Below are 102,500 nucleotides of genomic sequence, written 5' to 3'. Positions count from 1 at the left end.
GATAAAGGGGAAAGAGAAAAGATTGAAGGAGAGAAAGAGGAAAGGAGAAACATAAGAATTTGCATGTTCTAGTGGAGAGAGAGAGAGAGAGAGAGAGAGAGAGAGAGAGAGAGAGAGAGAGAGAGAGAGAGAGAGAGAGAGAGAGAGAGAGAGAGAGAGAGAGAGAGAGAGAGAGAGAGAGACAGAGAAGAAAAGAGGAAAAGGAGAGAAGAGAGAGGAGGGAATGTGCAGGAGAGAGAAAAGGAAGGGATTGAAAGTAGAAATGAAAAGAGGGAAGCTGGAGAGAAGATAAAAATGGGGGGACATCAGAACTTAAATGTGATAAAGGGAAGATAGAAGGGAGGGATAAACGAGAAGGAAGGGGGAAAGAGAAGATGAAGTGGAGGGAGTTGAGGAAAGGGGGAGGGAACATCATCTTCCCTACCATTATCTTGGTTAGGCGCGGCGATGTTACCCAGGGGAGAGCGAGGGAGAGGAGGAGGAGGAAGCGGCAAGACAAGGAGCAGGGTGATAGGGAGAAGAGGAGGAGGAGGAGGAAGAGGAAGATGCGTGAAACTCACCACGTGGAGATGCTGCCTGCGTGTGTGCGTGCGTGCGTGCGTGGGCGGGAGAGGGCGGGAGAGGGCCACGTGTCATCCACCTGTGATCCTCTCCCGGGAGGGGCGCCGCTCCCTCCCTTGGCACTCCCCCGCGACACCCACGCCTCCCCGCCCTCACTGCCGGGGGTGGGGGGGCTGCCGGGGTGAGGGGGAAGGGGGGCGGCGGTCCCTTGAATCAGCTGTCGGCGTCGTGGGTCAGTGTGCCGCGCTGTGGCCCGCTGAGGCACCGAGGGCCACTCCGGCACCACACACTCGCCGCCCTGTTGCTCGGCGCCGCTCGAGGGCCACCTGGCACACACAAACACATGCACTGGGGACTCGCGTGCTGGGTACCGATGCCCCGTCCCCGCCCCGCCCCGCCCCGCGCCCCGCCGCAAACCCAGGCCCTGAATTGACCTGGGGCACCACTCTGACCGGCGGAGGAGGGAGAGAGAGAGAGGAGGAAGGAGAAGGAAGGAGGAGGAGGAGGAGGAGAAGTGTGACAGTCACTCGTCGAAGCTGCAGCCGCCCCCGCACCGCCACGACCGTCACTGAGGCGAGCCAGGCTGACACTCCACCACCACGGCACCACCACCACCACCACCACCGCTCAGAGCTGCCCCTGCGTCGACTTGCCCTCCTCCACCTCCTCCACCCTCCACCACCTCCTTCTCTCTCGTCTCCCCCTCCCTATCCTGCCCCGGACGTATAAACTCCAACATAATATTGATCCCCGGCCCGGCTGAGCGCTGTCCCGTCAGCCTGAACGGTCCCTTTCGGAAAACCGCCCGTCCAGCCCCGTGTTTCCAGAGGCTTGTGGACGGTTCTGAATATCTTGGGTCAGATCAACTAGTTAGACAGGCAACATGCATCCCTCCCTGACCTCTGACCTGATGGAGAGGAGGAAGAAGAAGAGGAAGAGGAGGAGGAAGAGGAGGAAAACAAAGAGAGGATGAAATCTTAGAGAACCAGATGGTGAAGGTAGAGAGGAAAAATTCGGATTAGCGCGGGAGAGAAGGAAGGAAGGAAGGAAGGAAGGAGAGGAGAGGAGGAAGGAAAGGATGAAGAGAGAGAAGAGGGAGGAAAAAAAAAGTTATTGATATTTTGAAAAGTCCGCCAAATTTAAGGAAGTCATTAATACCAGAATGAATATTACCCCCCTCCTCCTCCTTCTCCTCCGCCTCTCCTCCTCCTCCTCCTCCGCCTCTCCTCCTCCTCCTCTTCCTCCTCTCCATTATTATTTACTACCTTCATCACATGCACCACCACACCCACCACCACGCCCACCACCACCACCACCACCACCACCACGCCCACCACCTCCACCACCACCACCTCCACGGCTTTTATCACCACCACAATCACCTCCACCACCGCATCCACATCCAGGGTATATGAATATGGAGAGAGAGAGAGAGAGAGAGAGAGAGAGAGAGAGAGAGAGAGAGAGAGAGAGAGAGAGAGAGAGAGAGAGAGAGAGAGAGAGAGAGAGAGAGAGAGAGAGAGAGAGAGAGAAGGGTGACAAAGTATGATTAGTAAGCAAGAAAAAGAGATAAAAGAAAAAGGAGATATGGAAGAATTAGATAAAAGGAAAGAAAAAGACAGAAAGAAAGAAAGAAAGAAAGAAAAAAAGAAAGAAAGATAGATAGATAGATAGATAGATAGATAGATAGATAGACAGACAGACAGACTGACAGAAAAAGTAATAAAACAGCGAATTGAATTAATGGATAAAAAAAAAAGTGAAAACGAAAGAGAGAGAAAGTAAGGAAAATAGACAGACAGACAGACAGCGAAAGGAAGGAAGGAAGGAAGGAATCAGAAGAAGAAAAAAAAAACAGAAAACGAAAAAGAGAAAAAATAGGAAGAGGAAGAGAGAAACAGACCATGAGAAAGGAAGGGAAGGATGAAGATGGGAGGGAAGGAGGGAGGAGGGGGGAGGAGGAGGAGGAGGAAGTAGAAACGAAGAAAGAGAAGGTAGTGAAGACAAAAAACAAGAGAAGACAATGGAAATGAGTGGAAGAGGCAAATATTACCATGTATTGAAGACAAAGGAGGAGGAGGAGGAGGAGGAGGAGGAGGAGGAGGAGGAGGAGGAGGAAGAAGGCGAAGGTGGTGGTGGTGGTGGTGGTAGTGACTCAGAAGCCCCCAAAAAAGACTAATAAAAGAGCAAAGAAAAAAATAAGTAAAATTAAAAGGGAAAGAAAAAGAAAATGTTAGAGGAAAAGAAAGGAAATAACTAGAAAAAGGAGAGAGCAAAGAAAGAAATGAGAGGAAACAGAAGGAAAAGGAAGGAAAATGTGAGAGAAAGAAAAGGAAAAAGAAAGAAATTGAGAGGGAAGAGAGAAAGGAGAGAAAGGAAAACGAAAAGGAGAAGAAGCAGATAAGAAAGAAGGAAATGGAGAGAAAGGAAAGAATATGGAGAAAGGAAAGATGAGAGAGAGAAAAGAACAAGGGAAAGGAAAGAATATAGGAGAAAAGAAGGGTAGGGAGAGAAAAGAAAAGGAAAAGAAGGGAGAGGAAATAACATAGGAGAGAGAGAAAAAGAAGAAGGAAAAGAAATTAAGAAGGGGAAAAGAAAGGAGAGAAAAGAAAATGATAAGGAAAAGTAGATGAGGAAAAGAGAGAATGGAAGGAAAATAAGAAAGTGGAAGGGAAAAGAAGAAAGTTAGAGGGAAAAGAAGGGAAATGAAAGAAAGTTAGAGAAAAAGAAGAAAAGGAAAGAAATGGGAAGGAGATAAAGATGGGAAAATAAAGAAAGTAGGAAAGAGAAGAAGGAAAAGGAAAAAAATATAGCAAAGAAAAAAGGAAAGGACAGGAAAAGAAGATGGAAAGGAAGAAGAGAAAGGAAAGAAAACCTGCGAGAAAAAAAAGAAGGAAAGGAAAATGAAGAGAAATTGAAGGAAAGAAGAAGGAAAATGAGAGAAAGAAAGAGAAGGAAAAGGAAAAAAATATAGCAAAGAAAAAAAGAAAGGACAGGAAAAGAAGATGGAAAGGCAGAAGAGAAAGGAAAGAAAACCTGAGAAAAAAAGGAAAGAAGGAAAAGGAGGAAAAATTGAAGGAAAGGAGAAGGAAAAGGGAAATAAAATGAGTGGAAAAAGAAAAGAAGAGACGAAATTAAAGGAAGAAAACGAGAGGATAAAGAAGAAGGGAAAAAAAAGCCAAACGGGTCGGAAATAGGAAACAAAAATGAAGGAAATGAAAAAAAGGAAAAAAAAGGAAAAAAAGAAAAGAAAATTGAATCGCTATACACAATAGAAACCACGCAAGCACTTTTTTTTTTTTTTTTGGCTTCTTCAACGCAGCAGGAAAAGGATAAAAGGAAGGAATTGGAAGTATAGTGAACGAAGGAAGGAAGGAAGGAAGGAAGGAAGGAAGGAAGGAAGGAAGGAAGAAGAGGAGGAGGAGGAGAAGGAGAAAAAAAATGGAAAAAAAATAAAACCTGAATTAGTACACTATGTAAGAGGAGGAGGAGGAGGAGGAGAAAAAGATGGAAAAATAAATTAAATAAAACCTAAATCTCTACACTAGGGACGACCAAGTAGGAAGAAGGAAGAAGAGGAGGAGGAGGAAAGAAGGAGGAAGAGGAGGAGGAGAAGGAGGAGGAGGAGGAAAATAACATGGAAAAGTAAAATGAAAAAAGAAACAAAATAAAATCGCTATATACTACATAAGCCCCACGTCCCTTCCTCTTCTCCTCAATGCAACAGGAAAACAGGTCCCCGAACACTCCTTCCCCATAATAGCCACACAGGTAAGCCAAAGACACCGTTACTCTGTGCTAATTGGGGTGAAAGGGTAAGGCAGACGCGACTCCGTACTGGCGCTGTCTCCTTCCCTTTAAAATTAGTCACACTGGTACTTTCCATTTTCTATTCTCTTCTTTTCATCCAACGTTCTTATGCTCTCTTAAGGGGTTGGACGGGCTATGCGTCTCCCTCTTGCTTCCCATGCTAATTTTAATCGCTACCTCCATGCTCAGTGCTCCTCTCAACTCGCGAACTGCTTGCTTGCATCCACCCTCATTTATTTAATTTAGTCCTCATTTTCGTTTTTTTTTTTTGTTTTTTTTTTACATTGTTGTCGCAGCTTTATGCTATTGTGATGTAGAATATCTCAAGAAGACGATGATGGCTTTGTTTTTTTTCTTCTTAATATTAAGTGAAGTTGGCAGGAAACTGGATGGGAGTAAGGAGTGTGAGTCGTCAGTTTTGGATGAAGTTACTAAAGTACTTGGCTTGGGCGCAGCATCATGGCCGCTGGACTAGTTACAACGCCGACACATGCATGGCCTCGATGCGCACTCTAGCTTATAAAACACTGCCCCAAGCACTTGTATTATTCACTTGTATTATATTGCTGTAATACAGTATATGACTTTTGTAAAATCATACAAAAATCTATTAACAGATGTCATGTACCAAACATCGTCCAGGAGGCGCCGTTACAAAGGCAGACTCCGACCCAACATCACCAATGGCCTGCAGCCCCAAAAAAAGAAGTAACGTTACGAAGACAATGGCCGACTTACGAAGTTCGTAAACCTTTAGGGAATAGCCTCTGGCGTTACCGACTCCACAGGGACCTATGAACTCCCTCAGCGAGTCCGCTCAGTCCGGCCCCTGATCGTGCAGCATCTCCTTCACACTTACATCGAAGGTTAGGAGATAAGTTTTTCACAATCCTCATTTTTATCTAATCCCTTTGATTTGTTGACCTCGTTTGACCATGACCTGTTGGGAGAAGTGGGGTGTCGACCATCCCATCGCATATGAAGTTAAGTTAGGTCTCATTTGGTTAGAGTTATTGGGGGGAGCTGACAGGGGGCAGAGCCTCTGCTGTAGGTTAGGTAAAGTTACAATTGTTATGTGTAATTGATTTCAATAGGCACTTGCAATTTTGCTGCTGTTCTTTGGACTCCTTCAGTGGTGGTGAGCCGCAGCTTTTGACTGCTTGGGCCAGCTAGACGCCTGCACCGGCCACCCAGACGGATCTTTGAGTATGGCTGAAACCACATAACACACACACACACACACACACACACACACACATGCTCGCACTTTGTTAGTTAGTTAGTCAATATTCCGCTCCAATAGCTCAGTTGGTTATAGCTCTGCACCGCTAGACTTCACAGCCTGGCAGGTATAGGTTCAAGCCCCGCTCAGGCAGGGATTTTTCCGCTGATGAGGAGTGGTTACTGTTCCCCCTTGAGCGAGGGGGACGGGGTGCATGGTATATGAAATCCTGCCAGTACCCACAGATCAACTATAATGAGCCTTGCTCATGTCAATGACGAGTCCAGCTTGTGATCAGGCCATGGGTGAATTACACACCTGGGAAGTGGGACACAACCCACGACTGACACCCATTACCCATGCACAAGGGGCACAGATTAATGGAGACTGCCTGTCCATCCCCCCTCCGCCTGGGAATCAAATCCTGGACCTCTAAGTTGTAAGGCGAGCATGCTAACCAGTACACTACGGGGCTCTGTTTTATGTGTTAGAAACTTTGGTTTTTATTTAGAATTGAGTAGTCTACGGTGTTTCTGCGACTAAACTTAATTCACTTGAGTACTTTCATAGCTGATTTTCCAGTGGAACAAGAGTTATGTTCACATGAACAGGTGTTATAATTTACCCAAAAATTAATAATCTATATGTCTGAACTAGAGCATTCAGATCTACTGCATTGTCCCTGAAACTTTTTTTTACGTCCCGGCCTGTAGCGCCAGTAGGCTTTTTTGTTTCGGCCTGGTGGTCGGCCCAAGTCCGTCATAGCACAGGCAAGTGTTTATAGTGGTGCCATCTATTCTTGGCTCATGCTGCCCCTCAGAGCTCATTTTTTATTTCCCTTGGATGGCTCCTCTAGAGTCAGGGTTTATGGGTGGTCTTCAGGACAGCATGTGGGTAGTCTGACTGAAAAATCCCAGGTGGAAGTGGTGTATTCGAACCTGCATTATCCAGGATGTGGTGAATGTGGGACCAGCACAGTAACCACTCAGCCACCACCTCCCCAAATTTAGCAGTTTATAAAGTATTAAATGGCTTTATTGTTCTTGTTCATCAAAAGATGCTGGAGCAGTGTTCGACCAGTCTCATAGATATTTTAGTTTCACTGCTAGTAGTACATTTACTGGCCACCCAAAAGAGGTGAATTTGATCTTATTGTGAAGCTTATTAATTGGTCCTACTTTATCAGACTCTGCATAAAAACAATATATGCAGATTAAGAGGCAAAAAAAATTAGTGCAATTTAGCCAAAATCAAAAAAATGTATACTTTACTTGTAATCTTGACTAAAATGGGATTGAATTTCAGTAAGTCAATGAAAAAATAGGGAGGGATAAATTATATTGCTGCTGGGACTGTGTGGGGAGACAGCTGAAAAAGATATTGCTGTGGGGAAAGATTTTTTTTGGAGAATATGACATCCAAGGTGCAGATTTTTCTTTTCTTTTTTTTTCTTTTTTTTTTACGTCTACGCCTATAGCACCGGTAGGCTTTCTTTAGGGGCCTGGATGGTGTTCGGCCCCAGCCCGTCATGGCGCAGGCAAGTGTTTATAGTGGTATTGTTTTCCATTACAGGAGGTGCCAATAAAAGGCCTGACTACAAACAAGTCACCTGTAAAAACAAGATTGAGTGTGGCTGCCTCCCAAACCAAGACCCAAGAAAACAGAACAGATCCTGCCATTTCACTACCATATCATCATCACTGCAGACCCTTAGTTTCCCAAAGGACGAGATGACTGACTCCCTGCCACAGGTGCACCAGCAGGAGGATGCAGGGCTGGACACCAACACGAGTGGCCACGACAAGCGGGCACAGATTGCTGAAGGTGGCAAGAGACTCAAGGGTAAGCAGAAGAAATAACTTGCTGTTGGTGACTCCAGCTACAAAGGAGAGAGGAAGCCTGAGTGTTTGGGGTGTGGAAAAGGATTCCCTCAGAGACTAGGCTCATGTAGTTTTCCATTTTGTCTCCGAAGAAACAGAGTTCCTCCACCTTTTCTGTGTTGCATTTCTTTCATACTCTCCACAATATTATCACTAAGTTTTCACTCTCCTTATTTACTCTTATGTTTCTGTTACATCACACAATCATTGCCAATTAGTCACACAATTTCTGCCTTTTTGTCCATGCTTTGAGTCTTGGATATTATTAATCACTTTCACTTTTAACACCTTTTCTGTATATACAATAATACGGACCTATTTAAATGCCGGCAGTGATTTACATGAGCACCAACGAGAAGCCAGTAAAGAGAAGGCGACCTAATTACTCAAGAGATGAAGTCTTCGCCCTTGTCACAGGAGTCAGAAAGAGGTGGCACATCCTTAGTTCAGTCTCATCCACCCTAACTGCTGCAGACAAACAACAGGCATGGGAAGCTGTTACTAAGGAAGTCAACGGAGTGAGCCGTGTTGTGAGGAGTGTGGACGAGATGCGGGTAAAGTTTTTTGACTTCAAGAGCGCCACCAAGAGAAAGATGATGGCCTTGAATCTAAAGCTGACCAGCACAGGTGAGAATATTCCCTCTGTGATATCTTAATGTGTTCGCTGCAATTGGCACGGATTTAGTTTTCACTGGTAGCCTGGTAATATATACTCCCAGGTCTTTCTCTGCTTCTGTGGTGGATAGTGGAGTGTTTCTAATGTGGTATTGGTATGCTGGATATCCTCTCCCAAGGTGCATGAGTTTATATTTTTCTTCAGTGAATTGTAGCAGCCACTTTTTGTTCCATTCCTGTAGCTTGGTGATGTCTTCTTGTAGGAAATCTGCAGTCAAGGGGTTAAGACCTGAGAGTTGTCTTGATAACTCTTCCAACTTTTTCTTTATCCACTTCGGCAACATCCGCAGTCTTTGCTCTGATTTCTGTTCTTTGGAGCACCATTGAAACGTAGTCAAATGTAACTTAGCCACTTGAATAGTAACCACTACTAAAATAGTATTATATCAAAGTAGAAATAGGAAATAGATTACTACTTCAGCAGTAAAAGGTTATTGTTTGGTAATTAGAGTTTTGATTTAAAGTCAGTTTATACACAATACCATTTTACGTTGTAGTATTTACTCATGTCTCATTAAATTTTGTACAGGTGATGGCTCTGTAACATCGCCCAAATTCTCAGAGGCTGAGGAGGCAATGGCACAGCTGCTGGACTGTGAGGTTGCTGTGCCCATGGGAGCAAAATCAAAACCACAGCGTCCACTACCGCATCCTGTGTCCTCAGGTAAATTATACTATGAATTCTGCCTCATTCTAACCTCTGCATTTGACAGTAGCCCATGTAACATCAGTCTTTATGGTGAGTTATTTTCACTTGATTTGTTACACACAAGTTTATATATAATAGAAATGTGTGATATGTTATTTACTCTTGTTTAATTGAATTTCGTACAGGTGGTGGCTCTGCAAAATTGCCCAAGCCCAAAGATTTTGAGGTGTCACGGCTGCAGGACTCGGTGGTCCTGGAGGGCTTAGGATACCATTTAGAATCTGAGTATTATCTACGGCATCAAGGTAAATTATGTTACGAAGTGTGCTTCACTCTAACCTCTGTGTTTGACTGTAGCCTACATTTTGCTCTTTCAGCATTTCAAAATACCTACCTAATATTTCTTTTTGTTATTATGAAGTGCAATCCCCATCACTTCTTTTTTTTTCTTTTCTCTCTCTCTTTCTCCTTTTTAAATTCTGTGCTAGAGATTGATCTTCAAGCCATGCCATACATCCAGCCAGTGCTGCTGCAGGCAGTCAAGTGGAAAGTTCTGCCTCACACTCATTCTCTCTGCCCTGCTGATTTGACCATGTGTAAGGCACTGATAGGTAGAGTTACATGTAAGATATGCAGTGTGTTGCAATAGGGAGGCGATGGCTAAGTGGTTAGCGTGACAGTGCCGCGTCCAGGAGGACACGGGTTCACATCCCGCCCGGTGCCACAAGCTGAGATTTTTCAGTCACCGCTGAGTGGCCTAAGACTGCCCGCATACTGTCCAGAAGACCACCTAGCAACCCGGATTATAGATTCTCTCACTAAAAGAGAGGGTCAGCGATGAGCTCTGGGAGGGCAGCATGAGCCAAGCAAGATGGCGCCACTATAAACACTTGCCTGTGCCACAGTGGGCTGAGGCCGACCATCAGGCCCAACCAAGAAAAGCCTACCGGCGCCATAGGCAGAAACATTATAAAAAATAAATAAATAGATAAAATAAGGACTGAACATTATAATGCTGATCTTGCTGTTTGAGAGTGTCTGCTGGACCTACACCGCCACCTCACCTCACCTCTCCGAGCCCTCATGAATCCTGAACCAGGTAACTTACGGATCAGCTCTTTATTTTGTATCATAATAGAACTATGCTGAAAAGTCTTGCACTAATATATTTCTACTTGATCATAAAGAAAACTTCTGATGTTACCATGAATAAAGGTGACAAAAATGCCCTAATTGACACGAGTATATGTAAACATAGACCCCACTGAGCATTCTTCTCAGATGATATGAAGGCTAGCAATGAGTCTATCTATCTATACCTCTGACGCCCTGCTCCCCCACTGGAACTTCCCTCTAGGGTAGTGGCCGCAGCAGAAGTGTCTCATCTCTCCCTGTTCTGGCACTCCCTCTCAGCACACTCAATCCCGCTATTTCCAACTCTCTCGTTCCTATACTCGCTCACCCTATTGATCCACACAAGTGACACCCCCTCCCTCAATCCTTCCCTCATACTCTCTCTTCACAAATTCATTCTCCTACATTCTCATCACGTGTCCAAACCGTCTCAGCGTATCGCACTTTACCCATTCAACCACTCCCCAATCCACTCCTTTTGCTGTCACACCCATACCAAACCTCTCATACATGCTTTCATTACTTTCTCCATCCCATCCTGAAACACCACATGCACCTCTTATATACCCATTTCCACTGTACATATTCTTGATTACTGTGCTGCATTCTTTGTCCACTTCTCTCATGCATACGACAAAGTTGGCAGGATAATACTGTTCCTTATTCCCCTCTTCACCTCCATGCTCACATGTCTTCCTCTCATAACTCTCCAATGCACCTACTACCTGTCTGCCCTTTACTGCCTTTTCCCTCACCTCACCTTCCATAATTCCATGCTTACGTAAAACTATCCCCAAATATTTATACTTAGTTACCTCCTCCGTCCTCTCTTCCTCCAGCTTTATCCTACATTTCATTGTTCTCTCTGCTCTAACTCTATGGCTTTGCAAAATCAATGGTCTGCTCTCTTGCCCTCTTGAGTACCATAAGCTTACTCTTTCCAGCATTCACTTTTAGCTTTCTCCTCTTACACACCCTGTCAAACTCATCCACTATCCACTGCAGCGTCCCCTCATTCTCTGCCAACAATATTGCATCATCTGCAAACAGGCCTGCCACTAATGACTCCTCTGTACCTCTCACTTTCAGCCTTTGACCTAGCTCCCCCCACTCTGGCTTTCATTTCTCTCATGCAGCTGTTCTTGTTCACATTAAAAAGCCATTGTGACTTCACGCACCCCTGTCTTACACCAATACCAAAACTCTCACACAACTCCCCATTCACACTTATAAAAGGATCTGATCCCCTCCAGCAAATTCCCTCCCACATCATTTATCCTGAGAACATTCCATAAACCTTTTCTGTCAACCCTGTCATATGCCTTCTCCAGGTCCATGAAAGCAGCAAACAGCTTCCTATCCTTCTCTAGGTACTTTTCAACTAGCATTTTCAGTGCAAATATTTGATCTACACAATCCCTCCCTTTCCTAAAATGAAGAATGAAGAATGATAAACTGAGTCAGTATTTATCTATTTTCAGATGTATCAGCAACCTCCACTACCAGCCTCTACAATGAGAGAGGTCATAGACCACGTCATATGCAACTACCTATGTGTTCAAGTGACACAGAAGAACTTGATGAATACCTGTATGCTGTGGATGAAGCCTACTCTCCACACAAGTCAGAGGAAGGTGTGTAGTGATCACAATGTAGGCTACTGTTCTTCAGTCCCTCCTCACAGTACAGCAATAAGTTCAATAAAAGTGCCTGCAAAGAAAGTTAGCGACTATTATGAGCAAAACAAAAGTTTTAGTGAAAATAGTAGGCTATATATATTATATTGTACATATTCTACTTAAGTTATTGACATAAAATTTAAATTCAAATTTAAATTTAAACAAGTTAAATATTTCAGTGGAATCTTCTGATGAGAATGAAACTCCTGAGGACACAGTTGTACTGCACATTGACAGCTCAACCGTAGCTTCCCCACTCAACTCCCAAACCAGACCCAAGACTGGGCAGAAAAGAATCTCCAGGCTGTACTGGGAACATATTCATTATGATAGAAACGAAGCACCTACGATTCCCATCTTTGATGCCCGTAACTACAGTGGGAATGGGGAGGGTGGCATATCTCTTCCTATAGACCTATTCAGGAGATTCTTCACTGACAACCTAATTGATATGATTGTTGATCAGTCAAATTTATATTCAGTTCAAGAAAATCCAAACAGACCTTTAAATCTAGATAAGCTAGAACTAGAACAGTGGTTAGGGTTATGTTTTCATATGTCTCTAAGTAAAATATCCGATATCAGGTTGCATTGGTCTGTAGGATATGAAAAGTTTAGTTCAGTAATGCGCAGAGACAGGTGGGAGGAAATAAAGAGCAGGTTCCACCTTGTAGATTATTCACAAACAGACCAACAGGACAAATTATCAAAGGTAAGACCCCTACTTGAACACCTGAGATCAAAGTTCAAAGAAATCCCCATGACTGAATATTTATGTGTAGGTGAGCAAGTGGTACCCTTCAAGGGGAATCCATCTATGGAGCAATATATTCCTGAGAAACCACACAAAAGAGGGTGCAAATTTTTTGTTCTGGCAGACTGTATGGGGATGGTATATGATTTTATACCATATACTGGTAAAACAGAGCCTGTAAATAATCCAAATGTTCCAGATCTGCAAGGAAATTCTAATTCAGTACTCCATCTTGCTGAGTGCATACCTCCATTCAAGAATCATAAATTATATTTTGACGATCAGTTCACCTCTCTTCCTCTTTTAGATCACTTAGCTTCTCGTGGTATATGGTGTACTGGAGCTATTAAAGAGAACAGGATACCTAATCTGACATTCATGTCAGATAAGCTTCAAGCTCTTGGGCAAGGCTTTCATGATGAATGGGAGACAAAATCTGAGAGTAATAACAAAATAACAGTTCTAAAATGGTTTGACAACAAACCAGTTCACCTTGCATCTACATTTGCCACTTCATTCCCATTAGATAAATGCACAAGGTCTGAAAGAGAGATGAAAGAAAGAGTAGAAGTCCCTAGACCATTCATTGTCAAAGACTACAATACACACAGGTTTGGTGTTGATTTGCATGATCAGCTGATGTCTTATTACGCAATGTCATTTAGCTCCAAAGAATACTACCAAGGCCTAATATTTCACATGATAGACATGACAGTAATCAACTCATGGTTACTTCATAGACGAGAGGCAGATCATCTTAAAGTGCCAAAGAGAAAGCAAATGTCCCTTTGTTTATTCAAACTCAAACTTGCAGATTCTCTTTTGCTAGGTGGAAAAAGTACAGTAAAAAAGAGGAAAGTGTTCAGTGATGTGGAAGCTGCATTCGCTGCTAAAAAGAGAGCTGGGAAAGCAACTAAGCCAATTCCGGATAAAAACAGAAGACTAGATATGACTGGACACTTCCCTACAACATCTAATAAAAGGGGTTTATGTAAGCTGCCCGGATGCACTGGTAGGGTGTTAATGTTCTGCACGAAATGTGAAGTTAATCTATGCTGTGAATCAAAGAGAAATTGTTTTCTAGAGTTTCACACAAAATAGGCAACAGGGAAGAGAAAGCAAATTTTTTACTTCATATTTTACACAAAATAATAATTTAATTGGAATTTTGCAGAAATGTAACATTTCAAATAGAGGAACACCATTTCAATTTTATTTTTCTTATGTTTATGTATAGTGTAATAGGAATACTGAATACTTGTGATATGCAAAAAAAAGTTGTTGTGTGCCTTAGAGGATAATTTTATCCCATTTATGGAAACCATATACATATTTTCAATAAATATTTGGAATAAGCTTGGTATGTTTTTTTACCAACTAACACAGTACTATTTAAAGTTGAAACAAAGTTTTCATGGTAATGAAGGGTTAGGAAGTAAAAGGTTAAGCCATTCTTTCCCTCCACCTCACGTAGTAGGGGAATGACTCACTCACTTGGAGTATATGGGTTATATTTTCAGGCCCCCGCAGAGTACGCGTTTCATGTAGCCTACATAGTGGGAGATGCATAGTGGCCGTGCCTGCTGTATTTCACAAGCCTTCAAGACTTAATTCTTTAGTCAAACTTGTTACAAGGATATAAATCTGTAAATATTTACCTCACATAATTTTTTTTCCCAGATCTTTCATGCAGCTCCTTAAGTATAAATTTTCTAATCCTGCAACAATTATGTCCATCTGTAGTATGGTACTCATTTCACTGGATACTAATGATTATTTACTACTATGCTGAATTATTCCTCATTAGCATGAATCAACTACAAATGTAACATTCATAATGATGACTTTGTTTCAGCTGCTAAGAAGACTGCTGCGGACAGCTTCGTCGAAGTGACGACCGAAGGACACAGCAGTGCCACTGCCGAACACAAGTATTCCTCATCAAGCTTAGCTAAAAATGCAGCCTTAGTGAAGTCATCTCCACCTGTTGCTGAGCCATCCTCTCCAGCCTCTCCTCAGCCAGATCCATCACCTGCCCCGCCTCACCTCATTCTGTCACGACCAGTGGCAGATCACCATGCCACTTTGCATCATGGCAAAAGTCCCTTGGCACCAGTGAAGTGTGCTTCACCACAGCCATCACCATCTCCCTCTCAAGAATTGCCATTTGATGCAGGTCACAGCAGGCAGAACACAGACATGGTTGACTCTCCAGTAACACCTCGAATGACTGAGATCCAGCAGGATCTCCTCACCGAACTGAGGGGCATGCGTGATACCATGGAAAGAATGACTTCATCCTTAGAAATTCTAGCCAGTACCCTGTTAAAATATGCAGCCAAGGAGTCTCAATAGTCCAAACTTTTTAGCATCTATATTTTCTTGTATATCTTTTTCTTTTGATATGGAAAGGTTAGTTTAGGTTTAGGAATGCAAGCTTTGTTAAGATTTAAATAAATTTGTCTGCATAACTTTTCCCTTATTTACCTTATTTGTTGTTTTCCTCTCCTAGTCAAGCTGCTGGGCTCTCTTGATTCACAGGTGACATCAAGTGCACACCTTCATACTTGCACTCAAACTTATTCTCATGTAAAAAGAAGTATACTTTAAAGAAAAAGGTTGAGTGTAAATGGATAACATGCCCGGTCCAACCCTCCAGCCACAGCACAGCCTCTTGGAACCTTCTCGGATCCTATCAACCATTTTGCCCCTGATTTCAATGACACTACTTCTATCTCTCCATCACCCCAAGTTCTGGAACTCTAAGCTAAGTGCACCACTAGTAATGGCCAATTTTATTTGTCAACCTGAGGTAGGAGCTAGGAAGCTCAGCAGGTAGTTCATGCCTTATGGTTATTTATCATACGTCACTTCGGGGTTCTCGTATTCTCACCCAAATTTAATTTTCCAATACATGTGGATACCTCGCATATTTTACACAAATGTATTGAGTGATTCTAAGGTATTGTGAAGAAAATTCATCAGTGATTATAATCCAATAACAATGAATCAAACTGAAATTCTTATTACTGAAAAAATGGTACAACAAAGTACTAAGGCCTATGTATATGCTCTATTTTCCTCCAGGGCAAAAGTAAGGGTTTAGAGAAGACCACATTGGTAGAAAACTGTCTTTACCATATTAAAAGGACATCAGTACCCCATGGAAATGAAGATTGTGCAACCTTATACATTAGGATATTAGATAAAGATAGACTTATGACCCTGCCCATGGTCCATGGCTTATTGCTTCCTAATTAGTTATAAAAATCTCATAAAACAAGTAGTTGATAATGGAAATAGTTGTCAAGCGATGTTACGCATATACAATTAAACAAAATTGAATGTGTTAACCATTATAGAGTGAGTTGGGTGCAATTCTAAAGTACTAGCAAGACCTATAGGTTGGTATTATAAGACACTTTCGCTTCTCACATCAACTATTTCTAAAGGTCAAAGAGGGGGTCAGTCGGGTTCTAATGAGTGTTTCTTTAGGTTCACGGTACAGAGGAAGGGTCAAACTAACACCAGGGTCATAAAACTACTCCTGGAAATGCATACAACTTCTAAGAAAGCCTTGTCAAATATGTGAACTTGGACAACGAAATGTTTAGTAATACGGCCCATAGAGTGCCAGAACTGTTACCTACACAAATCTTTTAACAAGGTAAGCCTATGAGACCGTGGCCTTGATGAAACAGAACACACACGCACACACAACTCCTGTTTTTTCTCTTCCTTTATTTCATTCTCTTCTTCCTCATCCATTAAAAAGCCTCAAAGCTGCATTAAAAAGCAGCCGGGTCAGCTTTCAAAATAGGACAATTATAAACGTTGCTTGACATACCACAGTTCAAAGTTGGCGCAGTGTTGGACAGCTCTGTAGGACATGGTGGTTCTTCTTTTGACCTGTCCCGCTTTCTATCGTTCTCCATGGTACTTCTTCATGCACTTCTATACTTCACTACACATACTTTAGTTGATTGATTGATTGTTTATTGTTGCAAGTAAACAACAAAGGAGAAGGGAGGAGCATGCCATCCCAACCCCCAGGCAGTACAGAGTGTGATTAAACAACTAAGGGCCGTATTTTCAGACACCATCGCTTCTCACATCAACTATTTCTAAAGGTCAAAGAGGGGATCAATCGGGTTTTCATGAGTGTTTTTTAAGGTTCATGGCACAGAAGAAGTGTCAAACCACCACCAGGGTCATAAAACTATCCCTGAAAAGCCCTACAGCTCCTACGAAAGCCATGTCAAATATGTGAACTTGGGCGACGAAATGTTTAAAATTACGGCCTTAAGGATATATGTGTAAGCAGCACCAGGAAATTAAAAAGACATAATGGTAGTTGCTTCACTGTGCACAACTCAAACACTTCATTGAGCTGTTTGTCTGAGCTCCACCACGCGCCGCGCACCTCATCGCCTGCTGGGGCTGACATATTAAATTTCCTTCGTACATACACTTACAAATATAAGTAGAATTGCTTGTATATAAATTTCAGTACGTATAGTCCTTCCTACAAGCAAGAAGCGTATGAAAGAATGCAATACAGACATACATCGTCGAGAATCAGCCCTTTCGGCCCTATACAAACATCTCCTTTTTCATTTTCCTGTCACGTATATTACTTTGTATAGAAATCATTACATATAACCCTTCCTGCAAGCATGATGTATGGGAAAATGCAATACAGACATACATCGTCGAGAATCAGCCCTTTTGACCTCATACAAACATCTCATTCTCCATTCCCTTGTTATGTATATTAGTTTGTGTATAGAAGTCATTACGTATAACCCTTCCTGCTAGCATGGAGTGTATGAAAGAATGCAACACAGACACATCATCGAGACAGCCCTTTTGACCATATACAACCATCTCATTCATCATTTTCCTGTTACGTATAATTGCTTTCGTATAAATTTCAGTACGTATAAAACCCTTCCAGCAAGCATGGAGTGTATGGGAGAATGCAATACAGACATACATCGTCAAGAAACAGCCCTTTTGACCTTATACAAACATTGCATTCTTCATTTCCTGCTGCGTATAATTACTTGTGTATAAATTTCAGCACGTATAGCCCTTTCTGCAAGCATGGGGTGTATAAAAGAATGCAATACAGACATACATCGTAGAGAACCAGCCCTTACGACCTTATATACTAACCTTATTCATTTTCCTGTAATATATATTAGTTTGTGTATAGAAATCATTGCGTATAACCCTTCCTGCAGACATACAATCATATGTCATCAAGAATCATCCCTAAGGAAACAGAAGGCATTTTAATCAACCATTTTTCGTTACGTATATTTACTTGCGTTTAGAAATCACGTATAACCCTTACTGCAGACATTCAACCATACATCATCAAGGATCAGCCCTCTCAACCGTATATGTGTGTCTTCGTATGGCGGAGACACTGTATAACGGGGTGTATGGTACTGTGTGTGTGTTCGTGTGTTGACTTTATTTCCACACCACCTTGATTTGAGGTAAAAGTCTTGGTGCGTTTTTTTTTTCAAGAGGTGTCCCCCGTAGGCCTAATCCTCTTATTTGGTCAGGAAATTAATTGTTAAGAAAGAGTGCACGTTGTTATAAAAGCACATGGGGTTGTAACAAAAGGGTACAGAATTGTTTTGAAAGCATACGTGGTTGTAACGAAAGTGCGCGGTGTTGTAACAAAAGCTTGCGGGGTTGTTTCGATCAACAGTGTATGGGTTTGTTGCAATACCCAAAATCCGTAGAAATTGTAAATAGCCGTAGCAGCAAATATTGTCATGCAGAAACCATATATAGTTGTTAATAGCAGTAGCAGCAGCAAAAAGGTTAATGTGAATAGTCGAAGAGGAAGTTAGGTTCAAAAGCCATAGATGTTGTTGATAGCCAATCGCAGCAGCACCAAAGCTGTTACGATACTACCATTATGCCAGATTAATACGCTCCCCTTGTGTATTTTCCCATAGCACTTACTTAAAATATATCCCACTCCCACTAGTAGATATGTAAATATATAGTTTAGTGCACACACTTACAAATATAAAACCCAGTACCTTTTGCTTAAACTATACCACCTAAACATACGTAAATATATCGCTTCATACATATACTTACAAATATAACCCAGTAACGTACGCTTAAAATGTCGCATCGTACATATACTTACAAATATAAGTATAATTGCTCGTGTATAAATTTCGGTGCGTATAGCCCTTCCTACAAGCAAGAAGCGTATAAAAGAAAGCAATACAGACATACATCGTCGAGAATCAGCCCTTTTGACCCTATACAAACTTCTTGATGAATATTCATCATTTTCCTTTCATGTATAATTGATTTTATAAATTTCAGCACGTATAGCTCTTCATGTAAACTTGGAGTGTATATAAAAATGCAACACAGACACACATCATCGAGAATCAGCCCTTTTGACCTTATACCATTTTCCTGTTATGTATATTAGTTTATGTATAGAAATCATCACGTATAACTCTTCCTGCAGACCTACAATCATATGCCATCAAGAATCATCCCTAAGGAAACAAAGCATTTTAATCAACCTTTTTTCGTTACGTATATTTACTTGCGCATAGAAATCATCACGTATAACCCTTACTGCAGACACTGTATAACGGGGTGTTTGGTACCGTGTGTCATTGCCACAGTACGAGGAGCAACAACACAAAGCAGATTTTATCTATAGCGCATGCCAGTTCCTACGCCTTTTGCCTGGCCCATGCTGCCCCCCAGTGCTTCTCTTAAATGGAGATGCTGAAGTTGGGGTATATTAAAGGTCTGGGCAGTACATGGGTAGCAGAAGTAAGGGTTGCGATAGCCGGAGCAGCAGTGCACACTTACAAATATATAACCCGAGACTTCATAGATGCGTAAACATATCGCGTAGTACGTACATGCATGAAAATATAACCTGGTACTTTAAGTTTTAAAAATATTCCTTACAACACAGATATATACATATACGTCAGAACCTTTCCACTTCATTCTTCTTATGTATGGTTTAGTAGCTACTTTTATATATTCCCATGTACCTTAATATTCCTTGGTAACTTGTCATAAGACGTATAACCCAGAGGCCAGGGAATTGGTACCAGGGAGACTGGGGGAATAAGCTGCTGTTCAAGGCAAGGACTGGAACAACAAGTAAAGGAGAGAAGCAGAGATGAGAAGAACAAAAACTGCAGCGTTTGTACAGGGGAAAAAGAAACAAAAAGAGCACCTGATAGTGGCCTGTGACAGGTATGAAGAGGAGAGGCAAAGGCTATTAGCATCTGTGGTGGAGATCATTGGGGAAGAGGAGTGGCATAGCAGAGTGGAGGAGGAAGACGGAGGAATAAGTACCGTGTTAGGACCATAAGGATGTAAAGAGGAAGCAGTGAAATTAATACCTCACACAAAATTTTTCTTGGCATGTTGCTGCAAAAAAAGATCTGAGCATGTAGTGAAAGTTGAGTGAAAAATGTAATAATGGAAAATAGCAAAAGCGCATAGGTAGGCAAATCAGGGAAAGAAATGGACAGAAAACCTAAGTTCAGGATGAAGTGCTCAGTATTACAAGTGAATAAAAGGCAAGGCAAGGCAAGGGAAGGCAAGGGAAGGGCAGGGCAAGGCAAGGCAAGGCAAGGCAAGGGCAGGGCAGGGCAAGGAAAGGTCAGGGCAAGGGAAGGACAAGGCAAAGACCAACGCACAGGGCTATATATGGCCAGCCAAGAAGACGAGACGCACAGGGCTGGCCAGCCAAGAAGGCAAGGTCAGGGAACGCACAGGGCCAGCCAGCCAAGAAGACGAGACGCACAGGGCTGGCAGCCAAGGCAGGACAAGGCAAGGGAAGGGCAGGGCAAGGGAAGGGCTGGGCAAGGGAAGGGAAGGGCAGGACAAGGGAAGGTCAGGGCAAGGGAAGGACAAGGCAAGGGAAGGACAACGCACAGGGCTATATATGGCCAGCCAAGAAGACGAGACGCACAGGGCTGGCCAGCCAAGAAGGCAATGTCAGGGAACGCACAAGGCCAGCCAGCCAAGAAGGCGAGACGCACAGGGCTGGCAGCCAAGGCAGGACAGGGCAAGGGAAGGGCAAGGCAAGGGAAGGGCTGGGCAAGGCAAGGCAATTAAGTCAAGGCAAGGGCAAATTAAGGCAAGGGCAAGGCAAGGCTTAAGCATTCATCCTGAACTTAGGTTATCTGTCCTTTTCTTTCCCTGATTTGCCTGCCTATGCGCTTTTGCTATTTTCCACTATTACACTTTTCACTCAACTTTCACTACATATTCAGATCTTTTTTCCCCAGCAACATGCAAGAAAATTTTTCGAGTACAAGGGAAAGGCAAGGCAAGGCAAGCGCACCACCACCACCATCACGCACCACCACCACCACTATCACATACCACCACCACCACTATCACATACCACCACCACCACTATCACGTACCACCACCACCACTATCACGTACCACCACCACCACCACCACCACTATCACGTACCACCACCACCACCACCACCACCACTATCACGTACCACCACCACCACCACCACCACTATCACGTACCACCACCACCACCACCACCACTATCACGTACCACCACCACCACCACCACCACTATCACGTACCACCACCACCACCACCACTATCACGTACCACCACCACCACTATCACGTACCACCACCACTATCACGTACCACCACCACCACCACAATCACGTACCACCACCACCACTATCACGTACCACCACCACCATCACCACTATCATGTACCACCATCACTATCACGTACCACCACCATAAGTCATCGGCGCATGGCCTAAGACCACCCACATGTTGTCCTAAAAACCACCTATCAACCCAGACTCCAGATTCTCTCTATATAAGGATAAAAAAATGAGCTGCGGGGAGGTAGAATGTGCCAACTAAGATGGCATCATTATAAACATTAACCACACCAGGCCCCGCCAAAAAAAAAAAAAAAAACAGGTCCCACAAAAAAACCCACCAGGTCCTACAAAAAACACACCAGGCCCCACCAAAAAAAACACCAGGTCCCACCAAAAAAAACACCAGGTCCCACCAAAAAAAACACCAGGCCCCACCAAAAAAAACACCAGGTCCCACAAAAAAACACCAGGCCCCACCAAAAAAAAACACCAGGCCCCACAAAAAAAAACCAGGCCCCACCAAAAAAAAACACCAGGCCCCACAAAAAAACACCAGGCCCCACCAAAAAAAACACCAGGCCCCACAAAAAAACACCAGGCCCCACCAAAAAAAAACACCAGGCCCCACCAAAAAAAACACCAGGCCCCACCAAAAAAAACACCAGGCCCCACCAAAAAAAACACCAGGCCCCACAAAAAAAGACACCAGGTCCCACAAAAAAACACAAAATCCCACCACAAAAACACCAGGCCCCACCACAAAAACACCAGGCCCCACCAAAAAATACACCAGGCCCCACCAAAAAATACACCAGGCCCCACCAAAAAAACACCATGCCCCACCAAAAAACACCAGGCCCTCAAAAAAAAAACCACCAGGCCCCACCACAAAAACACACAAGGCCCCACAAAAAAACACACAAGGCCCCACAAAAAAACACACAAGGCCCCACAAAAAAACACCAGGCCCCACCACAAAAACACCAGGCCCCACCACAAAAACACCAGGCCCCACCACAAAAACACACAAGGCCCCACAAAAAAAAACACCAGGTCCCACAAAAAAAACACCAGGTCCCACCAAAAAAAACACCAGACCCCACAAAAAAACACCATGTTCCACAAAAAAAAAACACCAGGTCCCACCAGAAAAACCCACCAGGGCTCACCCCCCAAAAAAAAACAGGGCCCACCAAAAAAAAACCCACCATGCCCCACCAAAAAAAAAACACCAGGGCCCACCACACCCACACAGTATAGATGGGCCACTATCACCCACACCTTCACAGTATAAACACAGTAACACATGGGCCTCTAACACCGACACCCACACAGTAAGAGACGGGGCACTAACACACCCACCCAGACACACGGAAGGAAAGAGGTTGGAGGTGGTGTCAAGAGAAAAGACAGACAGCGAAAGCTTAAAGCTCTGAATCAGCTACCTAACGTCACCTTCTGAAGGAAATAACCCGAGACGTGCTAAGCGAATCCGAAACGAGCCATCCAGAGGGAACGAAACACATGAGCGGGAGCGAACCACCAAACATACACAAACTACTTCCTCCCTTCTCCTTTGTTGTTTACTTGCAACAATAAACTATCAATCAATCAATCAATTATTCACCACACAACCATAACAAATATCACTAGCCTCCCCCCCCCAACCCCGTGAAGCTACTAAAAACTGAGAATGGATACAAAACGATAATAAAAAATGGGATAAATCAAAGGAAAATGAAGGAATTGAACTCTTAAAATGTATACAAACAAGCTGTACTGCCTGGGGGTTGGGATGGCATGCTCCTCCCTTCTCCTTTGTTGTTTACTTGCAACAATATACTATCAATGAATCAATCAAGCTGACTACCCACATGCTGTCCTAAAGACCACCTGAACTCCAGATTCTCTAAATGAAGATAAAAAAAAATGAGCTGCGGGGAGGTACAATGTGCCGACTAAGAAACATAAGAACGAATTAAAAGTAACCAATCACAATCAGGAATGTTGGGGCAATTAAGGTAAACCACAAAGGACACGACACATCACAAATAAGGTTACAATGTATCAACTATTGCCGGGGGATGCCATTACAGTGTTATCTCTCCCATCTCATTGCAGAGGTGTTTCGGTTCAGGCCGGACTGGAGTGGGTGGGAGTAGGGGAGAGCCGGTATGATTCAGATACTTTTTAGAAAAATATTTTTAGAAAAAGAAGTTTCAGTAGTAGTGTAATTTTGTTGATCTCAAAATGTTCCTCCATCCTTTGGCTCTTTCGGCTGCTAATATGACACTCGTAGCTATTTCCAGTTTTCAGATGTAGGTGGTGAAAGACAAGTTTCTAAATCGTCCGAATCATCCCCACCCGTGGTGATGGTTCGGCCAGGGAGGTGGGATATGGTACGGACACTGACTCATAATACTCGCCATAATATTAATATAACTTAAGTTTGATTGGCTAATAAACAAGATTATATCTTCTACAAAACATTTATATAAGGACAAAGTATCCTCTCAACATTTAAAGGAAAAAAAATAAAAGGAGAACTATAAGAAATATCTAAAAACTTTTGGAAGCTTCCTTCTCTTCTCACAAGCATACTATCTGAATATAAATCAACCAAATTAAAAATGTGTGGTCACACTCCTTTTCCAGCACAAGAGCCTCGGTGGTGATCGTGTTATACGGCAACACCTTCGCCGAGCATCGCTGCGTCACCGAAATAACTTACATCTCGCTAATTGGCACGTTTTTGAAGCGAGAGCTTACGATACACCCTGACAATATTACATACGAGATGCAAAAAAACTTAAATTAGGACTTGCATCGAAAATAACAGCTCTGAGGGCGTGGTTATCCCTTTGTGGGCCAAGGCAACAAAGTTTTGCACATTTGTAGTGACGACTAGCCTAGCCTTTTATCTATAGCCCAGCCTCAGCCGCATCACCACCAGATCATAGGATGCACTAAGCCTACCATAAGTGTGGGTGCAGATACTTGATACCTGGGCATAGTGATTTGTATAGGGTATGAGTATGGGATTATTCTTCATGCACTGTAATCAACTGACATTTTCTCCATCCAGCAGAGTGAACCCAAGTGTCCCACAACATTGGCCTGTTTGCCTCAGTCTGTTTGGCTTCCAGGCTAACGAGTGACCTTGATGTCTTCACACTGATGACTCCTCCCAAGCTCCAGGCGCCACCATCAGGTAAGGCACGGGAAGTAAAAATTAAATAGAAAATGTTCAAACACGTAAAAGGGGAAGGTGGAATAAGATGACAGAATGTGCTATTGAAGTATTTGTACAAGAGTGATCTCATACTATTTAGACGACAGGTATATTTCTTTTTCACCCCTCTCATGTAATATATCACCTCATGAAACAACATATATTTTAATGACCAGTTTATTATATGGTTTTATATATGTACAATAAGTAATAATACTAACACCACAAACTGATGATAAGCTGCATCAAGTTAGAAGCATTTTGACTGCACTCATTCAGACTGATGGTACAATGAACGCAAGTGGATGGTGTATGACGCGACAGTGAACAAGGGTCACACAAGGGAGGAGTGGACGGAGAGGGGGATATCATCACTCTGGTTCACATAGCTCAGTGCTGGGAGAGAGGCTAGGTAGTGGATAATGTGCTAAAAGGTGGATGCAGTGTGTCATTGTGTTCCTCTCACTGTGACGCTTGAAGTTTTCTTTTTAAATCTCATCCAAGGCTTGCAAAGGAGGGAACAGAGTCTACTGGAATCTAGCTTTTGTTGACTCTTCTCCTTCCCATGCCACCCTCTTACATTGAATTTCCAAATGGAGCAGAGCATCAGATACATTAATACAAATATAGTTAAAGAATAGAAGTGCTGAAAAGAAGACTTAGCAATTTCTGTTCATCATTACAGTGGTACATATCTGTTTATAGCTAGTGGTGGTTCATGATGGAAACAATGTCATCATCATCCATTTATCAGCTTTTTTATTTTTTTATATGGTGAGGTTAGACATATGATAACCATCCTCAACTGTCTCTGTCAAGTGTTTCTTCCTAATTAACACCCAGAGAAGCTAGGTCCTCTGCAACACATCTTCAGGTATTTGTTCTGCCTGGTTGTCCATGGCCAAGCACGATACCAGCTATACACCTCAACATCCTTCTGTCACATTATATCAGTTCATCCTACAGTTTCTCAGCAGAGCCTGCACTTCCATTTATTTAACAACACAGATCTAATGCAAGTGTCATGTACCTTACCAATGTTAAACAATATCAAATTCATTAATGTTTGCTTATAGAATCAACTGGGAAAGTGGTGGCACATGGCATCAACAGTGGTGATGGTGGCAGTTACACCATTGGGAATAGTGCTGTTTGCATCCCACTTCCTGCTGCTGGTCTTGTTTGCACTGTTTGTCTGCAACCTCTTTGTTCCAGTGATATACACCTCCCTCCAGGGTTATAAACAGTAAGTAAATGTTCTTAAATGGTACTGATACACTAAGAGAAGTAGCTGCCTGGCACCTGGGCATAGACCTCTGTCATGAACACCATTTCATATGGAATGATCATCGCTACTTCACGCTTAAGTACACTTGTATCATGGCACTTATAACAGACTAGAAAGCTGCTCCACCAAACACATGTTGAAACAAAGTATCACAAGCTACACTACTCTCAAAGCTCTGCCATTACTCATTACATATTTTCCTTTCCAGGAGTATCTATGGACCATGGGGTGAAGCACACATAGAAGACAGATAGAAAATTGCCTTAACAAAATACACCAATTATTTCCCATTACATTGAAAGCTTAAGAGATATAAAAGGTATAATATAATATAATAAAGGTATAATGACTTTCAGTGACATCCTATATCAGGATTTCAATCACAGTATCTGTTCAACCTCATAGTCCTGAAATGACTCATTTTGTCTTATCAAGGTATGTATCTTTAAACACTGAAAATCTGAGACTTCCCCATTAGTTACAGAGCTAAAACTATAATCACTACAGGCTTGATACACTCAGCCATGCATTCACTTATTATCTTCCTGCAGGAGAAGAAAGACTGAAGAAAAATCTTTCTCTGCGAGTCCTTTGTTGCACATCAGCCGGTAGATCTGAAACATAATATATAAAATTATCTCAATATATCATACAAGGTCAATTTAAACAGACTTGAGGACATATTGTATTAGATATACAGACAGCATAATATCACAATATCAAGATTTTTGTTTGACAAACCTGATGAGCAAGAGATCCCAAAGGTGTTGGGCTCTGAGTACTTGTAGCCGCTCCCTGTGCCAGACCCAAGTCCTTGGCCATCAGTGCCGTTCCAAAGCCTCCCTAAAGGTCAGTAAGATACAATCATTGTAAGTATAGTAAATAGCAAAGCAAAAGATATGCTGCAGCTACTCCTATATAACATCATAAAGGTACTATAAAAAGTATGTTTTAAGAGCCTGCTTTCTTTTTCATGGGGATGTAGCAAATGAGGAAAAAAAATATTTGATCACAAATTAGCTATGAAAAACAGGGAAAAAGACAAAAAGAAAATTAAGTTAAATCTGGAGAAAACATAAATAAGGAACACAAGGGCTTGGGCATACCTGGTAGTTGTTTGAGGAAGGCACGTTGTCCAGAACACCAGGCACTGGGTTGTACAGCTCGCTGGCCCAGCACCTCCCTGTGGCTGTGTTGATAATGCTTGCCATGAGTTTTGGCTCCAAACCTAACCTGAAAAGGGGAATGATTGGGCTGTGGTTTAGTTACATGCAAAGATAAAAAGAGGAGATAGTCAAATATATTATGCAAATACATAACCATCCACAACATTATGAGTTTGAAAGGTAATGCATTCAGTCCCCACCTCACCTCACCTCATTCCCAAGTTCATGGTTTCTGCAGTTCCAATCATGGTGATAGCAAGGAGCATGTTATTGCAAATCTTCACTGCCTGTCCATTGCCCACTTGGCCACAGTACACAATATTCTTCCCCATGGCCGACAGCAGTACCTTGGCTGCCTCAAACTCCTTCTCCTCACCCCCAACCATGAAGGTGAGAGTCCCCCCCTTGGCTGCATTCACACCCCCAGACACAGGCGCATCCATGAACACGGCCCCCTTTTTGCTGGCCAGACCTGCCATCTCCTTTGACACCGTTGGGTCAATCGTACTGCTGTCCAGGATGAGTGTCCCTGGCTGCACTGACCTGGAATGTGGGTTAGAGGTTGCCAAGGTTGCAATGTACATATAAATGTTCCTTTACATTCATTTATTATCACATTACTAAATAATGAAACTTTTAACTTTGCTCAATAGTCAATACCCATAAACAGTGCTCTTCAACTTTTTTTTTTTTTTTTTTTTTTCTTTTATTATGCTCACCCTCAGTGTAGACATTATACCCTACTGCATTAACTTACTGAAAGACGCCTTTGTCGCCCATGTAGCAGGAGCGAACATGCTGTGAGTTGGGCAGCATGGTAATGATGCGGTCCACCTTGCTGGCCACCTCAAAGGGGCTGGAGGCTGCACTGGCCCCCTCATCCTCCAGCTTCCTTACGGCCTCCTCATTCACATCATACACAACTATGCTGTGGCCCTGTGGCAGTGAGGGACCAAGCTATTCATATGTTCCTAATATTAATTCTTGAGCTTTAGTGTTAATGCCTGACTCATCATGTGGAATTTCTGTATGACTGAAGTCGTAATACCTGGATATGTAGCAGAAGCCATACTGGGCCAAAGAGAGATTGATTTTAACACCTTTGGTTATATTGCTCCAAGGATCATAAAATTAATTAATCATAGTAGTAGGTACATCATCCTAAGACTATTACATCATCTTTAGTCCATATTTAACTGTTTCTCAGCCACTCGCAGCTTCAAGTTATTCTAAATAGACTGGTTAAAACTGCTACTTTACCTTGTTCAGCAGGTTGGATGCCATTGGTCCACCCATGTTTCCCAGGCCAATGACCCCCACACTGGTGCTGGACTTGTGGTGCAGCTGACTGACTGCAAGGACAAAATTAAGAAAGATAAGGAGTAAATCTTCAGCAAAGATTCAAAATTTATAATACAAATGATATTATTATTTAAAAAATAACTGTTTTGGATGAATCTAACCTTCATTTATCTAAAATTCAGTAGTTTTTAGTCCTTATCTATTTTAAAAGTACATTAAAACCATTAATATTTTTAGACTTTTTTTAAAGTTTTGTGAATGGCACCGATAGGCTTTCTTAATGGGGCCTGTTGGTCGGACCCAGCCTGTTAGTGGTGCAGGTAGTGGTTTTTATAGTTACACCATCTTGCATGGATCATGATGCCCCAAAGAGCTCCCTTTGATTCTCTTTAGAGTTTCAGTGGAGTTTGGGTTGATAGGTGGTCATCAGGACAGCATGTGGATAGTCTTAGGCCACTCAGCATTGACTGAAAATTGTAGGCTTGTAGTGGCCGGCGGGACTCGAACCTGGGTCTTCCAGGACGCCATCCCCGCACGCTGACCACTGCCTTCCATAGCAAAGTCCATTTAATCCAGACAGATAGTCGCCTAACACCATAAAACACTGTCGGCTTGATAAAACCAAGATCACTGTTATGTAAACAGCTGCCTTTTTAATACTTGCGCCATACTTAATAGATAATGAACATGTAATTTGTCTTAACTGCAGGACTGAGACACAATTTTTTGAAGCGTGGAGTGATTACACAATTACCACATAATGGGTCACATTACAAGACATTTCGTTGTCAAAATACACATATTTGACAAGGCTTTCATAGGAGTTGTGGGCATTTCCAGCAGTAGTTTTATGACCCTGGTGGTAGTTTTACCTAGGGTGACCACCCGTCCCTCAAAATACGGAATCGTTCCGTATTGGAGAATGAAATGGTGCGTTCCGTTTTGAACCAATACAGAACACCATTTGTTCCGTATTTGTCTGTCTGAATGGGCAAGCAGATAAAATTCAGCATTTTAAAGCTGCTGTAGTGATGGCCTTTTTTGGTCAATTTAAAAAAACAGGCCGTAAAATTATGTGTTTATCAAGGGTCGTCCTGAAAAACATGTACAGTACACAACCCCCCTTCCTCCTGCCTCCACGAGCAGCAGGCAACGGCTGTCAAGGCAGGGCAGGCCACAGAAATTTAAGGGTTACCATCCGTCCCTTAAAATATTCATTCTATATTAGAGAGTGAGATGTTCCGTATTTTTCTGATCTCAAGGTGGCAACCCTAGTTTGACCCAACCTTTAGAAATAGATGGTGTGAGAAGCCAAAAAAGTCTTTTAATACAGACTAATTATGTCATCGGGTGTAGTCAGAAATAGTTCCTCGACCTCGTTCCTGAGGCTGGTGCGGCTACACAATGTTTCTGTTACTTTACCCCATACCACGCTCGTCAACGTGTACCTGAGAGTGTTCTGCTTGTGCCGCGGGCCCAGGCATGGCGAGAGGCTGTGTAGAACGAAAAGAGTTTGGTCCGTGCGAGCGCCATCCGGCCACCGTGTTTGTTGACAGTGTGTGAGTGTTCATGAGCACCTCTAACAGGATCAATTTCTCTTTTTGTGTGTGTGTGTGTGTGTGTGTATTTGTGGTTTACAAGGCCTGAACTAAGCTTGGATAGTCCTGTCTCCTTGTCCAACCTCTCATTTAATAGTCACTCCCCGCCTCCACAATCTCCTCGATCCTTTAGAGTTAGACCATTCCATGCACTCATCTGTACTTCTGTATGGGAAGTTGTAGGTACTTTTTGTGTGTGTGTGTGTGTGTGTGTTTTACTTACAGCCTATGATGCCGGTAGGCTTTCTTGGTGGGGCCCGGTGGTCGACCACAGCACCTTATGGCGCAGGCAAGTGTTTTAAAGTGGCGCCATCCTGCTTGGCTCATGCAGTCCCCGGGAGCCCATTTTTTTTTATCAAATCTAGAGAGTTGATCTAGAGTCCGAGTTCATAGATAGTCATGCAGGGCAGCATGTGGGTAGTCTTAGGGCAATCGGCGATGACAGAAAATTGTCAGCTTGTAGCCATGGGCAGGACTGGAACTCAGCAGGTCTTTCAGGAAGCCGCGTCCGCTCTCCGACCACTCAGCCATCGCCTCCTCTGTGTATGTGTGTGTGTATGGAAGGGGGGGTGGGGGTTAAGGTATACAGGGTATATAAGAGTTATATAAAGCCTTTTCAATGTCAATCTTTATCTTTCTTTGCTTCAGTCTTCTTTTTTTTTCACAGAAATCAGCCAATCCACAATAATAAAAACAATCGTCTGACAGTAGTTGTACAATGGACGGCAGGCTGTATGGCTTCAGGGCCGACAGCCAGCGCTCCTGAATTTCCTCCCTTTAATACCGTTCATAAAAATATTATTTTCTTGCCACGCTCCAGTGTCTCGCTCCGGACAATCGCCTTCGTGCGCGTGTCCCCCGATGGCTGCAGGAGGCTGCCCCTCGTAGTGTGTGGCGCGATGGAGAGCTTGTTTATGGACACCCACGCACACACACGCACATACACACACATCTCAATATTCTATCTAGTGCATGGCAGTTGATCCAAGACACAATGATACACTATTAATATAAATAAACGGAATCATCATTACCTTTCGAACCTCCATCAGCAAAGTAATCAGCAGGATACTTACTGTGCAGTACATACCTCTCCAACGATTGGAAACTAGAAATTAAGCTACTTAATCTTTTATAAGTTTTATAAGTCCTGGAGCTAGAGTATAGCAATGTTTTGTTTTTCTTTGTCCGTTCATGATAATGACAAATTTCCTGTGTAAAGTATAGCTAATGCACCTATCAATTTACTTGCACATTTGTTGGTGGTGCCGAGGACCTATACATCATTCGGCGATTTGCCTCGGTGGTCTGTTCCGTCACTTTTGTTCTTGATCTTTGAACTCTCATAGGCCAGAGAACCAATAACACCGTGACCTCAGAGTTGTTGACATTGTACGTAGGGTTTTGTTTTTGTTTTTTTCGTTCGGCCCATAGCGGACTTTTCTTGATAGGGTCTGTTGGTCAGCACCAACCCATTAGGGGCGCGGGCAAGTATTGTATAGTGGCGCCATTCTTGCTGGGCTCATGCCCCCACCCCGGAACTCCACTTAATCCTCTTGAGTTTCGCTCGAGTCCGTGTTGACAGGTGTTCGTTCATCAGGACAGCATGTGGGTTGCACTAGGCGATGACTGAAAATTGTCAAATTGCACATACGGCGAGCGGGAGTCTAGCTGGCCTTGCTTGCACCCGGGTCTCGGGATGAGAGACTCCATATGCCCACGCGCTGACCACCAAAGATTCTCGAGTGTATTCTCTTGACTCCTTGCTGACCACTCAAGCCACCGCCTCCAATCTCTCCGCCTCCCATTGCTCACCTTCCCCAGGAATTCTCGAGAAGCCTTAATTCATTGTGGCGGCGAAAGACCGCCTGGGACGACAGCTTGACACTGTAGCAGCTTACGTAACAGTATGGGTGTAAGAGTAGGTAGAAATACGAGAAGTGTATGATACAGACAAGTTAGTGATCAATCAGCCAAAGTTGAATATATCTTGTTGTTTTCGGGCTCGTCGTTCATCATATTAGATACTTATAACTGAGATAGCTGGTTATATACATACACCATTCACGATGTTTCAGAGACAAAAAATGATGTAAGAGCGTTCAAAAATAATTAATATCAGTAACGCTAACAGTAGGATTGAAGGAGGATAATAAAAATAAATAACAAAGGAAGATAAGACAACAGGTTTGGCAGTATTTTCTTTTGCTGAGGAATTAAAACAAAAATTAAAAAATGTCAAGAGGATGTTTACTGGGCGTCTTGGGAGACTTATTACCGAAAATGCGATGCGGATGGCTGCCTGTTGCCCGGCGGTGGCTGTCCCCTCCCATCTCTCTCTCTCTCTCTCTCTCTCTCTCTCTCTCTCTCTCTCTCTCTCTCTCTCTCTCTCTCTTTACTTTTAGATGCTGTTACATGTGCTTTATCATCATTATTATTATTATTATTATTATTATTATTATTATTATTATTATTATTATTATTATTATTATTATTATTATTATTATTATTATTATTATTATTATTATTATTATTATTATTATTATTATTATTATTATTATTATTATTATCATTATCTTCATTGTCACCCTAGCACAACATTGACAGTACTGATAAAAGGGTAGACTTTCAGTGTGTGTGTGTGTGTGTGTGTGTGTGTGTGTGTGTGTGTGTGTGTGTGCGCGCGCTAATAATTATCACTCAGTTACGTAACGACAACATCCTAGTAAAAAATAACTCAACATTTTGAAAAACCCTTACTATCCCCCTCATCTCTCTCTCTCTCTCTCTCTCTCTCTCTCTCTCTCTCTCTCTCTCTCTCTCTCTCTCTCTCTCTCTCTCTCTCTCTCTCTCTCTCTCTCTCTCACACACACACACACACACACACGCACCTAATGCAAAAAAAATGGATAAAAAAATCAGCAACGTTCTAGGAAAATCGGCGGCGTGAAGAGAGAGAGAGAGAGAGAGAGAGAGAGAGAGAGAGAGAGAGAGAGAGAGAGAGAGAGAGAGCAAGGAGTGAGTACGGAGCCCAACGTGACACTTCGTACGTAATAAGTAACGTGAGAGGAGTGTGGAGCTGCCTCAGGCCTATGGTGGGGGGGGGGGATAGGGAGGGGCGCGGCTTTATACAGGGAAAGGGGTGTTATTTGTTAAGGGGTAGGGCCAAGGGAGCAGAGGTAAGGTGGTGAGAGTGGATGGGAAGATTGATGGGGCGTTTCTGGAGGAAGGACGGGGTTGATTTTGTACAAGGTGACAGGAGGGAGCTAGTGGGGGTCTTATTGAAGGGGGTTGGGAGAAGGGACCGAGGCTGCGTATCCTATAGGCTCGTGTACTCTTGAATCCACGCAGGACAGGCAAGGTAGCGCCCCGCCCCCTAACTTTCTATGGCTCCCGCACTCCTCGCGCAGGGCACCGCCGAGGAGCCTCCCCAGACACCCGCCGTCGCTGTCATCTCCCGAACACTTATCAACATCGGTCCATTAGTCACCTCGCTCCAGCCTCCAGCAACCCTTCCATCCACTGTGGCCTCGCAAAAGGAACACCTGACTGAGAGGCACGAGTCCTGTTTGTTCGTGGCGTGAAGCTACTTCAAGACGCTGAACCTCTACTTGTCGCCGATACTCTGTAGAGAATGGACTGAATACTTCGCCCACCCGATACAAGATACTGCTGCTCTGACATCTTGATACATTACCCATTATCTGCTTTCCTCTCTGAAGAAGCGTTTCACAGTTGCCCTTCGCAAGAGGCACTAGCGGCGAAGCAAGGTTTGGTGGGGGTCAGTGAGTGCTGATGGTGCATGGCTGGCATGGCACTCCCCACCAGTGTGTCGTTTTCGTCTTGGACACAAGAGGAAGCCACCGAGGAGACGCCCCTGCTGTCCGTCCCCACACGGCCAGCCACAGCCACTCCCAGCGAGGGCCACATGACCAGCACCGCCACGCAGCTTTCCACACACGCCGCCCTCGCGCTGCACCACTTGACTGACATCCAGGAGGTAAAGGACGCCTCGGCTTCTGAGGATTCGCCGTCACCGGCAGCACCAGTCGCCGAAGTTGCCGCCCCCGTCCGGAGGGAAGCGTCGAGCAGCAGGGGCGGCGAGGGACTGTCCCTGCACGTGGCTGTGACCGCGGACACCACGCACTCTTCGCTGTGCACCGTCACGGACACACACCGAAGTCCTCACGCCTCCATCGTCACCAGCCGCGTCGTGTCATCTGGTGCAAGAGTGAGTTCCCTCGGGCAGTGCTGCGGGCTGTCGGTGATCCCCGCCCCTCAGCTGACAGGCGGTGCTCAGGCCCTAAACGAGGCGGGCGTCTCATCTAGAAAGTCGTCGCTGGAGGAACGACTCTCCAGGATTTGGTCAACATCGACGGAGTCCAATGCCGACTGTGAGGGTGAAAACTGTGACGGGCCAGATTTAAGGTGCAGAAAGTGCGGCAAAATCGTCTCTGTGCCTAAAACAGAGGAAAGCAGTGCGATGGCGGGTGTTAGTCAAGTCTTGAAAGGAGTAATCTCTCAATACAGTTCACAACACGAGTCGTTCAGACGCGGAACGCAGCAGCAGCCACAGGTTACTCTATCCCCCGCAGACCGACAACACAAGACTTCGCCGGCGAAGAAGAAAAATTCGCTCAACTACTCCACACTTCTCAGTGCTTGTTCTCGCAACATAAAGAAGAGAGGGAACCGTCGACAGAGCGTCGACGTCATTTACGCCCGGGAACCCACTGAGCCCGACATCGAAAAGATCAAGGCCAAACGAAGGCTCTCCAGACAGACCGACGTGTCCTCCATCGAACTCATGACCCTCAACGAAGGCAATGAGCTCGACGACGCCTCGGGGAAAGGGCCAAACTCCCTCAAAGCGGCGGACAACGTCGCCACCCTGCAGGTCCAAGGGGAAAACATACGACTGTCGCACTGCCAGCTGTCCCCGAGAGGCACGAGGATTCACAACCTGAGGGCCTCGAGTTCCACGGATAGCTGTCCCAGGGCCCCGTGGAACAGCCTGGAGACGAACTTCTCCTCATCGCAAGATGTGGAAGAAAAGTATATCATCAATGACACTCGAAGTCAGCCCATCATTCCGCAGACCTTCAACCTGGAGCCTCGGTCTAGTATTGACCCGGGAGAACTAGACACTGATCACGATGACGGAGGAACCGACCAGGAAGAACGGGTCAGCGAAGAGGAGGCTGAGAGGACTGCTACAGGCGGCACGAGACGAAGACGCTCATCTGCCAGGCCAATGCAAGACGACCAGCGGCCGGGGAGGTTCCTCAGGCCGGAAGACGAGCCGATGGTTTGGCAGGACTGGTCAGCCGAGGCCGTGGTGTTGGTCGCCCTCCTCGTTTACATCACCTGTAAGGTGCTGCGTTTCATGGAGTCTGTGATTCCGCGCCGCCCAGGGAGCAGAAAGTAGGAATCTGTGCCAGAGGCTTCTCTCCACCCGGCATCATTATCACGACCCTTCCTCTTGCTGCTGCAGCGCTATCCTTTTATTTTGCAGTCATACATTTCCCTTCACGTGTGGCAATAGTCTGTATCCATGGCCCAGTCCGTGGCTACGTATGACTGACTGCAGTGATGCGGAGGAATCGGAAGGGTGATGTTAATGCGTGGGTGTCCGGAGGAGGGGGGGAAGAAGGGGCAGATGCCCCCTCTGGAAATCTGGTATGTTTTCGTTTACACTTTCGTTTGCAAATTATAACAGAATTAATTTCTTTCAAAACCTTAGGAGGACACCTGCTGCTGCAGTTATTGGGAAATTGTGTGTGCCATTACCTATAATAGTAATTCACCGAGGAAAACATGAAATTTGATGTATGTATTTGTAGCCTAGAACCCAAACATTGGCTCTGCCTCGCCTTGGAAAACAATCCTGCGGACGCCACTGAGTTGCTATTATCCTGCGATGTACTAGGGGACGAGGGGGGGAAGACATGCAGAGTTTAATATGACGTATTTTTGTTCATTTTTATATTTTGACCTCCTCTTCGCCTCATGTACACACACACACACACACACACACACACACACACACACACACTCCGCTCCCGTGGTTCAGTGGATACGGTGTTAATTAAGCTTGTCGCCCGGTAAGCTGATACCCGCGTCTTGCTTAGATCAAAAGTTTTGTTACTGAAAAGGGACGGTTACAGCCAGAGCCGTCTTTACATTCCCCCTTGAATTGGTTGGAGAAAGGGTGTGTGTGAGGTCCTTTCTGTGTCCATGGATCAGTTAATGAGCTCTAAGGTCCCTACGAGAGGGTCCGAGCACCGAGAGGGTGCGGAGTGGCGATCACGAGTCCAGCATATGATTAGACCTTGGGTGAATAACACATTGAGGATTGACTGGAGCTATAATAATTCGATTATTTTCGGTGTGTGTGTATGTTTGACGTACCATATAATGGGCTCTTGATAATGTATAAAAAGAGAAACATGTTGTATACGAATATTACCCTACATCAAAAAGTTAGTTTGCAGTAAATGTGATGTCACCATATACATACTGTGTATATGTGTGTGTGTGTGTGTGTGTGTGTGTGTGTGTGTGTGTGTGTGTGTGTGTGTGTGTGTGTGTGTGTAAAGATTAAAGTGTATACTTACTCTCAATATAATACTAAATAAGCCCAAACCATGTTATTTTCATTTTACCACAATTAAAAACGCGGCCGTTGTGTTTCATAGAACACAAGGCCACCAGGATGCTACACAAGAAAAATACTCAACTTGATGGATACGATGCATACGGCCATATAACATACATTCAGAGTATAATCAAACAGCCCACGATGGTCAGCCTCCCAAGATAATTAGAAATGACGATTGATCTTAAGTTATGATGGAAGAAGCAAGTATTTTATTTACTACGAGTTTTTTCATTGATTAAAGACTGTTATACATGAATAATGTAATTATTGTTCAAACGGCACTGCAGTGAGCCCAGTGGTCACCTTCCACCCCCACACACACCTACATCCCCCCAACACATACCTACAATAATATATATATATATATATATATATATATATATATATATATATATATATATATATATATATATATAAGCTTTACATCATGTAGATTATCAGTTCAGGTACTTGGAGCATAGGTTATTAAACACCTGATTTAAGGCTTACCTGATGGTTGCCAAGGTAACAGCTCAGCCTGCCCCCGGCTCCGGCCCCTTCAGGATGTAATGGACCCGTCTCTCTCTCTCTCTCTCTCTCTCTCCTAGATTAGGGTACGATAGATAATAATAATCGGTCTAAACATCGACAAAAGGGTATAGTTGCTTTACTTTTCATTCTCTCTGGCTGTCTAGCCCTGCATCTATCCATCCTTCTGTCAAGCGTCCGAGATACGTGCACTTACAAAACGCAATGAGATCCCTATCCATTGAAATCGTCAGCCAATACATCAGCCTACATACCACTACATTAACACTATATAATATTGGTTAAGATAATATAGGGGGCATATTCCATAGCTACGCGTGACCTCGGTGCTCATCTCCGGGACATGGTGCGGATTCATGGCCATACATATCTACCTGTATATCTGTTCACTATCTATCTACGTAACCATGGGTACGTAACCTATCTACCCATCTATTTATTGTCTATCTATGTAACTATCTACCTATCTCTATGCCTACCCATCTATACCTATCTATACTACCTTTCTACTTGTCCCCATCACCAAATCGGAGTAAATACATCTTAACGGTCCTCTTCATGACAGCTTTCGCCCATATCCATAATCTTTGACACAGTTTGAAAAGCAAGGTGTGAATAAACAGAAGAGAGGACCGAGAGGAGGAGGACCTACGAAGCGAATGAAAAAGGAGAAATCTCAAGTCACCTGTGAGTCTGTGACATCAAGATCAAGATTAAGACCCTGAAGAAGAAGAGGAGGACAGCCACAACAACAACAAGTTAGCATCCAGCCCCCCAGCCTCCACCATGCCTGCAGGTAGAGTCCACGGGGAGTATTTCGTCCCCGGAGCCTCCCTAGACGAAGCAGGCGTTAATAAAGTCAAGGGAGGGACTGGTCTGGGTGTGGTGTCCCCCGCTACCCCAGGGGTCCACCTCGCCACACGCATTCCTTGGTTACATGTCAGACACGATTTGAGTCTTGTGTTTGTTATTTCGAGCGGTGAATCTTTGGAATAACTCCTTCATTCATTTTCTTATTTCCTTTCATATCCCACACAAATTTTGGGGTCTGGGGAACGTTTTTTTGGGTGGGGGAAGCACTTGTAATTTGTCGAAAGTGTTTGTTTCTCCCTTGCGGATCTGGATCAATATCTAATGTTTCATGACACACATATATTGGGTGGATGTTGGAAAGTTAAATTTTGGGTATTACCCTGCAAGATATGGTTGTTGTTGTCATAGATTGTGGTGTCGTCACCACGGCCAGTCTGGGGACCCGCCGCTTCCACACCTCTGCTCCATCTTCAAGTATTGCAGCTCGGCGATGATGTAGTTGGACACTGTTCCTCTTGAAGTTGGGCTGTGTGGAACTGGAGGTTCATCTGGTATCTGTGCCAGGAATTTGTCCAGCCTCTTCTTGAAAGTTTCTGTGCTGGCACCTGTCAGGTCTCTGATGTCCCTTGGCAGACAGTTGAACAGTCTAAGTCCAACACAGATGAAGTTTTCTGCCTATACTGTCTGGATCCTCTGAGAGTGGCAGCTCAATGACCTCCTTGTGCAGGACCTTCCAAACCTTGGGTGCTGTTGACATTCAGTGCCACCCTTCTCGTTTTGTGTAGGATTTGGTACCATGCCTTCAAGGATTTTCCAGATGTAAATAGCAATGTAGCACTCTCTGCATCTCTGCAGAGATTACTCCTCTTTTCTGCTCCATATTTCCCCTTGATAGAATGTATTGAGGCAAAATGTGTCCGTAAATTGTGACCATTAAACAATTATTCTGAATTCCAGGTGCGGAGGAGGTGTTCTCCAACCCCTTGGCTCCCCCCGGGGAGGCCATAATAGATGACAGGTTAGTAGAGGTGCTGACGCATTGGTTTGTAACAGTTGTTTCACCCTCAGTGTTAGTTTGACATATTTATTTTTGTGATACTTATGTATTGTATAAAATTAAGTTTATGTCAGTAATTTGTTACCTCTATAGTCATTATTAAATATATTGGAATGTAAATTTAATTTGTATAATTATATAATATGGATGGGAAAGGGTTTGGTGAATAACCCATTTTCAGGAGCTGCCATGTGTAGGCCATTTGGCCTCCTGTAGTCCCTCTTTATCTCTGTGTATAATTTCTTTAATTTATACATAGTACCTCTTCATTGCATAATAAAACAGTCATTGTAACAAAATGGAGTAGCTACAACTAAACCATCCTTCCCCCAGGCCCCAGCGCTTGACCAATGCAGACTTCCGTAAGCTGTTGATGACGCCCCGAGCCCCACCAGGGACTCAGAAGGAGACAGTTGCCTCCACAGGAACCAAGACACCGGGCGGCACTGAGCCACCCACACAGCGCCGGGAAAGCAAGGATGATGCAAGGGCAGCTGAGAGAAAGAAAAAAAAGAGGTATAATTCATGCAAGAAGTAAAAGTCATGCGATCCATTAATATTAAATAGTTTAAGTAGTTTATTTATGTATTAGTGTCTTTTAATGTCATGTGTTCTCATCTCCAAGCCACTCCGTATGTGTTAGTGAAAAAAACATAACTGAAAAAATGGTGAAGATAGTATTGTTCACTGGAGCTAAAATATTTGTCACTGTGCTTTATAGATTACATGTTTTCCAGCTACTATGCCAAGATCAAGAAGGAGGAGGAGGAGAAGATGGCAGAGCTTGCTGAGAAGTACCGCGACCGAGCCAAGGAACGTCGCGAAGGCAAGAACCCCGACTACCAGGCTGAGGACCCCTCCCAGGCAGGCATGGGTGGCTACAGGGCTGTGGCTCCAGACCTCAAATCGTATGTATTATCCAGAGGCAGTATTGAGTGATAGGCTTATTTTCAGGTGCATTGTAATTATTATTAACATTATTATTATTATTATTATTATTATTATTATTATTATTATTATTATTATTATTATTGCTGTTATTATTATAGTCTGTTTTGTGGCTAATATATTTTAATGTATTGCAGGGGCCTGGATGCTGCTGAACGCCGTAAACAGATGATCCAAGAGTCCAAGTTCTTGGGTGGTGATATGGAGCACACCCACTTGGTGAAGGGTCTGGACTATGCGCTGCTTCAGAAGGTGCGCTCAGAGATCCAGCTGAAGGAATCTGAAATCATTCTTGAGATGGATCGTCCTGGCGTAGAGCCCCCCAAGGAAAAGAAACCCGCCCCCCCTCCCCCAGTTGTAGTACAAGAAGAGGACGAACTTGTGTTTAAGTAAATATTTACTGTTTTATTAGCCACCTATGTTGGAGTAAGGTTAGGTATATCTTGATTCCCATAGTTTTATCCCACCTCTTGTTGCAGAGGGAAATAGAGTGTCTCTAATGTAGTATGCAGGGACATATCATTACCATGTTGATTTGTGCTTAAGTATCTATAATCTTCTGGGTTTCAGTAAGGATGGATGTATCTGTTGATTTCTGTGTGATGTTTAAAGTCTTATTCTCCCTTTTTTTTTTTTCCATCATTACATAAGGATCCTGTGCATTCATTCACCATCCAATGCTCAACCTTCCCTTACACTGACCATAAAACTGTCCTATGTCACCTTTTAGTGGACCTGTTAGGATGATGTTACACAGGCATTGCTAGCACTTCAGCTCCTCGAAGTCTGTCCAATTATGAGTGCATTATAAGTGATGCTATGCTACTTATGGTATTTCTAACTTAATGTCCCCTCAAGTTTCTCTATGTAATTCAAACTTGCAGATGATGCAGTACAAAGCATCTCATAAACCCTCCCATTTACATAAGGTGTATCAAACTTCACCTCCCCAAGTGTCCACTTACCTGTACCTAGATCATGGTGGTGACACACAATAAGGCATCTCTTAATCCTTTACCATCCCTCAGGACCAACCAGGGGAGACGCATCTTCAACAGCGTCTTCAACACCAAGCCTGCAGAGTTTAATGACCTGTTCCTGACTGGCCGTATGGCATATGCTATTGATTTAGATGATGACATGGCTGAGAGTGACATCCCTACCACTGTCATCCGCTCCAAGGCTGATCTCCAGGGAATAGAGGTAAGTAGAGTTGCCACATGTTGATTGGCATGAGTCCCTCCCATTTTAGGAGGAGCCACCTGGAGCCTGTCACCCCCGTGCTGCTGATTGGTTAATTGAAAGCTTGGCAGTCGAGGATAAATAGGAGTGCTTTCATTAATCATTTATTATATCAAGTACCCCTTGGAAGGTCAAACCTGAGCTGGTAATGACTATACCTGGGGCTTAACAGAAGGGTTAGAAAAAGGAAAAAGGTAATTAGAGCAACAACAAAAGTAGCAAAATAGTTTCTATAATCATACTGTCCAACTTAAAAATCAAGGTCCCTTATGATTGCAATGAGGTCAATACTAATACAACTTTCCCTTTCAAACTTTTAACTGTATATGCTGTTATGTATACAACTTGCTTCCTCCTCCCACCCCTGCAGAACATGCAAGCAACATTCACCACCAACGACATCGTCATCCAAAAACTGACTCAGATCCTCTCGTACCTCCGCACTGGACGAGCCAACAAGAAGCAGAAGAAGAAGGACAAAGGAAAGAATGAGTCTGTAAGTTATTCCTTCCCCAACCAGCCATGCATTTTTTTTCTCTTTTCCTGAGCATTAAAAGAAGAAAAATACTTGTGGTTAATCTTAGTCCTCAAAATCATATATGTTTACTTATGCAACAGCACCTCTATTGCAATCTTCTGTCACATTGTTTTAACATTTTATTTTTTCCCTTACTTTACTCTTCTCCATACAAGCTTACCCTTTACCCATGTTTAACTTACATCATATAAATCTTATCGAAGCAGTTTAACTCACCCATCCATTATAACTCAAGATTAAAAATAAAAGTAAGTGATACCCAGTCAGACTTACCCATAGTAATGAATCTAACCAAATCATTTCCAGGCCAACCGAGCTGCAGCGGACGACAGCATCTACGGAGAGATTGGGGAGTATGTGCCCTCGGTTGGCAAGGCTAATGACCGGGAGAAGGATCGCGGGGACCGAGAGAGAGACCGGCACCAAGGCAGGGATAGAGACCGGGACAGGGAACGAGGAGACCGCCGGGACAGGGACAAGGAGCGAGGAGAGCGCGACAGAGACAGGGAGAAGGACCGCCGGGACAGGGACAGAGACCGGGACCGAGAACGTGAAAGGTAGGAGTCTATTTTTTCTCATTTCTGAATTAACATCATAAGAACATTACATGAGGAGCCACCAGGCTGTAAACATATCACCATCTCCAGAATCTAATGCAGAGTACTCTTACCTCTGCAGCAGACATGAGCGTGACCGGGAACATGACCGAGAGAGAAAGCCGCGCTCATACTTCAGCCGGTCAGCTCACGAGGAAGTGAAGAATGAGTTGCGTGCTGCAGAGGAGAGGCTGCAAGCCCAGTGGCCCACAGGTGCTGACATCAAGATGGACAAGCAGGCCTCACAGCTTCCTCAAATAGCACCTCAGCTACCCCAGGGTCAGCAGCAGCAGCAACAGCCCCAACAGCCACAGCAGCCCATTCCACCACAGCATGGACAGCAGCCCTCCAAACCGTGAGTCTTTGTTGCTTCTTAGTTTTAATTTAAACATGTTCATCTTTTTTGTGAAAGTGCTGAGCAAATGACTAGATACTATGCTTTGTTTACTATTAACTTCTTAGACTCATATAAAGGATATTTAAAGTAATGGATGAAAATTGTAGCTCTGATGTGAGTCCGAAGTCTAATAGGCTATATAGTTTCAAATGGTCTCCGGGAAAGTGTCTGCTTGTTGGCACTATTGCAGCTTTTGTTTTGGAATGTGGTTCTCTTCACATTTTGGTGGAGTTAAAATGCTTGTCTATTATTTCATTACATTCAGCATATTGTATCAACATTCATCTGATATTAGTATCATTTTTAGTAATTCTGTAGCCACCATGGGTCAACCACTGCTCAATGTTTAATTTGGCAAAGATCCAGTAAAACAACACATCCATGTATCTGGTTTCCTGTAGTCCTCAGGTGTAAATTCTTATATAACTTTCACACTGTAACCTTATTTTATAGGGTTGTCACATTTATTCACCTTGCACCGTAATGGCCCTGTAAAGAACAGTCGTCCCCTCTCTTGTCCTTTCAAATACCGTTACCTTACTCCTACCATTTTTACTTTCAATGTTCTTCTCATATGCTAACAATGTATTTTAAAGACCCACCACTTCGTGAAAAAAAAAACTAACAAACAAAAAAAAAATATACAAGACCTTATAAAAATAGTCTAGCAGTTAGATATTGTTCTTGCTATTATAAGGGTTTAACCATACAATTTTTTCCTTGCAGCGTCAGCAGCCTCCTTGTTGGCAACGACTACTACACGGAATGTTACCCTGGAATGGCAGAGATGCAGGATGCCATCGATGACTCCGATGATGAGGCAGACTACACCAAAATGGACATGGTGAGTTGCTGGGGAGAGGGTTGAGTAGGGGCAGCGATAAGAGAGCAGCAACTGAGATCCTTCTTTTTTATCATATGCTTGCAGCTTCTGATGACTTGATGGGAAGGAGCTGCATCTCTTATTAACTTATAATGACACAGGGGGAAATACAGAGACATGAAAAAGGCTCTAGATACCTTTATAAGAAATATTTAGTGGTTTCCTCCTGTATGTGTAGCAACCTAACCAGCTCAATAATAACCTTAACTGCAAGAAATGGATAAATAATTATAATAATGAGTGACACTTCAAATTATCCCAAGTTTCCTCCCACCACCAGGGCAACAAGAAGGGTCCCGTGGGTCGCTGGGACTTTGACACACAGGAGGAGTACAGTGACTACATGAACCAGCGGGAGGCCATGCCCAAGGCCGCCTTCCAGTACGGCGTGAAGATGGCGGATGGCAGGAAGACTCGTCGCATCGGAGGAAACAAGGAGAAGGACCGCAACGCCGAGCTCAACAGGGAGTGGCAGCAGATCCAGCAGATTCTGAAGCGCCGCAAAGACACAGATGGCGGCGGAGGACCGTAAGTGTTTTTACTCCTTTATCCCTTAGACGGCAGTAGAACTATATATAGACAGTCCAAAATTTAGTCAGTCAGTTTTGTAGGGCAGAAATATAACACTTCCAGATTGCAGTAGAATCCATATATAGATGATAGTTAAACGTCCATTATGCTGCTTAACTATATTTATGCTATGGTCCTAAGGTCGGCAGTGGCTATATATAGATGATTAATTTGGGGGGGAGCTATTCTTCAAATACTGCTGCCCGTCTAAGGGTTAAGATCTTTACTTGAAAGTTTACTATACATTTTATTGTTTTACTTTTATTTTTCTTGGGCACGAAGTATTTATTATTATTTATTTGTGTTTTTTTAATTACTAAGATATTTTAGAAGCTAACCATGCAACAGGTAAAATAATTGTTTTTGTTCTTTCAGGGAGAAGGCAGCAAGATATGATTACTAATAAGGAAAAAAACTATATGGGATGACTGCATGAATTTTTTAGTACATCACTGCTTCTCAAGTTAAGTATTTTATAGAATACTACTCCAGGCATATAACTGATTAAGGGAGGGAAAATATAAAAAATCACTATGCTATTTCTGTGACCGGTGTTGATTGAGACTAATTGTTGTATGACAAAATAGTAGGCTACAATAATATATAAAGGTGTGATGAGAATTTTACGGATGCATTTGTAAAGGAAGATCCAGCCTATTCGACACTATTGAAACTGTTAAGAGGTCAGTGGCCATGGCCTACATTTGCCGACATTTTCTTTAAATGTGTATATATGAAAAAGCTGAAATATAACAATCTTAAATAGTGTGTGATGTGTCTTTGATTCCATACCATTGAGCTCAAGGTAGCATCATATTTCCTCTGTTTCTTTAACCCGGTAGCATTGATGGGCCAAATTTGTGGCTTTAACCCGGTAGCATTGATGGGCCAAATTTGTGGCTTTAACCCGGTAGCATTGATGGGCCAAATTTGTGGCTTTAACCCGGTAGCATTGATGGGCCAAATTTGTGGCTTTAACCCGGTAGCATTGATGGGCCAAATTTGTGGCTTTACCGTGTAGCAGCAATGGGCCAAATTTTCGCCATGATATAAACCCCCAAAATAGATGCATAAACTGATCACGAATGAATTGATATATATCATGAAATGGTTTGTGCGAGTGATTTTTGTTTTGTCAAATTTTTCTCGCTCAGAGGGGCTTAAGAAACATGATCCCCGCAGCTACCGGGTTAAAATACTATAGCGTCCTCTTTATATCTCTATTGTCTACTTGTTTATGGGGGTCGCTACATCCCTTTTTGATGACCACTATGGTCGAGATGGTATGTGGTAGCGCAGTAGTCTTCTACATTCCAGAGCCCTGGGCCCGGATGGTAAGACCTTAGGACAATTGAACACTCGTTCCGAGGTTTGCGACCAGAAGGGCGTTATTTGTTGTGTGATTAATTATGGAAAGTGGGAGGATTTCCGTGTGAACCACGTGCGAGACAATATTAAGAAAGTGCATGGATGGTGATAATGTACTATGGGGGGGGGGGGGGCCCCCGTGTGTAAGGGTTCAGTAATAAATTAACGGGAAGACAGGCTCGAAATAAGGACACAGTAAGGTTGTATATAAATATGTATTTGGTTTCATTTTTCCAAAGGTTAGCAGAGTACTAAAAAATAAATGACTGACAGGCTATATGCCTCTAATCTAACTAGCTACCGGCACAAGGGAGATTTGGGGAATACTCATTATGCTTCGCTCTGGTTGCTGGAGGAGGAGAGGCAGGAGCTGGCGTGAGCGTCGGGCTCGGCAGGGGACGTCCACAATGGGAATGGGCGCTCCTGGTGATGGACAGACGGGCACCGGTTGGTGTGGAGAGGCGGGCGCCGCTTGGTGTGGAGAGGCGGGCGCTCGTTTGGTGTGGAGAGAGCAGCTTGGGGCAGTGTTTTGGGGGCCAGACCTCTTCCCGCTTGTTGGTTTGTGATGGTTTTCGGGGGGCTGAGTGGAGAGATGGACACCTCTCACTCAACTCCAACTCGCTGCCTTTCTCTTGCTTCCTGCTGCTCGTCTCCTGACTAGCCCGCCTCACACAGCAGGCCGTGGGTGGTGTGTGGCTCGGGGGCCGAGTGGACAGATGGACACCTTTCTGACCAGCCTGCTTCTCTGTGGTTTCTCGCTGCCACTCCTTGCTGTAGGAGTGTTCGTTTCCTCAAGTCTCCCAAACTTGACTCTTGCTGCAGCGGTGCTTGTCTCCTCACGTCTCCCAAGCTTGTGGTGCTCTTCCTCACTGGCCCGTGGGTCTCCTTGCCCTCGCCTTCTCACCTCTGCTCCTCGCTAAGCTCCTCCCCCTTCTTCACGTGACTCCCTCTCGGCATTACAATCAAACCCTACCTACCTAACTAACTAGTTATTGGTTTCTTGGGGGGTTCGAGGCTTTGAGATGAGGGATTTCAGTAACTCTCGTTCATATATTCGCTCATTCGCTCGCCGAGTTATCTTCTCATAACCTTTTACGCACTTACATTCCTTAGCCACCCATTCACTCCCTCACTCATTCACGCTCCCGCTCGCTCACACTTACTCACTCTGTCACTCACTGACTTACTCACATTCTCTCGTTCATTCACGCACTCGCTTACACTTACTCACTCTGTTACTCACTGACTTGCATACCCTCTCGCTCACTCACATTCGGACCGTTACAATACAATTAATACAAGTTGAGAAATTTGCCTAGGGTATGGTAAATAGAATTAGGAAATGGAAATGATATGGAGAAGGTTTTAAACATTAACATTTGACAAACAACTATTGCCTATTGAAATCCATGCTTTTGTAAGAGGTCTGTTCAAACTTTTTTTTCTCCCGAGCTGAGTGACAACATCAACAAAATAGAGAAAAATATGTGATGTATTTTTTAGAGAATAAGATGCACGTAAAAAAATAAAAGTCAACCACCCTGCATTTTATATAGCAAAGATAAAAAAAAAAATGTGCCTCACTACATAGGCCTACCATAACTTGTAAGCAAAAAAATGATAACTCGAATTATAAACTGCAACATAACAATAAAGTTCCTTCATGAATAGTAATGAATGAACACCAATAAATAAATACAAACATATATATAATTTATTTGTTTATTTGTTTATTCTTTTTTATTCATGTATTTACGTATTTATCATGTAAGATTATCGTACTTAAAGCCTCGTATTTACCGGTTTTTGGTCCACAACTGTTGCTAAGAAGTACCAATAATTAACCATTTAAACGATAACCATATATAAAGCCAGTTATTGGGGTGGAGAACGTGGAGAAGAGAGTTTTTGAGTCGGAAATTTGCAAACATAAGAGGCAGAGTACGACAATCTGACAACGTTGGCCGACAGCCGTTCCCGCGCGCCACAGGGGACGGGCGTCGCGGCGCCGCTCCTCACTGATTGTCCTTATCACCCACCTTTATTCACCCTGTAGGAGGCAAGTATAATCATGGGTACTAATTTGACGTGCGTATAAACTATTCACTTCACTACGCTTCACTTTACTTCGCGTATTAGGTAGGTATTCACTTCACGTGTTCTATTCACCACTTCGCGTATTAACTATTCATTCATAAGTACTAATTTGACTCGCGTATTAACTATTCACTTCACTACGCTTCACTTCGCGTATTAACTATTCATTCATTAGTACTAATTTGACTCGCGTATTAACTATTCACTTCACTACGCTTCACTTCGCGTATTAACTATTCACCACGATTCGCTTAATAGCTATTCATTCATGAGTACTAATTTGACTCGCGTATTAACTATATATTCACTTTGTACGAGGCTAATACACTCATGAGTACTAATTTGACTTGTTTATTAACTATATATTCATCTTATTAATTCTGTAGGAGGCTAATGCACTCATGAGTATTAATTTGACTTGCGTATTAACTATTCACTTTATTCATTTTGTAGGAGGCTAATACACTCATGAGTACTAATTTGACTCGCATATGGACCATCTCGTAGCACTACATTGCATTTACACTCAAATACATTCTTATCCACCAAACTAAAGAGAGTGTTGCATGTTTTGGGTCGCGGAAATCTTCAAGCATTCAATACATTTTCATCCATCAAACTAAGGAAAATACTCCAAGTTTTAGGTTGCGGAAATTTTCAAACATTCAGATACAAACACTCAAATAAATTCTTGTCCATCAAACTAAGAAAATTATTGCAAGTTTTGGGTCGCGGAAAATGTCAAGCATTAGGCTATCACTGTTTCCCGGCCATATTTATGTTGCATTACCAAATTAACCTAAACTGGCACTCATCCCGTACACTTTATATGGACGCGTGGAGCAGTCTTCAGCCGATGATCCAGGGAGGTTGTTTTTATGAGACATATTTTAGTAAGTTATAATGCTTGTGAAAAGTGAATGCTTGCGTGTGTGCGTGGGTATGTCGAACATTGACCCCAGCTGTGTGTGTGTGTGTGTGTGTGTGTGTGTGTTAAATGTGTGTGTGTGTGTGGAGAGAAAGGAGAAAGCGATTACACACACACACACACACACACACACACACAAACATGTATCATTCCGCGAGGCATCGCTTATCTTCCATGTCAAAATTATGATATCGGTAGCCTACATCTCTTAGAGCAGTAATCGTCCACTACAGCGGAAATAGGTCGGCCTGATATATCTCCACCTATCGCTTTCTATATTATCCATCCATCCATCCATCCATTCATTTATCTATTCATATTTGGTCATGCGAGAATATTGATTACGTTGCATCTTTCGATGCGAGTTTACTGTATAATCTTTCTACCACTCACGCCAACATAATACTGTGTTATTATGGTATGTTTGCTAATTCGCACTCACCATTCCAATTACTAGTAGTATTCTCCGGAAAAAGATAAATACACGGAATTATTTGAGATGAGATATTAAACAATAACTTTGAAAACATGATGTATGTTTTTCAGTGTTTATTTATTTATTTATTTATTTTAGCTGTGTGCACGAACGAACGAACATACTCGATGCCGTGTGCCTGCCTTACGGCTTGCACCACCACCATCGCCACTTACACGTTCCCTATCATAGGCACCTCCCCCGCCCAGGCGTCCCTTTTTGACCTACCAACATGAGGGTCAGGGTCACTTACGTGCACCGCCGCGTCACTCGGCGGCCTGTGGGAGTCGTAGCCCTGCATTCCACCATCGGACAAGGGACTCACGACACCTTGGGTGCACTGCCGCTCTGTAGGAGGCCTGGGGAGAAACGCCAACAATGTGAAGAGGGAAGCGGCGCTCATCTGCAGGATCCCCAGGTGTCTCAGGAACCCCCTGCTAAGATACGGAGGAGAGAGGACAAGGGGGAACAGACGCATGATTCCCCTGATAATAAACCTGCTTCCGCCTCTATCGGCACCACGAGGAAAATTCTGCAGGGCGTGCTGGACTTCTTCAGGAGAAAGGAGCCCTCGCCGCCCCACCAGATCACTTCCTCCCTGCCCCAGCTGCTCCTGCCCCGCCCCCTCCAAGGCATCTTCGTGACGAGTTACCATTCCGAAGACCAACAGCAACAGCAACATCTACAACAACTTCATCAACAACAACAACAACTTCATCATCAGCAAATACAACTACATCAACAGCAACAACAGCTTCATCAAGAGCAGCAACAACTTCATCAACAGCAACCATTACAGCAGGAGAAACAACAGCAGCAACTACATCAACGACAAGAGCAGCAGAAGTTAGTTCCTGCCACATCCGCGGTGAGTGCCACGTGTAACTGCTGCAAGGGTTGTCTAATTAACCTGGCCGACAGGAATATGCTGACTGATTGACTCATGGAAACAGCAGCAATATAAAAAAAAACCTCCAGCCCCATCTTTGATTTCCCTTTCACAACCTCCCAAAAATAAACGAAATGAAACATTGATTCATAAAAAAATACGAATTTTAGTGTTCCAATGAAAAAAAAGATTGGTGTTTCTTATTTTGTATAGAGACTACGGGGCAAAGCTTCCACAGAGGTCTTGAAGAACGTCGCTGACACGACTAAAAAGCCTCCAGTTCTCCGGCGAAGCAGACTCAGCCAAGGCCAGAAGCCAGTTCGAGTCTCCTACGAAGAGTTCCTTTGGTTCATCGAGCTAACAGGTGGGTGGCCGGAGAGGGTGACTTATCTAATATTATTCTGCAGTTATAATGTTAAAAAGAACTCCCTCTTTCACCACATTTCTCCTTCCCTGCTGTCTCCTCCTTCTATTCCTCCTTTCTTACATGCGTTCATCCTTCCAACTTCGTCTTCCTCCCTTCTACACACTTTCATTCACTTACGCATGATCTCTCCATCTCACTCCAATCACCTTGCATTACCTTTCATCTTTCTCTTCCATTCTCTTTCTCATCATTTTCCATACCTATTCACATCACTATTATCCCCACCTCTTCTCTAATCTCTGTGTGTCCTCTGCAGAGCTTCCCGAGGTTGAGAAATTTCTGAAGCGGGATATCTGTTACCGCTACGCTGACAAGTACCTCCTGGCGATGGCCTTCACGTATTTTGCCCGCGCCGGCCTCACCAGAGAGCAGTACACCAAGGAGTACTTTTTCGTTGCTCTGTGAGTACCGTGATCATGTCTTCCCCTCTTATTAACTTCTTACTTACCCTTTCCTTCCTCAAAGCCTATATTAAGTAACCATCTAAATAATACTCACGCACGCATACTTAATCACACATACATAAATCATATATGTCCATTTTTAACACGTTCGCATACATAGAATCAAAATATGCCAACAGGGAATAATGCACACATACTAAGCTTTAAGAACACAAACATTCACCCGAAAATTCAATTAATTACACAATATTATGAAACACATGAAACTATACAGCCCTACACAGTCCGTTTCCGTGTGTCTGTTCTCCCTCCCTTCCTTCCTTCTCGTCTGTCCGTGTCCTTTGTGAACGACTAGGTATTTGGCGCACGACATGGAGGAGGACGAGGAGGATTACAAGTACGAACTGTTCCCCTGGGCGCTGGGTCCCCGCTGGCGCAAGACCTACCAGTCGTTCCTGAAGGTGCGGGACGATCTCTTCTTCGCCATACACTGCCGCGCCGTGGTCTCCAAGAGGGGCTGTGACCAGGTGGGTGCGTGGTGGTGGTGGTGCTGTGCCTCTGCCCTTCTTCCGGCCTTCCTCTCTTCGATCTCTTTTCTTCCTCGCCTTCTGTGTGTGTGCTGAGGTTTCTTCGTCTTTGTCTTCGTCTTTTTTTCTTCTACTTCTCCCTCTTCTGTTCTTGTTCTTCTTCTTGTTCTTCTTCTTCTTCTTCTTCTTCTTCTTATTATTATTATTATTATTGCTATGATTTATTATTATTATTATATTATCATTATTACTATTATTATTATTTTTTTTTTTTTGTAATTTCTACCATCACCACTACTACTACCTTTAATCCGTGCCAAAACCTTTGCATGATCAATAGTAATATTATTTTTTTAATACGAAACTATTGGGAGTACCATCATGAGGAGACGAGAAGGGGAGATGGAGTAATGGGATGAGGAGGAGGGAAGAGGGGTGGAGGGGAGGCGGAGTAGAGTAAAGGAAGGGGACATCAAAGAAAGAAAAAACTTGGCAAGGGGTGGCGCCGCGTCTCTCAACTCAGTGGCAGAGAGAGAGAGAGAGAGAGAAAGAGAGAGAGAAGCGAAGCGTTTCGTCAGCTGAAAGGGTAGAGACCATGGAGTAGAGACGGTCGTGTCCTCTGCCATTCCCAGACATAAATATTTGCAAGGGTCGTTTTATGATTGGACCGGAGATGCTACCACTGCCACCCTTTACACTGAGGAAAAAACGACAAAGATACGTATAGCACCGAATATACAACGAAAGAAATACTATAAATAAAGACTTGGCAAGCAATGTAACCGAGGGGGGGGGGGGTAAGGAGGAGGGACGGAGGGGGTATGGGAAAGAGGGAATTGAGGGAGGGGGAGAGGGATCATGACGTCGGGAGGTGAATGGGGTAGACGTGAGGAAGCTCAGGCATTGAGGACGAAGCCTTAACGATTTTTCCTAGTTGTGTTTGCGTGTAGTCGGCCGCCAAAGGTCAAGCCACATACAAGCTGATCAATAGAGGCGTTTAGATTAAAATAAACAATGAACAAATCGATGGATAACCTTATGTTTATGGACGGCGCTCATTAACAATATATTTTAAACCTTTTGTATTTTTAGACCCATTAACCATCTCCTTTTACCCTTTCTTCACCTCTCTTCTATACCTCTTTTTCTACTTAAGGACGGGACCCATTAACCATTTATAAACCTTTTCTATCTTTTAACCCTTCTTTCAATCCTTTCCTATCTTCTCACCTTTTTTTCCTATTTTCTGTTTTTTCTACTTACTAGAAAAGAAAAAACCCGAGCCATTTATCTTTTTTACCCCTTTACTGGATGTCCTTTGCTCTTCTTTCTTAATTCATTTACTTATTAATCACATCTTAGCAGTCCGTCAGTCTTCCTCGCAGATGTAGCTACTGATGGTTCCCTCCTACTCCTACTCCTGCTCTTCTCTCTTTTAACCCCCCCTCTCTCTCCCCTGCAGATAATGGAGATCCAACCAGACTGTTGGTTGTGGCGGCGGGAGAGACCAGCCTACCATGGGGGTGCCATGCGGGACTACCTCAGGCACCCTTCGGATAATGGTAAGCACCTAATCATGACACGCAAGGTCCCCACCCCTCTTTCCATTTCTCTCCCTCCCTCGCTTTCTTTCCTCTTTCGTTACCCTAGCTCTTCCTCGCTTCATTTCAACTTTATAAATCTTCCCATTGCATGTTGCCCTCTAAGAATTTCTCAACCAGTCAACTTACTTTATCTCTTCTCTCCTTTTTTTTTTATCTCCAAGTTCTTATTCTCACTCAGGTTCCTTCTCGCATCATTCAAACCTCATTCAATTCACCCAATTTATTCTTATTCTTAAAGGTATACTAGTACAGACATTTTCTTCTGTTCTTCTATTCCTAATCCTATACTCCTATGCTTCAGTCTTTGGTTTGATGACTCTTGATCCTTGAAATGAGACGTTCGGAGGAGAAAATACATGTTTCCTAGTTTGCACTGGGAAGGGCAAGCTACACATTAATAGAAAGACAAGATATAAGTTGTAAAGGAAAAGCGGCCCTCGGTACACCCCTGAGCCTGCCTTTCCCTGTGAAAACTAGACCAAACTGGCTTTTTCCCTTACGACCCTTTTCCGGACGCCTCAATCATGAAAACCCAACAGCCTTCAGTGAGGGGATGAAGGGTGACGGGGTGTTATGAGTGGGTTGTCTAATGACCTACACATGATGCGGGAATACTGACAGATCTTCATTTACGTTGACGATAAGATATAGCTGGAAGAATAACGTATTTACAAACTCATGCATAAGTTTGTTTTTCTTTTACGATTCTGTAAGGTCAGATTTAAAGGGATGACTTACACATGGATATTAATTTGCTAGGGACTTAAATTTATTCCTTTATTGAACCTATCATAGCCTCTCAAGGGGGAAGGGGAGAGGAAAGGGGGTCGTTTACTTTAAATTGAGTGTTGCATGAGTAGTCCGATAGCATGGTCTGTATCTATCTGGCCTTCTGCAGGTCGTCCTCGCGGGCCAGACAAGTCGCCCTTACAGTGCATGTCCTGCCTGGAGCGCGAGTGTGAAAAGTCCGATCACTCATACATCGTCATCCTCTCAGACTCTACTGAAAGCGGGGAGAATTACTACGTGGGTGAGTGTTAATTGTAGACTTGTAGCACACACACACACACACACTAGGTACAGATAAAATCATGTCACCGATATGTATTTCACGAGTATTTGATAACAGTATGGTGTTCATGATAATGTCAGTGATGATTTGATATAACCCCCTCTCCTTCCCCTCACCCCACAGAACCCGCCGTGACCACGGAACACAAAGACGACGAAGGTTCGGACTCAAAGCACAGGGACGGAGATTCAGGCTTCGAGACCTTCCTGATGGATCCGAACGTTGACGCCAATGCCAGCAGCTTCACTTCTCCTGATTCCAAACTGGAGGCGAAGCAGTAACCAACCCTCATTTCCACCTAAGGTTTGCTAGAGTAAAATAACGCGAGAAATTGTCTCGTTAGAGTAAAAGACGGAATCTAAAAGCATGATTCTTCCTATTACAGAATGCGCAATAATGATTTTTTTTATGTAAATAGAGATAGCATAGTCTACATACCAAATAGGGTGATAAGTGTATATTATTTGTTCCCACATTACTGGGGATTCAACGACTATCTTATTCTAGTTTTTAATGGAATTTTGGTAATTTTAACTTTATTTTCTATGGGTTCAGATCGATTTTAATTTGCAGTTTTTAGTAATTACCCTTTACAGGAAAATGTGAATGAACAGTTTCAGACATACATTTAACTACTCAGGAATGAACGTGTTCTTTATTGTTTACTTCTCGTCGGATCAAATAGTTACATTGTTAATATTTGTGTATATAGTTCATTTTGTACTCAGTGGAATCTATTGCAGGAGGACAAGGAATATACTCGAATTAGAACTGTTACATTTAATTCTTGCTAGCTTCCATACCAGATTTTCCTTATTTTATATGAGAATTTTCTTGAACCAGCTTTCAGATACATTTTAACTCACGAATGCTATGATTAGGGGAGAAGTTAGCATGAATAAACTATAAATCACAATCATGTAATTCTGTGAAACAAGCCCTGCCTTAAGTAGATCGAATTACATTAAGGTTTGATGAGCGTCGATGTGTTATAATTAGATAGTGGAAAACTATATTGAAGCCCATTGAGAGTGAAACCAATGTTTTTGTCAATAGTTTTTTTCCTTTTCCTTTTCTTTCCTGCTCGTGCCGCGAACATGTTTGTTTTCTCTTTGTTCTGAATAATCTGGTGCCATCCATGGGATAGGTCATGTGATATTACAGTATGACCCCCCCCCCCACACACACACACATGTAAAATTTTCGTCTTAATAAAATTATATATATCCGCGTATATACGCAAATGTGTGGGCAAGTCAGAAGTCAGCAGATACAGTCCACGGTGGTTAAGCCAGTTCAGGAATTTTTGTGGCTTCGCGATGGCTGTGATATTTGGTGAACCATTTTCTACTCCAGATTCAATAGAATAGTCCTTGGATGGTGTAGGGAAATAACCTTGTTGGAGGGTTTGGGTCCATATGCACCCAAGGTCAGGGAGTCAAGTGGTGTTTGAAAGCCCCGCGCCGTAAGGTACACACGCAGAGGTAATGCCTGTCCGGGGGTGGAGAGAGAGAATATTATGCGTTTATTTCTTACACCATGTCAAGCACCATACCACCTCTTCAACCATTCCAAAACATAAGGATCAAATATACAGGAGAGTCTTGTCAATTCAACTGGAGGAAGAGGAGAGCGTAACGACAAATCACAAGAAAATACCTACGAGTGGCAACAATCCCCGGTGCGTAGAGAGATGAAAGCGGATGAAGCCAAAGGGACATTTACCAGTGTGCAGCATGACAACCTCCCATGATCTTAGTTATCTTAGTATTGCCACTTATAAACCATTCATATAGACGGTTATTAGAGGAGAAAGCATTATTGTAGAGCGGCGTGGCTGGGGAGGGAGGGCAGGGGAGGAGGGTGACCGTCCTTGGCGTCCAAGTACACATATATGACAAGGCTTTCGTAGGCGTTTTAGGCATTTCCAGGGGTAGTTTAATGACCCAGGTGGTAGTGTGACCCTTCTTCTGTACCATCAATGTGAGAAAACCCTCATGAAAACCCGATTCATCTCCTTTTCGGCCTTTGGAAATAGTTGATGTTGGAGGTGGAAGCGTCTGAGAATACCGTCCCTGAGCCTCGAGCAGCGCGGGGCCCAGACTCCCCACGGATGCAAGCAGCTCTTTGTTCCACCTTGACAAAATCCCCTGAAATACACCTCTAGCTAGCCTCAGTGACTTCCTTTAGAACAACCGGGTGCCTCAGGGTGTGCTTGAACCATGCAAACACCAATATGGTCGTAAGTGCGGCGTGACGAGTGAGTGGACAAGACAAAACCCGCCTTGAATTGTAAATGTGGTGGCGGTGAGTGAGTGTAAATGAATAATCCTGTCCACTAGTGCAAGATTTGTTGGTGTTTGTCGTGTCCTAGAGCGTGGGCGGCTCTCGATTGGAGGGCCGTAAGCCTTCAGACCCTTCTTCACCATGCCAGCCGTAAATGGAACGGTAAGTTTGAAAAGTCTACCCAGCAATACAGCCAAGCATTTACACTAAACACGAGAAGAAACACCGCCAGCTCCTGATGAATCCCGGCATTTCCCCACTTTTGCATGTTCGGGCGGCCTGGGGTGTGTCATTTCTTTCCCGTTACCTTGGTTTGGAGTTAAACTTAGTTATGACAACATTGTTAAATTGGGCGGGAAAGAAAGTACGCTAGCATGGGCCTTGAGAAGATTTCCAAACAAAAAAACTGCCTGATAGCCTTCGTATATCGGCATGTGACTGGTATTAGCGACTGTGGGAGAGCTTAGCCGGCGCCTCAGGTGAGCTGGCCTCCCCTGCAAGCCATGGGGAGGGATAGGTAACCCCACAAACCTCGCCTTCATCAAGCCGCCTCACTCACGCCAAGATGACCTCATATCGGTAATTATTTCCCACAGCCACGGGAGGGAAAGGCAGGCATTTAACTTCAAACCGAGCCCACCTCAGCAGGACTGGGTTTCAAAAATGTCTTTCCCACTGACACATATTGCTTTTGCTAAATAAATATACCGGTGTGCTCTGAAATGCCGGGGAGAGTGAGGGAGAGGAAGTGAGAGGAGATAGAGAGAGGCAGACAGGAAAAGAAGAGAGGAAAATAGCTCGAACTGAAAAGCATGTGGCGAGTATATAAGGAAACACGAACACTGTAACGCAGAACGTGATGAGAAGAATAGGAGGGAAATAAAGAACAGGATTGACAGGACGCAAAAACAAATAAATTATAACCCTGACCCACATGAAAACAATATCGCCTGAGAGCTAGAAACGAAGAAAGATAATCAACGCATACAAAAGGCAGGAAGCTCAAGGAGTAAAGACCTATGAAGCGGTACAGAGGGTCAGAGAGGAGGAAGAAGAAGGCTACGGCTGGCAGTGTCTGGAGCAACGTTGCCGGATTATCGTACTCAGCATCCTTTTTACCGGTTTCTGACCCATAACTATTGCCAAGAAACACCAATAATTAACCATTTTAACGATAACGCTATATAAAACCAGTTAAAAGGATGGAGGAGACAGTTTGAGGGTTGGAAATGTGTAAATATAAGAACCGGACCACGACCATTTGCCAACGTTGTTCTGGACGCCGCCGCCGCCGCTTTGAACGTTAGGCGCGGAAGGGGGTTTATTTCTGCCGTTTTTTTCTGTGTTAGAGAATCAGTTTGGCGGCAGTGCTCAGGAATTGGCTCTTACAGTACCCGCGGCAGCATGGATGACTTTGCACCGCTTCGGGTAAGGTGTTTTAGTGGTTGTATGGTAGGTCAGTCTGCGTCTTGACCTATTTTTGAGCTTGGTTTGAATCGTGTGGTCACTGACAAGGGTATACACGAATTAGAGCTAGTGAGGTATATGAGAACAGTTGAAGGGTTAGAGAAGAAAATATGTGGGTGCTTTTATTGCTATAGCTTGAATGTGCATGTCTTGAGTGTTTCCTATGGGGTCAACCCACACTCAAACGTGATATTATGAAGCTGTGGGTCTTTGGGTGTGATTCTACAGTATATTAATCATGTTTGAAAAGATGGCCCGTGTTTCCTATGGGGCTCAACCTACACTCAAACCTGATATTATGAAGCTGTGGGTCTTTGGGTGTGATTCTACAGTATATTAACCATGCTTGCAGAGATGGCTCTTTACACCCATGTTTTCTTTTCCCAGTTAGTTGAAAATGTCCAAACAAGAAGACTAGGTTAGGTGAGAAGTTGTCTCGGTCTGTGATACTATTTCGTACTAGAGAAAAATTTGCTTCATTAGATTAGCTTGATGATGTATTTAATTTGAACTAAAGTAAAAGCTTCAAAGGGAGCTAGAGACAAAAGTTGAGTCACTTCTAATCAAGTAGTAGTATGTCACCCTATTAATCACTGCTTATAACATCAAGAAACTAATTCCAGTCCTCTTTTTTCCCATAGACGCTGCCAAACAATGTGGGCGGCACCCAGGAAAATGCCCCTAAAAAGAAAGGCAAAACCACGGTGGAGTCCGTCTACCAAAAGAAGACTCAGCTGGAGCACATTCTACTCCGTCCTGACACCTACATCGGTCTGTTGCTATAACTTTTTTTTTTTTTTTCACGTCATTTGTACTAATAGTCTGAAGGGATTGGTAATTTAAATACAGTTGCTCCTTAGTGTATAATAACTTTAATATATGTTGCTTTGCAGGAGAGTTCTTTGATTTTGGTTAAAACTGACATGAGAACATTTTTTTCTTTTATTATTATCGGTATGGAACCACACTGCTGTTAAATAAATGACACTTCCTCATAGCCCTGCTTCCACTTCCCATTCCCATAACTTCATGCCCTGACTGTAGCTTTAGTTACTACTATACAGCTCTGCACGTCACCTTTATTCTTGAAAGTTGGGATACCAATATACTCCATCACTCGGTTAAAAATTCCACTATTGTCTCTCCTAAATATGTTCATGCTTCCATATGTCATCTGGACCAACTGCCTCTCCATTCTTCATCCTCTTTTTGGTTGCCCTCACTTCATCTTTCTATATGGCCACACTGCCTGATTCTCTGTCTCTGCCTGAGACACTGTGCTCGAATAATGAGGCCTGTAGTAATCTGTAAACCTTCACACATTATTGATTTTATGATAATGACAAAGAAATTAAATGTATCGGATATTTTCCAGGTTCTGTGGAGTTTGTGACAGAACTGATGTGGGTCTATGACAGGGAACAAGAGAAGATAGTGCAGAAAGAAATTGCCTATGTGCCTGGCCTCTACAAGATCTTTGATGAAATCTTGGTGAATGCTGCTGACAACAAACAGAGAGATCCTAAAATGGACACCATCAAGGTTGACATTGACTCGTAAGTTTGACTCCCGTGGGTTTTGTTTGATCTGCCTTGTGCTGCAGCTTATAAATTGAATTCTCAAAGTAAAAGTCACAAAGAAAACATTATATACATGGATTCATCTTGCAAAATCTCACAGTAATAGAAGTTACAGAAAATATTGGAGATTGTATGAAATAAACATTCTATTTCTTATCTCAATTATTAGTTGGTTTTAGATATGTATGAATGCAAAACCAAGTACAAGTTAATCTTTTTTTTATTAAGTTACTTATTTTCTTTCTAGGGAGAACAATCAGATATCCATATACAACAATGGTAAGGGGATTCCTGTGGTGATGCATAAAGAAGAAAAGATGTATGTCCCCACCATGATCTTTGGGCACCTCCTCACCTCTTCTAACTACAATGATGAGGAGCAGAAGGTGACTGGCGGACGTAACGGTTATGGTGCCAAGCTTTGCAACATCTTCAGCAGCAAATTCACTGTCGAAACGGCCTCTGAAGAGTACAGCTTGAATTATAAACAGAGCTGGGCTGAAAACATGAGCAAGGCCAGTGAGCCAAAGGTTAAGAACTTTGGCGGGGACGATTACACAAAGGTCACATTTTCGCCTGACCTTAAAAAGTTCAAAATGGATTCTCTGGATCAAGACATTGTGTCTCTCATGTCCCGGAGAGCCTATGATATTGCTGCCTCCACCAGGGGCGTGAAGGTGTTCCTTAATGGCAAGCGTGTTGCTGTAAGTATTGGGGAAATCTGAACCAAGAACCCAAATAGTAATATACCTTTGTAGATGTAATGCAATGAAGACTGTATCACTAATATTAACAAGGTACTTTCCATCAAAATAAAAATATAAATGAATGGATATTCTGCTGATATTCTGTCTTTAAAAGATTAGAATGTGGATAAAATGTGTATGCATGTTCTTGAGAAAGTTTTATGGTATGTTTAGTCCCTTGAGTTACTACATTGCTCTCCTTTTACAGATTAAAAGTTTTAAGGATTATGTGGACCTGTACCTGAAGGATAAGGTTGATGATGCCGATAATCCTGTGAAGCCAGTTTATGAGAATGTGAATGCTAGGTGGGAGGTGGCAGTTGCCCTCTCCGATAAGGGTTTCCAGCAGATGTCCTTTGTTAACAGCATCGCTACCACGAAGGTATAGTATGAGCACATATATTGTATATATTATCATTTGTAAATATAGACAGGTAAGATAGGATTTTAATATTGATGGTATTCAACTAGGCAATTTTCCAATCTCAGGAAGGGTATTAAGTCACCTTAACATTTAATTTTGATGAATATATTTTAAAAATCATTCCAAGTCTAAATTAGATACAGTGTTGTTAAAAATGGGGGACTCCAAACTTTGTGTGAGTAGTGTGGAGCACAGTGCATGACTGTTTCTCTGACCTGAACAGAGGGAAGGGCAATATCTCTCCTTTGCTCTTCTGAAAGAGCTGTGAGGCAGACTACCACAATATTAACTTCAAATATTTCACATGATTTCCTTTGCTCTTTTAGAGATGCAAAAGAGAAGTATTACCTTTCCTTCTAGTCCAGCCAGAGGAACAGGCTATGGTGTTGTCCTCTGCTTACACTGAGTTTTGAAAGTCTCCCATTGCTCCCACAGTGTGCAATGACACTTGAATTTTTGAGAATCACCAATAGCTATTACCAAGGAGAATTAAAAGGCAGAGGCAGTAGTCACACCATGTGGCTTACTATCAAATAAAACCTGCACAGCTTGTAGTGGCCTTACTGGTAGTGGTTAAGTTAACAGTGTGTGTACCTATGTATTATTATTATTTTTATTATTATTATTATTATTACTTTTATTATATTTTATATAGAATTTGCTACATATGCCTGATAATGTTTTTCATTCACATCGATGCATTCATTCTCTTTTCAGGGAGGACGACATGTTGACCATGTGACTGACTTGCTGGTAAAGAACCTGACTGAGTCTCTGAAGAAGAAAAATAAAAGTGGTGTGCAAATTAAGCCCTTCCAGGTGAGCTCTTTCTGGGGGGTATGGTAAAAAGTTGATTTTTTGTTTCAATTTCTGATCGCTTCATTTCTTTTGTTGATATTGGTGATGTGATAGGCATCTTCAAGATATTGCACCTATATTAATATATATTTATTTTGTCTTTCAGATTAAAAATCACCTGTGGGTCTTTGTAAACTGTTTGATTGTTAATCCAACATTTGATTCTCAAACCAAAGAAAACATGACCCTCCAGGCCAAGAGCTTTGGATCGAAGTGTACTTTTTCAGATAAGTTTACCAATAGTGTGATGAAGTGTGGGGTGGTGGAGGCAGTGATGGCCTGGGCAAGGTTCAAGCAACAAGCTCAACTACAGTCCAAGTGTGCTAGCAAGAAGCACAATAAGATTAAAGGTAATAATACTATTTCTTTTAGCACTTGAACTACAAGTCATGGGAAAAGGAAAGTTTTTAGCTCTTGTTTTTCAACCTTGCATATATATCCATCTTTTAAGTCACAGAATGAGATCCCAAATTAAATTTTACTGATGAGCTTATCACATATAGCTTAATTTGTATATAATTAGCATTATTTTCCTTAAAAATATGAGGGTTGCACATCTAACCCAACTTCAGCTGTTGTCTTATCACAGGTCTTGGTATAAAAGAAAAAGTGACAGATGAATAAGACAAATCATTATTTATTTTCCAGGTATCCCCAAGCTGGAGGATGCCAACGATGCAGGGACAAAGGACTCCTCCAGGTGCACGCTCATCCTCACTGAGGGAGACTCAGCCAAGACGCTGGCTGTGGCAGGGCTCGGTGTGGTGGGCAGGGACAGGTTCGGTGTCTTCCCTCTCAGAGGTATACATAAGATTTGTTTTCTTTTATAAAAAACTTTATGAAAATAGAAAAAGATACAGTTTGAATTAAATGTAATGTTTAAGTGTATTACAAGCTTGACAGGATAGTGTGGTTTGTCTTATATTTGTCTTCACTGACAAAGAATGAGTTACAAGATTTTATTGAAGAAATTGCACCACATAGTTTCTGCTCTGACACACATTCTTGGTTCCTCCACATCCAGGTAAACTGCTTAATGTACGTGAAGCCTCCCATAAGCAGATTTTGGAGAATGCAGAAATTAACAATATTATCAAGATTCTTGGTCTGCAGTACAAGAAGAAATATGAAAGTGATGCAGACATGAAGACTCTGCGATATGGCAAGCTCATGATCATGACAGATCAGGATCAGGTGTGCAATCACTTGTTTGCAACTCACAGGGAAACATTTTAGGGTTGTTGACTTCATCGGGGATTTTAATTCATATCCTGTTATTCCTGCAGCTTCATGCTACTGCATCAAAAAGGAGGATTTACTCTGCATAGTTGTGCTGAAATGGAACACAATGTTTGCCTTATATCCTTTGCATGTTTGGGATATTTGTCAGACTCCAATTTATTTAGTTTTAGTCATTAAGATGATTATGACACTAATTTATCCTATGTGCCTCCAGGATGGTTCCCACATCAAGGGTCTGCTGATCAACTTCATCCACCACAACTGGCCAACCTTGCTCCACCGAGATTTCATGGAGGAGTTCATCACCCCTATTGTTAAAGCCTCCAAGGGAGGGCATGAGATCCCCTTCTACTCCCTGCCAGAGTTTGAGGAGTGGAAGAAGTCAAGAGACAATTGGCACACCTACAAGATAAAGTACTACAAAGGTGCTAATTTTTGGTCTTTTAATATTTTGCTACATCTGGGGTTCTGTTCGGGCAGTAAAGGTATGATATCAAACATTTATTTTGTTGGATGCTGCTCTTATCTCCTGTGCTTTACAATGCTATTTTTTCTTCCTTCCAGGTTTGGGTACTTCGACCTCAAAGGAGGCGAAGGAATACTTTGTGGACATGATTCGTCACCGAATTGTTTTCAATTACAGTGGAGCACAGGATGACCACGCCATTCAGATGGTAAGTTTTCTGAAGTTAAGCTTTGGTGTGTAATTTAAGGAGTGTGTGAGATCAGTGGATGATACTCAATGTCATCATCTGATCAGAAGTGATACACAGTACTAAGCTTGATACTCTGATGTAATTTTTAGAAAATTTAATATTTTAGGCATCATGAAAATAAGTTTGCAGAAGGGTAGATAATAATTAGTGTCGAAGTCACTGACACAGTATGAAGTTGGCATTGGATCAGTGAGGGTTTGCAAATCATCTTTCAGGCGTTCAGCAAAAAGGCTGTGGAGCAGCGCAAGGAGTGGCTGAAAGGCTGGATGGAGGAGTGTAAGCGTCGCAAGGAGCTGGGACTGCCGGATATTTACCTCTACGAGAAGAACACTCGCTCTGTCTCCTACACTGACTTTGTCAACAAGGAACTCGTTCTGTTCTCCAACTTGGACAATGAACGTTCCATCCCCTGCTTGGTGGATGGGCTAAAACCTGGCCAGAGAAAGGTAAGTCATTTCTGGTTGCAGCTTGTTTTTCCATTTCTGGATTTACTAAAAAGAAAACAGAAAATAGCCTTTAGTATTCCTTGTCAGCTGCATGGACATGGTTTTAAACTTTTAGTAATAGCTGAAGCATTGATGAAGTTGGCAATATTTTCCCCTTCTTCCTCCAGGTACTGTATACTTGCATAAAGCGAAATGACAAGCGTGAAGTCAAGGTGGCTCAGCTTGCTGGCTCTGTGGCTGAGCACTCTGCATACCACCACGGTGAAGCCTCCCTCATGTCCACCATCATCAACTTGGCCCAGGACTATGTAGGCTCCAACAACATCAATCTGCTCCAGCCCATCGGTCAGTTTGGAACAAGGCTGCAGGGTGGCAAGGATTCTGCCAGTCCCAGATACATCTTCACGATGCTGAGGTAGGAAGTGGGTGCAATTGCCAGTGTGTGTGTACATATGTATATACAGTAGGGTTTTGCCTTTTTTTAGAGATATTTTGCTGGAAGGAAGTATCGTAGTGCACCTTAGATAGTGTTATTTGCTGCCAGCTTGATGTCATTCTTCAGACTTACATCGTAGCATTTCACATATCTTATAGTAGACCTCACTCACTATTCATATGGGGTCACTGTTTTTGAAGTTGGGGTTTGGGGCTCAATACCAGATTCACTTCCAGACATCATGTGGTGGCACTGGGATTTTGAACTGCCTCAACCTGGCTCTTCACTTCCATTGCTTGATGCTTTAACTCACTAGACCACTGTGCCCCAGTGTGTCCTTGTGTCTACTCTTTACAGAATATGACTAACTTGGTGATGCCTATTTTCGTGACTGCATTTCTCTGTCTGGCACACGTAACTAACCAAGACTTTCCCTTCACCAGCAAGGTGGCCCGTGCCATCTTCCACCCCCACGATGAGCCGCTGCTGAAGTATAACTATGATGACAACCAGCGCATTGAGCCTGAGTGGTACATCCCTATCATCCCCATGGTGCTGGTGAATGGGGCTGATGGCATTGGCACTGGCTGGAGCACCAAGATCCATAACTATGACCCAAGGGAGATTGTCAAGAACATCAAGAGAATGCTGAACGGGGAGGAGCCAGAGAAGATGGTAAGTCGGCTGAAGGTTATTTATTTATTTATTTATTTATTTATTTATTTTTTTTTTTTTCCTCCCTCAATCTCATTACCACACACAATAAGGGTAAGGTAGGAAGTAGCTGAACTGTTTTGACATTTTCTCCCCCTCATTGTCATTGCAATGCATGCTATGATGATTGGGGTAAGAAAGTAGTTGTTTTTTTGTTTAGTTTATTTATTTTTTATTTATTTTTTATTTTTTATTTTTTATTTTTTCACCATACCATGTTGTATAAAATATATTCGTATTTTCATATTTTTGTTCTGATTGTTCTGTTGTTTATTCAATGTTCTGTTCAAGGAAAAGAATACTCATAATTTTAGTTAGTTTTTTGGTTATGAGGATTCTTTACGAAATAGAATTATAACATTACCGCCTATAAGTTAGGAAACGTACTGAATCCTGGATCGGCTATGGTGATGTTAGGTGCGCCTATTGAAATGGTTTGCCAATTATTGCCCCCCTTTCTCCTCCCCATTCTCATCATGCATTAAAGGATGAGTGTAAGATGGGAAGCAGATAAAACATTTCACCCCCTCTTCTTTCTCATTCTGCACAATATGATGATTTACCAAGAGGAGAAGTAGATGAAGTGCTGTATTTCTTCTCCCCTCAGTCTCATTACCATGCATTATATGATGATTAAACTAAGAGGGTAGGTAGGTGAATGGTTGTATTTAATTTCCTTTTATTCTCATTATCAGGTGCAGTATGATGATAAAGAGAGGAAGTAGCTGAAGTGTTTTGTCTTTTTCACCTCTTTCTCGCCACCACACACAACGTACTGATAGGAGGTGATAGACAAGGTGTTTTATCTTTGCAGAAACCCTGGTTCAAAGGGTTTAAGGGTACCATAGAGGAGATGGACGCCCAGCGGTACCTGGTTCACGGTGAAGTGGCTGACATAGGCAACAACAAGTTTGAGATCACTGAGCTGCCAGTTCGTGTATGGACACAAGCTTACAAGGAGGCGGTAATGGAGCCATTCCTTCAGGGCAGTGACAAGACCCCAGCCATAATCAAGTGAGTTTGTCTTCCTCCATTCTTACATTGGTGGTGTTGTGCATGCAGGGGTCAGGTAATATCCATTTGAATGGGTTTGGATGTAGATTTGAGTAGATGTTGTAACTTTCCTGATGATATACAGAAAGCTTTGGTTTGTAAAAGAAAAAGTGTTGAGACACCAAGTGTAAATGTTGTAAATCATTTGTATAAAGATACACAGGAATTAATCAAATTAATTTTCTATTCTTTTGCAGTGACTACAAGGAGTATCACACTGACACAACAGTACGCTTTGTTGTTACCATGAGTGATGATAAATTCCAGAAGGCTTTGGGTGATGGTGTGCACAAGACCTTCAAACTACAATCTTCCATGAGCACCTCCTGCATGGTAACAATCTCATTCAACCATCCCTTGTGTTAACATTGAAAAATATTTAGAATAGTTAATGAAAGTAATATGTGCTGCTAAAACAAAATGATATATATCATCACTATGTCGGGTATGTCCATTTCCTATAAGTAAGCAGCTTGTCTGATTGTTTTGTTATTAGTGTAGGAACTTATTCATCGCTTGTAACATTTTTCTTTGTCACTCAAGGTTCTCTTTGACCACAACGGTGTCCTTCGGAGATATGACTCGGTGGAAGAGATCTTGAGGGAGTTCTTTGACCTCCGCCTTCAGTACTACACCAAGAGGAAGGCGTACCTGGTGGGGATGCTGGAGGCTGAGACATGCAAGCTGTCCAACCAGGTGAGTCTACAGTAGTATTTTGTCAGCTATTTTGATTTCGCTGTGTTTTAACTTAGTTTCTGGATCTGAAAACTCTTCACCATCTTTCCAGGCAAGATTCATCATGGAAAAGTGTGACGGCACGCTGGTGATTGAAAACAAAAAGAAAAAGGAAATGATTGCCGAGCTCCAGAGGAAGGGCTTTGACTCAGACCCCGTCAAGGCTTGGAAGAAACTTCAGGACCTGAATGCTGCATTGGTCAGTACTGCAAACTATTTTAATTCACTTTGTAGTGTCCTAGGCAGCCCATTTGATTGGAAAGTATTGAAGGTTGTGCTACTTGTTAGCACAACCTTCACTACTCAGAGTAATTTCAAAGTTTTGTGTTCTACCAAACTATTAAATTACCTGGGGAATCATCTCTTGTATGCAGGATAAATGTTTAGCTTTTGAAGAAGCCAGATGGATGGGTTGAACTTCAAAATATCAGAAGGAAATATAAGGAATGTCACATACACTTAATACACATGCTTTAAATATGCTTTTATGACATGCCTTGGGACATTTATATTTTTGATTCTTACATCTTATGAAGAATCATTGTAATTTACCAGATGCAAGCTTACAAAGATATTGCATTGCAGGAAGAAGAACAGCAGGGTGAGGACGACACTGAGGAGGAGGAGGATTCAAAGGGACCCGACTTTGACTACCTGCTGGGCATGCAGATGTGGTCGCTGACTCTGGAAAGGAAGAATGTGCTACTCAAGAACCGTGATGACAAGAGGCAGGAGCTGAAGGTGCTGAAGGAAAAGTCTCCAGAACTACTATGGACTACAGATCTGGAAAATTTCCTAGAGCTGGTAAGTCCTTCTGCACAGGTATCAATACACCATATACTCGTGTTGAGCGAGTCCATAACACCGTGGGCCAGACCAATCCGTCGTAAGACTTCCTGGCCAGACTCACCGTTGTTATGAACTATGCTACCAAGATACGTAAAACTTTCCAGAAAGAAAGTTTCATTTTTATTTTCCATAGCCTCCACCACCTGGCTACACAGTATTGTAATACCTTTTAAAGTTGGTACTTAAAAAACAGTCTTTGGATGCAGGAACTTTGGGATATGATTGAAAGTATTTAAAAAGTAACATCTTACACTCAGCTGAAATGATTTTCCTACAGCTGGATGCTGTTGAGGCTGAGGAACTAGAAGGTGGAAAGATGACAAAGAAGTCCAGAAAGAAAAAGGTAAGAGATGTGTCTGTATTAATCCAAGTGTTTCCTTGTGTGTCATACCTTACATGCTCTTGTGCACATAGGTGACAGAGTAATAGAAAAGCCTGTAGCCAGCTAATAGTAACGTTTGTCGCAGGGAAAAGATGATGATGACGATGATGAGGACTTCCAGGTTGGCAAAGGATCTAAGAAGAAGCCCAAGAAGGTGAGATTTCCAAGCTGTCCTCTGTTAAGTTGTCAAAGAGATGCAAATGACGTTCATAGGGAGTGGTAGATCTAAGTCAATAGAAGTCTACCAGATATGTTCAAGTATTTCAATCTTTCTTGTTAATTGAAGGCATTCATGTGTACAGTGACATGAGAAAAGGACAATTTTAAAAATTTTACTTCCTGTAAAATGACTATACAGTGGTACCTTGTGATTCGAACGCCTTTCAATTCGAACTATTCCCAATTCGAACACATTTATCAAACAAATTTTGTCCTCCAATTCGAATGTGCGTCGCAATTCGAACCATGGGTTCTGAGTGGAAGAGGCCGGCAGCTTTAGTAAGTCCATGGATCGTGCCATGTGGTACCTAAGATGGGAAGGGGGCCTGCTTGGAGACTTTCGTGGTGGGCCCCCTGTGTTGGTGGTGTAGAGTGGGTGAGGCACCCCTTTTTAGTGATTGTTTGATTGAATGTGGATTGATGATTTCTTTCCATGACTAATAGCGAGGAAGTAATTCGGTAAGTAGGTATTTTGTATGCATGGCTGCTGGAAGCACATCCCTTCCCCCATTAAACATTTACAATGTTGTTAGGAAGGAAAATCTTAATATTTATCAAGAGCTATAGTTGTTAGACAAGGGCTGACTGTGAATTTGGTTTATTAAATCGTTATTGTGTTCAGACATTTGCTTTATATGTGCTTCAATATATTTCTGTTTTGTTTTACAGATTTGTAGATTTTCGGTTTGAATGTGAAGACAATTGTACCATTATTTTATGTGCTGTATTTTCTTTGGTCTGTATTGTACAAACTAGGGCTTTGGTGAAGATAAGTGATATAATTTAAACTTAAATTCATTACTGCCTTTATTAAAGTAGTAGTTATATTAACTCTTGCACTATTACGCAGGCAACAGATGCTAATGAAACAAAGCCCTCAGCCTTTGGAGAGAGAATAGTGCCTCTCATCGATGCAGAGCTTAAAAAGAAGTTTGAGAAGGCTGCGGCTCTCAAGGAGAAGGGGAAGAAGGTGAGTGGATGAGCTGTTAAGGTGTGGGCTTGGAACTGTGTCTGATGTGTTCCTGTGACAGCCTTGCTAAAGGGACGGCCTCAATAAGTACATAAATGTTCAAATAATCTATTTACAGAAAGAATTAAATTTAGAGTATGCTGTCATATGAAAATATAAATGAGATGCATGTGAAAAAGTAGAGACTTGACTACTCTGGATTCAATCTTTCTGATTTGTTCAACTATTATGAATGACTTTCTCCCCAGGGCAAGAGAGAATCAAAGGAGTCAGGTGACCCAGATGAGTTTGATGACCTAGTGTCCACAATGACGGGCAAGTCTCTGTCTGCTCGGCTCGGCAACTCCCCTGATATGATATTAAAGAAAGCGAAGGCAAAGAAGGCTGGTGATGGACTGAAGCAGACTAAGATCAGCTTCAAGAAGGTGTGTTTTTCAGAGTGATCCTCTATCTTGTTGAATTTACACAAAGTTATTCTTTACAATACTAAATCAGTTATGCAATTAATGATGTTGGTTTAATTGTTTTATGCTATAGTTTTAGTGATGGTTGCAGTATGCCTTTTGTTGTCATAAGTAACCAAATAATTCTTGTGTTCTCAATAGAAGAGCCCAAAGAAGAAGGGTAAAGGCTCCTCAGATGAAGACAGTGACGTCATGAGTGATGTGTCTGTGGAGCTCCAGCCTCGTGAACGCTCCACATCTAGAAGGGCTGCAGGTACGTCCCTCCAAGTGGCCTGGTTTCAAAGGGATAAACTAAATAAGCGCTCAGGATGGGAGGAATGTCAGTTAGGGTTCGACGGCTAGCTTGAGCTTTGAAAGAATGGACTAAACGAGGGATCACTTGAGCAGCAATATTTGTCTTGGCCTTGTTGTGGGATGATAAGCTTACTGAAATAGACGAATATCAGGTAAATTTTAAGCATTAGCATCCAAGAATCTGAATGTTAGCAAAGAGTTAAGGGTTGAAATTAGAAAAGGAAATAAGTAATCTAAGGAGATTGAGTGCACTGTGAATGGTAAAGATATTGATTTTTTTTTTTTTTTTTTTTTTTTTTTTTTTTTTTTTTCTCTCTCCCACTAAGAGCTTGCTAAAATGGTTACATGGCCATTTATTGCTGCCCTGCACTGCCCTTGATAATTGATTGTGCTTTTTGTTATTTTTCATGATCTTTTCATGTTTAATCCTCAGCTGCAAAGGTGAAGTACACTGGAGACGAGAGCAGCAACAGCAGTAGTGGAGAGGAGGAGTTCCATGACAATGTTGGGGTGGAGGAGCCTGACATGGTTGTGAGCAACAGCATATTAGAGGATTCAGTGGCGTGAGTGTCATTCACTTTAATTTTCTGTTCTCAGGTATGCAGGAAAGCTACCATATTTACAGATATTGATTTCCTGAAGCCATTATGAACTGTTTAAAGTCAAGTATAGTTTTGACTTTAAAATCCATGATGCATCACCATAAGGTGCCATGCATTTTGGTAAAATGTTACCTTTTGAAACCATCCAGTTACAACACAGTGTCTTGGCTGGCCAGTAGCCTCTGCACACTGCACCTACATGTTGTAAAGTGCTGTGTTAAGCCTTTTAAATGTGCTAGAATGAGGCTGGTACTGAAGCCAGTGTACCTAAATACACAATATTTGGACCCTGATCATATAGGTATTCACTACCAATGGAGAATTTTTGTACTCAAACTTACTGAATCTTGTTCCAACAGACTTTCTTATTGTTATTTTGTTCCACAGAGACAAAAAGGATGCAGTGATAGTCAGTGATACAGATTCTGAATTTGAAGAGAAGCCAAAGAAGAAGCATAAACCAGCTCCTCCCCCACCACCACCACAAGGTAAGGGAATGAGGAGTGTTTTTAAACTACCTTAATTTTATAATTTTTTTTCTTTTATGTGAAATAATTTTATATGTTCATATTTCAGAGAAGCCAACTGCTTCGGATCTCTTTGACTCCATGATGACGGGATCCTCATTCTCCGCAGAAGCCACCAGTAGTGGCAGTAAGTTGATTTAGTAAAATCCTTCAGATTCAAGTGACTAGTTATACTCTGTCAGTCATTCCATCTAAGGTTTAATGATGAACTCTTAAGGTGTACATTAATCTACTCCCAGATGAATTGGCGCCCCCTAAGAAGCGAGCAGTACAAAATGTGGACAGCAGCGACGATGAGCCCAAACCCAAGAAAAAGTCAGGGCCAAAGAAAACTGCCACAGTCACCTTCCCTAATGACGGTGATGCCCCCAAGCAGAGGAAAAAGCCGGCGCCCAAGAAGAAGGCCCTTGCAAAACCTGCTGACATGTCTGATGATGACGATATCCCGCAGCCCAAGAAAAAGCCTGGCCCCAAGAAGACAGCAGCTGCCAAAAAGAAGGCTGGCTCTGACTCTGATGACATGTTTGAGGACTTTTCCAGCGTGAGTATTCTGAGGTGCTACTTTGTGTATGTGTGCAGGTGTGGACTAAGAAGTTGATTGGCTTAGAAGAAGAGTAATGAGTGAATAGGATCGATAATTAAATTGCAAACCTAAATTAGAAGTTCACCTCGTAATTAAGGATAGAGAATGTTGTCTGATTATATGAGAAAATGTAGTACCAGTGTCAGATTATAGTTGAGGGAGTGGGTAATAGGTATGATGGAGCTTTGTGTGCTCAGTAAGAGGTCAGCTTGTGATGATTAAAGCATCTAGTAAATGTGATCTGTTTTTTCCAGGGTAAGATTGCTAACAAAGATGTAGACTTTGACCAGCCACCACCCCGGGAACGCCCAGGCCGGCAGAGGAAGGCCCCCATTGTGTATACTATGAGTGATGATGATTCAGATGAAGACTATTAGATGGAACGTGAAGCTTCTTTCTAGGGTGATTGATCTTTGCCACATGGCTGCTTGACATCCACGGCAGTCAGTGGATGGTCGGGGTGGGGTGGGGTGGGGGGGTGGGGGGGGGACTCTTTCTGGACACCACGCAGTGTTTTAAAGGTTTCATACTTTTTTTAATCCGTTTTTATTTTTATTTTTTTTATTTAATTTATGTATATATTTGAAGTGGAGTCTTGTCATTAAAAAAGAAATGAAGAAATTTGGTGGACTTCCCTCAAGAGATGTTTTTAATTCAGCAAGTACAAAAGGCTGGTGAGAAAGTTGAGACGTAGTAAATTGTTTCTGATTAGAGTATTAGTATTTTTGTAATCAGTGTCTTGGTGGTACATATGCATATAAATATATATACATGGACTGCATAGTTCATGCAAGAAATTTTTGCAGTATTTTTTAAACTAGTAATGGGTGAAAAATACTGAACAGAACAACTTTGTAGATACACTGCTCAGATAATGGTCTTATTTATTTTGTCATTATTTTTTACAATATTTTTATAATTTATTTTTAATGACAGGGCACAAACTATACGTACCTTCGTTTCTCATTCAAATTTAGGACGTCATGAAGTGATCTTATTTTTGCAATATAGTACATAATCATACAGGTGGATATATGTTTTCATTTGTAGTTGTGTCACTTTGTCGGTGAAGATAGTATTATAAGATATTTTATGTAACTCTTGATACTATTGAAGCAACAGTAGTGTCGGAACCTTGATATTTCTGCTGTCTGTTTTTAAAAATAAAGTAGTATACTTACAACCAATGATGACTAACCTATGCCAGTGAGTGATGGTTTAAGACATTGCCAGGATCATTCTGTAGTCAGTCTTTATTGTCCAGTCATTCCATGCACTCTGTTTAGGTAGCTGATATGAGGGAAGGTCAGAAATGATCCTTCTCTGAACATGTATTCATCCTCTATGCATGTATTTTAGACTTATGTTGTTCAATTTCTTAAGCATCTATCAACTTTCAGTTATCCCATTGCCTAAAAGGATTCCACAGGGAGCATTAACCTGTTAATAATCTTGCCCTCAGAACTAATTATCATCCTCTTAAATGTTTTGGTGACTAGCTGTTGCCATAGACATCTCAAAAGCTTTTGACAGCGGCACAGATTTTTGTCTTCAACTACCCTCCCACAGATTATATCCTTCTCTGCATGTACTTTCATATTCAGTTTTCATTCTGGCTGATCTGTTGCTAGTAGACGCTCATTGTCTTACTCTTACGCCAATTAGCAGTGGTGCTCCTCAGGGCTCTTTGCAATACAATTTATTCGTTCTTATTACTGATGACCACTCTACATTACTCCATATTATTCAACAAAATACCATATTGATAGAAATAACACAACTCTTGGATGGGGCCTACAATCTTTTATCATTGACTTTTGTTTTTACTTTTGTTTTTACGTCTTGGCCTATTGCGCCGGTAGGCTTCTTCCCGGTGGATCCTGATGGTCGGTCCAAGGCTTCTTCCCGGTGGGGCCTGATGGTCGGCCCAGCCCATTCTGGCGCAGGCGAGTGTTTATAGCGGCGCCATCTTGCATTGGCTCATGCTGCCCTCCCGGAGCTCATCTTTAATCCTAGAATCTAGAGTCTGGGTTGATAGATGGTCTTCTGGACAGCATGTGGGTAGTTTTAAGCCACTCGGCGACGGCTGAAAAATCCCAGCTTGGTGGCATCGGTCGGGGATTGAACGTGGGGCCGTCTCGCTATCCGTTCAGCCACCGCCTCCCCAAATTAGTATCTTTCAATACCTCAAAACCTCCACTTATCACAAACTACAGACATCCATCCCATGTTCTTTGGTGATACCACCGTCCATAGTATAAGGGAGTCCATAGCATAATAAGTGAGATATGAGGACTATCAGTTACTATACTATATCATACCATGAGTCTCGGTGATTAGGTTATACATTATACACACTGCAGGGAGCGCCACGCCGCCGCCCGCGTGACGTCATCAACAACAACACAGGCGGCTGCTGGCGGGGCGGTGAGTGCTTCTGCTTTCTCGTTTTTTCTGCCGCACCATTGTTTGGGCTGCCCGTGTTTTCATGCCGCAGTGTGTTTAAGGTAACATGCACGAGTGTGGCGCCAGTGAGTTTACATTTTGGTCAGGATTGTGGCGATACATTTACAGTGGCCATATCCAAGGGTACTTTTACAACCCCTTCCATATCTCGTTTTCCACTCAACCATCTGCTCTTCTGGTGTCATATATGTCTTCTACTAACTTTAAAATCCTCCGGAAAGCCATAGGAAACAGTGTGCAGACCAAAATACAACTAATATATAAACAAGTGGCTCCTATACCCACGGGGGGCCTCCGCTCCCTTCACCCCCCCTCCCCCTCAGGGTCACTAAAAGACGAGTAAATATGCAAGAATTCCCTAATGAGGTGACTCCGGCCCTTTCGTTCCCATTGTCTCCACATTAATTTTCGTCGCACTGGGCTACGCCGCCAGCGGACACGTGGGTTGCTGGGAAAAAAGGGCACAAATGTCTGAATAAGTGAACACAAGTGGCTTTATTTCAGGTTAGAAAATAACATAACGCTGAAAAGGAAGGTGTGTGAATAAGAAGAAGGGAGGAACGAGAGGAGGAGGACCTAAGAAGCGATACAAAGCGTTACAGGTCAAAAGAAGAAGAAGAAGAAGCCATACACATTTCATAGCTAATGTCACACTTGTTTTGATGTCAACATATTTTACTATGTTTTTTTCTTGAGGTTTGAAGGTGAGTAGACGGCATACATGACAACACAGAAGAGCAGTTGGTTAGTAAGAAACGATATAAGACCCTAAAGCGCGTGGCCTCGGTGCTCATCTTAGTCACATTGGCCATATCCCATTTCTCCGGGACACCGGGCCAGCGTGACATCCGGTACCCATTTATCAACAGGCCCGAAAGGGAAGCTGTACAGCGGGGGGATTGCCCGGGCCGTGATTCGAACCCAGGTCCCCGGAGTTTTAGCTACACGTGGTAATCGCTTCTCCACGAAGGCGCTTACAATTATAGGCATTGATGACAAATAATTTTTCATCCGTGTAATGTTCTTGCTCCTCGTGGAAAGAATGCAGGCGGTGTGTGTGTATGTCTGTGTCTGTGTGTGTGTGTGTGTGTGTGTGTGTGTGTGTGTGTGTGTGAAGACGTGCTTTCTCACTCTCTTGTCCTGATGTTATTAGTTACGGAGTGCCGCATAACCGGGAGGTGAACCGCATAGGTGTTTCTGCAAGTCAACATGAAAGTGCAGTTTAATCCCTTTTGTTCAGCAATATACAAAAAGTGCAAACTTGTTTTTCATGATGATTCTCTCTCTCTCTCTCTCTCTCTCTCTCTCTCTCTCTCTCTCTCTCTCTCTCTCTCTCTCTCTCTCTCTCTCTCTCTCTCTCTCTCTCTCTCTCTCTCTCTCTCTCTCTCTCTGTGTGTGTGTGTGTGTGTGTGTGTGTGTAAGGGTCGTCAAATAATCGTGTGACCACATACACTTGCTGTGGTGCTGGTGAGCCAACCCTGAAGGTCGTGTGTGGCGCCGCGTGCCTGTAGCGGAACTCATTGGTCGGATGGAACCCTTCTGCGGTATAGGCAGCGGTAAGCTGGACTCGGGCGGGTCCTTTCTCCCTAATCCTCTCCTTATCTCTGGAGTTAAGATAAAACAGACAATTAATCAGGGTAATGGTTGGTGTCGATGCATGTGTTCTCGTGTAGTAAAGGAATCCACAGGAGAGGTCCCTCCAGAATCCTTGTCATGACGTGTTGCGTCTGATGTATTGAACGTGACGGAAAGCAAGACACTGACCAGACAACGTTGCGCCACTCTCCCCAATCATGCATGAAAGATTTACAACGCCAGTATAATTTTCGGGTCGTCCTTCACCAATACAATTTCAACAAGGAATTCATCCTTAAACTCATTTTACGGAGAGGCATCCCCAGCCAGGTCAGGTAATGCGTTATGTCCTCTTTGGTATGAAGTTCTCAACTATATGTATCTTTTTAATTATCCGTTTCATTGATAGATTCTAGTTCATATTATTGTCTTGATATCCTCACGTTTTCTCCGACTTGGCAGCGCGTCTCGTCGAGTTGAGAGTGATTCCTGCTCCTCACTTCCATGAGTGGAGCGACCCTGGAGGACTTCCTTTTCCCGCTTTTTATTCCGTCTCTGGCCAGCCCGCAGCTGTGTACACTCTGGTGCGCCTCGCAGGCTGCGGGGGCCGGTGCGTGTCATTGCTACCAAGGCTGCGGCGCCGATTAGCCCCCCGACACAGAACCTCTCGTGACCTTGAACGATGATGATGCATGTGGGACTACAGAACAGGAGGTTTTGCGACCCCTCTTTGCCATGTGAACAGGTTTATCTGTATCAACTGTTTTCTTTTTTCGAAAGATTTAAGTTTATCCGAACGTGTCTCTCGCTGGCAGTGCGGCAGTGCCTGGCCCGAGCCGTTACTCGTCAGCGCCGTGTGCCGCGGGCCGAGTCAGAGTAGTGGCACTGGAAGGAGAGACGAGTAGAAAAGTGTCTCGAGACACGAGCCCATTTTGCTGGAGACTTCAACTCTCTCCTGTCGAGGAATCCTGCCCTGCGTCTGCCTCGGTCTTTTCTTACTCACTTTCCTTACTCTGAAAAAAAAGACCAAGGACGTCATCAGGTGGCGGAAAAAAGAGATATTTTACGTGAAGAATAATGTCGATTTCCCTCACATTCGAAGCACGAAGAAAAAACGCGTTAAAACATCCACCGGAAAAAAGCGCTATAAAGTCTAAAGAGGAAAAACAACTCATATTTTCCTTGTCACTCATCTCGCCGGGCGCAGCAGCAGAAGCAGCACAAATCTACCACACAGCACACTGGAAGCAAACAAGACCAGGGAACAAAGGGGGAGGAGGAGGGGGGAGCGCCAAGGAAACGGAGGGTTGGCTGGGGGGAGAGTGCGAGGAGCAGCCAGTCAACGCTCCCTGCCTCGCAAGAGAAGCAATGAGCTGACCAACTTTCTCCCGCAGGCAAGAGATAACTGGACGCACCGCCGCAACCCTGTACGGCGACGTGAAGAGGGATGAGGCACGGGAGAAATGTCTGTGTGTACTTGGTTAAACAAACTTGAAGCGCAGGCATTTTACGACATTGTATTTTTAAGAGGTTTAGGTGCGAGGGTGTCAGTCACTTTCGCACGAGGTAAGGAAGACTGTCTCATCGATTATGGAGGATTTAGGGTAGGAGGCAATCTTGTTATCTGAAGTGATTTTGTCGACACTTTCCGAGGGGGAGGAAGGCTGACGACATAAACACATCAGGCATAGGAAGACCGAATTATGTAGTGACTGCCGTTCACCTTGCAGTCAGTTTCCCATGGCACGATATTCCAAACATGACCGAAGGTTGGTGTTACTGCGAGGCACGTTTGTGATGCTTTAGAACTTTTGACAGCAAGAAAAATCCATCGGGTGCCCCAACACGCAAGATGTGGCAGAACGACATCAATAATTTCATGCAGGGACGAATAAATATTGCTATGGGAATGTAACGGGTCGGCCTATAAACGTATCTCGATTTTTTATAACACGAAAAGACCGACTATATAGTGTTTCAACGAGCAGGACATACCAGAACATCATATTTTCGCTCAGAGAAGACTAAAGATTGCTATCGGCATTCAAAGAGTTGGTCTACGCATCTCAGAAAGTCTGCCTGGATAGGGTTTCAACGAGCAAGATAGATACCAGAACAATACTGTCATTTTCGCGCAGAGAAGAATAAATATTGGGGTCGGAATGCAAAGTGTCGGTGTAGCATTCGTCTCCAAGACAAACGGTTCGGAGGCTTCGTCGTTATATAATATGGTCGTAAGTCGAGTATAAACACAACCGTCATGACCGTGGGTTAGGCTGCATGACCTTCACTGCCTTCCCGTATGGTGTATTGTTATTATTATCCCATCCTACGCCTTATTTAGAGGCTATTGTGAGGGCGTGTGTGGAAGGGGGAGGTACTGTAGTGGTGGTGGTGGTATAGCGGGGCCCCTTCCACTTCTTACTTCTCCCTCCCTCCACCACCCCGCCTTTCCTTGTTCAGTTTATAGCGCTAAGAGTCCTGCTAAATGGTTGACCGGTTTTCAGGATGCGCCAGGGTTATTTTTTTCTCATCTCTGTCGTCATGTGCATCCCCAGCCTCCGTCTCTCTCTCTCTCTCTCTCTCTCTCTCTCTCTCTCTCTCTCTCTCTCTCTCTCTCTCTCTCTCTCTCTCTCTCTCTCTCTCTCTCTCTCACACACACACACACACACTTTGTTGACAGAATGACGATGTGCATGTGTTCGTGTTTTTTGTCTTCCCTGTTTAGTTTTCTTTATATGTATGTGAGTTTGGGTGAGGTGTTTCTTTCTGGCGGGCATATTATCAAATTTGGAAGTCTCTGTATTCACTTTCATTTAGCGCTTGGCTGACATGTTCGCGTGATGATGTCTGTATATTTATTTTTGTGCGTCTTTTTCTTTCATTATGGTATTCTTTAACGTGAAGGACGCCAATATATTTACAACACATCACTTTCCTCATTTTCTCTCCCTTTATTATCACAAGTCACCTCATCTTTCACCTCTCAATGCGACCTTATTTCATCTCCTATTTCATATACCACAGCATCCCCCTGGTCTCTTATACTTTATAATACTAGCTACGACCTCTCGCTTCTCACATCAGCCAGTTCTAAAGGTCAAAGAGGGGGTCATTCGGGTTCCAATGGGTGTATCTTCAGGTTCATGGTACAGAAGAAGACTCACACTACCACCAGGGTCATAAAACTACCCCTGGAAATGCTCACAACTCCTACGAAAGCCTTGTCAAATATGTGTTCTTGGGCGGCGATATGTCTATCTCACCTCACACCAGCATCACCTTATCTCACCTCCTCCAACCTCACATACATCAGCCTCCCCTAATCTTCTCTTACCTCAGAATACTACCTATCACCTCATCTCATCTCTCATCTCACACCTTCCCCCATAACCTAATTTCCCACATCCCACTCCTTTACTTCTCATCTCATTCCACCTCACGTCATATCACACCTCATATCTTCCATCGCAACCTCACTTTTCACGTCCTGTTTCTTTACTTTTCACCTCAAATCACCTCACTTCATCTCTTCATCTCCCACCGTCACTTCACTTCATATAATCACATCCTACCTCGAACCTATCTCTCCTTTCAGCTCACACCTCTCCAGCATCATCTCACCTCACTTTACCTCCTTACCTCTCATCTCATATCATATCAGCTCATCTCATTACCTCCCACCATCACTTCACTTCATATAATCACATCCTACCCCGAAATCATCTCTCCCATTAGCTCACACCTCTCCAGCATCATCTCACCTCACTTCACCCCTTCTGCCATCTCATCTTACACCTCATCTCATCACTTCGTACTTCACGTATCATATTCTATCCTTCACTCATATCTCCTTCTCTTAGCTCACATCTCTCCACTATCATCTCATCTCACTTCACCTCCTCTCTCCGTCTCCACGTAAGACCAGGCTGACAGGAGGAGCGGGCCGTGTCAGGCAGGCCAAGGCAAGCGGGGCCAAGCTAGGAACCTGCCACCCCGCCACAGCTATCCCACATGTCACGTTTTTTTCACCTCATTATGTAAGCTGAGTCTGACCATGAGCTCAAAAACACCGGCTGGAAATACATACTCCCTCCTCTTATCCACACAAAGACGGAGAAAGTAATGGTCGGAGAGTTGAAAATGGCACATGCATACTACTCGGGGTACGAAATGATAAAGAATAAGATGTAATGCGATTTTTTTCTTCTCTTTGTGAGGTTTGGTGTTATGTAAGGGGAGGCTGCCGTGGCTTGAAGCTGTAGGAAAGTGAGAAAACAAAACAAAACATGGAACAGCCCGGGTTTGTAAAGTTGACCCGTTGATATAAAGAACAAGATATATCGTGATTTTTTTTTTTGCCTGTGAGTTTTGGTGTTATGTAAGGGGACGCTGCCGTGGCTTGAAGCTGTAGGAAAAGTGAGAAAACAAAACAAAACATGGAACAGCCCGGGTTTCTAAAGTTGACCCGTTGATATAAAGAACAAGATATAGCGTAATTTTTTTTTTAGCCTGTGAGTTTTGGTGTTATGTAAGGGGACGCTGCCGTGGGTTGAAACTTTAGGAAAAAAAGAAAAACAAAGCATGGAACAGCCTGAGTTTCTAAAGTTGACCCGTTGATATAAAGAACAAGATATATCGTGATTTTTTTTTTTGCCTGTGAGTTTTGGTGTTATGTAAGGGGACGCTGCCGTGGGTTGAAACTTTAGGAAAAAAAGAAAAACAAAGCATGGAACAGCCCGGGTTTCTAAAGTTGACCCGTTGATATGATAAAGAACAAGAAATAGCGTGATTTTTTCTTGCCTGTGAGTTTTGGTGTTATGTAAGGGGAGGCTGCCATGGCTTGAAGCTGTAGGAAAAAGGAGAAAAACAAAACAAAACATGGAACAGCCCGAGTTTCTAAAGTTGACCCGTTGATATGGTTAAGAACAAGAAATACGTGATTTTTTCTTGCCTGTGAGTTTTGGTGTTATGTAAGGGGACGCTGCCATGGCTTGAAGCTGTAGGAAAAAGGAGAAAAACAAAACAAAACATGGGAGAGCCCGGGTTTCGAACGTTGACCCGCTGAACAAATAACCATACAGGAGGTGCTAAAAAAACACTTGAATATTTATAGCACCTTTTATGGCCACACTTGCCCCTCGCCGAAAGACGCACCCACTCTTCCCCTGAGATTATATTCACCAAAGGGAAGTGTAAGATTTTAGCACACTTATAGTCTCACAATTAGCATTAAGTGTTTAGGTCTCTCTCTATATATATTATGCCATAAATAGGCTTGATTGAGGGATACCATCCATATATTTTGTTAGCTATTCACCAAGACGCATTCGTCCCACAAGAGCAGACCAATGACACAGTGCTATTAGAAAGTGGGAAAAGCGAATCTGACGACCTTAATCGACCTTATTTTTTAGCTCATGCAATTGTATCATAATCCAGAGAGATCGAGAACTAATGAACCAATCAAGAACCCTATCAGTATCATTGTCAATCAGATCAGTGGAATCGGTTGTGTACAAGAAACCTGGAGGGAAAGCATTCGTCTGCTGTGGGAACGCGGGGCCCCTCGCAGGCTGGTCACGTCAAGAGAATGTCTGTTACCTGGTGGTGTTAGGCGATTAGCTTCCCCCATAAATGACGGTGACGCAGCGACGTGCACCGTAATTCTGACCACTCGTGGCGTCACTGGGGAGTGCGTAGGGAGGCGCGGCGCATCCGCTGACACCACCCGAGTGTGACACCACAGTGACTGTCGGATCTCTTTTGTGCAGTGTTTCACCATTACTGTAGGTAGTTATAATAGTGTAAACAGCTTTGTAAACTGGGCTTAAATATCTTAATGTTTCCATAATGTATTAGTAAACAGTACACTGGAATAACTTTCCCATAGGAATACAAACTTGGATATCGTTATTTTCTTTTAGTCAGTCAACACAATATAGACAATGATGTGAAAGGTGGAGGCAGCCAGGAGCGTATCTGCCTAAAAAAAAAAAAATCTTGAGTTATCGGTGTAGATCCAGCCTCATTCTTCATAACCTCCCCCGCCACTTAGATATGACCATGGGTGCATTCATGGCTCCGCGGTAGAGGACCAGGCAAGGTCAGGCGAAGGACTCTGCATGGTCTGGTGAGGGAGGAAGTCCACGGGGGAGGGGGGGAGAGACTGACGTCATGAGTTACCACACTTGTTGACACCAAGCTGAAAAAGAGTACCACTATGACCCGTGCACACCGCCGCGAGGGTAGGCCGGTCCTGGGTGGCTGCGGTCATGGCTGCGCGCTTGATCAATTAAGAGGAGGCGAGGCGCGAAGAGCAAAGCAAATAGATGAGAGAACAGAACAAATATAATATCCATCTAGCAAGGAAAAAAAGGCAAATAAGGTCCATAAAGCCATATAAAAATACGCTTTGCTTGATGCTGACACGAAAACAAACAAATTAATAAGGAGTGAGTAAACAAAACTGTCAGATATCAAGAGACAAACAAAGACCAGAAAGCAATAAAAATAATGACCTACAAATGCTAATGCCACAAACAAGGCAGCAGAAGAGGACAAGAGGATGAGTGTAGGAGGATGGCGTGCATATATTGACGGTGGAAAAGTATACACACAAAAAAAAAGGAAAACAAAAAAAACAGCTCAAATGGGGTGGGGTGGAGAGAGAGAGAGAGAGAGAGAGAGAGAGAGAGAGAGAGAGAGAGAGAGAGAGAGAAGTTGCATGTTTCATTTATAAGTCAAACACAGAAAGGTAGGGAGGAAGTTTCACGTTTCATATACAACATTCAAATAGAGAAAGGGGTGTCAATAGTCTCCTGTGTCACCTGAAGAGTCAAGACACAGAAGGCGGTCAAGAAGTTCGTCGTGTCATACAGCAAACACTCCAACCCGCATTCTCAAAGACTTTCGGCTCTCACAGTAAATATGTCCAAAGGCCGCAGAGGAGGTTAGTCGTGTTTTTCACATTCAGAAGCCTTGTCAAACTATCACTAGGCTCATAAAACTACCCATATGCTAACTTAACTTCTACGAAAGACCTATCAAATGTGTGCGTGTGTGTTTGTGTGTGTGTGTGTGTGTATTTGGGACGAGGCGGTAAGGAGGAGAGGAATGCTGTGTGATTGGTGTGTGGAAAAACCTTGCGTGGCCCCTGCCTCAAGAAGAAGAGGAAGAAGAAGAAGAAAAAGAAGAAGAAGAAGAAGATATGGAAGGAGAAGGAAAAGAAGGAGGAGGGGGAGGAGGAAGAAGAGAAGAAAAATAGATGGAGGAGGAGGAGAAAAAAATAGAAAAAGGAGAAGAAGAAAATGAGGAAAATATATGATAACAAAAAATAACTTCCCAGTGTCTTGGCACCAAAATTAAGTACAGTTTTTTCGACACCTACTCCGGGTCAACTGCCTTCCTGCTCGCTGGCTCCATGCCGATATTAATGACTCAAGTCTTGTCACAACTTTGAGCATCTCGTGTATTTTTTTTTCATCCTCCAGGTTAATGGATATATGTTTTCACCTTGCCAAACTGCGTACAGATAAAACCACACGCACACACACACACACACACACACACACACACACACACACACACACACACACACACACATACTGGTCAATATGTTTTTAGTGTAATTTGATATTTTTTCTTCAGATGGAGCGTTTTTGTTCATTTTTTGTTCCCGTACGTGAGGATATAATGTCAGCGGGATAACGTGTTGTAGTTTACGAGTTTTCTTGGCGCCTTATTAGAAAAATGATATAGATTCTCTCGTGGCAATAGAGAAGAATGACTAACTGACCTACCGCCCAGAGAAAGAACATATAAAACCGAAGCACTACTGATACACCTCTGACCATTAGACATAGATTTCAGACTGCACTGGATGAAGAATCTAAAGCCAATCTAATGTAGCCAGACGTCTCTGCAGCATTTGATCATGTCAGCCGAAGGAGGATTAGGGGAAGGAGAAGGAGGAGGAGGAAAATCAGAAACAATAATATCGAGAAGGAAAAAAAAAAACAGAAGAAAGTTACTTGCGTATAGAAAGTGAAAACGAGAAAAAAGCCATTGTTTGTGAGTGCATCAGAGAGGTTGTTTGCATATATCAGGGGGAAGAAAGCTGGCGTGTTGGAGCTTCAAGAAGGATGGTGTTGACTCTGAAGAGGAATGATGTTTGTATACTTAAGAGGAATGAATGAATGAATGAATGAATGAATGAATGACGGTGGTTCAAAGGCGTAACTATTTTTTTTCACTGCGGAGAACACACACTTTAAGGAAAAACTGGACAGATACAGATATGGAGACGGGACCACACGAGCGTAAGCCCAGGCCCTGTAAAACTACAACTAGGTAAATACAACTAGGTAAATACACACAGAAAAGTTAAAGAAAAACGAAGCAAGGAAAAAGAAAGAAGAAATGGAAGAAGAAGAAGAAGAAGAAGAAAAAAAAGAAGAAGAAGCAAAGGAAAAGGAAAAAAAAGTAAAGGAAAAAGAAAAGAAAAGGAAGAAGAAAAGGAAAAAGAAGAAAAGGAAAAAAATACGAAAATAAAAAAATAAAAATAAACAAACAAATCAATAAATAAGTAAATAAATAGGTGAAAAAAAGCTAACATATACACACACTATCGTAACAGCTACATACGCATAAGTACTTCCTAAAAAACGCCTAGTATTAGCATCCGTTTCCTGAGTCATTAACGTTTTTTGGCGCTACAGCTCACGGTTACCTGGCGCGCGGGGAAGGTGTTCGGCGCTTCCTGTTTGTCTCGTCTGGCAAGTGCGTTGGGCTTAAAGTGTAACGTCAAGGGGGGTGGGGGGTGGGGGGGGAGGCTTGGCAGGCACTCACGATGTTCTTTTGTCTTGTCTTCCTGTTTGATGCACGTTCTCTGTCTCTCTCTGTCTCTGTCTCTCTCTCTTTTTGTCTGTCTGGTCTCTCTCGTTTTGTCTCTCGTTTCTCATCTCGTTTTTCGTTTGGTCTTGTATCGTTTACGTCTCTCTCTCTCTCTCTCTCTCTCTCTCTCTCTCTCTCTCTCTCTCTCTGGGTAGAAAAAGGTGCTTGAAGGCTTAAAAAAAGAGAGGAAATGATTGCCGAAGTTAACACAGAACACAAGAATAACGCCATTATTTTATCATCCTTGCAGTGTTGTTTTCTCGTTCGGATATGAGACTCGAACTATAAGCAAGAATATCTAGGCAAATATCGGGTAGAGAAACGGGAAGAAGAAGAACAGGAACTCGAGGCAATATGGAAGGTATAGAATAACACCCCGAACTTAACTTTCCTCGCAGTAATGTAATGAAGCAATAAACAAGCATATCAGGGCAAACTTGGGGTAGATAAACTTGTGAAAACAGATGAAAAGAGACAAATATGAACGCTGAGGCAATATGGAACTTGGAATACCGCCCCAATCTTAAGTTTCTATTGTTCACTCTTCGTTCAGATCTGAGACGACCCAAAAAACAAACTTCGGGTATTTAATCGGGTGAAAAGGCTTAAAAGGGACATATATGAACGCTGAGGCAATATGGAACTTGGAATAACGTCCAAAGTTGCCAGATTGTCGTACTCAGCCTCATATTTACCGACTTCCGACCCCAAAACTGTCTCGTGGACCCCAATAGGAAGAGTCACTTATGATTATCGTTAAAATAGTTAATTTCTGATGTTTCTTGGCAATAGCTAAGCGTCAAAAAACGGTAAATACTATGCTCTGAGTACGATAATCTGGCAACGGTGATAACGCCCCAAACTTAACTTTCTATACAGAACTGTCTCCTGGTCCAAATCTGAGACGAACTACAAATTGACATCTGGCAAATTCAAGGTTGAGAGAAAGGCTTAAGCTTCACTCTCTCTCTCTCTCTCTCTCTCTCTCTCTCTCTCTCTCTCTCTCTCTCTCTCTCTCTCTCCATGCAAGCCTCCCCGTATATACCAGTTTTCCAGTTCGACAAAATACTGCACTGGAGATAAGGTTCTGCCGGCTGAAACTTTCTAAGCTCCACGCCACCTCACTGTTCATATACTCATTTGAACCTTTAAGCCTTTCTCTCTACCCTGAATATGCTCTGAGATGCTAGTTTATTATAGTTCGCCTCAGATCAGGGACTATATTCTTAAACACCTCGCCGTTCACATACATTTGACAGGGCTTTCGTAAGGGTTCGGGGCATTTCCAGGGGTAGTTTAATGACCCTGGTGGTAGTTTGACCCTTCTTCTGTACCACGAACGTAAACAAACACGCATGACAACCTGATTGATATTCTTTTTGGCCTTTGGAAATAGATGATGTGATAGGTGGAAGTGTCTGAGGATACCAACCCCAGGACGAGTATAGATAACATGAAGAAAGTTGAGTTCGGGGCGTTATTATGGCGTTCATACTCGTCTCTTTGGAACCTTTAAGACCCAAGAGAGAATTGTGACAAGTGAGGTAACGTGAAGCCTAGGTCGGTACTCTTAGACGCTCCCGACTCTCACATCAGTTGTAAAGGCCAAAAGAGAAGTTAAATGCCTTGTCATGAGTGTTTCTTCAGTTTCATGGTACATAAGCCTTGTCAAACTACCACCAGGGTCAGAAAACTATCGCTGGAAAGGCTCACAACGTCCACGAAAGCCTTGGTAAATGTGTGTGCGTGGGTGAGGAAAAAACAGCGAAGAGACTCGAACTAATAACGACCATTGAGGCGTCAGGAACAAGAGGAGGAGGAGGAGGACGAGGAGGAGAAGGGGGCGTTCGTGTTAGCCCAGAGCAGTCATTTACTTTCTCTCCTGTAGCTCTCGGAATACATCTCCAGGTTTCTGTGAGTGAAAGGGAAAGGTATTGGTGCTTATGATTCCTGTTCTGTGAGTATTCAAGGAAGAGGAAGAGGAGGAGGAGGAGGAGAAGGAGGAGGAAGTAGAAGAGAGGAATAGGATGGTGAAACTACGGATGTTTTAAATTAGTATTAGGGGGGAAATACCTTGTTTTCTCTCCTCCCTCCTTGTGGTTCTCTCTCTCTCTCTCTCTCTCTCTCTCTCTCTCTCTCTCTCTCTCTCTCTCTGAAAGCATGATTGGATGAATACGGAGTGAATGCGTGGGCGGAGAGAGAGAGAGAGAGAGAGAGAGAGAGAGAGAGAGAGAGAGAGAGGAGAAAGTGTAGAAAGAGAGAGTTTATTGGTGGCGTCAGTTCCAGGTATACTCCCTCCTCCTCCTCCTCCTCCTCCTCCTCCTCCTCCTCCTCCTCCACCTCCTACACATTCATTTCTTTCTTCATCTCCATAAACTTGACATTCTTCTTATTCTTCTTATTCTTGTTCTTGTTCTTGTTCTTGTTCTTCTTGTTCTTCTTGTTCTTCTTGTTCTTCTTGTTCTTCTTCTTCTTCTTCTTCTTCTGCTTCTTTTTCTTCTTCTTCTTCTTCTTCTTCTTCTTCTTATTATTATTATTATTATTATTATTATTATTATTATTATTATTATTATTATTATTATTATTATTATTATTATTATTATTATTATTATTATTATTCCCATCTTGAGTTTCACCTTCATTCAATCTGTTCGCTTCTTGGAAATACAAACTATTGACCTTGTGGCCTTTGTTTGACCTCCTCCCCCCTCTCCCTTCTCTCTTCCTCCAAGACTATACATGTCCAGAACAAAACTTAAAAATACAGATCGGCCTCTTGCAGACTCCTTACCTTCTTGTGTTTTACGTATACCTCTTGTTGTCCCAAAAGCTCTAGCATCATATGGGCTACTTGCACAAATAAATATATAATCTATGTTATTATCAAACAATGTATATGCAAATTGCAAGTATGATAAAATGTTTCAAATGTGTCAATGTTTCCACCTTTCTCTCTCTTCCCCCTTTGCCCCCTCCTTCTCCCCATTCTCTATCCTCTCTCTTTCCTTTCCCGGGAGTTTCCCCACCCCCTAACCTCTTATATTCCTCTTTCCTCTCTTTCCTATTCATTTCCATCTATCATCATCATCGTTGTATTCCTTTCCACGCTTCTTCTTTTTTCCTTCCTTAAATTTCACCTATCTTCTTTTCTCTCTTCTCTTTATTTTTATTCTCTTCTTGTCTTCTACTTTTTTTCTTTCATCTTTTGCCTTCTTGTCCTCTACCCCTCCGCTTCGCCCATCCTCAGGTCATGTTCTCCTCCTCCTCCTCCTCCATACTGCTCTAGACTGCTTATATAGTTGTTGCTAAGGTGAATATTTTCGAAAGTAAACACACACACACACACACACACACACACACACACACACACACACACACACAATGGTCAATATGTTTTCAGTGTAATTTGATATTTTTTCTTCAGATGGAGCGTTTTTGTTCTTTTTTTTTTTTTTTTTTGTTCCCGTACGTGAGGATATAATGTCAGCGGGATAACGTGTTGTATTTTACGAGTTTTCTTGACGTCTTATTAGAAAAATGATATAGATTCTCTCGAGGCAATAGAGAAGAATGACTAACCGGCCTACCGCCCAGAGAAAGAACATAAGAACGTAGAGTCTGCAAGAGGCCGGTTGAAAAGACTTTACCTACATTTTTGGCAAGACATAGACTGCGTGGGGATTTAATTCAGAGTTGTAATTTGATGAAGGAAATTAACGAGAACATAAGAACTTTAGAACATAGGGAGTCTGCAAGAGGCTGGTGGACCTATACAAGACAGCTCCTGTGAACCTAACCCCACCTGACATCACTATCCATGAATTTGTCTAATCTTTTTTATTAATGTGTCTATCATACTGCTAACTGAGGAAGCCCCCGCGAAGTCAGACCCTTTATGCAGACTGTTATATCGAAGGTCACAAGGATATGCTAACGCCAGTCGGACCTATAATAATAATAATAATAATAATAATAATAATAATAATAATAACAATAATAATAATAATGTTGATAATGATAAATAAACAATAGTATAGAAAGTTGCCAAGTGTCACTATATAGCTCGAGGCGGTTGAGGGAAGAAACGAAATCGGAGAAAACTCGGAAAATAAGAAGAAAAAAAAACCTGATGAAAAAAATGCACACACACACACATGTATATATAAAAACCCGACAAATAACCTTGGTCGGGGAAGTGAGGTTTCTATTTTATTCTTTATCTGTCTTTTTTCTTTTATATTTTTTTCCCTCCCCACACCTTGACGAAATGACGTGAGGGAACGAATGTCGGCAGCCAGGTGGGGGGAAGGGGAGGTAAAGAAGGGGGAGGGAGGGAGGGAGGGAGAGAGTCAGTTGCAAGTGTTAAGAGGGGAATGGTTACCAGGTGCATGTGAGGGGGGAGGAAGGGAGGGAGGGAAGGGAAGGGGAGGGAAGGGAAGGGAAGTGGAGGGAAGGGAAGGGAAGGGAAGGGGAGGGAAGGGAAGGGAAGGGAAGGGAAGGGAAGTGGTAGGAAGGAAAGGGAGGAGGAGGGGAGGGGAGGGGAGGGTCGTAGCAATGCAGGTGTGTTGAGAGGAAGATGGGAGGGAGGAAAATGGAAAGATTATATCAGAGGAGAGAGGAAGGAAAGAAGACACAGAAGAGGAAAGAGGGAAAGGAGTGTCAGATGTGTTGTAAGAGATAGGAAGAATATTTAGGTTAGTGAGATAAAGAGAAGTCACATGTGCTTGCGTTAAGAGGGTGCAGGAGAGAGGGAAAAGTCGTGAGTCAGAAGGGAAAGAAAGAGAGAATGGAGGGAATTAAAGGAGTGTCAGATGTGTAGTGAGAGATTGGAAGAATATCTTAGTTAATGAGATAAAAACATAAGAACAACATAAGAACAAAGGGAGACTGCAAAAGGCCAACTGGTTTCAGGAGAGAGGGAAAAGTCGTGAGTCAGCAGGGAGAGAGAGAGAGAGAATGGAGGGGTTATCAAACATTATAGTGTGGGTGGGGAAGAGACCATGGATGAAGCAACACTTATGGGGAAGGGAGGAGAGTGGGAGAGGGAAAGACAACACGTGTAGGATAAGAGAAGAGGGGCCATATTTTTAAACATTTCTGCGCCCAAAAACACGCAATTTACTAGTCTTTCGTGGGAGTTCAGGGCATTTCCAGGGGTACTTTTATGACCCTGGTGGTAGTCTGAGCCTTCTTCTGTACCGTGAACCTAAAAGAACACTCATTAGAAATCGATTAACCTCCTTTTTGGCCTTTGAAAATAGTTGGTGTAAGGGGTGGGAGCATTTGACTATACCAACCTTGGAGAGAGGAGAAGAATGCATAGGTGTTAGGGGGAGAAGAGGGTTGGAAAGAGGTTGCTAAGTCAGGCTTTTGTGTGTTAAGACATATTTGTAGGGGGGAAGTTAAGGGGAAATAGAATGTGAATGTATTTGTGTATAAGGAAAATTGATTAACAGGTAAATGTTAATATGTATTTTATGGGGTGAAAAGAGGTAGATATGTCAGGTGTTAATGTGTAAAGTCATATTTGTAGGGGTGAAGTCATATTTGTAGGGGGGAAGTTAAGGGGAAATAGAATGTGAATGTATTTGTGTATAAGGAAAATTGATTAACAGGTAAATGCTAATATGTATTTTATGGGGTGAAAAGAGGTAGATATGTCAGGTGTTAGTGTGTAAAGACATATTTGTAGGGGTGAAGTCATATTTGTAGGGAGGAGGTTAAGGGGAAATAGAAAAGATGTGAATGTATGTGTGTATATGGAAAATAGATTAACAGGTAAATGTATATATGTGTTTTATACCTACTCTTTTCTTTTGTCTTTTATGGGAGCGGCGAGTAGCGAGCTTTTTTTTGTACTCTTTTTGTTGCCCTTGAGCCGTGTCCTTTGATGTAAAAAAAATTAGGGTGGAAAGAGGTAGATATATCAGGTGTTATTGTGTGTGTAGGGGTGTGGAATCATACCTGTAGGGAGGAGGGTGACATGAAAACAGGTAAAACGTGCATTTGTGTGGGATGGGTCGGGGTCTGGGTAGGTAGATTAACAGGCAAAGGTAAGAAGGTAGTCATTCCCAGAGCTCCGAGAATTCAGGTGTGTCGTGCAGGTGTGTGTGCATGGCGGTAATGACTCGGGTACGGCTAGGTGTTTGGGTTCGGATCAGGTAAGCTCTGGCCAGGTAACAGAACATAAGAACATAAGAACTGGCCAGGTAACAGCGAGCCGTGATCAAAGAGGTGCAAGTCAGAGGCAGCGAGGAAAAAGATTTGGTATAAATGTGTGGAGAAAATGAAATGGTGGTCTTATATGAAGGGCTGAGCACAAGGTGACGTAATGGGGGCAGGGGGAGAGATTGTGGTGCCATGGAAGGGGTAGTAACCGGGAAAGGGGACGATTATGGATTATAGGAAGGGGTGTTTAACAAGATAAGGGGATATGGTGTTGAAGGAAGGGTGGTGTGCAAGGTGGGAGGGGAGATTATGGTTTATAGGAAGAGGTGGAAAACAAGATAAGGGGAGAATGGTGTTGAAGGAAGGGTGGTGTGCAAGGTGGGAGGGGAGATTATGGGTTATAGGAAGGGGTGTTTAACAAGATAAGGGGAGAATGGTGTTGAAGGAAGGGTGGTGTGCAAGGTGGGAGGGGAGATAATGTAGTAGGAAGGGGTGATAAAAACGGGGAGTGGGGAGATTGTGGTGTTTAAGGAAGGGGAGATAAACAAAGAGCGATGGATGAAGGGGGAGAGGATGGAATTCAGGTGTGCGAAATAAGGTGGGGTGAACGGGGGAGGGGGAGATTACAGTGTTGCAGAAAGGTATGCGTAAGAGTACAGGTGAATATTGTCCCAAAATTCTTCTTTTTTCACATGTATCGGTTTATATTTGCACGCTTTTAGTTTTTCTTCCTTTATTCACATTTTTTACATGCCTCAGAGCGAAAGAAAAATGTTGTTATATTTTTCCCACGTTCTCTTCAATCACGGAGGCTGTAAAAGGATATGACTTTGTGCTCTTTACGTGAGACCTCCGTTTATTACGACCGGAAGTGCAGAAACACACACACACACACACACACACACACACACACACACACACACACACACACACAGACGAGCTATACGTATATGTACAATTATTTAAACTATACGTGTGTGTGTGTGTGTGTGTGTGTGTGTGTGTGTGTGTGTGTGTGTGTGTGTGTGTGTGTTAAAAAAAGAATTTATATATCCGTTTGGACAAGCTTTAGTGACCTTGATGTGTGTGTGTGTGTGTGTGTGTGTGTGTGGTGTGTGTGTGTGTGTGTGTGTGTGTGTGCGCGTGTTTTCCCCGACGCTTCTTTTTGGCCAAACAGAAGAAATGATGAGCCAGGAGATGCAATATAACACTTCCTGGAAACGTTTTGTGTGTCCGTGTCCGTGAAAACAGGTAGAGGAGGTGTTGAGGTCCGTGAGGGTCCGTGGCTCATGCGCAGTACTGGCAACACTGCGCAGCTTTGTCCTTCCTGCATATAGTCCCCCTGTTCGATGTTGTGTTGCTCTTTGCTCTTTTTACTCGATTCCGTTTTTATTTTGTTTACTCTTCCTGGTTCTGGTCTTCTGTTGTTCTTTTCTTTTTTTATTCTATGTTTTGTTTTTCTCTTTCTTGTCTTATTGTTTCTCTTTTGATCGGAGTTTTATTGTTCTTTTCTCTCTTTATTCTATGTTGTGTTTTTCTTTACTCTTTCTGGTATTATTGTTTCCCTTTTCATCGAAGTTTTATTGTTCTTTTCTCTCTTTATTCTATGTTGTGTTTTTCTTTACTCTTTCTGGTCTTATTGTTTCCCGACATTCGATCTTGTGTTCTTCTTTACTCTATTCCTTCGATGCTTTGTTGTTTATTCTTTCTCATCTTATCATCTCCCTCTGTTCGCTCATTATCTCCCTCTATTCGTCGGTTTACTGTTCTTTACTCTTTCTGGTCTTATGTTCTCTCTCGATCGTTGCTTATTATCTCCTATTCGAAGCTATGTTATTCTTTCCTCTTCATGTTTTTATTACCTCTTCCATTCGACGTGTTCCTATTATTTACTCTTTCTGAATCTAACTTGTCTATACGGAAAGAAAATGGGAAGGTGTGAGTTTGTAGGAGTGAAGATAGAGTTAGAATCCACAGTAGAAGATCCGAATCGCTGATAGAAGGATTAACTGTGGCAGAGCAGATGAGAAAGAAACGTTTTGCTTTTGTTTATTCCTGAATCTAACTTGTCTATACGGAAAGAAAATGGGAAGGTGTGAGTTTGTAGGAGTGAAGATAGAGTTAGAATCCACAGTAGAAGATCCGAATCGCAGACAGAAGGATTAACTGTGGCAGAGCAGATGAAAAGGAACGTTTTGCTTTTGTTTACTCCTTCTGGATCTAACTTGTCTATACGGAAAGAAAATTGGAAGGTTAAAGTTTGTGGGAGTAAAGATAGAGTTAGAATCCACAGTAGAAGATCCGAATAGCAGACAGAAGGATTAACTGTGGCAGAGCAGACAGATGAGGAAGAGAAAGGGAAACCGGAAACGAGAGAGAGATTGCGTGAAATAGTGCACAGAACATAGTCATTATTCGATTCGCTTCATACACCGATGTTTTTGATAGAAGAAAGAGGAAAACAAAGGAGAGAGAGGAAAAGAATTGACATAAAAACAGAGGAGTGAGGCAGGAAAAAATCAAACATGCAAATCGCTTATCATTTGAAATAGACGAGACAGGAAAAAAATAGAGTGAAGAAAAGAGAGGAAAAAATTAACCAGGAAATTACTTCATATCGATGTTTTTATGACCCAACAGGGAAAAAAAGAAAAGAAGGGAGGAAAAGAATTAAACACGGAAATTGCTTCATACATCGATGTTTTTTATGACGCAACGGGAGAAAAAAAGAAAGGAAGGGAGAAAAAGAATTAAACACGGAAATTGCTTCATACATCGACGTTTTTTTTTATTTCTTTTATATAATCAAGATAGGAGAAGAAGAGGATGAAAAAAGAGGCTGAGAATCAAACATGCACATTGCTTTCCATATTGACGTTTGAGATACACGGGATAGGAGAAAAAAAAGAGGAAAAGGGAGGAAAAAATAAACCAGGAAATTGCTTCATACATCGACGTTTTTTTATGTAGACGAGATAGGAAAAGGAGGAACAATAAAAAAAGTAATTAATCGCTTCACACATTGACATTTTAGACAGACGAGACAGGAAAAAAGTGGAAGGAAAAAGAGGAAAATAATTAAACATACAAATTACAGAACGTTTTAAGACAAAGAAAAACGGGAAACAAAACAAAAACAAAAGATAGGAAAATAATTAAACATGCAAATTACTAAATATTTAAGGACAAAGGAAAAAAATAAAATATAAAAGAGGAAAATAATATAACGTATACAATTTTTTGAACATATTAAGACTCAGAAAAAAAAACACGAAAAGACAGAAAAAGAATTAAAACATGCGAATCACAGAACATTTTAAAATCACAATAAAAAAAACGAAAGAAAAGAGAGAAAAAGAAAGAAAAAGAGAGATAGAATGGGAGAGAGGTGTATATAAGATGCCCAATTATGATAAGGTCCATGGAGGTATAAAGGGCGGTAAGGTCTATTTCAGTGCATGGTTTTAATTCAGGTGAAGAGGACGAAGAGGACGAAAGGGAAGGGAGTGCGTAGGGAAGTGGAGGGAGGCAAGATGGGAGATAAAGCATCGCAAACATTGTAATTTTCCTCCCCACCGCGCACCGTTATGAGGAAGAGATAATGAGAGTTAAGAGGAATGCCTGAATGACACCCCCGTCCCTGCCTCTAATAACCCTCCCCTGGGCTAGCTTGACAGAGAGGAAAGGAGGAAGGAAGATTGGAAAGAATGAGAAATGAAAAGAAGGGAGGAAGGAAGGAAAGTGTGAGAGGGGAAAGAAAGTGAGGAAGGGAGGCAAGAAAGTTGGAAAAGAGAAAGAAAGGAATGAGAGAAGGAAGGAAGGGAAGAATGAGAAGTGAAAGGAAGGGAGGAAAGAAGGAAAGTATGATAAGTGAAAGGAAGGGAGGAACTGAGGAAAGAAAGTAGGAAAAGAGAAAGAAAGGAAGAAAGGAGGGAAAGAAAGGAAAGTAGGAAAAGGGAAAGAAAGGAGGAAGCAAGGACTGAAGAAAACGAGAAAGAAGGGAAGGAAATTAGGTATAAAAAGAAATGAAGGAAATAAAGAAAATGAATAGAGAAAGAAAGGAAAAAAAAGAAAAAAATAAAGAAAGGAAGTAGGAGATGGGAGTGGATGAAGATAAAGAAGATAAAGGAAAATGAGAGGAAAAGAAAAAAAAAATAACAGGAACTTAAAAAATCAACATCCCTTCACGTAACCGTCACGCTTCTCTGACTGAAAGAGGAAGAAGGGAAGGAAGGAAGGAAGGAACAAAGGGAAGGAAGGAAGGAAGGAACAAGGGAAGAAAAGATCGTAGGAGAAGAGGAAGAAAGGAAAGAAGGAAGATAAGTAGGAAAAAAAGAAAGGAGGGAAAGTAAGAAGTTAGGAAGGAAGGAAGGAAAAAGAAAGAAAGGAGGGAAAGAAAGAGTGAATGAAGGAAAAAATATATAAAAAGGTCCGTTCAAATCCGAATACTTGCATATCTTTTCTTTTATCGAGGAAGAGAAAACAAAATCTAAGCGCAGCGTGGGATAGAAAGAAAATGGGAAGAGGTTGTTTTTTTCTTCTTTTTTGTCTTTTTCTTCAGATAGTAAAGAAAACAAGACAAGCGCAGCGAGAGATGGTAAGAAAATGTGAAGTTATCAATATTTTTTTCCCTGTTTTTATCTCTTAGCAAAACATGGTAATTTTTTCGTTTTTTTTTTCTGTTGCATATTTCCTTCTCCTCCTCCTCCTCCTCCTGCTCCTGCTACTACTACTACTACTACTACTACTACTACTACTACTACTACTACTGATAATGATGATGACAATAATAATAATAATAATAATAATAATAATAATAATAATAATAATAATAATAATAACAATAATAATGATAACAACAACAAAAGTGACATCAACATCGTAAATGACAGCAGGAAACAGGACGGAAAAAGAGAGAGAGAACTGCCACAAACGTTTCTTCCACAAGTTATATATAACGTTTGACTCAACATCACTTCCGTTGAGAGAGAGAGAGAGAGAGAGAGAGAGAGAGAGAGAGAGGGGGGGGTGACTTTTTACGATGATTTGCAAAGAAAATAAACAAATAAACAAGTAAATACATAAGGAGGGTGAGAGGCGCGTTATCATGACCATCAAAACCAGCCTCGTCATGCCTAACCCCCCCCCTCTCTCTCTCTCTCTCTCTCTCTCTCTCTCTCTCTCTCTCTCTCTCTCCATTTCGTCCTTTCGTGCCCTTCCGCTCGGCTTATTTTTCCTGGATTTTGTTTTTTGTTTTCTTTCTTTCTTTTGTCCTTTCGTCCTCTCTCCCTCTCTTACTCATCGCCCCTTCCGCCCCTCCCTTTTCCTCTTTTCCTCTTTTTTGATGTTCTATTTTCTCCCTCTTCTTCTTATCCTTCCTTCTTCATCATCGCTTCTTTCTCCTCCTCCATTCGTTCTTGTATAGTTCTCTCCTTCTTCCCCTTTCCCTCTTCATTTCTTCTTCCTCTTCATTCTGTTCTTTCTCTCCTCTCATCCTCCCTTCTCATTGTTCTCCTTCATCGTCTCCTCCTCCTTTCATTTCTTCCTTCTTCCCTTCTTTATCGCCCCGTTCTCCATTCCTCTCGTTCTCTTGTCTCATCCTCCCTTCCTCTTCCTAGTCTTCTTTTTCTTCGTCTCATCCTCTGTCCTTCCTTGTCCCCTTCATCATCCCGTCTTCCTCCTCCTCCATTCCCTTCCCTCGAGCTGTTGTTCTCTCCTCGCCCTATCGTCCTCCCGAAGACATGACACATCCTCTCTTCTCCTTCCTTGTTCCCTTCTTCATCACCCCGTCTTCCTCCTCCTTTATTCCCTTCCCTCGAGCTGTTGTCCTCTCCTCCCCCTATCGTCCTCTTCGACCTCCCAAAGACAACATCCGAAGGTCGAGCGAAGGTGGATTTCACAAGCACATATAGCCCGAAGCAGGACGGGGAGATGAGAGGCAGAGATGATCCTCCTCCTCCCCACTCCTCCCCACCCCTACTTCCTCTCCCCTCCCAGCCTTACCTCCCCTCTTCCCTCTACCTCATTACCTCCCCTCCCTACCTTCCTCTGCCTCCTCTCCCCACTCCACTCCTCCCTTCATCTCCTTGGTTCCCTCCCCACAAATTAATCTCCCCTACCTCTCTCTCCACTCTGCTCCCTACATCCCTTCCCTTCTCGCTTCCTCTCATCTCTCCCTCTCTTTCATATCTCCCTTCTCCCTTCCCTCCCTTCACCACCTTTTACCTCCCCCCTACCTTTCCTCCCTGCTCCTGTATCCCTTCCCCCTTCCCTTCCCTTCCCTTCCCTTCCCTTTACCTGCCCTATCTGGTTCCTCCTCTTCTCCGACTGCCCTTTATCTCCCTTTCTTGCCTGTCCCGCCCTTGTTTTGCCTTTCCGCTTTTTTGCCACATACCTCCCTCCCTTTACATGCCTCTCTCTCTGTATCTATCTATCTATCCATCTGTCTATCTATCTATCTATCTATAAATATATATAAACATCTCTGTACCCTTTCACTTCTCTCTCTAAATCATTCCTCCTCCTCCTCTTCCTCTTCTTAATCCCTCCTCCTTCTCCTCCTCCTCCTCTTAATCCCTCCTCCTTCTCTTAATCCATCTCCTCCTCTTTTTATTTCTTATTTCTTGGAAGCCGTTTCCTCCTCCTCCCCCTCCTCATGTCCTCCTTCTCCTCCCCCTCCCCCATCATCATCTTCCTCCGCTCCTCCTCCTCCTCCTCCTCCCCCTCGCCTTCGTCCTCATTTTCTCCTTTGGGTTTCCCTCCTCATCTCTCCCCCTCCCCTGCCGCCCCTTCCTCTGTAATTATTCTTCTACTTTCCTTAATCTTCATACTTTCCCTTCCTCCTCCTCTGCCATTTCCGAACCTTCTTCTCCGTCGTCTCTCCATTTGGGTAATTTTTCCTCTTTCTTAAGCATCCATTTCCTTTATTTTCCTCTTCCTCATTCCTCCATTCCATTTGTTTTCCTCTTCCTCAACCTTTCATTCTTTTATTCATTCTCCTCCTCAACTCTCTGTTTTTTTTTTTGCCTCTTCCTTTCCTTAATGTTCTCCCTCTTTCTTCTTTCATTTCCTGCTCTCCTTCCTTCTTTCCTCCCTGCTATATCATCTTTCTTTGATTCTTCCTTTCCCTCCTACTGCTATCTGCCTCCCCCCCCTCCCCCACCTGCTCCTTGCACTTCCTTCTCTCCATTCTTTGTTCCTTCATGCTGTCTCTACTCTCTTTCCTTCCTTCTTTCTTTGTTTTTTCCCCTCATTTCTGCTTCCTATGATACTTCCTTCACTTTTTTTCCATGTCTTCCTGTTCTCCCTGTATCCCTTTTTGCCGTTTTTCTTTCCTGCTCTTCCTGTTTTAAAGTTTCTATCCCGCCTCTCTGTTTTCCCCTCCCCGCTCTCCTTTCCTCGTCCCAGATCAGCAACACCAAGTCGATGTTTTGTTTCGCTTCTCGTCCATCGCAAGGTCGCTTTCCCCGCAGAACGCTATAGCTTACGACCGCAGCTTTCTCGTCTCGCCTCGTGTGTGTGTGTGTGTGTGTGTGTGTGTGTGTGTGTGTGTGTGTGTCTTTGCGCTTATCTCTCGTTTCTCTCCCTCGTTGAAAAGAAAAGCGAAAGAAAAGAGAATCCAACTTCATTTTATTTTCCTCTACATACCTCCCGCTGCGCTCTCTTTTGTTTCTCTTCCTCGTTGAAAAGAAAAACAAATGAGGATCGAGAGTGAGAGTTTCGGGTCGCCTATATCCTCGAGGAGTGAATGAGGAATGAGCAGGAACGTGGATGGCATTTGGCTGGCTTCTCGGGGCGTGTGTGAAAGTCAAGAAGCAAAGAAGAAAGGCGATGAATGCTATAATAGTAAATCAAGGTGCAGAGGGACGGAAGGATAAGAATACAGGAAGGAAGAGTAATAGATGAGCTTAGAGGTATGGAATGAAGTTTAGTTAGTTGGAGGGAAATTAAATTGGAAGGAAAGCAAGGTAGAACGAACTATGTAAAGAGATAAGGAAGGAATGGATTAGAATACAGAAAGGAAGGGTTTATAGATGAGCTGTGTTTAGAGGAACAGAATGAAGATTAGTTAGTTAGAAGGAATATAAGGAAAGATAGGAAGCAAGGTAGAACGAACTAAGTAAGGAGATAATGAAGGAAAGGATAAGACTACAGGAAGGAAGAGTTTATAGATGAGCTGTTTATAGAGGAATGGAAGTCAGAGCAGTTAGTTAGAAGGAATATAAGGAAAGATAGGAAGCAAGGTAGAACGAACTAAGTAAGGAGATAATGAAGGAAAGGATAAGAATACAGGAAGGAAGAGTTTATAGATGAGCTGTTTATAGAGGAATGGAAGTCAGAGTAGTTAGTTAGAAGGAATATAAGGAAAGATAGGAAGCAAGGTAGAACAAATTGTTATCGGAAGAAGAAGAATGCAGGAAAGAACTGTTAGAAAAAAGTTAAGAAAAATATAATACAGGAAGGAAGAGTTTTAGATTAGCTGTCAATTCAGAGTAAGGAAATGAAGGCAAGCAAATGTAGGAAGAGTAACAATTTTGATTAAGGAAGGAAGAGGAGTACAGGGAGGAGGGATCTGCGTCTTATAAGGATTAGCTATTTATAGACTGGGATTAAGGGATGTAGATTATAGCCGTTGAAAGGAAGGAAGAAAAGAAGATATTAAGGGAAGAGTTGAGCCTTTTTGGACCCACCCACCCCCACCACCCCCACACCAGAAATCCCATGACCCCAAAGACCGACCCACTCGACCTGACCTGACCTGCCACACTGCATTCCGCCATACAGCGCCACACTCCTCTCTCCCACCCGGCCACACCCCGCACCCCACCACAGCTCATATTATTATTTTATGCTTGTAACTACTTGATTAGCAACACACACACACACACACACACACACACACACACACACACACACACACACACACACACACACACACACACACACACACACACACACACACACACACACACACACACACACACACACACACACACACACACACACACACACACACACTTAAGTACATAGGAACATAAGAACATAGGGAAACTGCAAGAGGCCTACACAGGGCAGCTCCAGAATCCCCCCCACTACTCACGATGGGTGAGGTGTAGTTACAGGGGTTACAGGTAGAGGCTTGATCCTCGTTATACCGGCGGTACTAGGCACGCATCCAGTACCCCGTCACCTTACTGCACCCACACCTCACTGCCACCTGTCGTCCTCGTCCATGTAGCTATCCAGTCTACTCTTAAAACAAGCTATCGTCCCTGCGCTATGTGATTGCTGAGTCTATTCCATTCCCCCACCACCCTATTACTAAACCAATGCTTGCCTATATCTCTCCTAAATCTATACTTTTCTCATTTAAATCCATTACTGCGAGTTCTATCCTGCTGGCTAATTCTCAGTACTTTACTTATATCGCCTTTGTTGTAACCCTTGACCCAATTTTATGTAGCTGTACTTTTCTTTGTGTGCGTTTTATCTCATTGCTAGTCTTCTCGTTGCTCGCTTCTGCTTCTGTGAATGCTGATCAAGGGATTATCTGCGAGGAGGAGGAGGAGGTGGAGGAGGAGGAAGACAATGGTATGAGGAAGCATATGTGTGTGTGGAGGGGTATTGAGGGAGGGAGTGTCGCAAGGTGGGGGGGTATAGTATGAGGGAGGGATGGGGTGGAAGTCTTGCAGGCAGGGATGGGACGGTAGGCCAGCAGAGAGGACGGGAAGGGGTGGTGAAGTTGGTGACAAGAGCGGGGTGCTTGACATATCTGGGGAGGGGAAGGCAGAGATGGAGGGGTGGGATGCTGGGGTTTGGGGAGTCCTTGAGCGGTGATTTAAGGTGGGGAGATGAAGGTTGGGGGTTGAGGAAGGCCAATTAGATTGTGGTGGGTGTTTGCGGCGGCTGGCGGGGATGCTGTAAAGTTCTTGTTGTTGTTGTAGTTGTTGTTCTTGTATTAGTTGTAACCATGGAGGATATGAGGAGGTTGAAGAGAGGAAGAAGAACAAGAAGAAGAGGAAGAAGAAACATGGTAACACAGATCACCAGGCAACATCAACAACAAGAACTTTAAAGCACATATAATTATACACGCGGGAAAGTTCAGTTCACTCCTGGCGCAACAAAGTAACGGTGAAGGTGGTTCTTTGCAGGAGTTAATCGTCTTCACCCTAAGATTACTGCTGCAAGAAATTTGTTCCAGTAACGGATGACGGATGACGCTGGAACCAGTTGACCGTTATTCCCAGGTCTCTAGAATTCGAAGATCTTTTTATCCACCAATCCCTTCGTCGTCGTTTGCGTCGCCTGAGTCGGTTTTCACACGGCGGTGCCCTCAACCAAGCCCTCAACGATGCTATGATTTTCGCGCGTCTCTGCTCTCTCTCAGGAGGCGGAGGAGAAGGAGGAGATGAAGAATGAAGAGGAAAAACACAGAAAAGTAGAAAAGAAAAGAGAAAAAGAAGAAAATAGATAAGAAACAGCAGTCGTTGTCATACCATTATCATTGTCATTATTATTATTGTTTAGTATCATCATTATTATTATTTCAGTAGTAGTAGTAGTAATAGTAGTAGTAGTAGCAGTATAACGTAACAGGACCCGGTGGTGCGTGTCGGCGGCTGGTCAGCGGCGTGGCGGCGGTCCTTGACAAGCAACACACTGGGTCACTGCTGCCTCCCGCCTCCCGCCTCCCTGCCTCCGTGGCCGCCAGGTGCAACGGACTGTTACGTCTTACCTGGCGGCGAGGGGGAAGGAGGGAGGGACGGAGGGAGAGAGGGAGGAGAAATAGCGGAGGAGAGATGGGAAAGGCGTGTGGGAGGGAAGGAGCTAAGAAAAACAGAGGAAGCGAGCGTTTGTTTAACTGTGGAAGTGTTTGTGTTTTCATTAAGACTTTTTTGTGCGCTTGTTATGCGTCTTTTTTATATATATTTTTAAGGGCTTGTTTATTTATTTTTGCATTGCTGTTATTATTATTATTATTATTATTATTATTATTATTATTATTATTATTATTATTATTATTATTATTATTATTATTATTATTATTATTATTATTATTATTATTATTGTTGTTGTTGTTGTTGTTGTTGTTGTTGTTGATTTAGAAGATACATTTTATTTATTTGATGGCTTAATTTACTTCTCCGTGTTTTTTTCTTTAATATTCTCAATATGTTTCCTCTATGTATCTCTCGGTGTCTCATTTTTTTTCTTCTTCTCTGTGGAGGTGGATAACTTAAAGGTTACTTGTGTGTGTGTGTGTGTGTGTGTGTGTTAAATGTATCCACGGTGTTAATCATGTTGCGAAATGAATGTTAGTAAGTAAATACAGACAGACAACTAGACAGATGATGTAGGTTTCTAGAAAGATAGATATATACGTAGGTAGCAAAACATTTATGTAGATATAGACATAGATTAATTGTTAGAGATACAGACAGACAGACAGACAGATAGATAGTTATATAGATAGATACATAGATAGGCAAAATGGTTAGAGATACAGACAGACAGACAGACAGATAGATAGTTATATAGATAGATACATAGATAGATAAAATGGTTAGAGATACAGACAAACAGACAGACAGATAGATAGTTATATAAATAGATACATAGATCGATAAAATGGTTAGAGATACAGACAGACAGACAGACAGACAGATAGATAGTTATATAGATAGATACATAGATAGATAAAATGGTTAGAGATACAGACAAACAGAAAGACAGATAGACATACAGCAAGATAGACATACGGACAAACAGAAACAGACTGACTAACAAACCTCACGCAACCTTACGTAACCTCACACTGCCAATCTTCACAAAAGGCCAAAGAAAACATCACCACAGCCTGCTTCTCCTTTCTTCACAGATGCCTCAAGGATGGACACGAAGGTTACCCTGGGGCTGACCGCTAAAAAGAGACGACGATTAAGTAAGTTAGTAAGTAATAAGTAAGTAAATAAGTAAGTTAGTAAGTCCAGTTAGTAAGTTCTCGTTTATCATTTTTTCACTTCTGCCCTTCCAGCTTCGTCATTTTTTGTGTTCATTCTCTTAACGACATTTAGAAGCATAGTGAGTAAAGGAATTGGAGTGGTAATGGCATAGAAAGTAGTAGTAGTAGTAGTAGTAGTAGTAGTAGTAGT

The 102,500-nt window shown here is 42.8% G+C and overlaps 6 protein-coding genes and 1 long non-coding RNA gene across 12 annotated transcripts in view; 5 read left to right on the top strand and 2 right to left on the bottom strand.

The window, feature by feature from the left end:
• Positions 1–1,336, bottom strand: part of LOC126981391 (uncharacterized) — a 164,685-nt gene extending 163,349 nt beyond the window's left edge. The window contains exon 1 of the mRNA XM_050832408.1: positions 561–1,336. The gene's annotated coding sequence lies outside the window, so the exon portion shown is untranslated. The remainder of the gene's footprint in view (positions 1–560) is intronic.
• Positions 1,337–4,889: 3,553 nt separating this feature from the next.
• Positions 4,890–14,835, top strand: LOC126981456 (piggyBac transposable element-derived protein 3-like). Of its 3 annotated transcripts, XM_050832501.1 has the most exons (7): positions 4,890–5,237; positions 7,166–7,435; positions 7,807–8,100; positions 8,678–8,812; positions 8,983–9,102; positions 11,413–11,565; positions 11,790–13,720. In XM_050832501.1, exons 2-7 carry the CDS (start codon positions 7,324–7,326, stop codon positions 13,463–13,465), a joined length of 2,490 nt encoding a protein of 829 aa, XP_050688458.1. In that variant the 5' UTR covers positions 4,890–5,237; positions 7,166–7,323; the 3' UTR covers positions 13,466–13,720. The 3 variants fall into 3 exon arrangements, with proteins under 3 accessions (XP_050688458.1, XP_050688460.1, XP_050688459.1); XM_050832503.1 differs by lacking the exons at positions 11,413–11,565; positions 11,790–13,720 and adding an exon at positions 14,220–14,835 and having other exon boundaries at positions 4,897–5,237; XM_050832502.1 differs by lacking the exons at positions 4,890–5,237; positions 7,166–7,435; positions 7,807–8,100; positions 8,678–8,812; positions 8,983–9,102 and adding an exon at positions 9,109–9,896.
• An 8,817-nt stretch (positions 14,836–23,652) lies between these two features.
• Positions 23,653–25,845, top strand: LOC126981455 (uncharacterized). Its single transcript, XR_007733946.1, has 2 exons — positions 23,653–24,021; positions 24,127–25,845. It is a non-coding gene; the product is annotated as an uncharacterized LOC126981455 (long non-coding RNA).
• LOC126981454 (3-hydroxyisobutyrate dehydrogenase, mitochondrial-like) lies at positions 24,432–29,639 on the bottom strand. The gene is made up of 7 exons (XM_050832498.1): positions 29,475–29,639; positions 27,985–28,076; positions 27,482–27,660; positions 26,935–27,267; positions 26,665–26,791; positions 26,300–26,401; positions 24,432–26,172 (listed from the first exon to the last, which is right to left on the bottom strand). Exons 1-7 carry the CDS (start codon positions 29,557–29,559, stop codon positions 26,089–26,091), a joined length of 1,002 nt encoding a protein of 333 aa, XP_050688455.1. The 5' UTR covers positions 29,560–29,639; the 3' UTR covers positions 24,432–26,088.
• A 7,838-nt stretch (positions 29,640–37,477) lies between these two features.
• On the top strand, positions 37,478–44,625 carry LOC126981453 (protein Red-like). 2 transcript variants are annotated; one of them, XM_050832497.1, is made up of 12 exons: positions 37,478–37,609; positions 38,584–38,644; positions 39,017–39,199; positions 39,421–39,591; positions 39,769–40,020; positions 40,660–40,834; positions 41,244–41,369; positions 41,718–41,968; positions 42,093–42,362; positions 43,131–43,248; positions 43,568–43,815; positions 44,233–44,625. In XM_050832497.1, the coding sequence occupies exons 1-12, from the start codon at positions 37,600–37,602 to the stop codon at positions 44,258–44,260; spliced, it is 1,893 nt and encodes a 630-aa protein (XP_050688454.1). In that variant the 5' UTR covers positions 37,478–37,599; the 3' UTR covers positions 44,261–44,625. The 2 variants fall into 2 exon arrangements, with proteins under 2 accessions (XP_050688454.1, XP_050688453.1); XM_050832496.1 differs by having other exon boundaries at positions 37,487–37,609; positions 42,090–42,362.
• Positions 44,626–47,169: 2,544 nt separating this feature from the next.
• LOC126981452 (uncharacterized) lies at positions 47,170–54,712 on the top strand. The gene is made up of 8 exons (XM_050832494.1): positions 47,170–47,284; positions 48,825–49,593; positions 49,828–49,978; positions 50,298–50,442; positions 50,801–50,972; positions 52,435–52,534; positions 53,475–53,606; positions 53,772–54,712. The coding sequence occupies exons 2-8, from the start codon at positions 48,958–48,960 to the stop codon at positions 53,927–53,929; spliced, it is 1,494 nt and encodes a 497-aa protein (XP_050688451.1). The 5' UTR covers positions 47,170–47,284; positions 48,825–48,957; the 3' UTR covers positions 53,930–54,712.
• Positions 54,713–55,718: 1,006 nt separating this feature from the next.
• Positions 55,719–72,424, top strand: LOC126981451 (DNA topoisomerase 2-alpha-like). Of its 3 annotated transcripts, none has more exons than XM_050832492.1 (30): positions 55,719–56,096; positions 58,043–58,172; positions 58,777–58,957; positions 59,229–59,685; positions 59,936–60,109; positions 60,869–60,970; positions 61,116–61,359; positions 61,658–61,810; positions 62,034–62,203; positions 62,466–62,676; positions 62,816–62,925; positions 63,183–63,413; positions 63,581–63,828; positions 64,293–64,524; positions 65,378–65,577; positions 65,814–65,949; positions 66,160–66,312; positions 66,404–66,550; positions 66,937–67,155; positions 67,478–67,543; positions 67,668–67,736; positions 68,246–68,260; positions 68,652–68,771; positions 69,020–69,196; positions 69,377–69,488; positions 69,963–70,092; positions 70,519–70,619; positions 70,708–70,785; positions 70,898–71,199; positions 71,496–72,424. In XM_050832492.1, exons 1-30 carry the CDS (start codon positions 56,076–56,078, stop codon positions 71,616–71,618), a joined length of 4,812 nt encoding a protein of 1,603 aa, XP_050688449.1. In that variant the 5' UTR covers positions 55,719–56,075; the 3' UTR covers positions 71,619–72,424. The 3 variants fall into 3 exon arrangements, with proteins under 3 accessions (XP_050688449.1, XP_050688448.1, XP_050688450.1); XM_050832491.1 differs by lacking the exon at positions 55,719–56,096 and adding an exon at positions 56,660–57,362; XM_050832493.1 differs by lacking the exons at positions 55,719–56,096; positions 68,246–68,260 and adding an exon at positions 56,663–57,362.
• Positions 72,425–102,500: the final 30,076 nt, after the last annotated feature.

Source organism: Eriocheir sinensis, chromosome 48, assembly GCF_024679095.1.
Source record: "Eriocheir sinensis breed Jianghai 21 chromosome 48, ASM2467909v1, whole genome shotgun sequence".
In the NCBI taxonomy this organism is placed as follows: domain Eukaryota; kingdom Metazoa; phylum Arthropoda; class Malacostraca; order Decapoda; family Varunidae; genus Eriocheir; species Eriocheir sinensis.
The sequence above is the reverse complement of the archived record's forward strand: the minus strand, read 5'-3'. Positions and strand labels throughout refer to the sequence as shown.

What these genes read in the sequence shown, in the direction of transcription:
- LOC126981456 (XM_050832501.1), top strand. Translation starts at nt 7,324, where the DNA reads ATGACTGACTCCCTGCCACAGGTGCACCAGCAGGAGGATGCAGGGCTG. An exon ending in TCTAAAGCTGACCAGCACAG is followed by an intron (nt 8,101 to 8,677) that starts GTGAGAATATTC and finishes AATTTTGTACAG; the next exon opens with GTGATGGCTCTGTAACATCG. An exon ending in ACCGCATCCTGTGTCCTCAG is followed by an intron (nt 8,813 to 8,982) that starts GTAAATTATACT and finishes AATTTCGTACAG; the next exon opens with GTGGTGGCTCTGCAAAATTG.
- LOC126981451 (XM_050832491.1), top strand. Translation starts at nt 57,339, where the DNA reads ATGGATGACTTTGCACCGCTTCGG. An exon ending in ATCAAGGTTGACATTGACTC is followed by an intron (nt 58,958 to 59,228) that starts GTAAGTTTGACT and finishes TTTTCTTTCTAG; the next exon opens with GGAGAACAATCAGATATCCA. An exon ending in TCCCCCACCACCACCACAAG is followed by an intron (nt 70,620 to 70,707) that starts GTAAGGGAATGA and finishes TTCATATTTCAG; the next exon opens with AGAAGCCAACTGCTTCGGAT.
- LOC126981454 (XM_050832498.1), bottom strand. Translation starts at nt 29,559, where the DNA reads ATGGCGCTCGCACGGACCAAACTCTTTTCGTTCTACACAGCCTCTCGC. An exon ending in ACCATGAACTTGGGAATGAG is followed by an intron (nt 26,792 to 26,934) that starts GTGAGGTGAGGT and finishes TCCCCTTTTCAG; the next exon opens with GTTAGGTTTGGAGCCAAAAC. An exon ending in CTTCCTCAAACAACTACCAG is followed by an intron (nt 26,402 to 26,664) that starts GTATGCCCAAGC and finishes ACTGACCTTTAG; the next exon opens with GGAGGCTTTGGAACGGCACT.
- LOC126981453 (XM_050832496.1), top strand. An exon ending in GAGGCCATAATAGATGACAG is followed by an intron (nt 38,645 to 39,016) that starts GTTAGTAGAGGT and finishes TCCTTCCCCCAG; the next exon opens with GCCCCAGCGCTTGACCAATG. An exon ending in GGACAGCAGCCCTCCAAACC is followed by an intron (nt 42,363 to 43,130) that starts GTGAGTCTTTGT and finishes TTTTCCTTGCAG; the next exon opens with CGTCAGCAGCCTCCTTGTTG.
- LOC126981452 (XM_050832494.1), top strand. Translation starts at nt 48,958, where the DNA reads ATGAGGGTCAGGGTCACTTACGTGCACCGCCGCGTCACTCGGCGGCCT. An exon ending in TAGTTCCTGCCACATCCGCG is followed by an intron (nt 49,594 to 49,827) that starts GTGAGTGCCACG and finishes TATTTTGTATAG; the next exon opens with AGACTACGGGGCAAAGCTTC. An exon ending in TTGGTTCATCGAGCTAACAG is followed by an intron (nt 49,979 to 50,297) that starts GTGGGTGGCCGG and finishes TGTCCTCTGCAG; the next exon opens with AGCTTCCCGAGGTTGAGAAA.